The sequence below is a fragment of the Vipera berus genome (genome assembly GCF_964194415.1).
Source record: "Vipera berus genome assembly, chromosome: Z".
NCBI lineage: Eukaryota > Metazoa > Chordata > Lepidosauria > Squamata > Viperidae > Vipera > Vipera berus.
The window spans coordinates 104,493,140-104,629,072 of record NC_138205.1 but is presented as its reverse complement, the minus strand read 5'-3'; the positions used below and the strand labels follow the sequence as shown (position 1 = coordinate 104,629,072).

Sequence of the window (135,933 nt, the reverse complement as noted above, 5' to 3'; positions counted from 1 at the left end):
TACATCGTGGGGGTGGAGGGGGACAGACACATAAGGCGACACAACGACCAGCTCAGAGGAAGGGTCCCTGAGTGCACCACATACGCCCAACTGGAGAGCCACACTCCAGGAGAGGCCAGCCCAACCGGAAACAACACAGAGCAGGAACCAGAGGAGGAGGGCCTCCTGAACCCAGCTCTATTCAACTCAGCACAGAGGCCCCAGGAACCAGCTGCCCAAGCCCAGAGCCAGGCCACACCCAGACGGTCCACCCGGCCTCACAGGACACCTGCCTACCTGTCGGACTATGTGTGCAAATGACCCCTACACAGTTGCATTGGTTTTTTTATTGACACCCAGTGTATATAGTTATAGGTAGTTACTAGTTGTTTCATTGCTAGGTGGTTCTTCTCTAAGGGGGGAGGGGTGTTATGTATGCAGGCACCTGCATAGCAACAGCCACCAGGGGGCGTTGGCCTGAACGGTTTTGGCAGGAAACCCAGTTTCGGCGGGAAACCTAGGGCCAACCCCATTGACTGTCCGCTTACCTGGCTAGGTATTTAAGGAGGCCAGGTAACTCTCATCCTCCAGTTCACTACCCCCCTCCAATAAAGAGCTGAACTCACACACCGGCTGGCGTCTCTTCCTTGCGTTGGACCCACTACACAATATGGACAATTATTATTGTTGTTGTTGTTAGTTGCGAAGCTTTGTCCAACCCATTGCGACCCCATGGACAATGTTCCTCCAGGCCTTCCTGTCCTCTACCATCTTCTGGAGTCCATTTAAGCTCACACCTACTGCTTCAGTGACTCCGTCCAGCCACCTCATTCTCTGTTGTCCCTTTCTTCTCCTGCCCTCAGTCTTTCCCAACATTAGGTTCTTCTCCAGTGAGTCCTTCCTTCTCATTAGGTGGCCAAAGTATTTGAGTTTCAACTTCAGGATCTGGCTTCTAAAGAGCAGTCAGGGTTGATCTCCTCTAGGACTGACTGGTTTGAACGCCTTGCAGCAGCAAAGACATATAGCAGCGGTGGCGAATCTATGGGACGCATGCCAGAGGCGGCACACAGAGCCCTCTCTATGGGCACATGTGCCATTGCCCCAGCCCTGCCTTCCCCCCCATGGCCCTTTCCTCACCAATAGCCTCCCCAGAGGAGAGTCACCCCTGGGCACAGCCTGCATGGAGCAGCACAGCCAAGGACATGGCAGCCAGGCAGCAGGGATAAGACTCCTCCCTCGCACCCTGTCATGCGCAGATGATGCTGCAGGGTGCGGGCGGAGGGTGTGGCCACTGCCATTGCAGGGCCACCTGGGCAATCTGCAGCGGGCCATGGAGGTGGTAGGCCCTGTGGGAGGGCAGGGTGGGGGGCAGGGTGGGAGGCTGGGGTGGGGTGGGGGCCGGGGTGAGGGCAGGGGTGGAGCAGGTGGGGTGGGGGATGGTTTTTGGGCACTCAGTATCTAAAAGTTTCTATAGCAACATCTAATTTATTGTTGCCATCTAGTGGACAGCAGGATATTTCCAGTACAAATCTGATAGACTTACTACTGAAACAATCCAGTAATTTTCATCCTCAGTTGAGATCATCATCTGATATTGTTTTATTATTATCAGGCATTCTGGTTCAATGATACTGGGAACACTAGTTCATTATTATTTCAGCTGATTACTTCTTTTCATTTATATGCATTTGATAATAGGTCCCATATTTAAAAGTCATGACTCCAGTCCAGTAATAAACAAACAGGTGAAGGGTGCTTTGACTCAGTGAATAGGAAAGCAGCACTGACAATTATATTCATCAAGTGGCACAACAAAATAACTGGAATTCCCAGAGATAGATGGATATGTACATGTTTTAAATAAAGAAACCATGCTTATGATTTTGGAAGAAATAGCTATTTAGCTATTACAAAGATTTTTTTTTCTTCCACAAACAGTAAAAATTTAATTACCTGGATGTCCATTTAGCGGATTTTTTTTTGGAGCAATCTAGATTAAAATACATAAAAATGCAAACAAGATAATTTGAAACCTAGATTTAATAGACATTCAGATTTAATGGGCACCCTACCCTCCAGTCTGTTATATCAATTTTTTTTCTGCAGTTTGCAGCCATTAGTAACTTTACAAGACCTGCTGCCACTTTTTTTAAAAAATAAAATACCTAGATAAGCATGCTCTGAATAATGTCATAACAAATATTACTACAAAATTAAAAGAATTTGCAGAGAAGGGCAACTTTAGTCATAATACAATGACCTCCCTGACCACAAACCCATGGAGAAGCAGAAAGTATAGTTCAGACTTCAAAACAGATTCTAGCACAAAAAAATCCATTATTAACATTATTAATTTATAGAGTAACTCCTAACCATGTTGTTAAGTAGACCCTAACAAAAGCCACAGCTGCGGTTTGGGAAAAACATTTGTATTCTGACTTGATTTCAAGTTTTAAAAGTAAAATAAACTACACATTTCTTTTTGATAATTAGTGTGGAGTGCATGCTTTGCCACATTTGCACCTTGGATCACAAGGACAAAGAAAGAATAATCAGAACAACAATCAAGCAAGAACAGGCACCACAATCCTATATTGCAAAGACCAAGAGAGGAATAATGAAGAGAAGAGAAAGTCCCATGGGCATGTCTAAAGCCCCCTGTAGTGGCAATATGGTCTAGTGCAGGGGTAGGGAACCTTGGCTCTTTTATGACTTGTGGACTTCAACTACCAGAATTTCTGAGTCAGCATGGTTGTTTCAGGAATTCTGGGTACTGAAGTCCACAAGACATAAAAAAGCCAAGGTTCCCTACCCCTGGTCTAGTGGTTAAGGGTCTAAGCTAGAAATTAGGAAACTGTGCATTCTAGTCCCACCTTAAGCAGGAAGCCAGCTAGGTGACTTTGGGCTACTCTCTTTCTCTCAACCAAATCCACTTTACAGGGTTATTGTTTTGGGAAAAATAGGAGGAAGGATTATGTATGTTCATGCCTTTAATTATTTATAAAAATAATAAAGTTGGAATGAAATAAATCTGTAACTCTGGCTGTTTTTGTCAAAATAATGACAGATTATCACACCACTCTGCTCTATGATGATGTGCATATGATATCACAATGCCCATGAAAAGGGATGGGGCTTTTGTTACAATGGTGTGATGTTGCTTTCTTCAAAATTAATGGTTTGATGCCCTCTTTACCCCATCATCGTCTGGCTGCTGCTGTCCTTATATTTATAGAGATTTCCAGAAAGAGGGTGTGGGAAAAGGAATAATGGAGAAGATCTTTAAAAAAAGACAGAAACCAGCCCCCAGAAATCAGCCCTAGCCCCTAGGCAGAGGCCAGCTTTTAGAAGTGCAAATTCAATAATCCATTCAGGAAGGTTGGAGCCAGGAAGCTAGAAATTAGGAAGACAAAGACACCTAAAATCTACATACCCCCACCCAAATTCTAAGGACAGGAGACATCTTTCTGGCTCTCTTCTTCAATAAACTACAACCTTCTTTCTAAAGCAGTCTCCATTTTGATTATTCCCGGCTTGGACTAGACCCTGATGAAGATTTTTCAACAAGGGTCAAGTGAAATAAGTTTACCAAGAATCAAAACCCTAACAGCTGCAACATTTAATGTTAAATGCATATTTAGAGATTAAGTAACATTAATAATTTTTATTGGAGAAGAATAATCTTTACATGCTATGAGAGAAGTTTGTAATCTATTTATCTCAGCCTCCCAGGCTAATTAAACTGCAACTTAAACTAATAAAACAATGCTTCATAATGCACAGATACATAGGATAGGGTACTATGAGGTGAGTCAGTGCCGTAATGCTCATTGGACAGGTAAGGCAACCTGGAGTCTTAAAGCTATGACATGTATTGCTCCATAAACTTATGGGGACTTTATATTGCTGGGTATATGGAGATTTTTGTAAGTAGGATGTGCTGGATGGAGGAGTGTATAGTAAATAGGAGTTAGAAACACAGTTGAAAAATGGATCTTAGTCTTTGCCTTCCAAAGAAGCTTCACCACCATTTCATGACAGGTATCATCATGCTTTTTTATTTGCTTCATCTCCAGCAATTCCAGCCAGAAGCATGGAATCAGCAGCTGGGAAGAAACCTGGATAGCATAAACCAGGGTCCCCAACTGCCAGGCCATGGCATGACAGAGACTGGGCTTTGCAAAGAAGCAAAGCCCATCCATGAGATGAAGGCAGCACACGCAACCACACCCCTCCAATCCATGGAAAAACTGCTCCCTATGGGACCAGGCCCTGGTGCTTAAAAGGTTGGGGGCCACTGGCATAAATTCAAGCTACTATCTTTTCAGGCAATTTCTGTATGGCAGCCCCAGTATGGGACAGAAATATCCATCAGATTATCAGGAAAATTCTTAAGTACCCTCTTGAATTTATCCAGATGCATCAGGTGTCACGGGCAAACCATCAAAATGGGTCCATTGCCATGACAGAGATTTACAATCTCCAATTTGGCACCCACAATCTCCAATTTGGCTAGCAATAGATCTCAGTACAGCAAAAGGACATTTATCAATATTCTTCCAATTCAGATCAAATCTGATCCAAGGTCCAGCACATGTTTGTCTTTTGAAGCTATAAGCATTTGTAAACAAGTTCTTGGATACCTTGGGGGCAATGAAATCATGACATAAGCCAGGCTCCTCTCCCAGGGCATGGAGACGGAAGTCTCCTGAGAACAAAAGCCACAGGGACTCCAGCACTAGCCCTGAGACAACTTTCACTCATGCAGAGCCATTGCCAAGCAGCACAATAGCAGTCTTAACTTGACATCCCAAATATACACTCAAAACCAACAGGCTATTTGCTTCCTGTGTGATATTGGTGTTGGAGCTACTGCAGAGCCTGAAACTCAATTGAATGATTCATGTCTCTGCCAGCCACAACTTATAGTACAGAACATTTTTCATCCATCATGTGGCTTAATTCTGTCTTACTGTGCATTGCCTAGTTTTTACCAGGAATAGTCTGAGTCCAAGGCCCCAGATTCAGCTCCCAGTAGTTAGACTTGGAGCCATTGGATTAGAAGGAGCTTGTTTATGAATGGGTGAGTTTCCTTCTTTTATAAGTCCATCCAGAATCCCCTCTCTGTCTCTATGTGAGCCACCTATACCTGTGTTCCTGATATTTTCCGCAATCCCAAATGCCTTTGACATTTATCCATTTAAAATGTTGACTTATAGAATACCACATGTGAACCTACTGTATGTGTTCATGAACCAATAGCTCAGATGAGAACTGGATTTTAGTCCATGAAAGTGTTGGTGATCAAGATCTTTTAAAGCTCACCAGATGGTAAACAGATGTTAACATCTTAGTGATCTTAAATCTTATTCAACTGCATCTTAATTAACTTGAAAAGATCACAAGTAGTCCCCAGTGTACAGAGTGGGTTATAGAAAATAGTACCTATTGTTTATTCCAACATGGAAAATCAAATGCTGATTCTCATGTGAGGAAAGCAACACCTACTATTTATCAGTTAGTTGACTAGGGAGAAGCATCTAAACACAGCAGGACTTAGAACAAACATGCACAAGAACAGACTCCAATACCTATGTATTTGTTTTCACTCACACCTGTACTTTATTGCTGGCCTGAACAGGCATGCAAAAAGTGAGGTAGCCAAAAGTGAAATGTGTTCTAAAGGGTTAGATACTATGTTACCATTAAAGACTGGAATTTAAGTTATGATCAACCATGGATTCTTATCAGTCAAGGCTACATGCTACCTTTCAGATCCATTTACCTCATTGGATTGTCAGGAAAATATAGTTGGAGAGATTCTATTACATTGCATTGAAGAGGAAAGAAGGAGTAGACATCTTTTAAAAACAAATTCATTAAAAAGTTGTAATTATATTAATGAAAATGCATAAACTGAATTTTTTTAAAATATCATGAGAAAGAATATTCATTACAATGAATACATTAGAAAATGGAAATAGCAAATTATATTACAAAAATGGAATAAGAGAGATTCTTCTGCTTTTGAAAAAACACACATTCTAAGCTAATTAATTGAAAAGATTATCTTGGACACATTGACTTTTCCTGAGGATAAACATTATGTAGGTTAGATTTGCTTCTCGTTCAACAACTGTTTCTTAAAGACAGAAAAACAAGCTTATACTTTAGCATAGGCTTTGAAAAGGGAAAATCTGATTCATCATTTCCATATGATTGTTGTCACTCTCAGAGAATTCTGAATAGTTAATAATGCAGAAATGATGAATTGGGAGATTAAAACATTTAATTTAGAAAACATCCAGCAGTTCATTTCTAGTGAACAATTCAAGACAGACATACCTCCAGCAAAGCAATTCTATTCATATTTCCTCAGGAGAAAGAGCCACATGTATAAAAAAGATTGCCTAATATTTTAAAATCATATTTGATGATTATTTTATATATACAGATTTATCTCATAAACATCTTGAAACAGATTGACAGTATATAAAATATATTCTAAGGTATTCCTTATAGCAGTCAGGGGTAGAAAAGTCTTAACTTGGTCATATAATCAAGGCAGTATAGGTACAGATACAGACATTATCTCATTACCCATCTACTGCTCCCCAGAAGCCCATTACCACCACCACCAATTTAGCCCTAAATGTTGGCTTATTTTTTCATTTGGGGAGTTTAAGGAACTTGGATTTCCCCCCCCCCCTTTGGGGTGAGAATTGTCACTCTTCAAGGCTAAGGCACTCACCTTGCTTCTTATCTCTCATACAAAAGCCTGCCTGTTACTGTGAAGTCATAATGTCACTGGCCATAACTTCTGCTTTCTTCAGGCAAAGTGCAACACCTAAAAAAAAGGTTCCTTGCCACTGCAAAGTTTGCTTATTTTTGTATTGCAGCCTTAAAATCTAGAAGTGAATTTTTCAGTTTCTGTAAAGAATGAGGACAACATTAGCAGAGATAAACCACCACTATAACAGCAGATACTTTGAAGGTCAACCATGGCAGCTTTCTCAGTTTTCAACCTGAATATTTCAGTCCCAACTTTCTCTTAAAGCTACGGGCAGATTGCTGTCTTCTGTGCTTCCTTAAACGTGTGTGTTGTCCTCAATAATGGTTGAGAAATAAGTCCTATTGCCAATATACAAGTAAGATACAATTGTCACTCCATTTGACTTAGCCTTGGAGGAGGAGAATCTCTTTGTCTCAGGCAAGATAACTCTGGTCTTGTTAAATAAGCCAAACCTTAGACACTGTTCCCCACTTGCTCTTAATCATGGCATAATTGAGGGATCTTTGGTGCTCTCTGAGCTTGGCCGTTTTCCTGCATGTTTCATTACTGTGCGATTAAGATGTTACTTAGTTGGGATAATGAAATGTCTGTAGGAAAACGGCCAAGCTCAGAGAGCACTATTTCAATCCTGAGACACAAACTTTCTCCTTTATCCCTTGGTAGTATCATTTTCCCCCTGTCCTCATAACATTGCCTTAACCTGTCCTCAGTCTGTGAGTGAGACAGATATAAGCTGTAACAGTAAAAAAAAGGGAATATTTTCTCTGATATGTTGACACAACCCAAGGACAACTTTAATGAGTATACATATGTCATTTGTTACCTTAGGAATGGTAGCCAACAATGGACGTGATCAGGGAATATACTTTGACAGTGTTGGAAACATGGGCACACACCCATTCCTCTGTCCTCTGCAGATGCTGTCTCTCTCAGTGTTTATTTTATTTTATTTTATTTATTTGATCAATAAGTGGTTCTAGGCAATATTAAACATAAAATTAAAAATAAGTCCAATCATAAATGCAAAAATTAAAATTGTTGAATGCTGCCTAGAGCTTTTGTGAGCTGGGTAGTCATTCTTTTTGCATTCAATCATAATCAATTCTTGGAGACTCCCTGGACAAGTTCCTACAGTTTAATTGGCAAGGTTCTTCATAAGTGCTTTGCTGTTGCCTCCTTCCTAGGGTTGAGAGAAAAGGGACTGGTTGAGGAAGGTGTCTCAACTGATAGTCTAATGAAGCCAGGACACATGTTCAGAGGGCCAAAACCAGATCTTTAGAGACTTACAAAAGGAAAGCAGTTACGGCTATCCTAAACTCCAATGGAAGGATGTTTTATAAGGGAGGCACTATGGTAGAAAGACTGTAGTAACTGTATTCCTTAGCCAGTGGGAACTGGACTATGAACAGCCTGTTTCCAGAAGTTGTGGATGCTCCAACACTGGAAGTTTTTAAGAAGAGACTGGACAACCATTTGAAATGGTATAGGGTTTCCTGCCTGAGCAGGTGGTTAGACTAGATGACCTCCAAGGTCCCTTCCAACTCTATTATTGTTATTATTATTGTTATTGCTATTGTTATTGCTATTGCTATTGTCATCATCATCATCATTACCATCATCATCATCATCATCCTGCCAGACCAGACAGATAGAAACATCTAGGAAGAGATGGTCCTTCAGGGTCCTCAGGTACTGTTCTGCCCATTAGTACTGTTGTTTTGGATTCCTTCCCTCCTCATCTAGTACACCAATATCTCTCAAAGCTTTCAACAAGGTATAGGAGAGGAGAACATATCTTTATTACTTTGATTTTGGAAAGAACAGGCATATCTGAACTTATTTGTCATGAAATAAGAGGGATGGTTGCCTGCATTTAATTAATTTCCCTGGATCTTTGGGACTTGGCTATTTGCAAATCATGGCAGGGTTGGCCTCCATCTTCTCTGACCTGTATCTGGTCTAGTATCATCTCATATGATTGGGAAGAGAACAAGCCAGAAGCCAGACAGAATCCTGAATTCAGGCTCTCCCCATTCCAGAAGTCATGCTCTGATTCATGGATGTTTTCTTGGCTGACTAATATTGTCTAGCCACCCAGAATCACATGTTTGAGTTAAGTGCACATTCTGAGAAGAGACAGCAACAAAGCTCAAGGAAACATATTAACCCTATAATAAGGGAAATCTAGTTTATGAACTGGAAAGTAAGTTATAATAATTAAGTTCTCTCAGATGAGGAAAAGTACTGTATGTACTTAATATAGAGTGTGAATTAATCCAATGACTGGAAAATGGGGCTGGAGTTTTACTCCCTTGTGAATCACTGTACAGGTTTTTGAATTACACTTGAGATGTTGACAATAGTCTCGCTGCTAACAACAGATGCAGGTTTAATACTGTTTTTCTCAAGTTGTTATTCAGTTTCATTCCAGAGATGGTCCTTTATGTATTTTGTATTTATGTATTTATGTATTTATGAAGGCTACTGCTAAGCTTGTAAGCCGCCCTGAGTCTTCGGAGAAGGGCGGGATATAAATGGAATTAAAATAAAAAATAAATAAATAAATAAATAAATTTCATCTGAATAGACAATAACCTCAAGCTTATAGCCAATTACTGTGTATTTCAGGTAGTCCTTGATTTACAACCATACATTTAGCAACTCTTCAATAGCACTGAAAAAAGTGACTTACAAGTTGTCCTTGCACTTACAACAGTTACAGATCCTCATGGTCATATAACAAAATTCAGGCACTTGGCAACTGGCATGTATTCATGAAGGCACCATCTCGGAGTCATGTGATCGCCATTTGTAACTTCCCATAAAGTCAATGAAGGAAACCAGATTTACTTAACAACCACATGATTCCCTGAAAAACTGTGGCAAAAAAGATGGTAAAATCAGGTGGAGTGCACTTAACAGTTGCCTTGCTTAGCAAAGGCTATTCTGGGGCAAGATGTGATTGTAAATCGAGGAATACTTATAGATTGTCCGAACAGATTCAGTTGAGTGTGGCACAGGGAGCTTCAGCATAACATTTTGGGAACTACTGTTTGACATATTTATGTGAGCAAGTATTAAAAGCTGTTCTGATGTGGAATATTCGAGCTGACTATTCCTGGAATATACCAAGTAAATTAAATAGTAGGTAGGTAGGTTAAGTGAATAGATTATTTGTTATGATCAATTATCAATCCATAGACAAAACTAATATTATTTATTTAATTAAATGACAACATTTGATTTTGTTTTCTCCTGGGATTGTAGAACTAACCCTTTAGAAATCTGAAACTGTTTGTTTTAGAGCTGCCTCTCCTATCAAGAATCATTCTGTGCCTGCAAAACATTTATGTATTTTAGTTCTTTGAAAGGAGAGTCATACTATTAACAAGTGGCAGGTTTTGCTGTGGACAGCATTGCAGGGAGCATTGTAGGTTGTCTTGCTTCAGACCTACAGCTTAGAATAGAATAGAATAGAATAGAATAGAATAGAATAGAATAGAATAGAATAGAATAGAATAGAATAGAATAGAATAGAATAGAATAGAGCTGGAAGGGACCTTGGAGGTCTTCTAGTCCAGCCCCCCCTCCCCCACTCCGGCTCAAGCAGAAGAACCTATACCATCTCAGACAAGTGACTGTCTTTGTGTTGAGGTTTTGCATAAAGTTGGGAATATAGAAGTGTGGAAGGCTTTTGCTTTCTGTGCCTCTTTAAACAATAATTTTTTATCAAACATGCTACTTTATATGAAGTAGAGCTACTTACCATAAGCACTACTTCAAATAAATTAGCAACTGAAATAAGTGCCAAAATTACATTCAGACAGAAAGAGTAAAAATAAGGGCTCAGTAATATTTTGCTTGCCTTTTCTTATCTGAGAAAAACAGTATTAAATCTGGAGTAAACAAAAAAAATTAACAACCAATATTGCAAGCCAATTTCACATATTGTGCTGGGTTATTAACAGCAGTATTAACCTTGTGAACTCTAAAGCTTCCTCCTTCTGTTATGTATTCAAGATGGACAGTGATTAATATTTATATGTTACTTATATGTAAGGGTGTAGGTCTATATATATGTTGTACATCAGACATGTCAAACACAAGGCCCGGGCACTGGATCCGGCCCGCGAAGTGGTTTCATGTGGCCCGCGAAGCCATCCTGGAAACAGTGAGGGAATGGCCCCCACTGCCTTGGCCCTGGCCCAGAGACCCTCGTTCTGCCAGAGATCCTCAGATCTGTCCCACTCCTGCCCAGGCCCCCATAGGCACCCTTGATGCGAACAATGTAGAGCTGGCCATGCCCACCCAGTAGGCCATACGCACTCTAGCCACGCCCACCCAGTAGGCCACGCCCACCCAGGCCACACCCACCTGGCCCCTTGAGGGCAACCACAATGTTGATGCGGCCCTCAATGAAATTGAGTTTGACACCCCTGTTGTACATAGTATGTTTTAAATGTATGCTATGTATGTGAACACTTTGAGAGCAAGCAACTAAATTTCATTTTTAATGTGTGACGTGCTCACAGGAAAAAATGACAATAGATTGTCTGTCTGTCTGTCTGTCTGTCTGTCTGTCTGTCTATCTATCTATCTATCTATCTATCTATCTATCTATCTATCTATCTATCTATCTACCTATCTATCTAGAAGTATGTCTTATAGTTTGTAACTATATTTTTCATAAGTGGATCATGGTACCCTGGCCAGTTGTGTTTATTCAACAAAAAATTAAGTGTGCCATAAATTATTGTGATACATTGAACTTAGTCTGTAAAAATATAGAGCTATACAGAAGAATCCCTTATAAAAAGTCACATATTTAAAAATCCATAGAGAGTAATACAAATTAATAAAACAAAATCAGGTGTGAAGAAACAGCTCCCATAGCCTTCATTGGAATTTTAGGATTAAAGTTTATTGCATTTTAGAAATCAGCTTATAAATAAAACATTACACATTTAATATACTTTAGCGTAAATCAAAATCATGTTAGTTACCTTGTAGTACTAACTACAAAATTACTAAAACACTGTAAAGCATTGTTATATTATTAAGATGGGAACTGAACCATATTAGACAATATTTCTCCAATATTTCTCCAATATCATTGTAAAAACTCTTTCAAATCAAACTTGACTTCTGCTGACCGCTTGACTATACCCATGAAGGGCAAACCCTGGGAATTTCTTATGACCCTCATCTAAATTCTAATTAGATATGACTCTAATTAAGTTATTTTTCAAAACCAGCCCTCAGCAATTAGGTGTTGAAATTCAAAGAGAAACTGATGATTTTTTCATAAACAAACCTTTCACAGAAAAAGTAGGAGAAAATGAACAACAATTTAGGCATCCTAAAGTTGACTGTCTACAGGTATTTCATCTGAAAGCAGTTATCCAAGGAATTCTTATACAATAAGTTTACCTTTTTTAAAAACAAATTAATTTATTATTAATAAAAAATGAAATTCTGTTCCTTGGGATAACAGTTTATAGCCCAAAGTGTCTGAGAATAAATTCAAGAGTTGGACAGTAATAAGTTTAGGATTAAAATTAAGATATATAGGGTTCCCTCTATATTAACCTGCATTTCAATTAAAATGTTAACTCTACTTTTTAAAAATTCTTATTTTTAAATTTATTTTAAAATATTTCTTATCACTGTAGCACTCATCTTCATATTCAAATTCTCCAACTCTGAATGATTAAAAATATTGGGGAAAATGTTAAACTATACTTTGAGTCCAAGAACGTTGAAATTCTGTTCAGAATGACTTTTAATTATGCAGCTGAAAGTCCACTGCAAAGCATTACCAAAGAAAGGATTTCAAAATTAGGCATAGATTTATGGAAACACCTCCCCCACTATCATAGCCATACAAATTCAGTTAAGACTAGATGATGGCTGTGACCAGTTTTTATCACAACTAAGTATTATGTCTAGATGTCAACTGTTGGCAATTGAAAATTGATAGCAATGGTTGCAAACAAAGTCCAGATTTTTAAATGGATAAAATGCAATGTACATGGTACGTTCATTCAGAATCTTATTTGTTTTCTGTGGAACTGATTTTTCTTTAGTTTAAGCAAAATTAAATACAATTAAGTATGTATTTTTAATTCCTATCTGCATGACCATTTTCCCAAATGTAGGCGTGAAATCTGCATAGGATACCTTATTTACTGTGTATGATGTAGGTGTCATATGCCATGCAAGGAGTTAATACAAATAAGTTTTTATATCTCAGGATTATATTCATTTATGCAAATGGACGAGTCATGCATGGAAATATGAAAGTGTGTATCATGGTCATTTTAAAAGGAAGGTATTGAGACATTGAACAAATAATCAGAAGCTAATTTTTTTAAAAAGAAAACCTGTCATCTCACTGAGTTCAGAGTTGATTCTCCTTCCCTCTTCTATACATATCGAAAACTTAGGCATTATGCCTGGAGAAAGTAAGATATTTTTCAGAATCTTTTTTTCCCTTTATCAATCTTACTGGAACATCAAGGAAGAAACCTTAGGATTGATATAAGTTCATATCATAGTGCAAATTCTGTAAAACAACTGCATTTGCACATACATTTAAAATTGGAAATTATATTTTTCCTGAGATAAATCCAAAATGTACTGTACATGGGAACTATGTTTTCCCATTTATTAAAATAACTTCTGGTTTCAGCTCTCTCTTTCTGCTTAGATAAGTTAATCTGTCCATTTGTTAGAATGATTTATTTTGTTTTCATTTTGCTAAATACATTGGTACAAGACAAACATGATTTTAATTACTCCTGTACAAACCTTCTGGCACTTATAATTTTATTTATCTTACTTTTGCATATAACTGGGCTAGTCCTACAAATATGGCCAATTTATACATGGGAGAAGAAATATTTAATTATCTCAGCAAAACTAACAGAAGATAAATGCTATGGAAATATTTTATATGCATATTGGTCTCAGAATTGCCATTATAGAGAACTGTTGTAAAGGTATTGAAAAGGAAAATCTAATTCTAAAAAATAAAAAAGTAAATATGAGAAGTAGTGTTGTCTGCCTCAAAGTCTGTTTGCAATTAAGGTGCTTTGTTTATACATTCTCATAAGCAAATACTAGAAGACGTTGTTAAGTTTTCAGTTGGTTCTCAACTATCCAGAAGTGTGTTCAGGGCTTGGTCAAAAAAGTAAAGATAAGGTTGCCACAATGCAATAGAAGTTCTGATGATTGTTTACATATAGTGTATAGTGCATATAAACAATAGATGAGGGGTGACATGATAGTAGTGTTCCAATATCTCAGGGGCTGCCACAAAGAAGAGGGAGTCAAGCTATTCTCCAAAGCACCTGAAGGCAGGACAAGAAGCAATGGATGGAAACTAACTAAATTTATTAACCAATTAATTAATTAGTTAATTAATTACAATTAATCAGTGGAACAACCTGCCTCCAGAAGCTGTGAATGCTCCAACACTGCAAGTTTTTAAGAAGAGACTGACAGCCATTTGTCTGAAATGGTATAGGGTTTTCTGCCTGAGCAAGGTCCCTTCCAACTTAATAACAATAACAATAACTATTATTATTATTATTATTGTTGTTGTTGTTGTTGTTGTTGTTGTTGTTGTTGTTATTATTATTATTATTATTATTAACCAAAACTGCAGATATCCCTATAATGGTTGTTGTTGTTGTTGTTGTTAGTTGCGAAGTCGTGTCCGACCCATCGCAACCCTATGGACAATGTTCCTCCAGGCTTTCCTGTCCTCTACCATCTTCTGGAGTCCATTTAAGCTCACGCCTACTGCTTCAGTGACTCCATCCAGCCACCTCATTCTCTGTCGTCCCCTTCTTCTATTGCCCTCAATCTTTCCCAGCATTAGGCTCTTCTCCAGTGAGTCCTTCCTCCTCATTAGGTGGCCAAAGTATTTGAGTTTTAGCTTCAGGATCTGGCCTTCTAAAGAGCAGTCAGGGTTGATCTCCTCTAGGACTGACCGGTTTGATCGCCTTGCAGTCCAAGGGACTCGCAGGAGTCTTCTCCAGCACCAGAGTTCAAAGGCCTCAAATCTTTTGCGCTCAGCCTTTCTTATGGTCCAACTTTCACTGCCATATATTGCAACTGGGAAGACCATAGCCTTGACTATATGCACTTTTGTTGACAGGGTGATGTCTCTGCTTTTTAGTGTGCTGTCTAGATTTGCCATGGCTTTCCACCCGAGGAGCAAGCGTCTTTTAATTTCTTGACTACAGTCCCCATCTGCAGTGATCTTGGAGCCCAGGAAAATAAAATCTGTCACTACCTCCATTTCTTCCCCATCTATTTGCCAGGAATTGAGAGGGCCGGATGCCATGATCTTGGTTTTCTTAATGTTTAGTTTCAACCCAACTTTTGCACTCTCCTTCTTCACTCGCAACAAGAGACTCTTCAGTTCCTCTTCACTTTCTGCCATTAGAGTGGTATCATCTGCATATCTTAGGTTGTTGATATTTCTTCCAGCAATCTTAATTCCAACTTTTGACTCCTCTAGCCCTGCCTTTCTCATGATGTGCTCTGCATATAAGTTAAATAGGCAAGGCGACAGTATACAGCCTTGCCGGACACCTTTCCCAATTTGGAACCAATCAGTGGTTCCGTGTCCAGTTCTCACTGTTGCTTCTTGGCCCGCATATAGGTTTCTCAAGAGACAAATAAGATGTTCTGGTACTCCCATCTCTTTAAGAACTTGCCACAGTTTGTTATGATCCACACAATCAAAGGCTTTAGCATAGTCAATGAAGCAGAAGTAGATGTTTTTCTGGAACTCTCTAGCTTTCTCCATGATCCAGCGTATGTTAGCAATTTGATCTCTAGTTCCTCTGCCTCTTCGAAATCCTGCCTGTACTTCTGGTAGTTCTCGATCCACATACTGCTGGAGTCTAGCTTGTAGGATTTTAAGCATAACTTTACTAGCATGAGAAATGAGTGCAATGGTGCGATAGTTTGAAAATTCTTTGGCACTGCCTTTCTTTGGAATTGGAATGTAAACTGATCTTTTCCAATCCTGTGGCCACTGTTGAGTTTTCCAAATTTGCTGGCAAATTGAGTGTAGCACTTTTACTGCATCGTCTTTTAAGATTTTGAATAGCTCAGCTGGAATACTGTCAACCTCCACTAGCTTTGTTGTTGCTCAGCTTTTCTAAGGCCCACTTCACTTCACATTCTAAGATGTCTGGCTCGAGGTCAGTGACCACCTCATTGTGATTATCAGGGACGTTAAGCTCATTCTTGTATAGTTCTTCTGTGTAATTTTGCCATCTCTTCTTAATCTCTTCTGCCTCTGTTAGGTCCTTGCCATTTTGGTCCTTTATCATGCCCATTTTTGCATTGAACGTTCCCTTCATCTCTCCAATTTTCTTGAAAAGATCTCTGGTCCTCCCTATTCTATTGTTTTCTTCTATTTCTTTGCACTGTTCATTTAAGAAGGCATTCTTATCTCTTCTAGCTATTCTCTGGAATTCTGCATTCAGTTGGGCGTATCTTTCTTTTTCTCCCTTGCCTTTTGCTTCCCTCCTTTCCTCAGCTATTTGCAAAGCTTCCTCAGACAGCCATTTTGCTTTCTTGCATTTCTTTTTCTTTGGGATGGTTTTGGTTGCTACCTCTTGTACAATGTTGCGAACCTCTGTCCATAGTTCTTCAGGCACCCTGTCTATCAGATCTAATTCCTTAAATCTATTTGTCACCTCTACTGTATATTCAACGGGGATATGATTTAATTCATACCTGACTGGCCTGGTGCTTTTCCCTACTTTCTTCAGTTTAAGCCTAAACTTTGCAACAAGAAGCTCATGGTCTGAGCCACAGTCAGCTCCTGGTCTTGTTTTTACTGACTGTATAGAGCTTCTCCATCTTTGGCTGCAGAGCATATAGTCAATCTGATTTCTGTGTTGACCGTCTGGTGATGTCCATGTGTAGAGCCGTCTCTTGGGTTGTTGGAAAAGACTGTTTGCTATGACCATCGTATTCTCTTGACAAAATTCTATCAGCCTGTGCCCTGCTTCATTTTGTACTCCAAGGCCAAACTTGCCTGTTATTCCGGTTATCTTTTGGCTTGCTACTTTAGCATTCCAATCCCCCATGATGATAAGGACATCATTTTTTGGTGTTAGTTCTATAAGGTGCTGTAGTTCTATAGTTAGTTAGTTCTATAAGGTGCTGTACCAATAATGGTAGGAAATCTAATTCCTTGCTCTAGTAGTTCACCTTTTTCCACCGTGCTCCATGTAATAAAAATTGCTTTTTTTGAGAGAAATAGTATTGTTTTCTGAATAAATACAGTACATAGTCTATAGGATTGAACCATCAGTGAGAGTATAAAAATTTAGCTTTATATTTTTTTGCTTATCTTTTCTGCACTCTATGAAAATTTAAATTCTTAATATAATAAAAACAATCAACTTTGTTGGTTAAGATTTGATAAAGTTAGACTAATTTTTAATCCATAAAGATAGCTGTTAAAACCATCCCTGTGGGAAAAAAATCCCTGGATCTATGTCCATTACAGTTGAAGCTTTTTCAAGTCAATATATGTAGTTAATCTGACATTATTTTTCATTCTGTCTTCATTTCTCTGGAAAAATCCTGATATTTTTGCTTGATAGTTTGTTCATTTCCCTTTAGCTAACAGTTTGATTTACTTTTTTTTCTTCTGTTCAATTGTGTCTGATTCTTGCACACTGCCTGGATAGGATCCTGTAGTGTTCTTGGAAAGATGTTTCAGAAGTGGTTTGCCACTGCCTTCTTTCTAAGATTGAGAGAAGTGATTGACACAAAGTCACATGAATGGGACCTAAGATGACACTGAATTCCCCATTTCCCAATTTCTAGCCTGATGGTTTAACCACTGCACCACACTGGCCTTCTCTGAGTTAATTATCTTCATATACTTTATTGATATGAGGAATATCACGGCTTACCCTGGAAGTTCATATAGTGGCCGTGACTAGGGGGGCTTTCGCCCAGGTTCGCCTGGTGCGCCAGTTGCGGCCCTATCTGAACCGGGATGCCCTGTGTACGGTCACTCATGCGCTCGTGACCTCTCGCCTTGACTACTGTAATGCTCTCTACATGGGGCTTCCCTTGAAGACCACTCGGAGGCTCCAACTGGTACAGAATGCGGCCGCGAGAGTTGTCTTGGGAGTTTCCTGGTACTCCCATGTTACACCTTTGCTCCGCGAGCTGCATTGGTTACCAGTTGTCTTTCGGGTGAGGTTCAAGGTGTTGGTTACGATCTTTAAGTCCCTACATGGCATGGGTCCGGGATACCTCAGGGACCACCTGCTGCCGGCATCGATTCCCCTCCGCCCTGTGCGTTCCCACAGAGAGGGCCTCCTCAGGGTGCCGCCAGTCAGGGAATGCCGACTGGTGGCCCCCAGGGGGAGGGCCTTCTCTGTGGGCGCTCCGGCATTATGGAACCAACTGCCGGTGGAGCTCCGGATGGCACCAGACCTCCGAACTTTCCGTCGGGGCCTGAAGACCCACCTGTTTGAAATAGCTGGTCTGGCCTGATGGGGGATTATGGGTTTTTAATTGTTTTTAAATTTGTATTACTGTTTTAATTGGGCATGGGTTTAATCTTTTTTAATTTTTGTATCGTCTTTTTTATATATGCCCTGTGAACCGCCCTGAGTCCCTACCAAGGAGAAGGGCGGTATATAAATCAAATAAAACTCTAAACTCTAAATATAATCTCAGTGGGGTTTTTTTGTGGCAGACTGTTAGGATCATACTAGTGTGTGGTGCCACTGTAGTAGTGTTACAGTGTGTGAGAGAGAAAGTTCAATTCTTGGCACCTAGCTTTCAAAGAAACAAATGACAAGGGATATAACCAACTTTGTTCAGTATTTAGGTATCTTCTGTCCATTAGAAGAGGCACTGATGGACTACACAGGAAAACAATGTGACTCAAGGGTGCTTATGTAAAGAGCTAGCTCTGTCTGGAAAAGACTATATTGCTGGGAAATATAGAAAGAAAAAGAGAGATCTCCAGGGAACATAAGCGGAGCCAACAACCATGGTGGAATGAAGAACTGGTAAGTATATTAGCTCTTTGTAACTAACCTCTGGGCAAGGAGAGGACTTGAGATCACATGCCAAGTACTCCAAACAGATGCTCCTTGCAAGGAGACAGCAACCCAGTGGCCTCCAGCAGTTTAGGGCTCTGGAAGATGAAGGAATGGCTATCTTGCTCAAACCACAACTGGTACCTTTACAGGCAAAGGCTTCACATACTTCCTTTTCTATTCACTTTCAGAAAAAACCTTGTTTGTTTTTTAACTATTATCAACAACATAATAAGTTAAAACTTTTTAACTCTTTGCAGGGACAAGTCTAAAAATACCGGGTGAGTTTCTTTCAATTCTTAGCAAAAAAGTTTTAAATGCAAGTTCTAGAACTTAAAAATATTTTATTTTTAATAAACAAAATAGCAAAAAGGAGATAAGAACTTTGATTTTAGAAAGTTACAGATGGGCTAAGAGTTCAAATGGATTTGAAATAAGATTTTGGAATTACAATAATTATAAGAATCCTTCATGAGCCATGGTGACTCAGTGGTTAAAATACAGTATTGCAGGCTGACTCTGCTGTTTGCCAGGAGTTCAATCCTGACCAGCTCGACTCAGCCTTCTATCCTTCTGAGGTCAATAAAATGAGGATCCAGATTGTTGGGAGCAATATGCTAACTCTATAAATGGATTAGAAAGTGCTGTAAAGCACTATGGAGTGGTATATAAATCTAAATGCTGTTGCTATGTCAGAAAATGTTTTGTTTTTAATTTTTTTAAAAATATATATGTTGAGACTTTGAAGAGGGAACTAGACAGAATTAAACATTACAACTAAAGCAGAATACTTAAAAGAATTTTACTTATTAATGCAGAATGAAGCAAAATATTTTAACATTAGACATATTGAAGGATTTTTTTTTGAATAGTGGACCCAGAAAATAATTTTAAGAATCTTTTATAGATAAGACTGTGTTTAAAAGGTGTCATTAAAGAAGAATACTGATCTGAAAGTGAATTTTAAAATGTCAGTTTATAAAAATGATATGGAAAAGATTTTACACTGGTCATACAAAAAACCCCTGGATAATGTCTTAATAATTAAAATTGATACACAAATCATAAAGTAAATGAATGACATGGATAATTTACCTATATTGGATTTACAAGAGGCTTCTTAAATTATTTAAGAATTTTATGACAAGAGATAAAGAAAAAATTAAAAGAAATCAGGTTCTAAGACATTATTTGAAGGAACTATAGATTATGATTGTTAAAAGCAAAAGGAAGTAATATAAAGTTGGTTTATTTGATCAGAGCTAAAATAGATAAGATATGTCTGGTAACCCTTAATGCAGCAGTGCCCAACTTATCTGGCGGCAGCAGGCAGTGGTGGTGGTGGCGGGGGTGTGTGAAGAGGATGGTTTTTTGCACACAAATGAAGCTTTGCATGCTTGCCCACTGCTTGCATGGCCCGGTTCCCAATGGATTGATGGGCCACAGACCAGGAGCTGGGGACCCCTGCGTTAATGGACTTATGTTGGTCAGTACTAAAATTATAGGAGTTTATGAATTTGTTTATAGATAAAAGATGGATTATGGAAAAAAGAGATTGTATTTTAAGAGAAAGAAATGTTACTAAAATTGTTTATTCTTATAATGAAGGGGAAAGTCCTTTATATACATACATTTGTTTTTTCTTCATTATTTTCTTTTTTATATTTTTATATTTTTCTTATTCTATTTTTAGTTTATATTCATTTTTATTTTTGTAGTTGTAATTTATAATAAAATTACTATTAAGAAAAAAGAAAGTAAGAGAAAAAGAGGATAACCACCAGCAAAGTAAAATGTACTTGGTGCACTGTTGGAATAGTATTTCCAACCTTGACAATTTGAGATATGGACTAAAATTTCCAGAATTCCCCAGCCAGCAAACACTGATCTAAAGGACGATATTGGAGCAGATCATTCTAAAGAAAATCTATCTATCTGGTTGCTAAGAGTCAACATTGATTTGATGGCAGATAATCGATCAGTCAGTCAATCAATCAAAACTAGTTTTCTGTGTTCCAAAGATCAGGATTATTTTAAAGTTATTTTGCAGTTTTTTTCAGGATATAGTAAAATAATAATGTGACAGCTGCAATGGAATAATCATTGCACTATTTTGCCTTTCTTGACTATACCTGATGGACACCCCCGGTTATTGCTCTACCAGGTGGTATTGAAGAACATGCTTAAGTCTGCAATTGTTTGAAAAATTAAAGGTTGCATATTTTAGGTCCACATTCAATTTTCCTATTCTTGCAAAAAAAGATTGAGTCTACAGATGGTTAGAAAGAGCTACAATTTTCAATGGAATGGAACTGTGCCTTACTGCCTACTGTAGAAGACTGGATTATAAAACCAGACAGAGCTTGCAGAAATGGCAAAGCTGATTATTTTGGTCGGGGGGGGGGGGGAATTATTTTTTTAAATGATTTAAAATATTTTTATATAATTTTTTCTTGAAGAAAGTAATTTATATATTTGTAGACTTGGGGAAATCTTCAAAGGCTACAAAAAGGATCAAAGAGGAAGGGGAAAGAATCAGATAGAAATTACTCCACAGAGAGGAGGAAGGAAGTCATAATGGTCTTTTCTATCTTTTTTCATTTCATTTTTTTTTTCATTTTCTTTTTCTTTCTTTAATTTTGTATTATACTGGAAAATTACAATGAACGCTTTTTTTTAAAAAAGGACCTGCGTCTTACAACAATACTGCTAAGATTTTAGTATTCTTACCAAGGTTTCACTATTCTCAGATGAAATTGCATGAGATCTCAAAGATACGTTCCTTAATATCTTACGAAAATGAGGACACTAAATATCCTAATTGTGGTGCCAAAATGTATGATGGTACTGAATCTGAAGAATATATTTATTATTCCAACCAGGTCTGCAATCACTGAATTCTAAACTTTGTGGCAAAAACTGTTGTTCAACATGCCACACAACCCAGTCAGGCATAAATTATTAATTGGGCTTGTGTTCTTAACGTGAACATATTGTGCCACGTAATAACAGCAGTGTAACAGCAGAGTAGCTATGCAGAATCAGTATTATTGATAAATAGAGAAGAACATTCACTTTTAATTACACATTAAATGCTCAACAACAATCTGGAAGACACTGTTACAGCCAACCTGCAGGGGAATTGTGATGCATGTTCTGAGTGTTTTGTGATATTACATGTACATAAAAAAGGGATGGAGCATGTATCACAACGGCATGACATTGATTGCATGGTTTTGAGGAAAGCCCCCAATTCTGCAGAGGAATCCACCTCCAGAATTGCACAGCTATAAACCCTATACTTCGATAACCTGAAACCTAAGATCTCTAGGTCACAAAAACCAACATAATGGATTAGTATCTTTCATTTACTGCAGAGCAGTTATTAGAAAGTTGGCTGACGAGAACCAGGTGCAAATGTTTACTCATCCACAAGATCACTTGATGATACTGGATCAGTGGCTGATTGGTTCACAACCAAGCTCAAAGATGGTTTGTTTTGTTTTGGCTTAATATGTTTTGTGACCGTATAGGAATGTTACTGTAGGTCTGAAATCACTTGTATGTTAAATAGTATGTTAGTAATGGAATAATTAGGGACGCGGTGGCTCAGTGGGTTAGGACGCTGAGCTTGTCGATCATAAGGTTGGCAGTTTGGTGGGTCGAATCCCGAGTGCCGTGTAGCAGAGTGAGCACCTGTTACTCATCCCAGCTTCTGCCAACCTAGCAGTTCAAAAGCACGTAAAAATGCAAGTAGAAAAATAGGGACCACTATGGTGGGAAGGTAACAGCGTTCCGTGCGCCTCTGGCGTCTAGTCATGCCAGCCACATGACCACGGAGACATCCTCGGACAAGCGCTGGCTCTTCGGCTTTAAAACGGAGATGAGCACCGGCCCCTAGAGTTGGAAACGACTAGCACGCATGTGCGGGGGAACCTTTACCTTTAATGGAATAATTATTATTCTGATTAAGTTGTAGAAATTTCTTTCTGTCATTATCAAATGTGCCACAAATAGGGTACTATTTTCAACTTTTTATTTATCATATCATATCATTCTGAATTAGGCCTTTGGCTCACTTCAAGTGAAGCAGTGATCGCCTCATCTTTTGATTACTCTGTTGCATACTTAGTAAAAGAAAAAAGAAAAAGTATTGGCCAGTGATATCCTGTATTTAGTCACTCTGGGTCTAAAATCTAGAAGATAGAGAAAACAAAAATATTTCCCTTTGTTTGTGTGAAAGCTTGACAGAAAACTACTCTTGTTGAATCTACTATTAAATTATATTATTTAATTATAATTATATGGTTCCTTGTATAGTCAGCCAGATATTCAGGCTGGATTTGGCATATTTGTCTACCTATTGAGTCCCTTCAAAGGACCTGGGATAGGCAGAAGTGGATGTTGGATGGTGTTACAGATATTATTGAAGGATGTAGTGAATAAAACCACCTTTTCCAATTGACTGATGGTGAATTTGTCAAGGCCGATGGTGTTTATGTGGTGCTCTGATTGTTTGGGGGTTGTACAAAGTGCCTATTACTATTGGTACTACCTTTGCTTTCTTTTGCCAGGTTGTTCTATTTCTGTTTGCAGATCTTTGTATTTTGTAATCTTCTCCATTTCTTTTTTTTCTCTTCTGCTGTCTCCAGATATTGCCACATCCACTATCCGGTCTTCTTTTGTCTTTCTTACCAACAGTTGTTAAGTCTGGGGTGTTATTTGGAAGGTATCTGTCTGAATTCTAAAGTCCCAGAGCAATTTAGTTTCTTCTCTATGACTTTCTCTATTTTAAAGTCCCACCAGTTCTTGCTTGTAAGAACATTTCTTGCAGATACACCATTGTTGCTACTTTGTCATCTATTGCTTACAGTCAGTTGGTGGAATCTTCTTGCAGCAGTTAATCAAGTACTCCACTGTTTCTTTAGCTTCTTTACATAGGTGGCACTTGTTGTCTGTTTGACAAGATGAAAACAATAAGGCATGTAGCTGTCAAGTTTTCAATTCTGGCTTTGAACGCATTCGTTCTTAATGCTTTATCTTCTGTAGTCAGAATTAGCCCCATCTCTTTCTTCAACTTTCCTACTCTTAGTCATTGCCAGGTCTTGTTATTATCTGTTTTCCCTGCTATGTTTATAATGTACTGGCTATACAATGCTTTGTCTCCAGTCTGTTTTTCATTTGATCTTTTTTGTAGGCCAGTTTGGTCTCTTCAGTAGTCAGTAAGCCTTCTTAATATACTAGCTTCAGCACATCTTCACTGTCTTTCAGATATTTTTCCAATGCCCTTTTTTCATCTTCCACCATCTGATGTATTTGCAACATTCCATGCCCACCTATTTTCCTCGATATTTAGAGTCTGTCAATGTTGCTGGGATGATGAAGAGCATGGTACTTCGTCATTATTTTTCTGGTCTTCCTATCCACAGCTTTTAGTTCTGCTTGAATCCAGTCCACTATTCCAGCTGTGTATCTAATGACTGGAATTGCCCAGGTATTGATTGCCTTCATGGTATTTCCTCCATTGAGTTTGGACTTTTAAGATCTTCTTCATTCTTTTATATATTCACTTCTAACCCTTTTCTTGACTTCAGTGTACTTGATGTGGTCAACTTGAAAGATGCACAGGTATTTGTAGTGAACATTTTCACTCAATGTTATTTTCATAGAGCATCTTGATTTCTTCAATTTTCACTATATTTCCCTCTTTGATGGTGAGCATGGCACATTTGCCCAATGCAAACTTCATTGTAATATCTTCGCTATATATACAGATATTGTTGAGCAGCAATTCTATTTCAGAGAGTGTTTTTTCATACAGCTTCAGATCATCCATTTAAAGGAGATGGGATAGTCTGGTAGATGTTTTTGATGTTTGATAGCCATGGCCTGAGTTATCTTTGTAACACCTTATTTTTTTCACAGGCTGCAAGGAAGGGGTAGAAAGCTGTTACCAAATGTCTGAAAATCTTGCTCAAAATTGGCCTTGAGCCACAGCTTACAAAGGTTTTTCATTTTTCTCTGTATGATCTTGCCGCTGATCCATTTTGATGCTTTGCATTTAGTTTTTGCATGCTTCTTTCCTCTGGATTCTTTAGACTCCAAAATGAAAAGTCATTTCTTTCTTTATGAACCTCTTCCATGAGATCAGAAGCTCAGCTCTCAGCCATCAGAAGTGCAGTGGGTGAGACAGAGACTTTTATTTTGAGTACCAACTCTGTTTCCATAATTTCTTGATTCTAAGGAAGTAGTAATCTCTTATTTCAAATGGAACATGTTTCTTTTAATTATGTGCTTTTAATACTATGCTCTTTTCTTGGTGTCTTCTAATTTGGGTGGGGGGGCTGTTTTGATTAATATGTTGCCAACTGGCAAGTGCCTTTGGAATAGCTTAAAACAGGGGAAAAACAGAACAAAATATTTCTTTACTGGAAGAGCAGGGAATAAGTAGTGGAAATGAATATACTGAAATAGGTTCTGCTCTCTGTGAATCATATATAAGACATTTTCTCTGTCATGAGCAAATGCCAAAGGCACAAATTTATCAACAGCATTTAGATATATTTATATTTTAGCAACTACTCTGGAATGAAATGAGATACTTTTATTCATTTATTCAATATATTTCTTTTGGCTTATTTTTTATTTTATTTTATTTTTATTTATTTTATTATATATCTGTGTGTGTGTGTGTGTGTTTGTGTGCATATATATATGCAAAAAGGAAATACAGTGATGAACAACAGGTGTACAATTACATTAGAATATAATATAATATAATAGAATAGAATAGAATAGAATAGAATAGAATAGAATAGAATAGAATAGAATAGAATAGAATAGAATAGAATAGAATAGAATAGAATAGAATAGGAAGGGACCTTGGAGGTCTTCTAGTCCAGCCCCCTGCTCAAGCAGGAGGACCTATACCATTTCAGGCAAGTCATTGTTTAGTCTCTTCTTTAAAATCTCCAGTGAGATTTTTGGAGGCAAGATGTTCCACTGGTTAATTGTCTTCACTGTTAGGAAGTTTCTCCTTAATTCTCTTTGGTCAGTTTCCAATATTGTTTCTTGTCCTTCCCTCTGGTGCTTTGGAAAATAATTTGACCCCCTCTTCTTTGTGGCAGCCTCTCAAATACTGGAATACTGCTAACATGTTTTCCCTCTTCCTTTTTTTCTTTAGACTAGCCAAACCCAAGTCCCACAGCTGTTCTTCATATGTTTTAGTCTCCAGGCCTTTGGTCATCTTAGTTGCTTTTCTTTGAATTTTTTCCAAACTCTCAACATCTTTTTTGTGATATGGTGACCAAACCTGGTTGCAGTATTCCAGGTGTGGTCGTACTAGTGTTTTATAAAGTGGTATAAAGTGGTCGTGCTGTGTGTGATCTTGATTCTATGCCTCTGTTTATAAAACCCAGGATTGTATTAGCTTTTTTGTTTGCTGCTACACACTGCTGGCTCATAGTCAAGTGATCGTCCACTAGGACTCCAAGGTCCCTCCCACAGTTACTGTTTTGAGCCAGGTCTCGCCCAATCTGTATTTGTACCTTTGATTTTTCCTGCCTAAATGTAAAACTTTGCTTTTCTCCACATTGAAACTCATTTTGTTGGATAGAGCCCATTGTTCAAGTATGTCAAGATCTTTTTGGATCCTGAGTTTGTCTTCTGGGGTGTTGGCTTCCTGTTAGTTTGCTATCATCTGGAAATTTGATGAGTTCTCTTCAATTCGCTCATCTAAGTCCTCTATGAAGATATTGAAGAGTACTGGGCCTGATGGAACCTTGTGGTACCCCGCTTCTTACTTCTCTCCATGTGGATGTGATGCTGTTGAGGACTACTTGTTGAATACAGTTTGCCAGCCAGCTATAGATCTATCTGGTGGTGGTCATGTTGTCTATTTCACCTTTTTCTAGCTTACCAAGGAGTAGGTTGTAATCTGAAATCTAAGTATACTATGTCTGTAGCATTTTGCTGGTCTACTAGTTTAGTCACTTTATTGAAGAATGAAATAAGATTGGTTTGGCATGATCTATTTTTAACAAACCCGTGCTGGCTACTAGATATAAATTTGTATGCTTCTAGTTGTTTGCAGATGTTTTTTGATTATCTTTTCTAGGATCTTCCCATGTTCATAGAGATTTGGACTTTTTCTCCTTGCTTTTTCTGGCAATTGTTCATTCTTTAGATCAAAAACTATTACCAGTTACTTGATACTTTCCACACAAAGGTGTCCTCAATATTATATAGATAGTTTAATATTGCCCTGTTTATCCCTTTGTAGTCTGGTACATTGGCACCATGTCAAGAAATAAGTGAGATGATGTATTTTATTTGCCAATCAATATTTGCTGAACTCCTGTTGTTTTAAAATAATGGCCCACCGGTTTAGAACTGTGTGGCCCATTTATAACAACTTCATTGATTGATTATGAATCATCAAGTCATTACTGACTAGCAATATAGATAGATTTTGTCCATGTTGTTTGTCCCAAACTGTTCTATCAGCTCTCTTCCAAGAGTACCCCATCAACACTGTATTAAGAATAGATGCATGGAGATATTTTTTTTAAAGTGTCCAGTTACCATGCAATTTTCTGCTTTGTTCAGTAGACCATTAACATCAGAAACTGAGAGTACCATATTATAGCGGGAAAAACAGTTTCCATTAACAGGTTAGCACTCTGGTGATCCCTGTAATCAGTTACATGTACCATAAGTAAATTTAAAACACGGAAAAGGCATTAACTTGTTCACAAACCTCTCTCCAGATTCCTAGTTGATTTTTTACCTTTTGATCTAAATAGGATACAAAAGCAGGTTCAGTTATATCCATTTATAGGTGGTCCTCAAGATATGATTGTAATGGAACCTGCCCATTATGGGTGTATGTTGTAACAGTTGGAAAATGGGTCACATGACTGACCCAATTATGACAGTTTTTGCAATGGTCATTAAATGGTTTTAAGTGCAAACACCACAATAGTTAAGGGAACACCACAGTGGTATGTGAACCCATTTATGATGTGGTTTTGCTTGAAACCGGAAATAAATGCTGGTTTTCAGCCAAATCATTATTAAATGTGGTCACATGACTATGGGATACTGCAAACAATTGTAAATGTGTCCATGTTATCAAATGTCTTAAATGTGGGCATGTAACTATTGGGAAGGCATTGCTGGAATCTTGGATCCAAGTTGTAGATAGACTGTAATTTCAAATAGTTGCTAAGCTACCAGTCATATATCATGGACTGCCTCTATGAATACAAATAGCTTGCCAGGTTCCTTATTGGATTCAAGTTGTACATTCTTTTTTCAGGTAGGTTGTAACTTCAAACAGTTGCTAGGCGACCAGTCATAAATCAAAGACTATCTGTATTAGATTACATTTGAGTACAAATAGCTTGCCTGGTTCCTTATCCTGGGAGTCTTATAAACATGATCAACCAAATGTACTGATTTTTTTTTAGATTTCATGCAAATCCAGGTGGAGGAAGTTAGGTGACTTTTATATGTTGCTCATTTTCTCTTCCTACTGTGATGTATCAATATTGCAAATAAATACCTCTTAGTTTTTATCTTCCTAAAAACTTCAAATCAGGAAGTCAGGGACAATTTCTCTTTCAAATCCTTCTTCCATCAGAATCTGCACATATGCCTTGAAACACAAAATTAATCTCCAGTGGATAATATATATAGGTTAATTTTATTTGAGGTTCAATGTGATTGCTCTTTCTTTGTCCTTATTTTTTCCCCTCCCTTTTCCAACTCTCACCCTGAGAGTCTGTACAGTATGTGTTATGTCAGTAGCTTGTTGCAAATTTGTAAGTAGCTTGTTGCAAAGAAGGTTCCTTTGAAGCGGGAGATTCTGGTGCAATTATTGGTTAATGTTGTAAAGGCGGGAAAACCCGGGCTTGTGATTGGATACAGTTTAAACAGCTCTAGTATAAAAGCCAGAGTTATTTGACAGTTGTCAGTTGACATATGTGTATTGAATAAACCTGTTGCTGTTAAACCTCACTGAGTCATTCGTCTGTCTGAACCAAACAACTGGCGACGAAGGTGGGATTGACGGCGGACTAGTGAAGGATCGGCGACAAGCAGCTGCGCGTAAAGCGGCAAATTTAAAAATTCACAGTCAACCGCAAGCGGCCGCGGCGGAATCCTCAAACCTCTGAATGGCGCAAATTGGTTCTTTAAAAGAATTCGATCCAAACTTCCCAGAGGACTGGGAAGAATATGTGGGACAGGTCGAAGGATTTTTGCTAGTGAACGGCATAACCGACGACCGGAAAAAGGCGGCTGCCTTACTGACTATCTGTGGCACACCTGTGTACCGGGTTGCCGTGGGACTTTGCCAACCATTGCCAGTATCAAGCGTTTCGTACGCCGACTTACTGGCCAAATTAAAGGTACATTTTACACCAAGAAGATCAGAACTCTTTTGGCGGCGCATCTTTGAAAAACGAAATCAGAGACCGGGCGAGTCAATAACAAAATTCGTTGCGGCAGTCAGAGAAGCAGCGGTACGTTGTAAATATGATAACTTAGAAATAAGAATCCGGGACAGAGTGGTGCTCGGGCTACGAGACGAGCAGTTACAAAATAGAATTATCGCTAAGCCCACCGGCGACTTGCAAGAAGTCCTTGATGAACTTTTGACTTATGAATCCACTGGGTATCGCGACCCCCCCCCGCAATAACATGGCTGCTTCTGCCGAAATAAACCAAGAAAGCCCTGTGGACTGCGGGGAGGTGGACCCACAATGGGAAGCCGACATAGCCGAAGTCACCAGGCGGTTTGGAAAAATGGCGGCAAAACCATTCCGCAGTGAAGGACCAGAACCGAGTCGCCGATTCCAAACAACACCACAACAACAACCAACAACACCGCAACGACAACCGAGAGAAGTTCCAGCTAGACAGCGCGACAGCGACAACCGATGTGGAAGCTGCGGGGGAAATCATGCCCGAGCAACATGCAGATTCCGCTCTGCCAGATGCAGATTGTGCGGAAAGACCGGCCACATTCAAGCCATTTGCAGGGGTCGTGCACGCGACAATCGTCTATACGAAATCGACGTTTGGCCCGAAGGTAAGGTAACCCCTCACGATAGTGGCAAGGAGACCCCTAGACCTTGGGCACAATACCCCAACCGCGGGGAGGTGGCGCGAGTTAATCACATTGGGAAGAGAAAAATAAACCACATTTTGGGATCAAAATTAAAAATCGTAGTCCAGTTGCAAGGAATTCCTTGCAAAATGGAAATTGATTCTGGGGCCTCAGTGTCCATAATTTCAAGTGAGACCCTTAAAAAGATTGAACTTAAAAGTGGTCGCAAAATTCCACTTAGTTCAACCAAAATTCAATTGGCAGACTTCCAAAAAACCCCAATAAAAATTAAGGGAAAAGTTACCCTTAGAGTTAAATATAAGGGGTTTAATGGAATACTAGACTTAATTGTTACAGAAGGCCATAGAACTAGTTTAATAGGCCTTAACTGGTTCCCTGCCCTGGGAATTTGGGTCAGAGGAATAAACACCGTTATTAATAATAAGACCCTCAAATCTGTCTGCGATGAATTCGCAGACGTATTTGATGGGTCTTTGGGTAAATATAAAGGACCCCCAATTAATTTTAATTTAGACCCATCGGTTAAACCCATCAGGCTTAAGGCCCGACGGGTGCCTTTCGCCCTTAAGCAAAAAATTGAGGCCGAGCTCGATAAGCTTGTAGGCCAAGGCGTTCTAGAACCGGTCGAGGGTGGTTTGTGGGAGACGCCGATCGTCACACCCCTTAAACCTAATGGGGATGTGAGGATCTGCGCTGACTACAAGGCCACCCTGAACCTCGGAATGAAAAAACATGCTTACCCGGTCCCGACGGTGAAGCAGGTCCTCGCCACGATACAGGACGGCGCCATATTTGCCAAGTTAGACGTGGCGCAGGCGTATTTGCAACTTACTGTTTCCAGGGAGGCTGCTGAAGCTCAAACTATTGTTACCCACAAGGGGGCGTTCCGAGTCCACAGACTGCAATTTGGTATTGCAGCAGCTCCAGGCATCTTTCAGGAGGTGATGGAGAGGACCTTAAAGGGCATACCTGGTGTATGCCCTTACTTTGATGATGTTCTAATAGCTGGAAGAAATGAAGAAATATTAGCTGAGCGTCTGGAACAGGTACTGGGAAGATTTAGGGGGGCTGGACTTAAATTAAAAAAGGAAAAGTGCTGTATTGGAGTTAAATCCACAGAATTTTTAGGATTTAGGATAGATAAAAATGGAATTCACCCTACACCTGATAAAATTAAGGCAATCAAATTGGCACCAGAACCAAAAAACAAGGCGGAATTACAAACCTTTTTAGGATTAGTCAATTTTTATCATACATTCTTGCCACATAAAGCTGCCATCGCGGAACCACTACATAGACTATTAGATAGAAAAACCCCATGGCAGTGGCAAGATAAACATAGAGTCAGTTTTCAAACATTAAAAGATATTCTTTCAAGCCAATCCACAGTTACTCATTTTATTGAGAATAAACCAATTTATTTAGCTTGTGATGCTTCACCTTATGGTGTGGGGGCTGTTATCAGTCACATGGATAGTCAGGGCATTCAAAAGCCAATTGCATACTATTCCAGGACGCTTACCAAAGCTGAACGGAATTATGCACAGATTGATAGGGAAGCATTAGCAATCGTGGCAGGAGTAAAAAAGTTCCATGACTACCTTTATGGTAGGAACTTTACCATATTCACTGATCACAAACCATTATTGGGACTGTTTACCACAGATAAACAGACACCCCAAATAATGTCTCCCAGAATGCTGAGGTGGTCAATTTTCCTCTCAGCATATTCATTCTCACTGCAACATAGACCTGGTAAGGAAATGGGCCATGCAGATGCCCTTAGTAGGCTGCCTTTAACCATCACAGAGGAGGACCCTGCCCCAGTAGGACAAATTATGTCATTACAGGAAATTCCTGAATGCCCCTTAACTGCTAAAGAAATAGCTGAGGCTACTAAAAAAGACCATATTCTCAAAAGGATTATGACCTGGGTTCTTGGTGGTTGGCCTAGTACTAACCCTGATGCCAAGTACATCCCATATTTTAGGAGGAAGAATGAACTATCATCCCATTTGGGATGTATATTGTGGGGCAACCGTGTTGTTATTCCTGAACTTCACAGATCTACAGTCTTAACGGAATTACATGAGGGTCACCCTGGAATTGTGCGAATGAAGGCATTAGCTAGAAGTCATTTGTGGTGGCCAGGGCTTGATAAAGATATTGAAGAATGCGTTTCAGGATGTTATTTGTGTCAGCGATCTAGACCAGAGCTGCCACACACACACACACATAAGTGGGAATTGGCTAGGAATCCTTGGTCTAGGATTCACATTGATTTTGCAGGGCCATTTCAAGGCTTAACCTTCCTAGTTGTGGTGGACAGCTTCTCTCGGTGGCTGGAGGTAGTGCCTGTTAATTCAATGACATCTAGTAGAACAATACAGGTTCTAAGGGGCCTCTTTGCCACTCACGGGTTACCTGATGTGATTGTATCGGATAATGGGCCCCAATTCACCTCTGTTGAATTTCAGGATTTCCTCAGGGCCAACTCGATTAGACATGCAACATCAGCACCCTTCCACCCGTCCACCAATGGCTTGGCTGAACACAACGTGAGAACCACCAAAGACGCCTTGAAGCGAATCATCCGTGGCGACTGGCACCAAAGACTGGCAGACTTTTTGCTGACCCAACACACAACCCCTTGCACGGCTACCGGGAAAAGCCCTGCGGAAATGAGGTGGGGCAAACGGCTAACCACCAAACTGGACAGGTTACATCCTGACAAACTACCCTCAAGTGCTGAACCTGACATCCCAAACAGGTCCTTCAAAATTGGAGACTTAGTCTGGGCCAGAAACTATGGACAGGGGGACAAATGGGTTCCTGGGGTAGTCACTGACATAATGGGGCCGTTGTCTTACACCATTGAGGGGGAAGGGAATAGAATAAGTAAAAGACATATTGATCAATTAAGGAAGAGAGTTGCCGGAAGTATGCCAGTCGATGGGGGTCAAAATGTACACGGGGGGGATACTGCATCTTGGCTTAATCAAAACAACTTGCCAGTTAGCGGTGAAGCGGAAATTCAAACCAGTGTGACTACAGCTAACCCACAACATTGTCAAATTGACTTGGAGCTGTCCCCTATGAACAGGCCAGCAGTACCTGAGCAACAACAACAAACACAACTGCAATCACAATCTGTTAGTAGGGAATCTGCAGAGCCTGTAATTCAAAATTCCAGACCCATAAATATAAGCCAGCCAATCAGACAGTCAGTTAACAATGACTTAAGTAATCAAACCAATAGATACCCATCTAGGATCCATAGGCCACCCAAATACTTGAGAGATTATGTCAACAAATAACATCAACTGGGGGGGAAGGGGTGTTATGTCAGTAGCTTGTTGCAAATTTGTAAGTAGCTTGTTGCAAAGAAGGTTCCTTTGAAGCGGGAGATTCTGGTGCAATTATTGGTTAATGTTGTAAAGGCGGGAAAACCCAGGCTTGTGATTGGATACAGTTTAAACAGCTCTAGTATAAAAGCCAGAGTTATTTGACAGTTGTCAGTTGACATATGTGTATTGAATAAACCTGTTGCTGTTAAACCTCACTGAGTCATTCGTCTGTCTGAACCAAACAGTATGGTTCAACTATTTAATATGGCTGAAGTGCTGAACAGGAGGAGCAAAGATACCACATTCCAGTCCATCTTCATCCATCAAGTCAGTGGATGATTTTGGACCAGTCACTTTCTTTCAGCCCTATCTACCTTGTTCTGGTGGGGAACAATAAGAAGACAAGCAGCAGTTTGAATGCTGCTTTGAGTTGGTGAATAAAAGTGAGAAATATTGTATAGTGGAATTGTATATGTGCATATTTAAAATCCAAATTCAGCTTTTTCTTCAGTCTTCTGGAAGTAGTTTGAAAAAAAATTGTACTGTACTTGCTTTGGATAGAACACCAGTATGGCTCTACGTGTGTTCCTGGCCTGGATTATGCTGTTAGCTGCACTTATTCAAATGAGCCCAAATACAGTTCCCTTCAGACCTTCTGCTTGAATACATGAACGTTGGAGAAAGACATAAGAGATTGTTTCTGTGTATGCTTTCATTCTCTCCCTGGCCAAGTTTTCCAATTGTTTTGGCAGCTCAAGTTGCATTGTTACAGAAAAATTCTTCATACAGTTTTCCCATATGCAGGACTACAATGTCACTTTTAGGATTTTTACACATTTTGTGTATTTGGAACAGCATCCCCAGTACTACTTTCTTCAAATACGACGGGTGGAAGTAATGGTCATAGTAGTCTAATACATCTACAATATGTCAGATTGAGAAACATTCTTGCTCAATGGATCTTCCTCCCTCCCTCCCTCTCCTCCTTAGAATGGAATAGAAGCTGGAAGGGACCTTGGAGGTCTTCTAGTCCAGCCCCCTGCTCAAGCAGAACCTATACCATTTCAGACAATTGACTGTTTAGTCTCTTCTTAAGAACCTGCAGTGATGGACTGCCCATGATTCCCGAAGGCAAGCTATTCCACTGGTTAATTGTCCTCACTGTTAGGAAGCTTCTCCTTAATTCCAGGTTGCTTCTCTCTTTGGTCAGTTTCCAATATTTTTTCTCATCCTGCCCTCTGGAGCTTTCGAGAATAATTTGACCCCCTCTTCTTTGTGGCAGCCCCACTGGAATACTGCTATCATGTCATTCCCATTTCTTCTTTTCTTTAGACTAGCCCAGGGGTCAGCAACCTGAAACAGTGAAAGAGCCACTCGGAACCGGTTCCCTCACAAAAGGAAAAACTTGGAGCCGCAAAAAATGTGTGCACATGTGCGTACATGCGCGCATGCGCAGAACAGGGTTTGACTAAAGAGTGGTGCCAAGGCGAGATATGCACCTACCCTGCATATTTGAATTGATTGGTTGAACTTTTTTAGTCCCACTTTTTTTTTTTTGGGCTGCACATGGCAGAGGACTGGGAGCCGCAGGAGACAGCTGAAAGAGCCGCATGCGGCTCCGGAGCCGCGGGTTGCAGACCTGTGGACTAGCCAAACCCAATTCCTGCAGCCGTTCTTCATTATGCTTTAGTCTCCAGGTCTTTGATCATTTTAGTTGCTCTTATCTGAATTTTTTCCAAAGTCTCAACATCTTTTTTATAATATGGTGACCAAAATTGGTTGCAATATTCCAGGTGTGGTTTTATAAACTGGCACTAATACTTCGCCTAATCTTGATTCTATGCCTGTTTATACAACCCAGGATTGTATTAGCTTTTTTGGCTGCTGCTACAGACTGCTTCCTTTTACCTTTTCTCTTTCCTTCCTTCTTCACTCTCTTCCTTTTTCTCCCCTCCCTCCCTCTCTTCTCTCTTCCTCCCCTTCCTTCCTTCTTTCCTTTCTGCATTTTGCTAAGGAAAGAGTATCACTTCACTGTTGCATCTCATTTCTTGGTATTTACATACTGCCTTGTGAGTTATAATATTGCATGTTATGGAGTTATAGCATTAACTATCCCTTACTCCACGTTCCATTCTTTTGGCTTTCTTTAGCAGTAATAATAAGCTTGACGTCAGCTTGCTAATATTGAGAATGCAGGGGGAAGAGATATACCGTTTCATTGTTTTCCTGTTTTCCTACAGTATTATTCCCTCCTCTCCCCGCCCTTCTCCTCGGGTGGCTAACAGTCAAGCTGTGTGAATGTGTTTCAGAATGGGAAGGAAGAAATAATTCTTCCAGTAAACTGAGAATGCATTGGGAAATAACACTGGATCGTGTTTCCAATTCACAATAGCCAAGCTGTGGCACAGGCGGGGGGAACGGCAGATTCTCCAGAAAAGGCACAGCAACATGAGCAACTTCAACCAATTCAGCCCCCCCCTACGCATGCGCTAGCAATTACACAATGAAAGCATAGACATACATAAAAATTTAGCGAGCACCGCCTGGAACTCGAGCGCTCTTGGCGATTTGAGGGACTCTTCTTTGTAGTTCTTTTGGCAGCAGATAAGGCTCGATCTTTCCTATCCAAGCATGTCAGATGTACCTATTTTTCCGGCTCAGACAAGATCTATGAAATAGAGCGATTATATTTAGTGAATATTAGATAGATTCCGAAGCAACTTCTCTCATATTAAGAATTTTGGGCTTGATCCATTGAAGCGCAATATAATCAGTTCAGACCTCTCCAAGCTTAACTTAGTGCACTTATTTAATTACCCATATTTGGAAACTAATTACTGATTACAATCCTATGAACTTTTTAAATAAGAAAGCTTTGGATATGAACGGTTCTGCCTCTATACTCTATGTTTTCCCACTTGCCACTTTAAGATGTCCACCCATCTTAATTCTGCCAAATTGAAAAATCACCTCTTTTGTGTATAAAATGTAACCAGAGTATATAGTTGGTTGAATTGAGCAATACATAACCAAATAATATAATTCCATTCCTCAGAAAAAGAATGGTGTCTAATATGAACTTGGAAACTCTGACTTTATATGACTCTAATGAATAAAAGTCTATGATCTATGACGAGAAAGTTGTGCCCCCTGGAGAAACTCGGTTCTGCAGTTCAGCGCTTTAGAACTGCTGTTACGCATGCGCTTTAAGTTGGCGTAACCTAGCGACAAGCAAAGCGGGACGCGTTCTTAAGAGTACGAGACCAGTATTGGGAAGACCTGGGAACGTGTGTATCGGCCTAGACTCTCAGATACAGATCTTCCTGTGTGAAACCTTCTGGGGACGGTCTGAATTGAAAAGTCATCTGAAGACAGGAAAGACCTTCGGTAATGCGAAAAATGTGCGCGGTGTCTGCATTAGCTTTAGTTAAGATTTCTTCGTTTTGTTATAGTCTGTTAAATACATTTTAGAGAATACTTTGTATTTCATTATACGACTAATAAAGTAAGCACTTCAACAAATTGTAAGTAAAAGAAAATCCTTCGACTGCATTTTGTCTCCCAATTTTGTCTGTTCTCAGAAAATAATTATTTTGCTATATGCGGTCTTTGCTGTCACGCTTTGCAAAACAAACGAAAAATAATTGCCCTAAAACACTGAAAAACAATAAATACTGAAAGTATATTGAAAGGCTATATGTGGGGAAAAGAACGTCCTCTTCTAAAAATACATATATCATTAAGGTCTTTTATTTTTTTTATTAAGCTCAACTTTAACAATGCAATTAAATTGTGAAGTTCTGATGACTAAATTTTATTTAATATTTTTACAGTGTGTTTATGTTTTTATGGATTAATGTGAGCAATCATGAGATAGGAAGCTTTGTAAGTCTTGTAAATAAGTGAGTAAGTAAGCAAACAAGTTAATTTAATTATAAATAACAAGGATTACATATTTAATACAAGCATTTTATTGCTGCAGTGGTGATAGTGTTTTGTGCCAGTGTTTTAGGGAATGCCGTATAAGCAATCCAGTTTGAGATATTTAAATATACAACTTAAAATGGTACCATTTGTATTCTCTTGTTAAAAAAGTTTATGATGATTTCTCCAATCCTTGCTAAATCTGTATTCTAAATCTTGGACAAATTCTCATTTCCTACCTTTGGGGTCCACTTTTTCAGAATCACTGTGGGTTAATTTCTTGCAAAAGCAATTGTGTATACAATATGTGCAGTACTTCTCTGTGAATGCTATACTCCATGCATTGGATAAAGTGATGGGTGACATCCATAGAAATGAAAAGAAAAAGAAAAGCCCATAAAACAGCTGTGCAGTAATAAATATGGTAATGTGTTCTCTTTTAAGATGCTGAAAAACACTTTAACGTTTTGTTTTATGCGGTCCAATTTTAGCATTACAATAAGTATATTACAATGACCAATCCTATCCATATCTAATTAGGCCCATAACTGTGGAATAATCATTTTTGATTTGTAAAACCAGTGCTTTTTTGTAAAAGAAAAGTGCCGGAACTCACACATGTCATACAACCCACCTTGCCTACCCTACAAGGTTCCATCCAAAAAAGGTGCCGGAACTCCGTTCTGAGCGTTCTATGAGAAAAAAAGCCCTGTGTAAAACTGATAATTTAAGCATAAGGGAGCCGTGAACCCAAGATTCTAATGTTTAATTTCAAAAGTGTTACATATTCTGATGTAGGCATATCCAAAATTTCTGTATTGTCAGATAATCTCTGAAGGCTGATTCTTACAGGAAGAATAGTGGTATGTTTATACAGAAAGAGGGGTTTGTTCCACATTTTACACCCATTCCCGCCATCCTATCGCAGGTAGACCTTGACTTATGACCACAATTGAGCCCAACATTTTTCTTGCTAAGCAAAGCAGTTAAGTGAGCTGTGCCTCATTTATGACCTTTTGGCCACAATTATTAAGCAAATCACTGCAGTTGTTAAGTGAATCATGTGGTTGTTTCTTTCTCCATTTGCTTGTCAGAAGCTGCCTGGGAAGGTTACATGACCCCACAACAATGCAACTGTTATAAATGCATGGCGGTTGCCAAGAACCTGAATTTCGATCACCTGATCATGGTCGCTAAATTTTCTTGAGATTCTTCTTGCTGTTTCTGAAATGGCTATAATTTTTACAGGGACAGGTTGCTAGCCTGATGCCTAACCCTCCCCCTTTTGCATCCAGGCTTGGGACCATCACATAGGAAGTTGCTGAAGTATTTGCCCAAAATCAAAAATATGGAGAACCCTTGCTGCCTAATGTACTACATAGGTGGGAGGATCTAATGTAATGCTAATGATCATGGGGATTCTGCAATGGTCATAAGTATGAAATAAGGCATAAATTATTTTTTTTAGTGCTGTTGTAACTTTCAGCACACTAAATGAATGGTTGCAAGTCAAGGACTACCTGTAAAAGCATTTCATATTCACTCTTGCTTCTAAGATGTTTTTCAACTTCTCAAACTAGTTTATGCCCTAGTATTCTCTTCTGGCTATCCATCTAAATACAAAGTAGACTGGACTTTGCTTATTTTCTAAGCCCAAGTGAGATTTGTCATGTGCTACTTTTATAGATAGTACTCAACCAATGGCCAGTCTCTTTATAACCTTTTGAAGTCTTTCATAACTTATTTAAAAACCTAGTTCTGAGGTTCTGATGGCTACACCCTGGTCAGCATCTGGCCTACATTTACACCTGTTTGCAGTATCCCACAGTCACACAACCATATTTTACGATGTATTTATTGAAAACTGGCATTTACTTACAATTGGTTTGCTTAACAATGGTGTTGTTTGCTTAATGACCAACACAGAAAAGGTCATAAAATCAGGACAGTTATGTGGGTGACCCACTTTGCAGAGCTGTTAGAACTTAAAACCATAATGAGAAGGCTCCATTATTATTGTAAGTCAAAGATTATCTATAATAGAATAAAGTAAAATATCAAAGTTACTTTCAAGTTTTTTTGGCATATTTACACAATGGTGCTTATAGGTTTTTGAATTTTCAATATTTTGAAAATGGTCAATGTGACCCAAAATTGCTTCTTTTGCTTTAACCATTATTTTGGTCATATGATTTATGTCACTTTCTCTTGAGCTTCAGTTCATGGAGAGATGCCCTAACATTTTTCTGTAGAATTTGCTTGTAAAGTTAAGCATCTTTACTTCCAACAATATTGGTAAGCCATCCTGATCCAGAAACAACAGGCCTAAACTATGATGTTTCCACCACCATGTTTCACAGGTGGGATAAAATGCTTATGGTGGAATGTAGTGTTTGCCTTTAAGCAAATATAACACTTTTCATTCAAACCACAAAATTCTGTTTTGGTCTCATCCGTCCATAGAACATTTTTCCAAGAACTTTTTGGCTTATTTGCGTACCGGTAATTGTTTTGCAAACTATAGATGGGCAGCAACATTCTTTTGGAGTGTAGCAGCTTTTTCATTTTATCCTGCAGTGTTCACTATTGTGCAAGAGAGACCTTTAGTTCCTAAAATGTTACCCTCAGGTTCTTTGAGACTTCCTGAAGTATTATATGCTTTGCTGTTGATATGATCTTGGTTGGTTAACCACTCTTGGAAAGGGTAACAGTGGTGTTAAATTGTCTCCATTTGTACCCCATCTGTCTGACAGTGGACCAGTAGAGTCTAAATTCTTTAGAATTGGTTTTGTCACCTTTTCCATCCATTGAGGTCCTCAGAAATCTCCTTTGTACAAGCCATGATACATTTCCACATTCTTGTGTTGTGAAGATTGGAGTTTGAGATTAAATACCCAGAATTCTGTTCTTCCCACACTCAGAACTAATTATTGTCCCATTGATTGAAATACCTGATTCTAATTTCTTGTTTAAATGAACTGATAATCTTAGACTTACTTTTGTTACACAGAAGCATGTAGCTTTGGATTATTTTATCAATAAATCAATGAACAAATATTACATTTTTGAACAGAATAAGGCTCCTCCCCAAGATGGCTGCTGAACAGTAAGGAGTTTTTTTCTCTCGCTGACATTCTGCTGATTTTGCTATCAAAGCGGGCTCTCTGGCAGTGTTGTTCCCTGGATTTGAATGGGAGCACTTAGAAATGACCAAGATAGCTTTTGGATGGTCATGAACCCATCTGGGAAGGGGAGTCTTGAAGATTCCAATTCCCTGTGAGAGTGGTTGGAAAGTCACTGGACATCTATCTTCCTTTTGGCCATTCATTTTCTTAAGCATTTCTGGGTTTTAACTTAACTTTTTAAATATTTTGTTTTTTATCTTTAAAAGTTGACTGGATGGTTGAATACTGATTTATTTTAACCCCCTGGTGGACTCTGTTTTCCCCCTTTGATTTATGTTGTTATTTTGAATAACTTTCACCTTTCCATAAGGAAACATGTGTTCTTGGGTGGTGAAAGTGTTTTCATTTGATTTACATTAATATTGGACTCTCACCACAGTGTTTTTGCATTTTATTGTTTTGCAAAATATTTGGAGCTTTTTTTAATCTTTGTTTTAATCTTGGATTGAAATATTCAGAAAATGTCTTCCCTATTTTTTATTTTTTTCTATTTTGCTTCAGTGTTTTTTGTTTCCTGGCTAAGCTATGCAGGGCAACTCTGCATCAGATTACAGACAAGCAAGAAAAAGACTATTTAATAAGATACAATTTTTAGTTAAAAGCTTTTTTTAAACAAAGTTGATGAAATAATAATGACTGTGGAAAATATTAAGATGCAGGTAGCTCTGGATAAATTAGATTCACAAAAGAAATGTGATTTGAAAGTTGCAGACCCGTTGAAAAGAGCTATAGACTGAGGCTTCCGGTTTGTGTGCGCGGCAACAGTTGCTTCCTGCCGTCCATTTCTTTCTTTTTTGGAGAACCCTGAAAAGGGTCAAAAATCGCCCTGGAGGGGCAATTACCACAAGGAGGCCTTCCTTACGATTGCGGGAAGTCGGTAGCCCTCCGTTTGAATGCAGGACAATCTCCTTTGGCCCGAAGAAGAAGAGACTGGCCATAAAGATGGCCGTTCACTAAGCCGCTCCCTGCCGAAAGCCAAGAGCACTACCTAGCACCAAGAAGCAATATGGAGGACCTGGGTGAGCCTTTACCTCTCCTATTCCCTTAACCATCTTCCTGTGGGACTTTCCTGAAAATCTCTTTCCCCATTTTTTGAAAAAAACGGTGAATATTTACTCTGGGAACAAATCTTAAAGCCTTAAAGCTTTAAAAGAAACTCAAGTAATTTAGCAAAGAAATTAAACAATCTCATCTGTATTTACTAAAAAGCTGTATTTTTTGCTGGAGATCCACTATCCTATTTTCTCTCTAAGCAGTGAATTAAGGGAAAAAAATGGACTAATGCTACAAAGTTCTATGTTAATTTGGAAAAAAAGAAAGTTTTTACATTGCATTTTATATGCTATTGATGACATCTTGTGGTGAAACTTGGTACAGCAAGTAAATTTCTTTTTTCTTTTGTGAGAGCTGACTGAATAACAGAGCTGTCCTTGACATTATTTTTAAAGATTAGTGTGGGAACACCTGGCAGTGAAAACAACTCTTTCGGAGGTGGACAATCTTTGATTTTTATTAAAATAGCCTCCATGGAAGATTTAGCTGCAAACAATAACGAAATGGATGAATATATCCCACCACTTGACTATAAACTGATACTGGACCCGATTTTGGCAATGACAGAGCAAATTAAAGCCAAACTGCAAGAAAAATCTGACAACTTAAAGCCACCAAATCAAATTTTGACTTTAAATGAGGAAAAGATAATCTGAAACTAACATTAAAATGGGAGATTTCAAAGAACAACAAATGCAACCTACAGAAAACCTTAAAGTCCAAACTTCAGTGGCAACTACAAAACTTAAGCTCAAAAAGCAATAGCACCCGAAGAAAACAACATTAAGAGTGAAGACATTAAAGGCCTTCAAATACACTATACTGAGAATTCAACTAATCAAATGACAACCATAACATTAGCTACTACTCTCTACCTAACCCAGATAGAATTGGAAGAAGAAAAAGACTTGACTAATCTAATGACAACTATATTACATCAATCATCAAAAACTGAATTACCAAAGCAAAACTACAATGGTTACAAAGGGGACACTTTCCTTGCAAAATTGACATTTGGATATGCTCCCTGCCGACCTTCTGATCGACAAGCTCAGCGTCCTAACTCACTGAGCCACCGCGTCCCTTTTGAATATAGTAAGAGGGGGGTAAAATAGAAAGTCTCCTCCTAAAATCCACTATTACTATATTGTAATATCTATAGTACTGTGACATTTGCTAATAGCCCTGCCTTCGCTGTTTGTAATACATAATATATTTTTCCTCCAATGAAATACATATCTCTTTCATCTTACATAATTTCACATTTAAGACAATAAAATGAAGATTTCTTGCATTCATATATCATGCAAATAAACCATAACAAATTGTACTGTATGAATCCAGTATTCCTATTTTGTGATTTACAATTTATAATTATGTACAAACCATGCCATTATATTTTATTTAACACACAGGCTTACAGCAATATGTGATCCTATCCAATAAATGGTTATACAAACTCTGGTCAATTTTGCTTACGTTATAACTGAAATGGAGTTGTTTTATTGTTGTTTTGGTTGGCATCTTAGATTGATCTTTTTTTAAAAAAAAGTTACATGTATGTTTACCTCTCCCTGCCAAAATAATAGTCAGCAAGCAATAGCTAAGGCTTTTGTCTCTCTAAGAACATTTAGCAGCAATGAGTTTGGGTTTAAAGAACAGCAACTTAGCCAATACTGTGTGGTGAAAGAAGCAGGGGGATACTGACTTATGTAGGAGGATTTCAAGGGATTAAGAAAGTAATGCCTTTCTGAAGTGTACATTTTCCCAGTTCATAATAAATCAGTTGAGGTCAGCATAGCTAGAGTTTCATGCTGTCAACGTTATCCCTTGAAACTTTGAAAGGGATCCCCAAGGACATTTTTTAAAAGGTTAGAATTGGATGCATATATTAGCAGTGCAGATTAAAGCACAAAAATCTGCTCTACTAATATAGAGATTCCATATTTGTTAGAATGCTATTTTTGAATGCTAGTTAATTTATGTGAGTAATAAATACGGAACTGGAATGCAAATAACAAAACTATCAGATAAAGCATATATAGCTGTTTTATGCTAAACTCATTATGGGCTGACTCAGCAACATTCATGTTTTTGAAACATCAGATCATGAAGAGATTTTTCTGAACCTTATCATCAGAAATACTAAGAAAGGTATAACCTGGAATATGTGCAACAATTGCTCCATGGTCTAAAATAAGGATACAAATTGTTCACTTGTCAAAATATTCTATTTCTTAGGAAGAACTTTGATTTGATAGTTTTGTCTGAATATGTGCTTGTGCATTAGATATATAAATATATTTGTTATGGGAGTATTCATAAGGATATGTATGTCTATAAAATGTCATTAATATTTTAGCATTTTATACAACAGATATATGTAATCTGAGATTCCAAGGCTGCATACACTTGTCAGAAGTTTTAGATGTAGTCCCCAGGTCACAACAAAAGAGACAAATTATTAAATGCAAAAATAAGCCAACACTATTTTTTCTCAGACCACATCTACTTTTGCAGTGCAACCCCTGACATGCCATTAAATGACCAAGCACAAGTTTTCTTTTGTATCCCTTTTACAGAACAATATCAAATTGTATTCTTTAATGGATTATCATCAAAGTTAGATCATGGGGTGAAAATAGAGAAGAAAAGGAAGGGTAGCTGGAATAACTAATTAATTTTTTGTGTAATGATTCTGATTAGGTCATTGCCAATGTCTAATCAGTTAGGTTAACAACTTTTCTACATATCAAGATTCCGAACTATTCCCTTTAATATGTTTCACTATTTCTCATACTCTCTGTCACTTCAGTAATGAGTAGTGAGTGAAGAGTAGGATAATTGGTCTTCGATCTTTGTTAATTAGCAGGTACCTTCATAGTTCTAAAGGTATGTGGTCCTTTTACAAAATGATGGTTCTTAAGACTGAAGATACATGTTATCATAAAGCATTTTATTTATCAGAAGGCGAAAAAGAACTCCTGCAAAAATCCTGGATTGCCCAAAGTTTGTTCACCATTTTTTATTCAATAACACCTCTTGGATCTATGTATAGGGTTTAAAGGCCTTTTTGGAAATAGAGGCTATGATTGGGGTTGGGCTTCTGGTTTATTGTATGTACACTTTATTGTATGTACACTTTTTGTTTTAATTTAATTAAGTAGTTAAATAATATTTTAAAAGTTGGGCATGCTTTGCAGAAGCTAAAGAACATGTGTGAATACCCTACATTTTGATACCAATTCCTTTTCATGCTTTTTGTAGAAATTTGATGGGCTTATATTCTTTTCCATGACTGATTTCTTCGTATTTATTTTCTTGATTTCTTCTTGTTTTCTTCTCTATTTTATAAACCTTTCATATTCAGCGAACTCTTTAGGAGATACACCTTTATTGTTTTAAGAACAGGGTCCACTAAATTCCTCCTGTAATAAGTAGGACAAACAGGAGAGCTACCTAGAGTCACTTTGGATAGTGAGATTGGCAGCATATAAATTTAATAAATAAATAAAAGCTTGCAAGAGAAATCTATAATAAAATGTTTGCATGTCTTAAGTGATTTATTAGTATTAAATTTATAACAGCAAGTTGTTTGACATCGTACTTGTGTAAAAAAGAAATTCTTAGTATAACAGTCTTTTTAGTTTTTGAACCAGATAAGTTGGCAGTTGAACAGTCTGCTTGGTACAAGGAACTCCCAGCTTCCTTTTGCTCCACTAGAAGTTTCATTCCATCAGAATTCCACTGTAAATGTTGAACACAAGTGTCCACACAAACAAGCAGAGCCCCATCTGCAAGATGCAGGCAGAACACAAAACCACACCCTCTCCGGTCCACGGAAAAACCTCTCTCCACGGAACCGGTCCCTGGTGCCCAAAAGGTTGGAGACCTCTGTGCCAAGGTATACGTTGACAGCAAAGCTAGCTTATGTTTAAGGGAATTCTAGATTTGGAAGTACTGAAGGAATGTTGTAATAGATATTGAGGATTAGCGTTAATTACTTCTAAGGATTTTTTCCTATTCTATAATTTTTGAGACCATTAATAGCTGTGATTATGTTTCAGTGATTCAAGTATGGCTTGCAACATTCTGGTTGTGTTTTCGCAATAGGAGTGGGGATGGGATTTTTTTCTTTCTGAGAGAAGTTAACAGGAAGGGACAAGTGAGATGGATATACTTAAGAGTAAGTGTTCTCTGGGATGAGAAAGAAGCAGAGACTTATTTTGGTTTTTGAAAGAAACTTCTTGGTAGTTGATTTTCTATTTTTAATTCTATATAATCTAAAAGATTATATATTAATGTATAACCATAATCATAATTGTAAAGTTGGAAGGGACCTTGGAGGTCATCTCGTCCAACCCCCTGCTCAGGCAGGAAAACCCTATATCATTTCAGACAAATCGCTGTCCAGTCTTTTCTTAAAAACTTCCAGTGTTGGAGCATTCACAGCTTTTGAAGACAGGTTATTCCATTGGTTAATTGTTCTAACTGTCAGTATACAAATACAAGCATACAAACCTTAAACCAAGATATAAATTCTTCACTGAAACAAGTTTAATAATACAGATTTGAGCAGTTCCTACAATTCAAATTTAGCTGAGAAATAAGATAAACCATTTAGTCAATGACACTTGTTATTACTTTGCCAAATAATTTTTCATATTTCTGAAAAGGATTGAAAGAAATCAAAGATCCTAAAAGCAGAACTGTAATCTATCCTGGAGAAAAGTGATGTTAGCTTTCTAAGTGAACAGAGAAATATATAACAGCCCAGTAGCTCATGTTACATCCTTTTTTTTACTATTTGTTCTCCTGAGAAGTTAATTGCCCTCAGAACTGACCTCTGATTCCTTAAGTTACACATCTCGTATTGCTTTCACTTTTAAGTTTGCTTTAGTATTTTTTTTCCTTCTATCATATGTATTTTCAGAAATTGATGAAATATAAGGAAAGTAGTGTATTTCAGTTGGTCATCCACATAAGGTTAACAGGTACTGTTTTTCTTACTTTGGGCACTTCCCTCTTAGGCTGCCTCTGATTAAATCAAGTAGTCACTAGTTCTTTTAGATTCTATGATTTAAGTAAATAGTTAGCAGGTACATCATATTTTAGTTTAGAGTTATCCTATCTGGTTGCAAAACAAAAACAATCCAGGTGTCTGCTAGTTGTTAATAAGGAGTTAAGAATTTTCTGTATTGTTTTGCTGCCAACTCGTGGTAAAAAAAGGCTGGAAAACATTGGACTGCATTGAGGGATGGCTCTAATGGGTGAAGAGTGGTACTTTTTTCTTGGTAGTTGCGAGTTGTTGGTTTTATTGAATCAATTAATATATACATAAAGACATTAAATGGCAACAAAAAGTTACAAGTTTTTGAATTTCTTTATTTCCATCTAGCGGTCACATGAATTTCTGCAGCTCTGATATAGTAAATCTAGCTTAAAAAATAAGATTTAAGTTTTGGCATTCATTCATTTTTTTTCTGTTTGTAGTAGTACCAAACAAATTGGGAATTTGGGACAGGCACAGGAGGGCAGTTGGTTTTGAATGCTATATAGACTTGATGGATAGTATTGACGCTGACAGAGGGTTTTCTGCAGTGGTGGGATTAAAAAATGTGAACAACCGGCTCTCTGTGTGAATGCCGCTTCCAGAAGTCCCACCACTGGTTTTCTGGCATTGTTCTGTTGGCAGTTTTTGAGAACCTTGGAAGCCAGGCCCTTAGAGGCAGGCAAATTCAGGAAACAAGAACTAGTTGCCTTTCTGAAAAGATATTTGCGGCTAGTAGAGTAAAATACAGAACATTGAAAGTTTGCTAAAGCTAGATCAATTTATACCTACTGTAATTAAGTTAGAGTTGCTCAGAATCACTTTCTCATGCTTCCCCCATCCTCTAGGCTGAGGCATCCCTTTTGCAAAAATCTGGTTTCTTCCCTGTGTTCCCAGGGCCTTTTAGACATTCCTTTCAGCAGCAGCAGTAGATGCCATTATGATTGGTGCGTTTGGAATGATTGGTTTAGAACTGTCCTGTGGAAAACTCTTATCAGATTTGAAGAAGGTGGCAGAGTTCAGTTCAGAATGGCAGTTGAGCTTTTAAGTTCAGTGGCAGGAAAAACAATCATCTTTTTAAGAGTTGGCATGTACTTGTCTGACATCACCAATCAGCTGCTTGGTATTGAGTTGCAGAACAGTGGTAATGGTGGCAAATACTACTCTATGGTTGGCAGCAGTTTCTTCTCATGGCTCTGATGGCATTGATCAGGAATGATAAGCTTCAATATGCTAGCATGCTGGAGCAAATGGGTACTATGAGGAAACAGCAATGGGAACAGGATCAATACCAGTGGTCAAGTTGGATGCTAGCTACTGCAACTTCATCAGCTTAGACAGTGGCCATCTTGCTTTCTTCATGTTGTATCATTAGAAATGAACTTTCAGCTGCCTACTCCCACTACTGTCAGTGCTTTCTATAATTTATGTGTATAGTACCAGATGAAGTTGGGCCCACAAGATGTACGTTTAATGGTTTTAAAGGAGAGTGGTTGGTTCTCTTGGACTGGAGATGACAAGAGTATTTATTTATTTTTCATTTGGGTGTGAGGCATTGGGGGCCAGCAAAAGAAATGCCTGGAATGATGTTGAAGGAAGATGAAAAGCAAATCTAATCAAATATAGGTGAGGGCCTTTATTAAGAATTACAGCATGGTAATAAGAGCTGCAAAATAATAATAAAAAAACACCAACCACCACCAAACCCAGAGGTATTGTTTCCACTATTATTTAATGGACAAATTGCATTTTACAGTCTACCAACCACATCTGACCCTTTAACTGTCCCTGTTTGGCCTGCTGCCATTGGGCAGGGAGGGTGACAGTGGAGGGAGTGGCAACCCTCAACAACAGTCCCAGTTTCTCATGTGGCCCCTTGGAAAAATTAATTGCCCATTCCTGATTTAAGATAAGCCATATCTCCTATGGACATTTGGGCCAGAAGATCATTTGAAGGATTATGGTGAGGATATTTTGAAGTATCTGTTGAATAAAACCTCTTGCATTCACTCAGAGCTGGGACTGTAGCTGTTCAGTTCCTGTTGAATTAGCTAAGTTATGGCTTTCCCATGGAACTCTGGAAAGAGTTTGAGTCAATTGGTCCTAGAAAGTGGAGAGGATTATTGTTATACCCATTGTTATGAATGGAAATACTTTGGTGGTTGGTCAAGAGGTGATGTGTGATGGGATTCAGGTGATGGTGTATTCATCCTTGAGAGAGGATTGATTTCATTTCTGCTTAAAGAGGCTGTGGTTTGAATCCTTCTTAAGAAGCCATTCCTGGATCCAATGATTTGGACAAGTTCCAATCCAATCCAATTACAACCTTCTCTATTTTTTGGAGAAGGTTGTGAATAAAATGCTCAGACAGTTTTAGACAGTTTGGTGGGAAACCCAGTTAATTGAATTCTCTGGTTTTTAGGCCTGGGCACAGTATTGAGAAGATATTCATCCTGGTTGTGGATAATCCATGGGAGGAAAGAAATTAGAATGGTATATTTCTTATTTTCCTCCTACTGTTTAATATCTGTTTAATGAAGCTACTGGGTTATCCATTAGCATGTTAAGATATGCGTAGAGACAAAACTAAACAATATCAACCCTGAGTGGGTATGAATTTTGAAGCTTTGTGGATTTGGAGATTTTCCATCTGTTGTTCTATATGGAATTTGCTCACTTCCCTAACAAACTTAGTCAACAATCTGGTGTATTTGTAGGCTGACAACTATTGCTTGAAGAATAAGTGAAAACCATGGCCTGAACAGCTTTCATACAAATCTTGTACACCAATTTCCCCCATTGCTGGATTGGGAGGTCATACTCATAGTCACATATACCTCTGGATTGTTACAATATATTGTACATGGAATTGTCTTTGAAGACTTCAGAAAACAGCAGCAGAAGAAATTATTTTTATACTTTGGTACTTTGGTATGCCCAGGCAACACTGCTACATCATGAATTACAGTGGTTGCCAGTAGGCTTCTGGGTGCAATTCAACATTATGGTTATTATCTTCAAAGCACTTCTTGATAAAGAACCTCTTTCAATATTTGCAGGACCATTTATTTCCTGCCTATCTGATAAAAACTGACAGGACTGTCTTTCAAACAATGTTGTCTTATGAGATCCAGGAGATTTGTATTCTGTATTTATTTATTAAATTTATATGCTGCCCCTCTCAATCGTTGCAATGACTCTTGAGAGCTTATACAATGATAAAAAGAACAAAGATAATACACAATAATTAAAATTAAGATTAAAAAGGATTAGAAACCAAGAGGACAGGTGATGTGGAGGGGAGCACTTTTTCTTGAGCTCGTGGGCTAGCCCCAGCACAGAGTGCTCCTACTCCTGTGCCTGCCCTATACAATAGTATTTGCTCTGAGATCTGGATGGCCCCAACTTTGCCTGGTTTTCATAAGGCTTTGTACACCTGTGGATTCCCCCCACCCCAAGCATTGGTCAGGAGAATCTGAACTGATTTTTCCTGAGTTGTTTGTCAAGAAGGTAACAAATGAAATTACTTATAAATTAGCATAACTAAGGGTGAGAATGTTGTTACTCTTTAATTTTTCAATTTGTGTGTAAATTTGCATGATTAGGAGAGAAGGTTTTACTCTAGTATAAAATATCCAAGTTTAATTTACCAGTAAGTGAAACATTTCCACGTTATATCGGATTTTGGAAGAGAACATAAATATTATAAAGTAGGGAAAATAGTGTGAATAGGAGGAGGGGGGCAAGGAAATTTATTTGGATCATCAGTTAAGGGCACCGCAGTTATAAGTAAAATCAAAAGCTTATTAGTCTCATTGCGATGATTTAATTTAATATATTAATAGTTGCTCTACAGATATGAATGCATTTAATAATTATTACATTTGAAACAGTTTTTTTTTATTTAAAAAGTTTTACAATACATTTTGACTTTAATCCCCCCCTCCCCCACCCCCACCCAACCCTCCCTATCCCTTCCCCCCATTCCCTCCTCCCCCCCCCGACTTCCCAGAGCTAAATACAGGGTATAAAATCAAAAAACAAACATAAGCACCCCTATGTTATCAGCAATAAACTATTAGTTCTATCTCCCTCTAGCTCATGTAAAATGAATACAAACAATATTAATATTACAAATAAAGTAAAAAAGAAAAAGAAAAACAGAAAAGAGCTTTGCTCAGAATAGATTTTCTTAATCCCAGTCCTTATTCATATTAATTTCAAAGAAGAAAAAAATAAACAAATTCTCAGTTACGCGCCAAAAGCGCCTATCTATTAACCTTAATAATCTCCAACCAAACTAAACCATAATCAAAAATAATTCTTGCATGTATCACACCAAATGTTCCAAGTCATCCTTGAATTCAAATAAAAAGAGTAAAAAGAAAGGGTTAAGCAGTCTGTAAGACAACTTGTTAATTAGGAGCTTGCATACCCATTCTTAGTTCAACACATACTTTTAGTCCATAACCCTAATATACTTTTCTAACAAGCAAATAACATCCATCTTAAATTGTGTTAAATATTAAAAAAAAACTTCTTTCTCCTCTATAATAAATTTAATCCATTAAGATACTAATTTAAAAATTTAATCAGCAATCTTAACGCCCCAAAACTTTTGGAGCACGTCTGTCATGACCCCCAAAACTTCTTTGGACCACGCCCCTCCCACATCTTCACTGTAAATACACTTTGGAGATTCCATAACTATCTGCTGGTCTTGCTCTTGCTCTCGTCTCGCTCTTCTTAGGGCGGCACGCGTCTTCCTCTGGCCTCCTGCAACATCCAATGAAACTGTATCTTGATCCCCTCCAACACCATTGTCCTCTATCTGTCTGTCTGCAACATCTTGAAGCTTTCCCTCGCCGTATCCCTTAACAGCTTCCAAAAATGATAGGGGGGTTGCTTTTAACACATTGCTATAAAAATCACGTGCCTGGGCCACAGTAACCAGACGATGTCTTTTACCTTCATGCATCACCACCAGTCCAACTGGAATCTCCCATCTAAACTTAATATCACATTTCTTAAGTTCCTGTACTAAAAATGCAAAATCTTTCCTTCTCCTTAAAATCTTCGGAGGAATCTCTTTTAAAACCAAGACTTCTTGCTCAGCCACTACCAGTTTAGTATCATAAGCAGCTTGAATAACTTCATCTCTAATTACTCTCTTTGTAAAATAGACCACCACATCTCTGGGTAACTTCCTTTGTCTTGCAATCCATGAATTTACACGAAAAATTTTGTCCATATTTCCCTCAATTTCAGATGCTGGCTGGCCCAATACCCCTTCCAGAGCCTCAGAAATCAGCTGCTTTAAATCTTCTTTACAGTTCTCCTTTAAACCCCTGATTCTAATAGCATACTGCATCTGATGATACTGAGCAAGGCTCAATTCTCCGTCCATTTTATCCCTTATATTTTCATTTTCTGATACCTTTGCTTCTAATATAGAGTTCTTTTGACTGAGATCCTTCACTTTTTCATCCAGCTGTTGCACACATTCAGCTACAGATTCAATCATAGACAACATGTCCACCCTCATTGCTCTAAACTTCTCTTCCATCTTCTTTTCCAGTTTCTCCTCCAACTTTTTCAGCTTTTCATCCATCATGTCAGACATCAATTTAATTTAATAATTTAATATTTGCATTTGTATACCGCCCTTTCCCTGAGGACTCAGGGCGGTTTACAGGGAATTAAAATCAAAACATACAAAAGTTAAAACCAATTTAAAAAGCATTAAATTCACCCTGTACATTAAAACCCCAGTTAAAATTTTCCCCTCAGCCTGGGCCCGAGAGCTCAAAGAGCCAGGTCTTCAGGCCCCGGCGGAATGATCGGAGGTCGGGAGCAGTCCTCAGCTCTACTGGCAGCTGGTTCCAGAGGGCAGGCGCTCCCACTGAGAAGGCCCTATCCCTGGGTGTCACCCGCCGGCAATCTCTCACCGGCGGAACCCTGAGCAGACCCTCCCTGTGGGAGCGCACTGGGCGAAGGGCGTTTGATGCCGGCAGCAGGTGTTCCCTCAAATAACCCGGACCCAGGCCATATAGGGCTTTATAGGTGATAACCAGCACCTTGAATTTCACCCGGAGGGCAACCGGAAGCCAATGCAGCTCGCGGAGTAGAGGTGTTACATGGGAGTATCGGGAAACCCCCATTACAACTCGCGCGGCCGCATTCTGCACCAGTTGAAGCCTCCGAGTGGTCTTCAAGGGCAGCCCCATGTAGAGAGCGTTACAGTAGTCCAAACGGGAGGTCACAAGCGCATGAGTGACTGTGCGTAGGGCGTCTCGGTCCAGATAGGGACGCAACTGGCGCACCAGGCGAACCTGTGCAAAAGCCCCCCTGGTCACGGCTCCTATGTGATCTTCAAAATTGAGCCGTGAATCCAGGAGCAATTGTGAATGCTTTCCAAGAGCATCTTGTAAATCCTTAAGCGTCAATGCCGGAGGAGGTGCAGGAGGAAGCAAAGCTTGCAATGAGGTCTGTTGCACCAGGGAAGACCCCGCACTCCGAAGAGCTTTAGAAGTTTTAGCCGCCATCTTCCCCCACTTTCACTTATTACGCACTTTCACTTTAAAGCTATAAAATCCATTGAGCTAGAGAGTAAAGATAAGAGTCCACATCACCTTGACCTCCTGTACCGCTCTGCCTGCATCTTGATAATCAAAAGTATTTCCTTTTGGCAGGGGTGGTTGCTAACGCCTGGCTCTGCTCCATAAATCCCGGAGCAGGGGCGCTGCGCAGCTCGGAGCAACCCAGACTTCGGGGGGGCTCAATCCTTCAGCCGCCCAAACTTTCAGCTCAGGCGGCCCCGGAGAGTTCAACCCCTACCTGGGGCCTCACCCCCTCCTCTTCTCCCGAGGAGGGGGCTTCAAATCCATCTAAACAGCTGATCGGCGCTGTTTACGATGGAAAAACACAGCTGCGGAGCGGGCAGCCCGAAAACGGCTGTCTTCGGCGTCGCGTCGCCACCGGAAGCTTACATTTGAAACAGTTTTGAGGAAATCCTTTGACTATGATTTAGCTGTGGAGCATACTTAGAAAAGATATGATTCAATCTAAACAAAATTACAAAGTAAAAATTTGATTTTCTAGCACTACCAACTTACATATTATCTTATATAAGCAAAATGTCTAATCAGTTCCTGTTGATGTGTTAGATGCTTATTAAATGTATATATATAAAAGGGAGCAAAAGATTGGCAGTTTGGAGACTCAGTTGGATAATTTTAAACTACGGTAAGTGTTTTTACATAATTGCTATTTTAATTTCTTACTCTGAGTTACATAAATCCATATTTTTCAGAAGCAGAATATTCATTTTGTTCATATCTAGTTGATAATTTATGAGAGAGCAAACTCAGGAGATTATAGTTACCTAACTTGGGCAAATGGAAAGTGAAAATTATTGTTATTTTAATCAACGCTATGTCAAAACACCATGAAAAGTCAGTCAGTCTATCTTTATTTTAGCCAGTGACCTGCATAGATGTCCTGAAGTAGCACACCAAACTTCTAAGTCAGTGATGGTGAACCTATGGCACGTGTGCCAGAGGTGGCACTCAGAGCCCTCTCTGTGGGCACGCCTGCCACCACCACTAGCAGCTTGCACAGGTCCATTAGGCTACCGCTGGTGCCAAGAGCAGCAGCCCTGCCCAGCACAAAGGAAGCAAAGCAGCCGGCTAGCAAGCTCGAGTACAGGTGGTAAAGCATGCCCCTATGCACTCAGCCGCCCCTGCTTCGCCTTGCCTTGCCCCACAGCAATGGCACCTGCACCCTACCCCCTGCTTCACCCTGCAGGACGAGCCTCCTGCCCACTGCCCCACCCACCAGAGACCCGCTGGATCTCCCCCAATCCTGCCCAGCCCCCACAGGCAACCCCCCATAAGCAACATCAAGGTGGCCACGGCTAGCCTGGCCAAGCCCACCAAATCTGCCATGACCACAGTAGCCATGCCCACCCAGTGGGCCATGCCCCCCACCCCCCCTGAGGGCACCACAATGCTGATGGTGCCCTGGCACTTTGCTATAAATAAGTGGGTTTGGGTTTGCGGTTTGGGCACTCAGTCTCTAAAAGGTTCTCCAACACCGTTCTGAGTGATAGCTTTGTAATTGTAAGAAACAAGACTCAGAGGGCCACGTTAAATGATTTGCAGAATTCTGTGTATCATAATTTTTCAGGATGTTTGCCTTTTTAGCTTTGACTTAGGCTGTGATTTTCAAATATTAATTAATATTAATGAGCTATGTTGATGCTAAAATGGCAAGTAGGTTTCAGTGAGTTCACATAGGCCTGAAATTAAACTTGAACATATTTACTGAAATAAATCTAATAATGAAAGTAATATTAGAAAAAATATAATAAGCCAATACATACACACACAACCTGTTTAGACATAATCAGAGGAAGTAGTATTTCTGGCTTCTCTTTAAAGCTAAATAGGATCAGACCTGATTATTATTTGAAATTGAGATCACTAGAAAATTGCTGGACTGTAGATTAGATTGGAAAGTGGTCTTTTTTTTAACATCCTGGAAGAGAGCAATAGCAAACTTTTCCATAATACTCTGTATTCACCAGGAATTGAGCTCACTAAAGAGACACAGATATTCTAGTGCAGTGTTTTTCAACCACTGTTCCGCGGCACACTAGTGTGTCGCGAGATGTTGCCTGGTGTGCCGTGGGAAAAATTGAAAAAACACTGACCTAGGAGACAGCGGTGAGAGGAGGAGGAGGAGGAGGAGGAGGAGCAACAGCCGCGGGCGGAGCGGCGCTGCAAGACTCTCTGGCGGGGAGCGCTGGGCACCAGAGCCTTGGCTAAGCTGACGGCCCTACTTTGCTGGAAGCAAAAGCCCGGGAAAAGAAGTGGGCTCGACCTCTCTAGGCACCAGGGCTCCACGGCAGCGTAGCTCCGCCCCCTTCTCTGGCTTCGGAGGGTCTCTTGCTGAAGAGAGAGAAGCTAGGGAGAGGCGACTGGCTCGCTTATCGAAAGAGGACGGACGGGCGGCTAGCCCGGCTCGCCTGAGCTGTCGCGTGGTTGGTTGCCTGCAATGTTCGAAAAAGCTCTTCTTCCCCAGCACGCGCCGCTTACTCCTTACTCCCCGCGCGGCTGAGGATGCGAGACTCCCGCCTGGTCGGCTGCCTGGCTCCGCTTTCTTTGCTCGCCGCGACCCCTCGCCCCTGCCCGAAATAGAGGGATCTGACCGCTTCGCTCTTGGAGGCTTCGCTTGTGTCTGAAAAATTACATGGCTGATTTTTTTTTAACCTGTCCTTTTGATACGTTGCATAATAAAATGTCCTTTGGACCAAAGCAATTAAAAACCTTTGGGGTTTCCCCCCCCTCTGGAGTGAAGTGCTTTTGATGGTAAAGGTGAGAAAGAAAGAAAAAAGGAAGGGAAAAAAGGAGAAAGGGGGAAGGGGAAAAGGGAGGGAGAAAGTAAAGAAAGGAGAATAGAAAAGAAAGAGAGAGAGAGAGGAAGGGAGGAAGGAAGGAAGGAAAAAAAGCAGGAAGAAAAATTAAAAAGAAATGCAAGTAGCTTCCAGTTTCCACAACAAGTAGAAAGCAAGAAATTGAGAGAGGGAGGGAAAGAAAGTGGGAGAGAGAAAGGCAGGAAAGAAAGGAAGGAAGATAGAAAGAAAGAAAAGAAAGAGAGAAAGAAAGAAAGAAAGAAAGAAAGAGAAAAGAAAGAAAGAAGGAAAGAAAGGAAAGAAAAATAAATGAAGGAGAAAAATGCAGAAAGAAAAATTAAAAAGAAATGCAAGTAGCTTCCAATTTCCACAACAAGTAGAAAGCAAGAAATTGAGAGAGGGAGGGAAAGAAAGTGGGAGAGAGAAAGGAAGGAAGGAAGATAAAGAAAGAAAAGAGGGAGGGAAGAGGGAAGGAAGGAAGGAAGAAAGAAAAGAGAAAAAAGAAAATACAGAAAGATAAATTAAAAAGAAATGCAAGCTTTCCTTTTCCTTCACAGCAAAAACAAACAAAAGCCCCAAAATAAAATAAAATAAAATAAAGAGAATAATAATAATAATAATAATAATAATAATAATAATAATAATAATAATAATAATAATAATAATAATAATAAGAAGAAGAAGAAGAAGAAGAAGAAGAAGAAGAAGAAGAAGAAGAAGAAGAAGAAGAAGAAGAAGAAGTTGGAAGGGACCTTGGAGGTCATCTATTCTAGTCCAACCCCTTGAGAACACAGGCCATCCTCGACTTACGACCGTGTAGCGACCGTGGGGAGGTCCAACGGTGCGGAAAACGGTGGAGTGCCTCGTGATTTTTTTCATGAAACAAGTGTGCCTTTGCCCAAAAAAGGTTGAAAAACACTGTTCTAGTGTTTAGTTAGTGGAGTTAGAAAAGGTACACTTTGAGTTTTAAAAAATGTGTATAAAATGCCTACTGCTATTTCCTAACTTGAATGAACAGATTTTGTTAATTTAGGAATTTTTCACCTCTTTATAGCAATGTTTTTATATATAATAATAATTTTATTTGTATACCGCCCTTCTCCCGAAGGACTCAGGGCGGTGAACAGGGCAATACATGTTAAAAGACAAGAGTACAAAAATTAAAAGAGATTAAACAAGATCCCCAAAAACTATAACAATAAGTTTAAATACATAAAAAGCAATAAAACCCAAACCCATCACCCATCAGGCCAGGCCGGCTTGTTCAAACAGGTAGGTCTTTAGATCGCGCCGGAAGCAGTGAAGGTCGGGCGCCATCCGGAGCTCAACCGGAAGATGGTTCCATAAATCTGGCGCACCCACAGAGAATGCCCTCCCCCTGGGGGCCACCAGTCGACATTCTTTGACCGGTGGCACCCTGAGGAGGCCCTCTCTGTGGGAGCGCACTGGGCGGAGGGAAGTTGATGCCGGCCGCAGGTGCTCCCTGAGGTATTCCGGACCCATGCCATGAAGGGCTTTGTAGGTCATTACCAGCACCTTGAATCTCACACGGAAGACAACTGGAAGCCAATGCAGCTCGCGGAGCAGGGGTGTAACACGGGAGTATCGGGAAACTCCCAACACAACTCTCGCGGCTGCATTCTGTACCAGTTGGAGCCTCCGAGTGGTCCTCAAGGGCAGCCCCATGTAGAGAGCGTTGCAGTAGTCCAAACGAGAGGTCACGAGCGCATGAGTGACCGTACGCAAGGCATCCCGGTCTAGATAGGGCCGCAACTAGCGCACCAGGTGAACCTGGGCGAAGGCCCCCCTAGTCACATTTACTATATGGTCTTCTAAAGAAAGCTGTGAATCTAGGAGGACTCCCAAGTTGCGAGCCCTATCTACGGGGGGTAATAACTCACCTCCCATAGAAAGAGATGGAATATTCTGAATATCTCAAGATGCCGGTACGCACAGCCACTCAGTCTTGTCAGGGTTGAGTCAAAGCCTGTTCCTCCCCATCCAGACCCGAACCGCCTCCAGGCAATGGGACATCACGTCGAGGGCATCACTGGGGTGGTTTGGGGTCGAAATAAAAAGCTGGGTATCATCAACATACTGATGATACCCAACTCCAAAACCACGAATGGTCTCACCCAGCGGCTTCATATAGATGTTGAACAGGAGAGGCGAGAGGACCGACCCCTGAGGAACTCCACAAGCGAGAGGCCTCGAGGTCGACCTCTGTCCCCCTGCCAACACCGACTGCGAACGTCCCAGGAGGTAGGAGGAGAACCACTGAAGAACCGTGCCTCCCACTCCCAATCCCCTGAGACGCCGCAGCAGGATACCATGGTCGATGGTATCGAAAGCCGCTGAGAGGTCTAATAGGACTAGGACAGAGGAATATCCCCTGTCCCGAGCCCTCCAGAGATCATTCACCAGAGCGACCAATGCCGTCTCCATGCTGTACCCGGGCCTGAAGCCCGATTGGTATGGGTCTAGATAATCCGCTTCATCCAGAACCAGAGGAAGCTGATGCGCCACCATGCTCTCAACAACCTTCGCAAGAAAGCAAAGGTTGGAGACCGGACGAAAGTTATTTAACACAGCTGGGTCCAAGGCAGGCTTCTTGAGGAGAGGTCTCACCACCGCCTCCTTCAAGACGGCAGGGAAACTACCCTCACTCAAAGATGCAGATATAACCGTCTGGAACCAGCCTTGTGTCCCCTCCCGGGCCGCATAAACCAGCCAGGAAGGGCACGGGTCCAATAAACACGTGGTGGAGCTCAGCCTCCCCATAATCCTGTCCACTTCCTCCGGAGTCACAGGATCGAACTCCTCCCAGATAACATTGACAAGACCACCCATGTCCTGATCGTCAGACTCTGCCCAGTTGGAGTCCAAACCGGTCCGAATCCGAGCGATTTTGTCCGACAGATGTTGACTGAACTCCTCGGCACATCCCTGCAAGGGTTTCTCCCTCACCTCCTGATTAAGGAGGGAGTGGGTCACCCTAAACAGGGCGGTCGGACGATTATCTGCAGACGCAATAAGGGTAGCGAAGTGATTAGACCTCGCCACCCCTATCACCGTGAGATAAGACCTAATATAGGTTCTTAGATGCAATCGGTTGGATTCAGATCGGCTGGATCTCCAACAGCTCTCTAGGCCCCGTCTCCGACGCTTCATCTCCCGGAGCTCCACGGAAAACCATGGAGCCCGCTGGGATATGCACCGGGTAAGGGGCCGCAAGGGTACAACTCGGTCAAGTGCCTCTGCTCCAGAGCTCCGGAGGCAGCTAATCCCGGCTCCCCCCCTACGCGATCAATCCCGGACCTGGCCTGGACAACAGTTGGTGGATTACCCCCCATTTCCAACCAACCACGACCCTCCCCCCTCCCTAACCCCACAAAAAATTTAACTAGAAAAGTAACCAGGGGCCTCTTATTAAATTTATACCTGAGGCCCCTGTTCCTGCCCAGCCATCTCTCAGGGTCCCAACAATCGGGCCCTTCATCAAGAGGCAGAGTGAAAAATGAGGCAGGTCGCACCCAGGATGGGGGGGCACCCCTGAGGGCGAACAGAACCGTGCTAGGGTAACTAAGGTGCATAATGATAATTAAATAAATCCAGCAAAAATGCAGACCCAGAGTCCGCAATAGAATAGTGTAAGCGGGCCATATGCCAGAATGTCCACATTGGGCTATTTGTAGGCAGCTAGATAGTTAGAATAAAGTTAGAATAAAGATGTTAAAGAATATTGTTGACCTTGTCAAGTCAGGGCGGCAAAACATAAAAAACGATTAAGCCAAGCCCGTCCAAGCCAAGCCAAGCCAAGATGTAAATTAGATTAAAAATATAAAATGTACTATTCACTGACTATTCCTGCTGTTCTGTTTGTTTTTAGAATGGGTAAAAAGGTAAAAAAAGAAGTTGAGCCTCCTCCAAAGGATGTGGTAAGTTTATAAAGCAATACTCATAAAAATGTTTCACAATTACAATCTCCAGTTTTCTCTTCTTCAGTCTTTTACTCCTACTTACTTCCCTTTGGTTTCTAAAAATATCATATAAACTTAATCATATTCATGGTCTTTGTGTTTAAAGAGCAGGGGAAATATCACATTGATTTCATGAAGATTATTGGATTCTATCTGTAAGGTAGGGCATCAAGTTGTAGAAGGCCAGTCTTCCATATTGTTTTGTCTTTTAAAATAAATAATTGTCCTCAAAAGACTTCTTTTTATGTTATCATAATCTATATTTTTACCATCCATTGCCCAGTTGCTAATTTATGAGAGGTATGTTTTTTAATTTGTAAAAAAAATTCATTGTAAATTTGATATGTTCCAGAAGAGGATCTCAACAGAGTTGTTGTTTGTGTAAGTTTTGTAAGGATGTTGTGTTGATAGCTTTGCTAAACTGCTAGGATTAACAGTAGAAGATACTGTTTCTTTGAGGGGTCCTTGGTGCTCTCTGTGCCTGCTTGTTTTCTTGAAGATGTTTCATTACACAAACTAGGTAACATCATCAGTGCACTGATGATGTTACCTAGTTTGGGTAATGAAATGTCTGCAAGAAAATAAGCAGGCTCAGAGAGCACCAAGGACCCTCATTTCATACCTGGGCTACAAATATTCTCCTTTATTTATACTATTTCTTTATAGACCTCCCTTCTAATATTAATTGAAAAAATAAGCAAGATTTAAATATTCTCGCTTTATCTGTAGAAATTTATTAGGAATTTCCTCACTTAGCTGATCCTCTGTCTGTAAGTCTATCTAGTATTGTGTCTTGCAATAAAAGGACTTCCTTGGTTTTTCTCTTTAAAGAATAGTGACTGATAATTCATCCCTTTTGTCTGAACAGAAGGCTAGCTGTTCAGTTCCATTCAGCTCTGTGTTTCATGGACAAAACCTGAACATGGCCAAATTGGACTATTAATTGGCACCCAGGAAGAAAAAAAAAAGGAAGAAGTGTGGATACAAGAAAAATTCTTAAGTAGAGACAGAGTTCTACTCAAAATATATCTGGGGCTTTTAATATTTCCCTACTTAAGAATTTCCCTACTCAAGAATTTCAGATGTTGTCTTCCCTTTTTAGATTTCCTTTGTTTTCCCATTGCTGTTTCATCAAAAACCTATTAACGAAGAAAATATGGACTAGAATTAATTGATAGCAATAAGACTGTTAGTTTACATCAGTAAACAGTACAACAGTACAACAGTTTACATCTTGTCCTAAGCTTTTATTATATTAATAAATTTGTTGAATAAACCCAAACTGGCTAGTTCACATATCATGCTGAGATACAAATAACTTTAAAGTCTTTATATGAAATCAGTATAGTCTTAAATTTCAGTGACAAATCACCTGATAGTACACTGCTCTTTTTCATTGTTAACCTGCCCGCCCCCCATGGAATCCCAGGGCTTTTTTTCTCATAGAACGCTCAGAACGGAGTTCCGGTACCTTTTTCGGATGGAACCTTGTAGGGTAGGCAAGGTGGGTTGTATGACATGTGTGAGTTCCGGCACCTTTTTCTTTTACAAAAAAAGCACTGTGGAATCCTACTATGAGCTTCACAATACTGTCTTGTTTATTATTCATATTATTCTTTCCACCTCTCAACTGTATTTAAATATTCAGTTTTTTCAAACATGCAGTTGTGCTAAGCTATCTTGGAAATCAAATGCTTGTAATATGAATGATTACAGTATACATATTAATAAATACATTTTATCCTGTAACTTTTATGCTACTGCTCAGTTGCATACATTATTTTAATTGATTACTCAAATCGGGTACTCAGAAGAATAATATCTGTAACTTGGACATTGAAATGTTCTATCTTATTTATATTATTTCTAAGTATCTTCCAGCTTTTTAAATGCTTATTATGTAAAACTTGTTTTAAAATTTTGCATTGTATCAGGTGCATTTGAATCTATTATCTGTTGAATCAGAAGGTTTCATCAAAATGATAAAATATATGCTATGCCATTGTGATATAAATTCCATCCTTCAAGTCATAGTTACAGCTTATGTAAAATTCTGTCCATTATCTGGATTTAATTGGTGCATTAATCCAATCATAATATGGTCTAGTGCAGGGGTAGGCAACCTCGGCTCTTTTATGACTCATGGACTTCAACTCCCAGAATTCCATGAGTCATAAAAGAGCTGAGGTTGCCTACCCCTGGTCTAGTGTATCATGCAGACAGATCTAGTTTATTGGAAAGCTAATAATGTTAAAATCTCTAGCAGGAGAACTTTCCAGAAGGCTGACCTGATTATGGAAAATCTACATTCCAAGCTTCAGCACTCCAGACATTTATAACCTTCAGATAGTGAGACAAGATTTTGGTACCATGTCCAGTGAGGCCGAGGATTGGGTAGAGTTGGGTATTATCAGTATATTGATACTGGACCCTGAACTGCTGGATGATCTTCCCCATCAGCTTCACATAGATTAAAATACTAATGTTTTTGGCATCCCATAGAGGAGCATCATTGGGTCAATTCCTCCTCCACAGTTACCACAGAGTGGAACCAGCTGTTGAGAAAGGAATTAAACTAGTATAAAACAGTGCGTCTGATCTTTAGGCTCAGAAAATACTTTCATTTTGGTTCTGGCAAAGGTTGTTAATGAGATTTTTTTTCTTTTTACGATTCTATAGTCCTTTAATTTGGGTGGGACTGGGTGAAACTGAGTGTTTACTGGCCAGAAGGCCATCCTGATGCCCATATAGAGTTAGCAGCAGATATTTTTTTCTTTGGATCCTAAAAAAGAAACATCTGCTGCTACCTAGGATTTAACTCTCAACCTTCCGAGTCAGAGGCGAGTCTTCATCACTAGGCCACCATGCTGCTTGTTGTTGGCAAAAATGACCTATGCTATTATGGAATTCTGTTTCATTGTGGGTTGGTAGATGTTTGTCAGCTTCATAGACTGAGAAGAGAAGGATTGGCTGTTGCAGGTTCTTTTCTGTATACAAATAATCAGATTGACATAAAGCATTGGAAACTAGGACAGTTGATTTTTTTTAATCTCTCTTCAATACTTGACAAGACTAAAACATTACAAAAGAAAGCTTACAAAGAAAAAGGAATTGTACATTATAAATGCTTTCAATTATTTTCGAAGTTAATACCTTACTACTAACTCTCTAATTTATTTTATCTATTTTCTATAAGCATTCTATATTCTTTAAAATCCAGTTTTGCGGTATTCTCATAATTTCTATATCTCTAATATATTTGTTTATTGTGGCTTCTGTATTTCTTTTGTCTTCATTCCTATACATATCTAGTGAGAAGTGATTTGACTATTGCAAAGTGCCTCAAGACCCAAATCAAAATCACCGGCTGTGAGATGAACACAAGGTGTACATTAGTTGGGATCAAGATAAATGCAATTACAGGCTAAAATCAAAATAAATCTAGTCGCTGGATTGTGAGATATAATAGGTCTACTATATTCTGTATCCATCAGATCCTTGAATTTTGTATCCAATTCTGGGCACACTGCATACAAATTGAAACAGGTCTAGAGAAAGGCACTGACAATAATCGAGGGACTAAAGCTAATTCTAACAAGGACATAGCAAGAAAATTAGGGAGGTTTTGCCCTGAGATAAGACAACTGAAGGTACCGTACGTAACACAGAATTAGGTCAAATTCTATTTTCTGTTGTCTCGTTGTACAGAATAATGGTCATAGATGCACAAAGGCAGTACTTCCTATCAGTAAGAGCGGTTCAACAAAAGAGTCAAGTACCAAAGGAGGTTGTGAGCTTTCCTTTCCTAGATATAGTTGAGTGGTAGTTCCACAGCCATTTGTTGGGGTTGCTTAATTTGGATTTCTGCACTGAACAGAGGGCTGGACCTGGTGGCCTAAATAGCTCTTCAGCTCTATGACACTATGATTCACTTATGTAGTATATCTGAACTTTATATCATTAAAAAAAAGAAAAGAACATTTGTATAGCCTGTTCAGCCTATCCATCTGATTCCATTATTTCTTAAGTTGCCTTTGAGGCTATTATTACAGGTACAAATAGGAGTTTTCAAATGAAAACTTCTGAGAATTTCTGTCATCTCAGTTGTCATGCTTGATATCCTTTTCCCCACTTGATAGGAATGTTCTTTTTGAGTTGATCTGATCAGTGTGGTCCATGGATTCCACATGAAAGTGCACTGCAGGGTTTTGTAATACAATTGCATTTCTTCTGTACTATGTCTCTTCCTTTCTTCTTCAGACTTTTTGCATCCCTAGTAACCTGTTTTTAGTACACTGAGCAGGAGCTCTTCATTGAATCATGTACAATGCTGTTATCTTTAGCTTTTCTGACCCTTTTATGTAGGATGCAGAGAATTGCTTGAGTAAAATATAATGTATTTCAGTCTAAAGTGTCTACGTACATCATATTTTATAATTAAATTTTTGATGTTTGATCAAATCTGTAAGTGCTCTTGCTAGGTTTGTGGCTTATAGCCAGATCAGCAACAAATCTTGCTTCTTTTAAAAACTCACTGATCTCAAAATCTTAGAATTTTGAGATCATTTCATTGCCATCTCTTTTTCAGAATTACTGATTGATGTATATCATTACAATTTCAAAAACTCTATTATATGTGCTCAGTAGATTTCCTATGAGTAGGGAAAGAGGCAGTTTGCTGGAAATTTTTAAACCAAATGCTGAATTAGTGGAATTTGAATTTTCAGTATAATTATTGTTCATCTCCTATTCGTCCATGTTTTAGAGGTAGGCTATCTGTGGCCATATGGATCATCAACCAAATTTCAATAGCCCTCTGCAAACATGCATTTCAGACTTCTACTTTCAAAATCTCCTTGCACAGAGAACAAGGGAAAGGAAAATGGAATCTTCTTGTAAGCCATTAAATTGCCATTAAAGTTACAAACAATTGAATCCTTCCTGTAAGATATATATATACTGTATATATATATATATACTGTATATATATATATATATACTATATATATATATATATACTGTATATATATATATATATATATATATATATATATATATATATATATATATATATATATATATATATATATATATATATGTATAATATATATGTAAGTATATATATATTATTATATACTGTAATTTCAAAAGATATGTTCAATGGTTGCCTTATATTTATCAGTAAATACCTATGGCACTGAACTTTATAACACTGACTTACTATTGGTTTTCTAGTTTGATCCTTTGTCAGTTGAAAGCAAAAAAGCTGCAACAGTGGTACTGATGCTCAATTCCCCTGAAGAGGAAGTGCTATATAAAGCATGTGAAGCTCTGTATAAATTTGCATTAAAAGGTTTGTTCTTTTATCATGTTCCACTTGTTTATTAATTATGAATCATTTCTATTTCTGTTTAATATTTAAGTGCCAACACTGTGCGAGACATTACATAGTTACGTAGAGTAATACAGAACTATAAGTTATGCAAGCTTCTCTTATAAGCGATCTCTTCCAGATAAAGAACAGCAAGGAAAATTGAATCAGATTATTGTGGTTGATCTCATGGTCAGCCAGATGTTTAGACTGAATTTGGCATTTTTATCCACTTATTGAGTCCTGAAAGATCTGGGATAGGCCGATGTTTGTTAGTTTATATCCCACATTATTTTTATAAATATAACATTTCTAGTGATGAATATAATTAGACTATATCTAATACATCTTCCTTATTTCCCCACAAAAAAGAACCCTGTGGGGTACCTTGGGCTGAGAGAGAGTGACTGACTCACTAGCAGCTTAATCACTAAACCAAATTGACCCTCTATATTGTTGTTTGATGGCGTTAAAGCTGTCATTGCAAGATATAAGCTATTGCAAGTAAAGTGTATTATAGTTTGTCATGCAGCCAGCCGGATGTTTAGACTGGATTTGGCATTTTTGTCCACCTATTGACCTAGACCAGAGAGATGCTGTTGTATGATGGTGTTAAACATAACATTGCATGGTGTAAGCTGTTCCAGGTACTGTAAAAGCGCCTTTTGCAATTGACTAGGTTTTTTTTTACACCCAAGGCACCTATCATTATTGGTATTATCTTTGCTTTCTTTTGTTCTACTTATTTTTGCAGATCTTTGCATTTTATATTTTGTTATTTTCTCCAGTTCTTTCTCTATTATTTTTTTATTCTGCTGTCTCTAGGTACTGAACATCCACTCTCCAGACTATTTTCTCTTTTTTATTGACAGTTGTTAAATTTGGAGTGTTATGTGGCAGATACTCTGTTTGAATTTGAAAATCCCAGAGCACTTTAGCTTCTTCATTTTCTATTACTTTGTCTATTTTGTGGTCCCACTAGTTTTTGCTTGCAGGCAAATGATATTTCTTGCAGATATTTCAATGCACCATTGTTGCTACTTTGTCATGCTAATGTTTGTAATCAAGTCTATGTAATCTTGCAGCAACTAAGGTATCCACTGTTTCTTCAGCTTATTATTAATTATTATTATTCATGCATATTATTATCATCTACATGCCTTAGCTAGGTTACTGCTGAATCATTGCAGAGAAAAATGTGACCTTGACAGATAGATATATTTTTCTATTTCAAGGTAGTTCATCCTTTGATATTGTGATTTTTTTCTTCTTCAATCACTACTATTGGTACAGTAAATCTTCATTTTAAGGGAGTTTACTGGACAAACTGAGTTGCCATTGACAAAACCTGTCTATACTAGTATTCTGTGCATATATAAAATCCCATATGCCTCTTTATACTGACATAAAATGCATAAAATATCTAAAAGATGTGTAAAATATATTCAGGTTTAATAGATTTTTTCCCTTTATGGACACTTTTCCCCCCATTGGTCTGTTAAATTGAAAGCTTACTATGTTAGTATAATAATTATTAGGGATATTTGAAATTAAATGTAATTAACAATTGCTTTTTAGGTGAAGAAAATAAGCTGACACTTCTTGAACTTGGAGCATTAGAACCTTTATTTAAGTTAGTTATACATGAAGATCCCACTGTTCGCAGAAATGCTACCATGGTAGTCGGAATCATGGCATCTCATAGTAAGCGTTCCTTTTAGAAACATGGCCAGTATTATGCATTGTGAAACTGTTAACACATATTAAACTTATGTAAACTATGAAATTGTTGTATGTCTGATGTTTCTACTAAGCAACACTAAAAATAGCTCACTGAGTTTAACAAAGTTAACTTTGAACTGTTCTTATCTAAATGTTTATGGAGTTTCTCAGTCATCAAGGTCATGGTTGTCCCAAAGGTGCTTTTTCAAGAGGCCACTGGACTTCATTGTTTTTCATTGAAGATGTTTCGCTTCTCATTGAAAAGCTTCTTCACCTCTGACTGGATGGTGGGAAATGGAAGGATTTATATTCCTTGTAGAAAGCTAGTTATTTGCATTTTTTAGAGTCGTTGAGGCCACTTGGAGGTTTATCTGTGTCCGCAGAGTCACCTGAGTAGTGCCAATGGATGTGGAGCCTTCTTGGAACTGCTGAAAGGACTGTGACATAGATGTCCTCTTTCACCCCTTCCCAGCCAGTAGTCCTCTGTCCAAAATGTCCTTTGTTTTTTAAATACAAATGGACTGCTGAATCTTGTCTTGATGGGTGTGTTCTCCTGTGTTGTGCCATGCATTTATGAAGTGGTTGTTTTGTTTCCCCAATGTACAGATTTATGGGTTTTCATCTGTGTCAAAATTAAACAGCCCTCTCTCAATAGTGAGGGAGAGCTATGATATCATATATCTCCAGTCTACAATACAGTCCTTTCAGCAGTTCCAATAAGGCTCCACAGCCATTTGTACTACCTAGGTGACAAATAGCCTCAACAACTCTCTAAAAGAAAGCAAATGACCAGCTGTCTGCAAGGAATATAAATCCTTCCATTTCCCACCCTCCAGTCAGAGATGAAGAAGCTTCTTGGATGAGAAGTGAAATGTCTTCGAAGAAAAACAATAAAGTCCAGTTGCCTCTTGAAAAAGCACCATCGGATTTGAACTATTGAAATAGTGACGTCTGCGCTGGCTTGGGCATGTCATGAGAATGGCTGATGGTCAGATTCCGAAAGATCTCCTATATGGAGAACTAGTGCAGGGAAAGCGCTGCAGAGGGAGACCAGAGCATATAAAGATATCTGCAAGAGGGATCTAAAGGCCTTGGGAATGGACATTAACAGCGGGGAAACCTTGACCTCTGATCACTCAGCTTGGAGGCTAAAGATGCAGCATGGCCTTCTCCAATTCGAAGAGACACTTGTGCGGCAGGCTGAGGCAAAGAGGCAGTCCCAGAACCAGCAAAATCTGGGGGCTGGACAGGGGACAGACTGTATCTGCCCTCAGCGCAGAACGGACTGTCACTTTCGAATTGGCCTTTTTAGCCACACCAGATGCTGCTTTAGGACCCCTTTCCAGAGCATGATACCATAGTCTCTCGAGACTGAAGGATGCCAATGATGAATGTTGATGGGTTTGAACTGTTCTATTATAATAACCTTGGTTCTGAAACAGAAAAAAATGTAAAAAAGGTCTATGAAGAGAGACAAAATGTACAAGACCTGAGGAGTTTAATGTCAAGTAAGTTAAGTATGCAACTTCTTTAGCATAAGCAACACTGGCCTTTAAGAGCCCTATTAGAAGCTTCACTCCAGGAAGTGGGCCTAACCAAGTAGAGAAAGTCGGTGATAGCAGGGTGAAAACTGAACTTTATTTGGTGCAAGCTTTAATTTAATTAAAATTAAAAGTAATAAGTTGCATACTTCCTCGTTTTTATTAATGTTGTAAAAGGTTAGCAGCAGTATTTGACAGGCTGGCAAAAGAATCAAGCTGCCAAGTCATAAGTGGCACTAAATTGTAATCAGACAAAGGTGTTTGCTTATCAGGAGTAGATCTTCCTTTGGCAGAATAAGACCCCAAGCTGAGATTTACCAGCATTGGATTTTACATATTTATGTCCATGTACAAATATGTAGCAGAGCTAGGAGAACAGAAGGAAGTGTACACATAGTGAAAATTTATAGAAAAGTGTTATATTGGCTTTATGATTTGATGAAAAATATGGATTTTCAATATAGCATATTGAATTTTTAACATATTTCATACCTTGTGAAATCATTACTGAAACCAAAGCACTGTAAGATTAAGAGTGCTGTCATAAATAGGATGATATCTGCTGAAGAAAAACTACATTATTTTTAAATAAATTCGTAAGCCATTCAAAAACTGCTGTTTATAGGGGCATTAGTAATTTTGCCAAAATCAGTAATTATCCTTCATTCTTTCATGGAATATTATTGTGTGTGTGATGCTTAGCAAACAAAAGATACATAATTCAATTTTGGAAATTGTTTGCTCTTTAGTTTTACTGATTTCATGAAATATATTTTTCCCTGTCCACTGTGAGTGAAACGTAGTCTATTTCTGTGTTCTTCCAGGCCAGTCCTTTAATACCACATCTCCTTTAGAGGATTAAACAATAGTATTATATCTGCATTATTAGTCATGACAGCATATTTTATCCCTTCAATTAACAGAATATATTGCTTTATGTCATTCATTATAGATGATGTGAAGAAATCACTACGGCAGCTTGATGTCACAAGTGCATTCATAGCTCGTCTGGCACCAGAAGGTAACTTGCAGCATCTTTTTGGTAAATACTCTTATTTGCTGGGGAAGTAAAAATAAAAGTAGCAGCTGCAGCTGTATGATTGATGCCCCTCTTATATGCTAAAGCACATATTAAAAAGATGGGGCTTTAATCACATGATGTTTCAAGAAGCACCATCTCAAGAAGCACCAACCATCTACTGTAAACTAAACTAAAATTCTTGTGTCTGTAACCTTTAACTGGGCAAAACAGTGCATCATATAGCAGTGATTTTTGAATCAAGATACCTCAAATGGGCTAATTTACAGAATACATCCAAAACTGGGATCCATGACACCTGTGGGATTGAAATTCAGCAAATCTGTGGACACTTCTGTGTTACCACACTGTTGTGCCACCATCCAGATTTTAAGTAGCCCTCTGAAGGCCGGGTAGACTGCCCATCCTCCTTGCTTCTGGAGATCAAGTAGATCAGGTAAATCAAGTAGATCAGTCCTGTGTCATGGTTGCATCCACTCCCATACTTTTTTTGCTCTTGGCCCTTGGCCATTCTGTTTCTCTGTTTAAATAAATATCTCTGAAACAATGACCCAATAAGTTGTCTAACATTACATTTATTTTAAGGTTGCAGTAACAAAACTTTGCAAATCTGAAAGTACTTCTCCCCTTCTTTATTTTTAATTTCCAGATAATTAGGGATGATCTTTTTTGAGATGATTCCCATGTCTCTTTTCCTTCTGTGGACTGAGATACCTTTTGCATGATGGTTGTCTTTCCTCCTGTCTCCCAAGCCATTTCCACCTACTCATGGTCATGGCTTTAGTTTTTAAGTTATTTTTTAGTTTTTTTCTCAGTTTCTATCCCTGCAGTTGAAAGACTGTCAGCAGCTTACCTAAAATATAAAATCAACATAACATACATAAAAACAATAACCACTGTGCATAAAAATAGAAAAATGAAAATAGAACTTTTCCATTCCCATTTGGCAACGTATTTTTGTAGGACTGTAATCTTTTGGATAATTTTAAATAAATACATGTTCCCATTTATTTTTAAAATCTTGAAAATAATTAGAGTTTCGTTTTAATTGAGTATGTCAACACTTTGATTATAAAATGTGCATATTTGTTACTGGATAATGTTTGATCACAGTCATTTTTAAATATTTTGTAGAAGAGGTTGTCATCCATGAGTTTGCTAGCCTTTGTCTCGTACATATGTCAGTTGATTATAATAGTAAAATACAAATATTTGAGCAAGGTGGACTAGAGCCTCTTATCCGACTGCTAGGAAGTCCTGATCCTGATGTTAAGAAGAATTGTGTGGAATGCATCTATAATCTAGTGCAGGTGATGTTTTCCCTTCATTTTTCATTAGAAAATAATGTCTTCTGTAAATGAATCTGATATTAGATGCTGATTTGTGTTTGATCTGCATTTTATTTATCCAACTTTTCCTGCCATCTCATTTTCAAACATATCCTACTCCTCATATCCCCTCAAACTGGCATGGGCTGGTTTGCTTGATAAATTCCCCCCTTCCACTTAACACAACTGGGATCATTATTTTAATCCATAAGACTGCTGATTGTAAATTAGTTAGGAGGAAAATAAGAGTGCTTATAAGAAACATGGAGAAACATTCAAGTTTCTGTTTTCTATCCTTGGTAAAATATGATTAATGCTATCGCTATGCCCACAGATCTGAATCTGCTCACAAAAGTTTTACTGCTTTCAAATGGCAAGGGCTGGATGTCAGATGTCTCTTGAATGAATTAGGGTGATTTACTAAATGGCAAGTCTCATTGATTCTGATTAAATTTGTTAATTAAATCTGTGTAGCATAGGTCAGAGCATGCTCCATTTAAATGTCTATAAAGGAAATAATTTTCAGTAGAAGAAAGCATAAAATCTTTTCTCTTCATCTGGAAAAATGTTGAAGTTCTATGAAAGGCTATAAAATGTCCATTTTTGAGGGTTTGGAATAAGAAGTATTATTTTGCCTTATTCTTGCCTAACACATAATGATTTTGTACTTTTTAAAGTCTTAGTAAATGATTTTGACAGCTTCTTTTCAGAAGGGGGGAAGGTTATTGTAATTGGTTACCTTCACAATCAGTGTTAATGTCACCATAGACTGGTTAGCAAAAGAATAGTAAATTGGTAGGAGAGCTCTTTTCAAAGTCTAATAGCTCAATCTACAATCCAGTGAAGCTGAAACAGTGGGACTTAAGTTACTTTAGCTCTCCTGATTTAAATGGTAACAAATTGGCTTAAATCCAAGTGCTCCAACTGAACAGGGTTGTGGACCAAGTTATAAGTGAATCAAGTCTGTAATGAATTCAATTCACAGTTCAATCTTTTCTAGGGCACCAGAGCATGTCTTTATTCTGAATCACATTTTGCTGTATCCATTCTTTGGCTATCTATCCTTATTGTTAGGTATATCAGGACAACTGCACCTGGTGCTTATTTAAAGTGATAAGTGAAACTGTATAGAAAACTGCACAGAAAAAAAAATGTCTTTTTTAAACTTAAAACTAGTAACTTTTACTATTTTAATGTTGCACAGTCAGAATTTTTTTTTAACAAGGCAAGAAAGTAGAGATATGAGGATGTATACAAATATGAAATGGTAAAACTGCATTTCTTTTATTCCTCTTGTATCAATATACTGGAAATTTTCTCTGGTAAAGTTTATCATGTATAAATATTTGTGAGCTAAAAATATTCTGACTTTTGCTCTGTTTAATATATAATTTATGACAAAAGGAACTCAATGTTGAAGAAATATCTTTAAACTGTATTTGAGCTAACTTATTCATTTTTAACAGTCACAATTGTACTGTGCTTTATATTGTTTTTCCCCAATCACATTTTTTTAATATTTAAATATAGGATTTTCAGAGTCGTGCTGCAATACGTGAATTAAATGTAATTCCTCCTTTGTTGGAACTTCTGAAGTCTGACTACCCAGTTATTCAGTTGTTAGCACTCAAAACTTTAGGTATCATTACCATTGACAGAGAAACAAGAGTGATGCTAAGAGAAAATCAAGGATTAGATCATCTTTTCAAGATACTGGAAACTAAGGTATCCTTTAAAACATCAAAGATATGAATTTTAGTTAGTTAACCAATTCAAACTGAAGAAATTGCATGTGAAAAAAATGCAATAGTTAATATGAAAGTTAGAAAAATCATACTCGTACACATGAGGAACTATGTCTTTAATGACAATACTTCTGTTAAAAGGGCAGTTTGGGGTTTTTCTTGGTTAATTAAGAAGACTTTTGAGTTTGATCAGATATTTTATTTAATTGATTAAAGTAATATTGTCAACTAAACTAATTATAAATTGAATGGAATAGAGGTAATCAGATTTTCTTGAGATAAAGTGAATGCTTTCTAATTATATGTTCTCTTGGTTTCATCAGACTAGAGGGGTCTCTAACAGTATTTGCAGACATCAATATTAGATCCATACATTTGAGATATCTTCTCAATGTGAGGATCATTTAGCTTAATATTTTATAAAATTTTATTTGATTGATTTACATATTATACAAAATCACCATATAATTTATTTCAGAGTATATGTGATTCATTAGAATTGTACAGGAATTTTATTGGCAAACCATGATGTGGCCTAATGTTATGTGCGGATATTTGTTTATTCATGTCAGAATTATCACAATTAAAATAAGGCATAGTATATAACATAACATTTAAAGTATAAAATACAAGATTAAAATATGCACAGATCTTGCCCAGAAACTAGCAACATTGTGTTCTGTCGTGCTGCCATGAGGTCCTCAAGTATACACTGATTGGGGCACAAAGGGCAGGTATACATATGTGTTGTTGTCTGCATGTCACCACTATTGCAAAGAGCAGTAGCAACCGGATAGCCCCATTTGTTCAGAGTGTCTCTGGATCTTGTACCCATGTGCAGTCTATTCAATGATTTCCATACTTCCCAGCTTTCGTCAGACCCAAGTGCCAGATTCTCCACTGGTTCCATCCAGTGTTGGTTCTTTGTAGCTTTCCATAGATCCATTCTGCTTTCAAATTCTTCATAGACTTCGGTCAACCTAAGGAAGCTTTTCTTGGATTTTAGTCTCTGCTGAGCAGGTTGTAGGCCATAGAGAGGATATGGTCTAGAGATAGACGATTTAAGCCTCTCTGTATGGTGCTTCTTCACTGCAAACAGCAGGCTGGGCAATGCCGGCTAGGTGGTAGATCTTATCTAGAGGGGTAGGTTTAAGGCATCCGGTAATAATTCTGCAGCTTCAGTCAGAGCAACATCAACTTTGTTTAATCTTTTTTAATATTTGTAGTCTTGTATTTTTATATGTTTGCCCTGTTCACCGCCCTGAGTCCTTCGGGAGAAGGGCGGTATACAAATAAAATTATTATTATTATTATTATTATTATTATTATTATTATTATTATTATTATTATTATTATTATTATTATTATTATTATTATTATTATTATCTTTTCCAGCATGTATTGATTTTTACCAGACTGGGTAAGCATATTCACCTGCTGAGTAGTAAAGAGTAGGATCTGTTCTCTGAAGGACCCTTGGTTTGGCAGATCAGATAGAGCTCATTAATTTCCTGAGGATGTTATTTTGTCCACTAACCTTCAGTTTAGTGTTGGTACAGTGGTGTTTAAATATTAGGCATGTCTAGAGTGGTTCCTAAATATTTAGGGCGGTGGCAATGCTCCAGTAATGTCCCCTTCTATATAATGTGCAGCTTCCTAGTAGACTGCTTATTGGGAAGATAAAAAATACCTTTTTGCTGGATTTGAGTTTTACTGGTTATCACAATAGTATCAATCCACTGCTACTAGGGCTTCAATTAAACATTTTTCAACCTCCTCAAATGTTTTTCCCTGTATAGCCATTGCTGGATCGTCAGCATACATATGGTTGTTAGTATCTTCAGGGAGTGGCTGATCATTGGTGCAAAGATTAAAAAGAGTTGGAGCCAATATACTACCCTGTTATAAGCCATTCCTTTGGTTCCTCCTTCTACTTCATTCTCTTTGGAACTTTATAAAAATATATGGTTCTGAAGCAAATTTCTGATGATATTCATAAATTTAAAATCTTTAGTCGTATCATAAACTTTCTGCTTCAGTCTCTTAAATACAGCCTGCTGTAGAGTGAAAAGGGGTTCTACAGTTATAGTGAAGTGATTTTGTATAATTCTTTCAAAGATTTTACAGATATAGCACAAGAGAGAAATTGGATGGTAGTTCTTAGGATTATTGGCCTTTACCTGGTTTTAAAACGGCTATAACCTTAGCCTTTCCTCAGATACTAGGAATCTTACATTGTTCCAAGCATTCATTAAACATTTCTAGTAGCAACTGTCTTGCTTTCAGTCCATATTCTACCTGTTCAATAAGGATGTCATCTAAATCAGCAGCTTTCCGTGGCCTTCCCTTCCTTATAGTTTCTCTCAGTACTTCCATAATAAAGAGAGATGACAAGTTGGTTGTTTCATCTTCCTTATTTCTATTTGTTAATCTTGTGTTTTGATGGCCTTTGATCTGGGTTGCCATTCTTAAGAAGATGACTGACTGGTCTGCAGTCATGTTGACATGATCTCTAGGGCAAATTGAATTATTATTCAGGTGCTCAAGAATCTCCATGCTTTGTGGCTACTTGTGCTCAAGTCCAGTTCCTCTATTGTTTTAATCCAGCTTTCTTTGTAGTTTAATGTTTTATTAATTTTTAAGAATTACAATCTTTAGTGCTTAGTAAACAACATATTGTCTGGGTTCACATATTTAACATTAACATTAAGTGGGTGGAGGGGCACAGTAGCTAAGTCCTTGATTGGACCCTCTTTGCTTTTAAAATGCTAGAGGCTGCTGGGAAAAGCTACAAAACTGCAAGTTAAGGAGATGTGGGTGGAGGGGCACAGTAGCTAAGTCTTGCTGATTGGACCCTCTTTGCTTTTAAACTGCCAGAGGCTGCTGGGAAAAGCTACAAAACTGTGAGTTAAGGAGGAGTGGGTGGAGGGGCACAATAGCGGCCCACGTGCCTAACAGCGTGTGAATCATATAACAAAATAAAAAATAGTGGTGGTATATTCAGGGCAAGTGCATCTGAGATTCCTTAAATCTCAGCATGTCTGGCGTAGTTCAGTGCAACACTTGTTTTGCAGCTGTCTTTCGCAGCACTCTTTTCAAACTGGGAAACTGTCCTATATGTACACAAATTACTAGTCTACAAGGACAGATTATTCATCTAGGGTCTGTAATCTGCGCTCTTCAGGCAGAAATCAGGTGTTCAGTTCAGCCCTCCTACTCTACTGAGCCTCCAGGCTATCAGCCCCCTCTACCACAAAGATCCTGCAGGAGAAGGGCAGTGTGGACAACTGTGGGATCTGGCAGGGTGAGAGCTGTGAACCATAAGCCCAAAGCTTTAGCTGTGTCCCTGCATAACAGATACAGTGCCCTTGCTGACCTTAACAGGGACATTAAGGAAACAGGTCAAGGTAATTGTGATAACTCAAATAAGCAGGGGACCATGGTCTGAGATGAACTTGTTTCTCAAAGGGAGAAGTGCGAATCAGGTATTACACATCAGTCATGCAAGAAAAGAAAGGTACCCAAAAAGAGAAGCCACCTTCTGGTTGGTGACTCAATTATAAGGGATGTAAATTTAGGAAAGGATACAGAGGTTTCAAAAGAGGTCAGGTGTCTTCCAGGTGCTACTGCCAGTAGGGACAAGAAGCGTATTTTCAAAATAGTCAACCATGCCAGCAAAGATTGTGATGTGGATGCCATTGTACATCTTGGCACTAACGATCTGTCCCAAAATGATGTACTCTCTGTGCAGAATGATTTCCAGAGCTTGGGGCAGGAACTCAGCAGAACAGGCTGTAGGCTCACTTTTTCAGAGGTCTTACCAGTGTATAAGGAGCAAAATGGAAAAGGCCAGCATATAGCAGAATTTAATATGTGGCTAAACGAGTGGTGTAAAGGAGAAGGCTTTGGTTATATTAGTCATGATGTCTGTAGCTGGTCCAATGAAAAAATGTACAAAAGAGATGGTCTGCATCCATCCAAGAAAGGGACTGAGTTACTTGGCAATAAATTCACAGCTTTTCTGAAGGAATATTTAAACTAAACAATGGGGACAGTGAGTTAATTGATACAGAACATCACTGTCCCCGGCAATCTAAGAAAATAGGGGAACTTAGGCACCACACAAGTTATGTAGCAAGTAAAGACAGGGTGAGTCATAAAGGACTCAAATGTCTGTACATCAATGTGCAGAGTATGAACAGTAAGCAGGGAGAACTAGAAATTCAGGTAAATGAGGGCGGATATGATATTGTTGCCATTACAGAAACATGGTGGGATGAAACCCACAAATGGAACACACAGCTAGAGGGATTTAAATTATTTAAAAGAAATAGACTAAACAAAAGAGGAGGTGTAGTTGCTCTATATATAAGAAATAATTTTATCTCTACAGAAATAGAGCACAACAATGATGAAAACTGTAAACTTGAATGTATTTGGATCAATATAAAAGGGGGAAAAATGACATTGCCATAGGTGTATACTATAGGCCGCCCAACCAAACAGAGGAAATAGATGAACTTTTTGCTAGTCAGTTAACTAAGGTATGTAGGAAGCGCATCACAATAGTAATGGGGGACTTTAATTACCCTGATATCAACTGGGAGACAAATTCTGCACCAAGTGGAAGATCTAACAGATTCCTGACAAACCTAGCAGACAACTTTCTCTCCCAAAAAGTAGAGAAGGGAACTAGGGGATTAGCCATATTGGATTTAATTCTCAGTAACAGAGATGAAATGATAGAAAGTGTCAAAGCCACAGGAACCTTGGGGGGAAGTGATCATGCAATATTGGAATTCAACATTATGGAAGCACAAGCAATAGAATACAGCCAAACTAGAATCTTGGACTTTAAAAGAGCTAATTTCAATAAACTTAGAGAGACCTTGGGAAGAATTCCATGGATGAGAATCCTAAAGGGGAAAACAACTCAAGAAGCTTGGGAAATTTTGAAAAGTGAGATAATAAAGGCCCAGTCTAGCACAATACCAACAAAGAAGAACAATAACAGCTTTCAAAAGAAACCAGCATGGCTGCATAAAGAACACTCTGATAAACTGAAAGATAAAAAGGACAAGTATAAGAAGTGGAAAGAGGGGCACATAACTAAGACAGAATACCATCAAACAGTCCGTGCCTGCAAAGATGAAGTGAGGGAAGCTAAGGCTCAAAATGAACGAAGGCTTGCGACCAAAGTCAAAAATAACAAAAAAAGCTTCTTTCAACATATAAGAAACAAGAAAAAAGTTAAGGAAATGATTGGTCCATTAGTGGGGGAAAGTGGCAAGAAGGTGACAAGCAACAGGGAGAAAGCAGAACTATTTAACTCATTTTTTGCATCTGTCTTTACACAAAGGGAAAAAACAGTCCAACCTACCCCCGACCTTCGCTCATTTCTCAGGGACTTGAAAACTTAGTTTTTTGAGCTGTCTGGCCCGGACTGAGGGGTTTTAATTATTTATTAATGGGGTTTTAGTTTAAGTTCAGGGACTTAATTTAATCTTAGTTTTAATCGATTTTAATGTTTGTATGTTATGTATTTTTAATTTCCCTGTAAACCGCCCTGAGTCCTACGGGAATAGGGCGGTATACAAGTTTAAATAATAAATAAATAAATAGATAAAACCAGTGCCATAAAAAACAGAATAGAAACGCAAATTAAGATAGGCAAGAAAATGGTAAGTGAGCACCTGCCCAGCCTAGACGAGTTCAAACCACCAGGACCAGATGGATTACACCCCAAGGTTCTCAAGGAACTGGCAGACATGATCTCAGAACCACTGAACTATATTTTTCAAAGATCCTGGAGCACTGGGGAACTACCAGAGGAATGGAAAAGAGCTGGTGTAGTTCCCATCTTCAAAAAAGGGAAAAAAATAGATCCAGGAAACTACAGACCTATCAGCCTGACCTCAATACCTGGGAAGATTCTGGAAAAGATAATCAAACAACAAATCAGTGAACACCTTGATGCGAACAAAGTTATCACTAAAAGCCAACATGGGTTTGTCAAAAACAGATCGTGCCAGACAAACCTTATTGCATTCTTTGACCAAGTGCCAAAACTACTGGACCAGAGGAATGCTGTAGATATAATTTACTTGGATTTCAGTAAGGCATTTGATAAAGTAGATCACAACCTACTACTTGATAAGATAGAAAAATGTAGGTTAGATAGCATTACCACCAGATGGATTCGTAACTGGCTGACAGGCCGTACTCAGCATGTGGTCCTCAATAGAACTGCATCTACATGGAAGGAAGTGTGTAGTGGGGTGCCCCAGGGCTCTGTTCTGGGCCCAGTACTCTTCAACATCTTCATCAACGATTTGGATGAGGGGATAGATGGGGAACTCATCAAATTTGCAGACGACACCAAGCTGGCAGGAATAGCCAACACTCCAGAAGATAGGCTTAAGATACAGGAGGATCTGGACAGACTCGAACACTGGGCACTATCTAACAAAATGAAATTCAATTGTGAAAAAAGTAAGGTTCTGGATTTAGGCAGGAAAAATCAAATGCACAGGTATAGTATAGGTGGTACCTTGCTCGATAGTAGTAACTGTGAGAGGGATCTCGGAGTCCTAGTGGACAATCACTTAAATATGAGCCAGCAGTGTGCTGCAGCTGCCAAAAAAGCCAACACAGTGCTAGGCTGCATTAACAGGGGGATAGAATCAAGATCACGTGAAGTTCTAATACCACTTTACAATGCCTTGGTAAGGCCACACCTGGAATACTGCATCCAGTTTTGGTCACCACGATGTAAAAAAGATGTCGAGACTCTAGAAAGAGTACAGAGAAGAGCAACAAAGATGATTGGGGGACCGGAGGCTAAAACATGTAGGGAACGGTTGCTGGAATTGGGTATGTGTAGTTTAATGAAGAGAAGGGTGAGGGGTGACATGATAGCAGTGTTCTAATATCTCAGGGGCTGCCACAAAGGAGTCAAGCTATTCTCCAAAGCACCTGAAAGCAGGACAAGAAGCAATGGATGGAAACTAGCCAAGGAAAGAAGCAACCTAGAACTAAGGAGAAATTTCCTGTCAGAACAATTAATCAGTGGAACAACCTGCCTCCAGAAGTGGTGAATGCTCCAACACTGGAAGTTTTTAAGAAGAGACTGGACAGCCATTTGTCTGAAATGGTATAGGGTTTCCTGCCTTAGCAGGGGGTTGGACTAGATGACCTCCAAGGTCCCTTCCAACTACTTCTTCTTCCTCTTCTTCTTCCTCTTCTTCTTCTTCTTCTTCTTCTTCTTCTTCTTCTTATTATTATTATTATTATTATTATTATTATTATTATTATTATTATTATTATTATTATTATTTATTATCAAAATAAATCTGTTCAGTATTGCACAATCCAGTATTTTTTCCCTGATCCTCCTTTCTTACCCATATTTTTTCCATTTCCGCCTCATTACACAGTTACAATTTTTGGTACTATTGATGTATACAAAGTTAGATATAAACATCTTCATGATATTTTACTATTATTATTATTATACAAATAATAATAAATTATCAATACTGTTTTTCATACTCTTGTTACAAGTTTGATTTCCCATCAATATTTGAAATATCTTTGTCAGTTATGATTTTGTCAATATTAATTACATCCATATAGCTAAAAGTTTTATTCATACCAATCATCCTCTTATTTTCATATTTCCCATATCAAAAAAGAAAAATAATAATAATGCTATTTTAATTCTAAATTATATCCTTCATTATAAAAGTCTAATTATATCTAAGGGTCATCCATTCTTTTAACCATAGTCAAATAAGTATTTAAACATATAATGCCCCCTCTAATAGATCAAATGTTTTGTTTTTTAAATCTAACTCTCACTTTCTTTCTTTGCCAAGTAGCTTTCCAAGCCAAGGCAATTAAATCACCCAGGAATTTTTTTATTTTTGTGAAAGTTGCTTGGCATGAGGAAGACAATTTAGGTAGGATATTTTTGGGGAGGAATTCCTCCCATTTATATTCCTTAAGCAATTCCCACTTTCCTTCTCTCTCGGTTTCTCTTCATTTTTTGTCTCCCAAATTGTGACATTTCCCCTGACAGCTCTATATTCCGTTTTTAAAAATCTTACTTGTCATCAGGTGTATTTTGCATACCTAACAGGTAAAGGGTCTTTTGCATTTTCATTGTTATGGGTGTCTTGCAGTATTTTATTTGTATATGGTAGTTTATATTTCCCTTCTTTTATCTCTTCTGTCTCTAGGTCCATTTCCTCTGCTTCATCTTCTGATTTCTGGTTTATTTGTTCATACTTTGTAGTCGTTGTCTGGGAACATTCTAGTTGTAGATTTAATTTGGAGATTTGCTCATTTATATTATCTATATTATTTATAGTCTCATTATGGTTTCTTTTTATGTCCACTTTGTGTGCAACAATTGTTTTGTGAATTAGTTGTAGCATAGAGTATATTTCCTTCTGAAAGGTATTTGTTTTTTCTTGAGGCATTATTCCTGGAAATACTCTAGTATCACCAGTCTCAGTAAGAGTATAACGAAGTTTCCTCTAGTTTTCTGGTCTTTATATGTAGCCTTTATAATCCAATAGGTTCCAGAATATAGGTCCAGTCCTACAAGCAATATTTTATAGTGATCCTTTGTCTCAGGTATCCAAAAATTGTCAATCGGCAAGGTTGTAATCTACAATGTTTAAAGAGTTCAAAATGTTCAGCCTTCCTGAAAACAGCTCAAAAGTCTCTCCCAGCCAGAAGTAGTCAAAAGTTTTTTTTTCTTTTTCTTCCACTAGCTCTTGAGATTAAAAGTCCAAGCTCTGTAGGTGTTTATAGTCCAAGAAGGTCAGGGTGATAAGTATGCCCTAATCATAGAAACATTTATCGCCAGAATCACCAAGCAGTCAGGAAGTTAGCCAGTCTTTCCCCTGCTGGTTTGGAGGGCTTTCCTCAGATTGAACGGAAAGACTGCCATCTCTCTGTAATCGACGAGGCACCTCTCCTTCTTCATTGCCTCTTCAGGGCAACTTTAGGCCCTTTTTAGGGCCCCCAGCAGGGCAAAATCGGGTGTGGAAGGCAGACCCCTGTCTTTGTGCGTCCATCTTGCCATGGCGCAAAACCGGAAGTCTTAATCCAGCTTTCTTCCTTAGCTTCAGCTATAGAAGTATTTAACTGCTGTCCTGCATTCACTATGTCTTCTGCCATAGGACTAGCCTCAAAAAGAGTGAGATAGTTCTGCAAATGGTCCTTTTTATTATCATATATCATATTAATCTCCCTTTCTCCAAACTAATCATAGTAACTTTCAATTAGTCCTCATAGAATTTATTTCATGGTTCTTCTCTTTTCTAGTTGCCCTTTTTTCTAATGTACTCCATTTAATGTCTTCCTTAAATCATGACATCCAAAATAGGCATACTATTATAATTGTGCCCTGACTAGTGCAGAATTATTGCTTCCTATGATTTGTATACCTTACATTTGCCTTTTTAACAACTCTTTAGTACAGCTGGCTTCAAATCTGTTTGTACTGTAATTCGGAAAGAGATCCTTTTAAGAAATAAGTGTCAAGATATATCTCTCCCACCTTCTGAAATTCGGAATGAGGGGAAGATGTAAATGTAATATATTATTTTGAAATTCATCTTACTGGATTTACACTACAATTCTAGGCCTTCCAGATCTTTCAAATTTTCATTCAGTTTTTAATTCTTTTTACAGGTAGTCCTTGACTTACAACAGTTCATTTAGCGATTGTTCAAAGTTACAACAGCACTGAAAAAGTGACTTATGACCATTTTTCACACTTATGACCATTGTACCATCCCCATGGCCATGTGATTTACATTCAGATACTTGACAACTTAGTCACATTTATGACATTTGCAGTGTACCGGAGTCATGTGATCTCCTTTTGTGACAAGCAAAGTCAATGGGGAAACCAGATTCACTTAACAACCATGTTACTAATTTTACAACTGAAATGATTCACATAACAAATCTGGCAAAAAAAGTTGTAAAATAGGACAAAACTCACTTAACAAATTTCTCAATTTAACAGTATAAATTTTGGGCTCAATTGTGGTTGTAAGTTGAGGACTACTTATATTTACTCTTCCATCTTTGTGTCATCTACAAATTTGACATACAACATTCAGATTATTTGTAAAATAATTCATCAACAAAAAACTAAAAAAAAGTTTTCTGGCCTTCCACTACAGAGTTCCCTCCAGACTAACAGTGAAACATTAATAAGCAGCTTTTGATTCCTCTCTTGGCAACTAGCATGCAACATTTTACTTTGCCATCAGCAAAATTTATTTATTTATTTGCTTCCTTCCTTATTTATTTATAAAATTTATTTGCAGTGCATCTTATATCTAACAATGCTGGGTGGCTTACAACATAAGAATATGGAAAAACATTAAAATCATCCATTCTAAAAACACAACAGAGGCTAGGATAGTAGTAGTAGGATAGGATAGGATAGGATAGGTTAGGATAGGATAGAATAGGTTAGGATAGGTTAGGACAGGACAGGACAGAATAGAATAGAATATTTGGCCAAGTATGATTAGACACACAAGGAATTTATCTCCTATGCAGAAGCTCTCACCGCCCTGTACACCGCCCTGAGTCCTTCGGGAGAAGGGCGGTATAAAAATTTAATAAATATAAATATAAATATTATACGTGCAAAGCAACAGAATAATCATATCACCATAAAAATACAAATCAGAGAGGGTAGTAAAGAGATAATAAGAAAAATAATAATGCTATATCTATACTACATTGGTAAATATACAGACATTAGACAGCACTGTAATAATTAGGTGTGCAGCAGAGTGATTTTCATGAGGGGAAAAAACTGTCCCTATAACAGTGTCCCAAGTTAAAAGTTTATATCCAGGATGTGAGGGGTCTGTAGATACTTTCTCAGCCCTCTTTCTGACCCTCACAATATACAGGTCTATGGAAGGCGGGCTGATCTCAGTTGTTTCTTCTGCAGTCCTAACTATTTGCTGGAATCTGTACCTGTTCTGTTTGGTTGCTATACCAAACCAGACAGTTATAGAAGTTCAAATGTCAATAATTCCTCTATAAAATTGTATCAACAGCTCTTGGGGCAGTCTGAATTTCCTGAGTTGAGGCAGGAAGAACATTCTTTGTTGTGCCTTTTTAATGGTGGTTCTAATGTTGGTGACCATCTCAAGTCTTGGGAGATTATAGAACCCAAAAACCTGAAAGACTCTACTGCAGCTACAGTGCTGTCAAATATAATAAAATCCACTCTCATTTCTACAGTTTAAGCATGTTCAGCTCCAGATTGTTTTGGCTGCAATAAAATCATGGAAAGAAGATGGCAAAGAAGGGAGCTGGACATATGGGGGAGGGGATTTGAATTTTTATTGGTCAGCCAGTATGAATTTCCCCCATTGGGTCTCCAAGCCATCTGGCAGAGCCAGGTCTTAAGGCTCTTTTGAAATATCAGGAGGGTGGAAACCAATCTCACCTCAGGGGGTAATATGTTCCATTGGGTAGGAGCCATGGCACAAAAGGCTCTTCTGGATCCCGCCAACCAAAATTCCTTTGCTGATCCTCAGTATGTCCTCTCTGCCGGTGCAGGTGGGTGGGCCAGTCTCATCCGGGTAAGATATTAGTTCCTCAAGTAGATTGGATCCATGCCATGCAGGGCTTTAAGGGTAATGACCAACATCTTCAATTGCACGTGGAAGCAGATCAACGCAACTTGCAAAGCAGTGATATAGCATGGACCACTCAAGGGGCCCTAAGAACTGCCTGTGATGCCACACACTGGGCCAGCTGTAGCTTCTGAACACTTTTCAAATTATGAGAGAACTTGCCAAATGTTTTGCTGCAATTAAGGTAACCTGTCATGGCATATTAGTTTTCTAGACTAGTGTTTTTATATATTGTACGTAAATAATAATAACTGCATTATGGGAATATGGTAAACCATAATATGTGGTCAGAAAACAGTAAAATCATAGTTTTAAACCATCATACAATATTGATTTAATATCTGCATCTTTTTAACTTAAAGGAATTTAATGACCTACATGTAGAAGCTCTTGGAGTTGTGGCAAATTGTCTTGAGGATGTGGATACTATGCAACTGATCCAGGAGACAGGGGGTCTCAGAAAGCTACTGGCCTTTACTGAAGTTTCCACTCTAACTGATTTTCAGAGGAATGCCGCAAGAGCTATTGCTAAAGCAGCCGCTGATCGTACGTTATTACTGAAATTCCTATGTCTTGAGAAAAGCCTTTAAAGTATATGAATGTCCAGTTAATGGTTCCTTTTTATGATTAGATGCCATTATTAAATCTTAAGAGTTTGGCTGAGGTCTAAAATAAGGAGTCAGTGATGCCATATCCTACATCTTATTAGCAATACAATGCAGTGTTATACATTTTGATAAGACTGCAAGCATATTCTGTCATCCCCAGTGCTTTTTTCTAAAAAAAAAAAAGGTGCCGGAACTCTCATCTTGGTGGCCGCAGGAGGCAGGGGGGCAGGGGGAGCGTTGCTGCAGTCACGGGTGCGAGGTGGTGGGCTGCCCCCAGGGCTGGAGCTGGCACGGCTGGTGGGCTGGAGTGTTGGTGGTGGGCTGCCCCCAGGGCTGGAGCTGGCACGGCTGGTGGGCTGGAGTGTTGGTGGTGGGCTGCCCCCAGGGCTGGAGCTGGCACGGCTGGTGCTGTGGGAGCAGCGGGGCCTTCTCTATATGACGAAGCTGTGCGGGGTGGGCAGCGGAGGCGGTGTGGGCCAGGCAATGCAGGGCGGCCACTTAGGCACGCAGGGCGAGGTGACGGTGGCACAGGTCCAGCACCAGGTAGGCCACCAGCCTGGATGACCCAGGGGAGCACAAGGAAGGAGTGCACATGGACTCTGCAGAACCCACCTCCCACTCCTTGTCCTCTTTTACTTACCTAGTTGAGATAGTGTAGTTGGGCAGCAGGGAGGGATGCAAAGTTCCTGCCAAATCGCCTTCGCTGCAGACAACTTGCCGGTGCAACATTTGCCGGCCAGGTCTTTTGGCACACTCAGCAGCAATTCCTATTGGCTTTCAAAAGCCAATAGGCTTTTGAAAGCCAATAGAGGGAGTAGCATAGCTTGTGCAAAAGCTTTTTTCTTTTTGTGCAAAAAAGGGTGCCGGAATGCTATTCTGAGCGTTCTATGAGGAAAAAAAGCCCTGCTTTTATGTTTTAATCTTATGATTTTAAAAATATTGTAAGTTGCCCCGAACTTCACCAGGTGCATACAAATTGCATACAAATATTATATAATCGGTAAATAAAGGTAGAACTTATGTTAAATATACATCAAATGATAATATGCTTTCCTACAAAGTCAATTCTTGCTTAATGACAGACCAAGGAGTTAACTTGGAAAGGCAAGAAGAAAATGTAGAAGAGGTCTGTGCAACGTGTAGAAGGGAAAGGCCCACACTGATAAATTAAAAATCTTTGTGGTCTGCAAAGGAATGCTGGTGGGCTAATCAATGATTTGGTGACTAGAGCAGCATCTACAGTGTTGGAGCTCGTGGTCATGGTAAGCCATGGAGGCACTAGGCAACATAACTTTCAGGGCAGTGGTGGTGATTTTATTACTTTTTTTTAAAAAAAAAAGTCTGTGCTAGGCTGCATGTACAGGCCTGGTCTAGAATTTATTTTGGAGTATTCAACTATCTAGAGCAGGCATGTCAAACTCATTTTGTTTGAGGCAACTTATTATAAAAGAATTGCCATTAATTTGTTTTAATAAAATAATTTAAATTTTTCACTTGATTTCAAATTAAATGAATTATATTGGTTGACAACAAGATTTTAGTACAATTGCCAAATGCAATAAACTGGTTTTAGGTATATGTGTGCACTAATTATTTCAACACCAATACATTTTAACAACATATTCCATTTGTAAATAATGCAAATGCAAATTATACAATTTTTGTGCAAAAATAAAACAAAATAACAGATTTAAGAGCTGTTATCATTAGTTATCCTTAGATAAAAAATAATTCCATCATCCAAAACTTTGTTATACTGTATTTATTTTATTTATTTTATTTATTTTATTAGACTTATATACCGCCCTTCTCCCATAGGACTCAGGGCGATTCACAAGGTTTTTTAAAAACAATACAAGTTACAAAATTAAAAACAATTAAAATGATTACACTAACCTTGAACTAAAAACCCCAATTACAATTAAAATACAATTAAAACCCCAGTTAATACTCTCAGTCCAGGCCAGAAAGCTCGAAGAGCCAGGTCTTCAGGTCCCGGCAGAATGAGCGAAGGTCAGGGGCAGTCCTAAGCTCTACAGGCAGCTGGTTCCAAAGGGCCGGCGCACCCACAGAGAAGGCCCTCCCCCTGGGTATTGTCTGCCGGCAATCTTTTACTGGCGGTACCCTGAGAAGACCCTCCCTGTGGGAGCGCACAGGACGAAGGAAGCTTGATGCCGGCAGCAGGTGTTCCCTCAGATATCCCGGACCCAAGCCATTAAGGGCTTTATAGGTCATCACCAGCACCTTGAATCTCACCCGGAAGATGCTTTGGGAACAGATGCTTTGGGATTAAAAAAAAAAGACTGATTACATTTGATTGTGTATCACCATGGCATTAAAACAAAATTTGAACAGTGTATGAAAAATAAAGGTTCCCTAAACGTCTGCTGGCTATATCTATACATTTTCCTTGATAGCATATCACATATAATTGAAGATTATAATTAGTTGTGTGTGCACGTTCAGCAAGTGTGATGTATTTGTGCTGGCATTTCTAGGCCTCTTTCCAACCACATCCAGAAAATTTTGTAACAAACATTGGAATTCTTAAGGCCATATTTTGTATTTCCCAGCAATCTGTTACTAGAAGGAAAAAGCAACCCCTGCTGTGTTACTGATCCCAGAGAAGCATTTGTATGTATGCAGGTATCCTTAGGGTGCCATAGTTATGGATGAGAAATATTGGTTGCAAAGTTGGCATTTCTGGATGTAATACAGATATTTTGGACTTATTTTTCTTTCTTTGCATGTCTGATATTTTTAAAATGGCTTATGCTACTGACTACACTTATGCACATATGTAACATCTTTTGCTAGGATACATGTCCACTGCTTTTCCAGAATGTGAAAAGTGAAAGATTGTGACTAAACAAAATTTTAATGTACAGATAATACCACCAGAAATTATTTTAGCCTTTTTAATAAATGTTGTTATTGATGTTAACCTCACCATGGAAGACATCATATATTGTTATGTATATACTAGATTAATTATTTAAAGACTGAAGTGCAACATAACTATATTCTAAATAATCTATTTTTAAAAACACACAACAGTCCAAACAGTAAAAGTAAGTCCAAATTAAGAACATTTGATTCTTAAGAATTGTTTAATTTAAAGTGGTTTAGTTGTAATAGAAGGTTAGATTCAAAATAGTTTTCAAGAGTCTGTACAAAAGATATTATTTTTTCTGTTGTTGTTGTTGTTAGCTGCGAAGTCGTGTCCGACCCATCGCGACCCTATGGACAACATTCCTCCAGGCCTTCCTGTCCTCTACCATCTTCTGGAGTCCATTTAAGCTCACGCCTACTGCTTCTGACTCCATCCAGCCACCTCATTCTCTGTCGTACCCTTCTTCTATTGCCCTCGATCTTTCCCAGCATTAGGCTCTTCTCCAGTGAGTCCTTCCTTTTCATTAGGTGGCCAAAGTATTTGAGTTTTAGCTTCAGGATCTGGCCTTCTAAAGAGCAGTCAGGATTGATCTCCTCTAGGACTGACCGGTTTGATCGCCTTGCAGTCCAAGGGACTCGCAGGAGTCTTCTCCAGCACCATAGTTCAAAGGCCTCAATTCTTTGGCGCTCAGCCTTTCTTATGGTCCAACTTTCACAGCCCTACATTGCAACTGGGAAGACCATAGCCTTGACTATACGCACTTTTGTTGACAGGGTGATGTCTCTGCTTTTTAGTGTGCTGTCTAGATTTACCATGGCTTTCCTCCCAAGGAGCAAGCGTCTTTTAATTTCTTGGCTACAGTCCCCATCTGCAGTGATCTTGGAGCCCAGGAAAATAAAATCTGTCACTACCTCCATTTCTTCCCCATCTATTTGCCAGGAATTGAGAGGGACAGATGCCATGATCTTGGTTTTCTTAATGTTAAGTTTCAACCCAAGTTTTGCACTCTCCTTCTTCACCTGCAACAAGAGGCTCTTTAGTTCCTGTTCACTTTCTGCCATTAGAGTGGTATCATCTGCGTATCTTAGGTTGTTGATATTTCTTCCGGCAATCTTAATTCCAACTTTTGATTCATCTAGCCCTGCCTTTCTCATGATGTGCTCTGCATATAAGTTAAATAGGCAGGGCGACAGTATACAGCCTTGCCGGACTCCTTTCCCAATTTTGAACCAATCAGTGGTTCCGTGTCCAGTTCTCACTGTTGCTTCTTGACCCGCATATAGGTTTATCAAGAGACAAATAAGATGGTCTGGTACTCCCATCTCTTTAAGAACTTGCCACAGTTTGTTATGATCCACACAATCAAAGGCTTTAGCATAGTCAATGAAGCAGAAGTAGATGTTTTTCTGGAACTCTCTAGCTTTCTCCATGATCCAGCGTATGTTGGCAATTTGATCTCTAGTTCCTCTGCCTCTTCGAAATCCTGCCTGTACTTCTGGTAGTTCTCGATCCACATACTGCTGAAGTCTAGCTTGTAGGATTTTAAGCATGACTTTGCTAGCATGAGAAATGAGTACAATGGTGCAATAGTTTGAACATTCTTTGGCATTGCCTTTTTTTGGAATTGGAATGTAAACTGATCTTTTCCAATTCTGTGGCCACTGTTGAGTTTTCCAAATTTGCTGGCAAATTGAGTGTAGCACTTTTACTGCATTGTCTTTTAAGATTTTGAATAGCTCAGCTGGAATACTGTCACCTCCGCTTTGTTGTTGCTCAGCTTTTCTAAGGCCCACTTCACTTCACATTCTAGGATGTCTGGCTCGAGGTCAGTGACCACCTCATTGTGATTATCAGGGACGTTAAGCTCATTCTTGTATAGTTCTTCTGTGTAATTTTGCCACCTCTTCTTAATCTCTTCTGCCTCTGTTAGGTCCCTGCCATTTTGGTCCTTTATCATGCCCATTTTTGCATTAAACGTTCCCTTCATCTCTCCAATTTTCTTGAAAAGATCTCTGGTCCTCCCTATTCTATTGTTTTCTTCTATTTCTTTGCACTGTTCATTTAAGAAGGCATTCTTATCTCTTCTAGCTATTCTCTGGAATTCTGCATTCAATTGGGCGTATCTTTCTTTTTCTCCCTTGCCTTTCGCTTCCCTCCTTTCCTCAGCTATTTGCAAAGCTTCCTCAGACAGCCATTTTGCTTTCTTGCATTTCTTTTTCTTTGGGATGGTTTTGGTTGCTACCTGTTGTACAATGTCGCGAACCTCTGTCCATAGTTCTTCAGGCACTCTGTCTATCAGATCTAATTCCTTAAATCTATTTGTCACCTCTACTGTATATTCGACAGGGATATGATTTAATTCATACCTGAGTGGCCTAGTGCTTTTCCCTACTTTCTTCAGTTTAAGCCTAAACTTTGCAAGGAGAAGTTCATGGTCTGAGCCACAGTCAGCTCCTGGTCTTGTTTTTACTGACTGTATAGAGCTTCTCCATCTTTGGCTGCAGAGCATATAGTCAATCTGATTTCTGTGTTGACCGTCTGGTGATGTCCATGTGTAGAGCCGTCTCTTGGGTTGTTGGAAAAGAGTGTTTGCTATGACCATCGTATTCTCTTGACAAAATTCTATCAGCCTGTGCCCTGCTTCATTTTGTACTCCAAGGCCAAACTTGCCTGTTATTCCAGTTATCTTTTGGCTTCCTACTTTAGCATTCCAATCCCCCATGATGATAAGGACATCGTTTTTTGGTGTTAGTTCTATAAGGTGCTGTAGGGCTTCATAGAACCGGTCAATTTCATCCTCTTCAGCACTGGTGGTTGGGGCATAGACTTGGACTACTGTGATATTGAATGGTTTGCCTTGGATTCGAACTGAGATCATTCTATCATTTTGAGGATTGTATCCCAGTATTGCTTTTCCTACTCTTTTATTGACTATGAAGGCTACTCCATTTCTTCTGAGGGATTCTTGCCCGCAGTAGTATACCTGATGGTCATCTGAATTAAATTCACCCATTCCTGTCCATTTTAGTTCACTGATGCCTAAGATGTCGATGTTCAGTCTTGTCATCTCTTGTTTGACCACGTCCAGCTTTCCTTGATTCATGGATCTTACATTCCAGGTTCCTATGGAGAAAAAATCTTTACAGCATCGGACTTTCCTTTCACCACCAGACACATCCACAGCTGAGCGTCCTTTCGGCTTTGGCCCAGTCGCTTCATTCTTTCTGGCGCTACTAGTACTAGCCCTCTGCTCTTCCCCAGTAGCATATTGGACGCCTTCCGACCTGAGGGGCTCATCTTCCAGCGTCATATCGTTTTGCCTTTTGGTACTGTCCATAGGGTTTTCATGGCAAAGATACTGGAGTGGGTTGCCATTTCCTTCTCCAGTGGATCACGTTTTGTCAGAACTCTCTGCTATGACCTTTCCGTCTTGGGTGGCCCTGCACGGCATAGCTCATAGCTTCATTGAATTACGCAAGCCCCTTCGCCACGACAAGGCAGTAATCCATGAAGGGGTATTTTTTTCTAGCATCAGCTAAATTAGACATATTACATTGAGAAAAATGTTTGATTTCATTGCAGAGATGTTAACAGAGGAAATAATTATTTTGTTATCTAATTTTACCTTCCAAAAGACTGAAGCAGATGAAAAATGTGAGGTTCTTTCCTGTTGGCTTTTCTTAATTAGCTGTTTTAGATTCTAAAAGTTTAGTTCCCAAAGAAGTAACCCTGTAAATAACTTTAATGTCCTCCTGTAGGGCAGGCTCTTTTATGACTCAAGGACTTCAACTCCCAGAATTCCTGAGCCAGCATGGCTCAGCTTGAAAACCTCTCCCTTTCCCCTCAGCATGGCTGGCTCAAGATTTCTGGGAGTTGAAGTCCATGAGTCATAAAAAAGGGCCAAGATTGCCTAGCCCTGCAATAGGCTTTCAGACGGAGCTTTTTCTTTTTGCGAAAAAAGATGCCGGAACGCCGTTCTGAGCGTTCTATGAGAAAAAAAGCCCTGGTCATCCCTCTTTAGCAAGAAAACTTTGCTGCCTGAAATTACCATTCTGTAAAGTCAGGGAGAAATGCTAGATCAGTTATTCTGGTACCTGCTAAGGAAGATTCTTTCAAAGTTCATAAGGCACAAAACCAGTTGTCTTGCTAATAGTAAGGTGGGCGCTCTCTTCTGTTAAAGATCCAGTGTCTTTATTTCTTGGAAGCAAGTTAATTAAGTAGGTTTTATATTTGAATATTATGGAGTAAACCACAGAGCAACCATGTCAAATGTTATATATGCCCTGCATTTAGATAAAATATATGTAAATAGGTTGATATAAAAAGCATGGAGAAACACTCCACACAATGACCTTCCCCATCCTTCTCCTCCTTTTCCCTCTCTGCTTTTTTACAGCATATTCACATAATGGGCTTACTTCAGAACGGACAAAGTTAGAATGATATGGCCCATCTTGAATATATCTTAAATCAAGCCATTGAGTTTTCTTGCAAATCTATCTCTCTGTACTTGTCGGTGCACAAACACACAGACTTCATATAAAATAGTGTAACATCCACTTATTTTTTAGAATGTACATTCATTTATTTGTAAAGAGGACATGTGGGTAAAAAGTTCTCACAAATAAATAGTTTGTTATTGAATTAAACAACTCATCCCAAGATACAGAATTTCTTTCTGAATTTTCTCTTTAAAATATTTTTCCTTCACAAGACTGATTTTTTGTCATCTTTATCTAATCTGAATAAATTAAGACCCAGACATTTTCTTTCTAAAATATGACTTGCCTCAAAATATCTTATAAATTAATGTCCCCAGGGAATTAACCTCTTCATTTTATCCTTTTGTAATGATCCATTTTGTAATTCTTTATTTATATGACCAGTTCACTACTCCCGAATTCACCATGGAATTCTGAAGCATGCAGACTGGATGGAAGTATCTTGCAGTCAGCATGACAATGCTGTTTAAATATGTCTCAGAGTGGCATCTATATTGTGATTTGTCAAGCTGCAGTTGAAGCACAGCAGTGCTATATAGCAAAATGTAATAATACAGAGAATAATGTACTTCTTATTGTCTGTAATAAGATTCTTAGTCTCTCAAGGGATTCTGATGACATAAGCTGTGACAGACTTAGACAGTTCTTATTTCAACCATCTCTTGGTTATTAGTTATTTCTAGCACCTCTCACATTCTTATTTTAATTTATGTATATTTGTTGTACACAATTTCTAATGCAGGAAACCTTTTTGTCCTCTATTTTATTTCTTTTTCTCTGCTGCCTCCTCTGTTGGGTAACCAAGTTGAATTGTAAATTTATATTTAAGAACTAATCATAGGCTAGTTAAAGCCGATATTAATGGACCAATATATGTTTATTATTATTTTATTCTACTACTTTATTTCTGGGAAATACCACTATCCACATAGATCTTCAAGCTAATAAATATTTTAGTCTCAGTTTTTAAATCACAAAATTGGGGAATAAAGAAGCTAATTACATAAGGTATTTTTTGAAGAATATTCCCTGGACTTATTATATAATAAATGAATTTAAGCTTTCAGTTTCTATACCGTAGTTTCCGGCGTATAAGATGACTTTTTAACCCATGAAAATCTTCTCAAAAGTCAGGGGTCGTCTTATACGCCGGGTGCTGAAACTTTAGGGACAGGGCTGGCTGGAAAACCTGGAGCGGATCTCCCATTTAGTCTGCGCAGGGAAAGCGGGACCAATTGGAGAAGAAGCTGCAGTCTGTGACTTTTTACAGGCTGGGGTCTGGGCGTCTTTCCTTCTAAAGTTGAAGAGCAGCTGTCTGCTCTATCCCAACTTGAAAGGCAGGTGGGGAATGCCGCAGTCAGAGCAGCTGCTTAGCTCTAAGGACACATTTGACTCAGAAACTGGGCGGGCTGGCTGGAAAACCTGGAGCGGATCTCCCATTTGGTCTTTTTTTTTAATCCCATTTATATCCCACCCTTCTCCGAAGACTCAGGGCGACTTACAATTTGAAGCACAAATCAATGTGCTTAGCAATAGCCTTTATTCTATGTATATGCCTGCTTATTAGAGCTTTCACCCCCCCCCCCAAGCAGCATTATTACAAAGTCAGCTTATACCTGGGAAGGATGGAAGCCTGAGTCAACCTTGAGCCTGGTGGGATGCGAACCTGCACTTATTGCAGGCAGCTGGTGTTACTTAAGGCTCTGCGCAGGGAAAGCTTTAGAGTGAATTAGGAAAAGTGAAAAAGTGAATTAGGAAAATAGGAAACGGTTGCTGGAATTGGGTATGTGTAGTTTAATGAAGAGAAGGGTGAGGGGTGACATGATAGCAGTGATCCAATATCTCAGGGGCTGCCACAAAGAAGATGGAGCCAAGCTATTCTCCAAAGCACCTGAAAGCAGGATAAGAAGCAATGGATGGAAACTAGTCAAGGAGAGAAGCAACCTAGAACTAAGGAAAAACTTCCTGACAGTTAGAACAATTAACCAGTGGAACAACCTGCCTCCAGAAGTGGTGAATGCTCCAACACTGGAAGTTTTTAAGAAGAGACTGGCCAGCCATTTGTCTGAAATGATATAGGGTTTCCTGCCTGAGCAGGGGGTTGGACTAGATGACCTCCAAGGTCCCTTCCAACTTTTTTTTTAAATTATTATTATTATTATTATTATTATTATTATTATTATTATTATTATTATTATTATTATTATTATTATTATTATTATTATTATTATTATTAAGTTTAACCCACTTGCACTGTTTTATGTTTACATGTTTGATGACAAACAGTCTTATGTTTATAAGTGACAGTTTTCCTACTAAGTACCTGCATGTCATAAGCATTAAAATAAGAATTAAAATTACCATATTAAAATCAAATCTGATGTTTTTTAATTTTTATTTGGTGTGCGTTGGAAAAGGGGTAGTCTTATACGGCGAGTATAGCCCAAACCCTATAATTTAACAGGAAATGTAGGGGGTCGTCTTATACGGCCAGTTGTCTTATACGCCGGAAAATACGGTATTTTTGCTATATATATAAAAGCCCAACAGAAAGTTCAAGACTTTAATGCTCTTTTGCCAGTGTATTTTCCAAGGAAAGCCATCTTGACTATAATTCTTTTAATTTGATGATGTTGATTGAGAAACATGGTCAAACAGTATTTCACTAGGCTTTCAGTTATACTGTCTGTCTGAGACCATGTACTATTTTTATAAAATTGGAGGGAGGGAGACTGAGTGAATGAGTCTTGCTATCTGATTTTTAAAAATGCCTGTTGGTTTTAGTTTTAATACACATAGAATTGTTTTTAACCATGTTTACTTGTTTGCTTTGATGTGAGGCTGTAGTGTTGCAAATTCCTTTATAGTATTTGTTCTATCTTCCCAGTGACAAATTTGATTGAATAGTAAGCCATTAAAAGATGATTATAATTAAATGGATAGGTTAGCTGTGGAAGTGACGATTCATTATCATCATTCATGCCCCACCTTTCTGCTCATAGGAAAATTTTATGTTGCAATCCTAAGGAAGCTTATTTGAAAATAAGTACAATTGGAATCCATGTAGCTTACTTCCAGATAATACTATCATACTATAGCAATTGTTAGTATTAGTATTTGTATTATTTTTACGAAGTGGTATCCAGCCAAGTTTTACTAATTTACAGTCCATTCTATATTCAACTGGATGTAATCTTTGGGGGAATTTCAGTCTCATTCCATTGAAACAATGTGCTATCACCTTAACATCACTAAAAATCTTAGTTTTTCTGTGGTGTTAATTTTCTTTTAATCCTATTAGTTATTTTATTAAACTTGGAAAAAAGTTCACCTTATTTCCTTCTGTTCACATTTTAGAATCAAAGCAATGGATATTTCAAATATCTTTTTATCATGACTGTTCTGTACAAGAAAAATGAGAATGTAATATGTACTTTTGTTCCAGATACTAAAAAACATGTGGTATAACTTGCTATATCAAAATCAAATGATTGAAGAATGGAGAACTCTCTAGAGACCACTTCCAGGGATTACACATAAGTTTGGCAAGCATCAAGCCAGAGGCAAAGTCTATTATGAGTCAAGCCAATCTATAATCCCAATTAATGCCCTCTCTAGAGTACTTGCTGTTAAATATGGCTGCTGTGGCAAACCTTATTTCTGCTTTCGTCAGTAATCTTATGTAAAACAAACACCCAGTAAAATTTCCTATTAAGCTGCATAGAAGGTAAAATTATCTGAGCAGATGAAGTAGATAGGCATCTAATTAAAAATATATTGATTTATTATAATGTATGAAATAAATATTTTAAACTAAAGATAATTTCCTGATAAGAGCCATTTTTTTCAGTTGTAGAATTAATCTATTGGTTCATATTGCCAAACTGTCGAGTTAGTGTGTCCCTGCAAGCATCCATTAAAGACTGCCCAGGGGAGGGACAGAGAAATTTGAGATATGCCATCAAAGGTTAATTAATAAAGGAACAAATGAGAACAAAACCATTGAGATGTCCTGAGAATTCAATTGAACTATAAATTAAAACAATGCATCAATAATTTAAAAGACCCTAAAGTGTATTTGCCACCAATAATGGCCTATTTTGTGTCTTTTTCACCAATATAACATTTCGGTCATGATGGAAAGATTTTAAGAACTACTTGTCCTTACTACATCTTGAGAATGGAATAATGCTATCAGAATCAATTTGATAATTATTTTACACAAAAAGTATCCTTCTTATAGTTTAAATATATTAAGTGCAATAATTAATAATTTAATTTAGCAATTATGGTTTTATATTTTGATATAGCAATGAATTAGAATTAATAAAATTAATAACATATAAAATTTACATTTTTTATTTAAAATGTTAAAGCTAAACTTTAATTTTCAGTAACATCTTAGAAGAAAAGTAAATGTGCTTCAGGATATTTGTATGCTTAAATTAAATGAAGCAGTACTGATATAGAAATATCTGCATTTCTCATAATATCTTGCATTCTAGAATATTTTTAGGTTATGTTTCCTGTTCTCCACAAACTAAGCTGTTATGTCAGTTGCTTGTTGCAAAGTAGGTTCCTTTGAAGCGGGAGATTCGGGTGCAATCATTGGTTAATGTTGTAAGGCGGGAAAAACCGGGCTTGGGATTGGATACAGTTCAAACAGCTCGAGTATATAAGCGGGAGTTATTTTGACAGTTGTCAGTTGACATATGTGTATTAATAAACCTTATTGCTGTTAACACTGAGTCATTCGTCTGTCTGGACCAAACATAAGCTAAAAGCAATAATGCCTTTCTAGGCATTAGCTAGGATATGTACCATTAACAGTAGGACTGAATTATCTACATTCTAATATTGTGTGATATGGGAGGGATAGGAGCAGGCAATCACTGCAATTTATTCATTACATTAGAAAGAATTGTGGATGGCAAACCCACTCGTTCTGATCCTGAATGAGTACAGAATTGAATCTGACTTCATTAAACATATCAAGAAGAATATACCAGTATAGTATGTTAAAGTACGCTATATTCGCATAAATGCTTATCATCAGGTGATGGAATTGAACATATTAGCAATCTTTTTATTTATTTCTGTTAGTCTGGACTTGCAGGGAGAATAAAGAAATTTGAGAAAGAGGTATAAAACACTTTTTTAACCACTCATCCATTGTGTCTAGCCTGTGCATTAATTTGATTAGCACTGCAACTGTCAAATAAGCAGTATCTCTACTGTAAGAATGACCTTTTAATTTCCGTACACATGGCTCCTATTAACACTAATTGAGTGGAAGCATTGTAACCTAGTGAGAATACATCTGAGGGGTAAAGATGCATGTTTTGTTTAAAGTGGACATAATATTTAACATTACAAACCCACTTACTTAGAGCTCCTGATTAGAAATATATCTTTGGTAAGATTATTTCTGCAGACTTCAACATGCTTGAAGCTGTTTAAAAGCTGATACTTCAGTCTACATTAATATAGTAACGTTAATATTTGTTGGCAACGATATCTGCACAGAAATGAATATTTTGCTTTCTTTCTACAAAAGTACAATCTTATTTAACTGAAGGTTGGTACCTATGATGACTTGTTCTTCTTCTTTGTAAACAGCTGAAAACAGAAAAATCCTGAATGAACAAGAAGTTGAAAAATGTCTTGTCACTCTTTTGGGAACGGATAACGAAGGAACAAAAACAGCTGCTTCTCAAGCCATCTCTGCTATGTGTGAGAATTTAGCTAGTAAACAAACCATTGGAGCTCTAGGTAAATAGTTATGGTGACAATGGAATTATGACCAGAAGAAAATATTCACCAATTTACAATGTTTCCATAGTTAATTTAAAACTGCCTCTATACATTTTTCCTCTGTTAGGAATTCCCCAGCTTGTTCAGTTGCTAAGCAGCGAAAATGAAGAGGTAAAAGAAGCTGCTGCTACAGCTCTGGTTAATCTAACAACTGCCCATCTTGCCAATATAAGGTAAGCTCAAGATGAATAGAGGATTGTTAGATACTTTTATCAGGAAATATATTTTTCTATTTATCTACTTTACCCAATTGCTAGGGAATTTGGGACAGTGCTTTGTTACTTTTATTTCATTTCACATGTTATTCTCTGTGCCATTTAATTAACTAAGCATGACTGCAAGCTTGTTTTTATTAATGTATTAATAAAATATAACTAAAAGGGACGCGGTGGCTCAGTGGGTTAGGACGCTGAGCTTGTCGATCGGAAGGTCGGCAGTTTGGCGGGTCGAATCCCGAGTACCGCGTAACAGAGTGAGCGCCTGTTACTCGTCCCAGCTTCTGCCAACCTAGCAGTTCGAAAGCACGTAAAAATGCAAGTAGAAAAATAGGGACCACTACGGTGGGAAGGTAACAGCGTTCCGTGCGCCTTTGGCGTCTAGTCATGCCGGCCACATGACCACGGAGACGTCCTCGGACAAACGCTGGCTCTTCGGCTATGAAACGGAGATGAGCACCGGCCCCTAGAGTCGGAAACGACTAGCACGCATGTGCGGGGGAAACTTTACCTTTACCTTAAAATATAACTTTATTATTAATTGTATTATGATTTTAGTTAGGGTATGGGTGTGCTTTTCTCGTGAAAATTTGCAGTCTTGCATATTTGGAAAGTTTGAAAAGCTAAGCACAAAAAGTAAAACAGGGGTCCCTAGAAATGTTTACATTTTGCTAAGGTGGGTTACTTTGGAATTTCCCTTTTCTATAACAGCCATGAATAAGTGAAGATATTGTTTGAATGCTAACCAAATTTTAAATATCAACAATCTAATCCAGCCTACTAGAGTTTAGACTCACCAAAGGGCATTAAAGAGCATATGGTTAAAAATATTTGCTAAATAGAAGTAAACGGATGGATCCACCTAATTGAAAACAAAATATCTAAATATTATGTTTGCTCAAGGAAAAAAAAGGATGTTATTAGTACCGTATTTCTATCATCAAGGAAGTTTGGCTGTAGTGCAGATATTTATTCAATTGAATTTTATTAGGTACCCATCTGTGTTGTATATGCTGAATATACTTCTGTAAATTTATCTTTGTAAAATGCACTTAAGAAATTAAGTTCAATCCCAGCTTAGTTGCTTTTTCAAAAGTTTGAAACTTCTCTAATTACACTCTGTGACGTATTTCACTATTCTATATGAAATGAAAGTAGGGGAAATTTTAAAATTCTTTTGTTTGATGAAATGTAATCAGAATTTTTGACTGCCAATTGGGCAATGTTATAAGAAAACTAATAACTATAGTTTGGATAATCAGGATTTATGTCTGGTATTTCTCTTAGATACATTGCTTTCTCTTGCTGTAATTGGCATATGTTTGTGGGCTGAAGCAGAAAACATCATGAAAACAAGTCAGCATGCAGATTCACATATGCAGATATTTTTCTCTTCCACTTACAATATTTCCTTCCATACCAAATTTGGAAGGGCTGTTTTCACTCAGTAAGAAAACCACATTTAACTTAAATAAACATTCAAATGAGCAAGTAATCAAACTTTTAAAGGATATAAGGTAGTCAAATTTGCAAAAGGCTACTTAGATTTTTGCAAATAATAAATAAAATGGAAAAAGCTACTGGCTCATAATATTCCATGAAATATTATGTATTCAGTACATTTTATGTTACAAATTATTCATTCAATTCTAACAGCCACTGACATTAATTTAACATCTCTAGTTGAAATATCATTCATTTTGTGTAGACATTGTCTACTCATCCATTTTCTGGAAAAATGAAATAGATATTCTCTGATAATCCTTTCTTATAATGTCAGTTGTGGCCAGCTTTTCAACCAGCCTTATGCCTCTAGGGCCTTTCTAGAATTGCTCTTCTCTTCCTTACAGTTAGAAATTATTGCAAACTTGATTGATACAACCTTTTGAGGATTCACCCATCAAAGCAATTCTCTAGACAGTGAATACATGTAGTTTCTTTTTCTTTTGTAATCACATTTGAGAAAGAAAGAAATTTGGTGCTTAGCTCCAGCGATTGCTAATTAGTAAAATCTTTTTATATAGTAATTTTATTAAAGGTTAGAATTATAACAGTAAAAACTAATACAAACTAAAGGAATAAAATTATAAAGAGTAAAAGATGCAGAATAAAAACAAAAAATGGAAAAATAAAGTGGAAAAATAAAGTAAATACTGTACAGTAAAAGAAAAGAAAGAAGTAACTTTCCACCTACATCACAAGCATAAATAATTTAGTAAGTTACTGTATCACCTTCTCTTAAATAACAAATTATCTTCCCATATCCTATCTTTATCTATAAATAATCAAAACAGTCCTGATGTCAGCACCTTAATCAAATAAGCTAATGTTATATCCCTTCCTTTTACTTCTAACATTCTTAGTCTTTAATCCCTTCAAATATCAATCTTGAACTTGATTTCTTTTCATTTTTTTCTTTCTTCTTACAAAACTATTGAAAACACACCTCAAAAACAAAAGCATTTTTCCATGGGAAGGATTATTTGTAATTAATTCCAAAATCTTATTTCAAATTTATTTGGACCATTAGTTGTTTATAATTTTCCAAAATCAAGGTTTTAATCAACCTTTTGATTTGACAAAAAAAAGTTCTTAAATTTGTTAAAATTTATTACACTAAGAATTGAAGAAAATTCAACTGGAACTATCAAACTTTCAATGCAATGACTTGTACAGCTGTAGAACAGTTAGCAGAGCAATTTCCAAAAATAATAATAAGAAACTTACTATTCTTTCAAAGGTATTAATATGTTTTGAGCAAGATGGTCATTTCCTCTAAGCTGCTGGAGATTTCTGTCTCCTTTTGAGGAGTAGCCATCTGGAGCACTTATTGATAATCTTGAATCCTCTCCATGTGTGGAAAGGAATTATTGAAGAGTTGGTGTACTTGTTGGCCCTACATTCCACCGCATTTGTCAGCTCCACTTTCCACAGAACCACCGTCAGTCTGCCATTTCTTTCCTGAAAGATGCTAATTACTAGAACGTCGATGTCAGGAATCATTTTAAATCTAGGAACTTTCTATACATATGAGCTCCATGATCTAAAAGGGTATGAAATTGTGATAAAGCCATTTTTCTTTCCATATCTAGCATAATTTGTATATGCCAATTTTTAATTCTTGCTCTACCACGGAGGCAAAAGCAAGTTAATGTGATTAGCTTCTTTTATTTGTCAGCTAACATGCTGACAGTAAGTATAAGAATGAGCAAAGTTATAAAAGCACTCCCAATAAATAAATAAATAAATAAATAAATAAATAAATAAATCCATTATTTACTTTAAAAATTTTGATTTCTGAGTTGCACCCAACTTCTAGTGTTGTTATAAACCTATTTATATAGTTTTTATGGCAGCAGAATGGAAGTGGATTGCCATTGCTGTCTTCTGATTTTTTCTTTGGCTTTCCAGAATAGAATACAGACCTGGAATCCCCTGGTGGCCACCTCCAGGCATTAACCAGGCTCAGCCTTGCTTATTACCAACATATTACCCAGCTAAGTAAAATGTAATTTTCTTATTAATCTTATTTATAGATCTTTAATAATTGAACCTAATGTTTACATACACTATTATAAATTAGCATCAAGTGATCTAAACCTGTACCCAGGTATACGTGTGTATGTATGTACACACACACACACACACACACACACACTAAATTTTTGGATTGCTAACAAAGAGTTAAAGGGGGACTGGGATAGCTATTTTGAGCTTATTATCTCTCATCAGCCAGCCATACCCTTCTGAGATTCGAACCTGGGCTCCTTGCACATTAGATCTAGCTGCCTAATGTGCAAGCAGCCCAGGTTCGAAAATCAGAAGGGTATGGCTGGCTGATGAGAGATAATAAGCTCAAAATAGCTATCCCAGTCCCCCTTTAACTCTTTGTTAGCAATCCAAAAATTTAGCACACAAAATGATGTCACAGCGACTGCCGCCTGTGGATGGCCCTAGATTGGGATGATAAAGGCAAAAGATTTCTTCTTCCCATATTTGGGCCTACAGGTGTAGCAAACACACACACAAACGTGTGTGTGTGTGTGTATGTGTATCTGCTTATGTACACACAAGATACACACTCCCAACTACTACAGACATAAACAAAACACTTGAAAACTGAAAGATTGTGAAAACCCAATTCATGATTTCATCTCCTACTTTTTGGTAAATTTTCCTGGCCAGTGCAGGAATACCGCCTATTGATATTGCAGCAATATTGTTTATTTATATAGCCTAAATTTCTCTTAAGAGTTTCCATTTCCAAAATGTAAGACAGATTTTCTGAGATAGGGAGGTAAACATGAGCTCAGCTGTTAGGCATCATGCATTCCAATTTCACTGGTAATTCTTGTGACCTGTTCAAAAAGCCTGATAGAGGTGGGGGGATGGGAAGAATTGAAGTTTATTCTATTTGATAACATATTTATTGTTAACTCCATCCAAATATTCTGTGTAACTCACAGAAAAAATCAAAGCAGCCAGTAAAATAAAGCAAGAACAATAAAAACAGCAGTCCGTCAGAACAGCTAAAAAGTAAAGCAAACCAACCAACCTAAAACCAGATGTAAAATTAACAATAAAAATAGAAGTAAAAATAAACATACCAAAGATAATAATAGCCCAGCAAATGTTATTTTCAATGCATTGCCTTAGCTGTACTTCTGAATGCTAACCAAGAGAGAAAGCCAGTGATAGGTCATTTCCTATCAATCTAATTAGGAAATAATCAAAATCATGTCTGGTGTTCAAAGTAGGTTCTGATTAAGTGGGCAACATTCTCTTCCTTGCTTGGTATCTAATTTATAGCTTTACTGCCATCTATTGGCCATTGTACAATTCCATCCTGAAAACATGTTATTTGAGATAATTGATGTATTTGTTTCTTCAGCTATAGAATACACATCAGACTTATGCTGCTATATATAAGATGTAGTTAGTTGCCTTATCTATCTTATATTAGTCAAAGCTTCTCAAGATCATCAGCATAAACTGCTGTTATACAAAGATTAGAGGAACATATAACAATCTATGAAACATTTGGAAACTTCATATTTGCTATAATTTCTTGGAAATGTAGTTGTTTGCAAATATAATATTACTAAAAACAATTGATTTATGATTCAGATTATCAAAAGAACAAAAATAATCTGACAATTTGTTATAAGACAGTTGTGCTGATATTCCTCATGAGGAACGAAGTTTATAAGGTTTATGTGGATAAAATCAGTCTTCTTCTTCTTCTTCTTCTTCTTCTTCTTCTTCTTCTTCTTCTTCTTCTTCTTCTTCTTCTTCTTCTTCTTCTTCTTCTTCTTCTTCTTTTTCTTCTTCTCCTCCTCCTCCTCCTCCTCCTCCTCCTCCTCCTCCTCCTCCTCCTCCTCCTCCTCCTCCTTCTTCTTCTCCTCCTCCTCCTCCTCCTCCTCAATTTAATTTTCTTGAATCAATAAAAATGACTCACCAAGTGACACTGAATTCAAGAAACAGGTATTTCTGTTCATTGGAAAGATCATAAATATAACTGGAAGTGTTAGGTCACAAATATAACTGACAGTTTGTAGAAATGTTAGTATAGTTCCCAAATGCAATTTCCAAAGAACAATTTCAGATCTTCTTTCTAAGCCACAAATAAGTGTTGGTAATGTAAAGTTGGTATGTGTGTAAGAAGGTGTATTGGATATGTTCACCAACTTAATTATTTGATAAAAAAATAAAACTAAGATTCAAATAAATAAACACATTATGGATATCCTGATTGTTGAAACACACTAATATTAAATATTACTAGGCTTTTAAGAATAACACTTAAGAATTTAAATGGAACAATATTTATGCAAATATCTTGACATTTTTCTTTATATTTGCCTAACTGATAAATGTTTCATTGGAACCTCTTCTCATAATTATTCTTAAATACAGTAATACTTAGATTCTTTGTTGTGTTAATATGACATAACAGTGACCCCTAGTGACAATTTATAGAATTTATTAATACCTGTTAGGTAGTATAAATAGCAAGAAACATTTCTTTGTGCAAGAAGCAAACTCCTGCTGAGCTCAACAGAATACAGTAAATCCCATGTGGGGAATTACAGAAGGGTCACATGGAAGAAAAAGTCTTAAATCCTAACCCTAAACTATATTTCCAGGTAATTGATTTGGTTCTTAAGTCTTTAAATTAGGAAATTTCATTACATGGGACACAGATATTGGCAACTTAATAGGAAAATCTGAACTCTGTTAGGATATTAAAAGTTATCAGTTCGTTGGATTTTTTTAAACAATTCTTATGTTCGTAATAGTATTTTCTTCTATGCTTTAATTAACTCTTTCTAAGTAAATTTGTTATTCTTCCTTGAGATTTTAGTACTCTGCTTCACTATGTAGATCTGGCTGCATTCATTTCAGTTTATTGTACAGAAAATATAATCCCATCAAATTCTGTGAAACGAATTCTGAGACTACATCGTATAAAACATATGCAAATAAATAGATTTTGGAATGGAATATACTTTATTGCATGTATTGTGGCTAACAACTATAAAATGAAACACTGAATTAAATAATTAGATTGGAATGCAAAAAGAAAGAAATGTTAGTGAATAGAAAGTTTTAAAGTTTTTTCCTGCAACTTACTCTCTTCCAGAAAAGTCTGAGTAAAATATGAATGCATATACAGCTGTTAGTATTAGTACAATACAGTAGCATTTTTTAATTATTTAGTATGGACAATTTCATTGTCTTTTTGAGAACAAACAGAACAATTTCTTCTACTGTGCAGAAGAAAGTGTTTCACCACACAATATAATGTGGACATTAAAATAGAACACTAGCTATTAAATAATGACAATCTTTATGTTCAATATGAACAATATGAAAACATGGATGTCATAAAGAACTTTTCTGAAAATAAATGTATGAAGATGAACATACCTTTCTGTGCTTTTTGTTTTGCCAAATTCTGTATAATTTTTCAGAAACGGGGTACTTTTTCCAAAGGTGGAGGAAGGATTCCCACAATTCATTTGCTGCTTCCCAACATCACATTTTCATCCCTTGGAATGATGGAGCTTTATAACTAACAATAGCTCTGTGATTGGTTTAAAAGATATGGAGTACTGTTCTGTGATTGAAGCTTATTGGCAAGAGTTAGACTCGATAAACTGGATGAAAAACCCTTGGGAAGAAATTGAGTTGGATAAGAACACTAATAAAAGAAATGTAATAAATTGCTTAGAACCATGAACAGTAAACATCAATTGCTATTTTGTCTCATTTTGTATTTTGGGTACAAGAGATTAAAGTTATATCCCCCAACTGAGGAACAAACTCCATTTTGCTCAGGGAGACTTCTGAACAAGACTGTATTGAAGGACTGTATGTCTAAACGTATCCAGCTAGGAAGTATTTTGAACACTATGAGAGATAAAGGATGGTGATATAAATGGGAGAGTCTATGAATAATTGAGATTCCCATCTGCTTATATCCTTATGTTAGCATCTATGATAAGTTTTGTTCAACAAGCAGATGAGTGCTAAAAAATGATGCGATGATGGTTGAACACATGTCTTACATTGTTTACAAAATAGTTTATGAAGTCTGCTCAGAATAAAGAAGCTCAAGGCTTATTCAAGGGAATAAAAATAGAATTCTGTCCATAATCTAGATATAGCCAAATTGTGATGAGAGCAGAAGAGGGAAAGAAGAAAGAGTTTAGACATTTTGAAGGACACATAGTCTTTTCTCCAAAACTTCATGGAAAGTTCTCCATTAAAAATAACAAATGAGTAAAACTTTATTTCCTCACCAGGGTCACACAGTATAGCATTTAAGTATCTTCAGAGACGATCCATGTTCAAGTCCAATGTCAGCCATAGAAGTTCAGTGAATGAGTTTAAGCCTCTCATTCTCTTTTAGCCCAGCCTATTCCATAGAGTTGTGGTGGGAGGGGTAAATTGAAGAAGGAATGTGAGAGCTTTTGGTTTTGCATCACAGCGAGATGGGTATAGGGAAGCAAGGCTCTGCCTCCCACGACCGATTTCGCCCTGCTGGGAATCTGAAAAGGACCTAAAGCTGCCCTGGCGAGGCGACAAAGAAGGAGGGGACCCTCATCGATCATGATGAGGTGGCAGCGAAACCACTGGATCTGAAGAAGCCCTCTAAACCAACAGGCGAAAGACTGCCTGCAAGCAAGCAGACAGTCAGAAGCTGCTGACAGCCAGAAAAAAAGCATGACCAAGCAGAAAAGCATCGCATCTGGAACTGGGTGAGACTCACCCTCCTGCTCTATAACTGTAAAAAACTTCTCTTTAATACCCCAAAAGCAAGACTCCCAGAAGCAAGAAGGGGGGATTTTTCTTTCCAACACCCCTCCCACTAGAAGTAGTGGTGTCTCAAAACTTTTGGCAGAAAGGAAGACAGCACAAAACTAACTTGGAGACAATTTAAAGTTTTTAAGACTGGAAAACTTGGTGATTTAAAAGAATTTTGAAAACTTTATGTGTGTGTGTATGTGTATGTGTATATATATGTATGTATATGTATATGTATAAATATAAATACAAAATAGAGCTTTTAAGAAACAAGTCCTGGTCAAAGATAGACCTTTCATGACATCTAGTTGTGGAATAAAGGTGTAGTACCAAGATTTTGTTTTTTATCCAGCCTGGAAGAAATGACCTTGGCTTGAAGCCCAGACAGAGATAGCATACTAGACTCTGATATGTCTGAGCTTCCCAACCTTGTAGATTGCAGCTGGAAAAGGGAGAAAAAACTCTTTGGGCTGTTTTTGTCTGTATGATGGATTATAACTATAAACTACTTTAAAGCCACCCGGTCTTTCTGGATTATAAATACTATTGGTGCTGGAGTGTTAAGAATTACCTAGAGACAAAGGAAACTGGATTTCTGTATTTTCCTAGGAAGAGGCCTTGTGGATTATCAACTTGGAATAGCAAGACCTTGAGGAGTACAAACTTGAGCTGTTTTCTTTTTGGATCTTTGGTTTTTTGGATGATTGGTGTTGAAAGACAAAGCTAAAAGTGGATTATAATTTTTTTTTCTGCTACTGCCTCCCTTTTTTGGGGGGGGAGTGAACTGGAGAAGAGACCCCCTATGTTCAAGAACTATTTAGAGCAGACATGTCAAACACAAGGCCCGGGGGCCAGATCCGGCCCGCAAAGTGGTTTCATCCGGCCCGCGAAGCCATCCTGGAAACAGTGAGGGAACGGCCCCCATTGCCTTGGCCCTGGCCCAGAGACCCTCCTTCTGCCAGAGACCCTCAGATCTGTCCCACTCCTGCCCAGGCCTCCAATAGGCACCCTTGATGCGAACGATGTAGAGCTAGCCATGCCCACCTAGTAGGCCATACGCACTCTAGCCACGCCCACCCAGTAGGCCACGCCCACCCTGGCCATACCCACCCGGCCCCCTGAGGGCAACCACAATGCTGATGTGGCCCTCAATGAAATTGAGTTTGACACCCCTGATTTAGAGACAATAGAAATCTGACTTGTGGTGATTCCATTTGGGGGAAGTCCTTGTGGATTACTAACCCTATATTCAGAACCTTTTGGATTACAAATTTGGGCAGAGTAAAAACTTTGGACCTTTGGACATTTTTTTGAAACGGACTGAAAGATAGAAGCGGACTAGAAGGTTTTCCGGCTTCCCCCTATATGGGGAAGCTCACTGGATTATAAGAGACTACAGACAATATAAGACTTATTGAAGGCGAATTTAAAGAACATATGGGAACATTGCTTGTAAGATTGGAGGGTTTATACAAAATTGATAATAACGGTATATACTAGAATTGAGAAAGCTTGTGAGGGTGGGAGTAAAAAAAATGAGTGTCCCAAATTTAGCTAAAGCGAGAAAAAAACCACCCTCAGCTACATCTTCTACTACCCCCAGCCCTATCAGAGATCAATTGATGTAATGCTACAGCAAGAAAAAACCAATACCTTTCAGAAGGATATGCAAACCACAGTACAATGCATTCAGGAGGCAATTACATCACTTAAAAAAATACAAAGAGAAACCATGAAGAAACAAAAGATAACTTTGACAGTGTGAAGGAAAAAATACACAATTTGAAATCCCAAATGGAAAACTTCCAACAGAAGATCGCAAAGAATGAACAAAGGATCCAGACAACTGAAGACAAACTACAGATCTATCAGCCTGACCTCAATACCTGGGAAGATTCTGGAAAAGATAATCAAACAACAAATCAGCGAACACCTTGATGCGAACAAAGTTATCACTAAAAGCCAACATGAGTTTGTCAAAAACAGATCATGCCAGACAAATCTTATTGCATTCTTTAACCAAGTGACAAAACTAGTGGACCAGAGGAATGCTATGGATATAATTTACTTGGACTTCAGTAAGACATTTGATAAAGTAGATCACAACCTACTACTTGATAAGATAGAAAAATGTGGGTTAGATAGCATCACCACCAGATGGATTCGTAGCTGGTTGACAGGCCGTACTCAGCGTGTGGTTCTCAATGGAACTGCATCTACATGGAAGGAAGTGTGTAGTGGGGTGCCCCAGGGCTCTGTTCTGGGCCCAGTGGATGAGGGGATAGATGGGGAACTCATCAAATTTGCAGACGACACCAAGCTGGCAGGAATAGCCAATACTCCAGAAGATAGGCTTAAGATGCAGGAGGATCTGGACAGACTCGAACACTGGGCACTATCTAACAAAATGAAATTCAATTGTGAAAAAAGTAAGGTTCTACATTTAGGCAGGAAAAATTAAATGCACAGGTATAGTATAGAGGGTACCTTGCTCGATAGTAGTAACTGTGAGAGAGATCTCGGAGTCCTAGTGGACAATCACTTAAATATGAGCCAGCAGTGTGCTGCAGCTGCCAGAAAAGCCAACACAGTGCTAGGCTGCATTAACAGAGGGATAAAATCAAGATCACATGAAGTACTAATACCACTTTACAATGCCTTGGTAAGGCCACACCTGGAATACTGCATCCAGTTTTGGTCACCACGATGTAAAAAAGATGTCGAGACTCTAGAAAGAGTACAGAGGAGCAACAAAGATGATTGGGGGACTGGAGGCTAAAACATATAGGGAACGGTTGCTGGAATTGGGTATGTGTAGTTTAATGGTGAGGGGTGACATGATAGTAGTGTTCCAATATCTCAGGGGCTGCCACAAAGAAGAGGGAGTCAAGCTATTCTCCAAAGCACTTGAAAGCAGGACAAGAAGCAACGGATGGAAACTAGTCAAGGAGAGAAGCAACCTAGAACTAAGGAGAAACTTCCTGACAGTTAGAACAATTAACCAGTGGAACAACCTGCCTCCAGAAGTGGTGAATGCTGCAACACTGGAAGTTTTTAAGAAGAGACTGGCCAGCCATTTGTCTGAAATAGTATAGGGTTTCCTGCCTGAGCAGGGGGTTGGACTAGATGACCTCCAAGGTCCCTTCCAACATTATTATTATAAATCAGCAGAAACCAATCAAAAGATGGAAGAAATAAAAGATGAAAACCAAAGACTGATGCAGACAAATAGAGAACCAGACAATTCACTAGCGGTTCTAGAAATGGAAAAGGTATCCTATTTCTTAAGATTCCAGAATATAATGAAAGACAAGGAGGAGGACCTTGCTTATCTGATGACAGAACTACTGGCTGGTGCGTTGGAAGTGGGTAAGCAGGAAATGGAACGAGAAATAGATCAAATATTTAGAGTTAACTCAAGCTATGCAAGAAAAAACAAAGTTTCCAGACAGATCCATGTCAGATTTGTCAAAAAATCAATAAGATGAAATATTGAGAAGAGTGAGAGATGATCCATTGCAATATAAGGGAAAAGAAATTGTGATGCTGAAGCAGATACCCAGGAGGATAAGGGTCTCACAAAGATACAAGATACAGATTGGATTCTATCTTCAAAGCAAGGGAATTTTATGACAGATTCAGAGATTTCTCGAAGAAGGAAACTCAGAACTTCAACCAGAAGGGGAATTTACAAAACAGGAAGATACAGCATTAGAAGAAGCGGCCAAACAAAGAGAAGTGGAAGAAACAGAAACTATAAATCTAGAAGAAGGGGCTAAAGGGAATGAACAGAGACAAACTAGAACAACTAGGAGAATAAACCCTAAATATAATTGAAGAGGACGGAAAAGGACAATGGGATACTCTCAACAAATATAAATGGATTAAATTCCTCCGTAAAGAGGAAAAAACTCTTTACACGATTACAAAAATTAAAAATGGATATAGTTTGCTTACAAGAAACATACTAAAAGACAATATTATAAATCTCTGGAGTGACCGAAAATTAGGAACTTTATTTTTCATTAGCACAACAAAAGAAAAGAGGAGTAGCTCTATATATCAAAGAAACAATGAATCCTAAACAAATCTACTTGGATGAAGAAGGAAGAATACTAATGGTAGAAATAACGATAAATCAAAACCAGACATTGATGGTAGCAATTTACACACCGAATAACAAACAAGAAGAATTCTACCAAAGATTACACAAGAAAATACTGGAAATGGAGTACCAAAATATTTGTCTAGTAAGAGATTTTAACACAATTGTATGTAAAGTTAGATTACAGGAGTAGTAAAATAGGGAAAAAAGGAAGGAATATTTTGCTTAAGGCTTTTTTCATAATGGCAGAAGAAATTTGTATACAGAATATATGGAGAGAAATGAATCCTAAGAAATCCCAATATACATTTTATTCAAACAGCCACAAATCATGGTCCAGAATTGATATGATATGGGTATCCCTTGAATTAAGAAGGGATATACAAGAAATTGAGATAGAAACTAACATATGGGTGGATCACAATCCGATAAAGATGACTTAGAGAGGAACAAAGAAAAAAGCAAAATGGACTTTAAACCAATTCTTACTGAAAGAGAAAGAATTTATTAAAAAAAAGCCATAAAGGAAATGGAATTTTTATTCAAAGAAAATAAGAAAGAAGATACATCACTCCAAAATGTCTAGGATACAGCAAAAGCATATTTTAGAGGAGTAGCCATAACCTATATGGTGAAAAAGATGAAAGACAAAAAACAACAACAAACTAATCTCAAAGAAGAAGTTAGAAAATCAGAATTAGAACTACGAAGAGACCCACAAAAGAAAACTCTTAAAAACAAATGGAGATAATAAAACACAAATTAAATCTAATAGAAGCTGAAGAAATGGCTCAACAAATCAAAAGAGCAAAACAAAACTTTTTTGAAAATGTCAATAAGCTGGGGAGATGGTTGGCTTATAAACTGAAAAAAGAAAGAGAGAAGAAATTGATAAAGTACAAGATGTGAGAGGCGATTTACAATGTCAAAATGATGCAATAAAAATAATTAAAGAATTTTATGAAACACTTTATAATATAGAAGAAATTCATCAGGAAAAAACAAGGCAATACTTAGAAAATGTTAAGTTACCAAAAATCTCAGAGAATTTCAAAATATGCTAAATGGGAAAATAACAGTGATGGAGTTGACAGATGCTATAAAAAGACAAAAAAAATTGATAAGACGCCAGGCCCAGAATTTTACAAATGTTTACAAGATACATTAATTTTACCAATGCAAGAAGTGTGCAATGAGGTATTACTAAAAGCCAAATTACCAAATACAAGGATAGATGCTAATATTGCACTAATACCAGAGGAGACACAGACTTGACCCTGATAAAGAACTACAGACCAATATCTCTACTAAATGTGGACTATAAAATCTACGCTTCAATAATAGCAGAAAGACTAAAGAGATTCTTGATTGAATTTATACATTCAGGCCAAAATGGATTTTTACCAGAGACAAATAAAGAACAATTTAAGAATAATTTTAGACACATTGGAGTATTACGAAATCCACCCAGGGAAACAAATGGCTTTGATTTTTTTAGATGCACAGAAATTTGGAGAAGCAGCAGGACTGAAAATTAATAGAGAAAAAACTAAAGTTATATTTAAAAATCTCACAGATAAATAAAAAACCCAACTATCAGTAAAAACAGACCTGCAAGTAGTTAAGAAATTTAAATACTTTGAGATATATCTAACAGCAAGATGTGCAACAATAAAAGAAGACAGATATGTAAAATTATTAAAACAAATAAAACTAGGTTTGGAAAAACGGAAAAATCTACAACTATCAGTCCTGGGAAGAATAGCGACGGTGAAAATGAATATTTTACCAAAACCACTCTTTTTATTTCAAACAATACTGATAAAAATTGACAAATTTTTCCCCAATGAATTAAATACATCGATATTGAAATTGATCTGGCAAGGGAAAAAAGCTAGAATCAGACTGAAAATGTTACAATAAGCAAAAGAAAATGGAGGCTTTGGCCCACCAGTACAATCAAGCAGCCGCACTAACATAGTTAAAAGAATGGATCACTCTTAGAAATAAAAGACTATTATACCTAGAAGGGCATGACCTACAACTTGGATGACTTGCTTTCCTGTGATATGGGAAAAACAAAATTCATAAATACTGTCAAAACCACTATGTAAGAAATGCATTGCTCTTGACATGGGAAAAGGTAAAATCAAGAACTTACATGAAAATACCACGATGGATCTCAACAGTGGAGGCATTTGTACACCCAAACTTAATCATGAGAAACTTGTGACTTATAAAGGTATTTTGAATACTGATGGGAAACTACAAACTAAACAAGAATTGGAAGAACAAGACATTGAGCTATCATGGTGGCCACACCTGCAAATGTAAATGAGATATGAGAAAGATGCAAAAATATATGGTTTTTACAAAGACCAGACAATGTTAGTCCAGATACTATTGTCATCAGATGACAAACTGATTAAGAAACTGTACAGCTTTCTGTTAAATTTAAAGATGGAAGATGAACAAGTTAAAGAAACTGATAACTTGGGCAAAAAACTTTGGGCACAAAGTAAAAAATGACAAATCCTTTCGGAAAGAAATTACAAAATAACGAGGAATGGAAAGTGTTGCTTATTAAATTCTAAGATTGATACTGTAAAAATTAATAAAATATACATTGAAAAAGAAGGAATGTAATTAACCCTATTTAACCTCCTGGACACGGTGGCTCAGTGGGTTAGGATGCTGAGCTTGTCGATCAGAAGGTCGGCAGTTTGGCGGGTCGAATCCCGAGTGCCGCATAACAGAGTGAGCGCCTGTTACTCGTCCCAGCTTCTGCCAACCTAGCAGTTCGAAAGCATGTAAAAATGCAAGTAGAAAAATAGGGACCACTACAGTGGGAAGGTAACAGCGTTCCGTGCACCTTTGGCGTCTAGTCATGCCGGCCACATGACCATGGAGACATCCTCGGACAAGCACTGGCTCTTCGGCTTTGAAATGGAGATGAGCACCAGCCCCTAGAGTTGGAAACGACTAGCACACATGTGGGGGGAACCTTTACCTTTACCTTTATTAACTTCCTGGAAGAAAGATGAAATATTAATACAATGAATAAATGAATGAGTCCAATGAATGACCTGAATTTTCTCTATAAGCTATTTATATATTTAAAGCACTTCTAGTTAAATAAAAATACTTATATAATATATACTCTAATATAAGGTTGGACTATTATAAATACTTATCTATGGAAAAACAATGAATCCTGGTACAGTTATTTTTTAAGTGAATATGTATAAGAATATGATTCTGTAAATCTATAATCCTGCACATACCTATTTAATAGTGACATTAAATTCAGTGGCCCTTAAACATAATAAAATTTTAAGTCTTTCATGTTTATTATCATTTCTAATCACTTCTAGGTGAGATAGGTGGCATGCAAATCAAATAAATAATAAATAAACAAATAAACAAATAAATAAAGCATCATATTAGAGCTTATTTGTTTAATTTCTGATTTGTATTGCCTTACTTTCTTGCTACTTAGACTCTACATCTTGACAAACCGGTCAAAACATTGAGCAAAACGTAGAATCACGCATCAATAGTTAGACAGTAAATACTGCAATTTTGTTGCAATTGGTAAATGAAAATAATAAATCATGGATATGTGCAGTTTACTGCTTTTCTGGAAGGCCTCTGCAGCCAAGAGCCGAGCTATGGATTCAATCCATAGTTTGGTTCTCAGCTGCATAGGCCTTCTGGGAAGGCCTCTGACTGCGAAATGCAGGCGGAACTCCATTCTCAGCTGCAGAATGAAGATGCCCCATCGGCTGCAGAAGTGGGGCAGCCGGATGGGGCTGCCGGTGCTGTTGCCGTGAGGTGAGTGGAAAAGAGACCCCCAGGAAATAAGACTTGGTGCCTCTTTGGGAGGCAAAAAATAAAAATAAAAAATAACACCAGGTCTTATTTCCGGGAAACACAATAGTTGAGCTTATAGGAAAGGGGCTGCCATCAGGTCCCACCATGTCAGATTTGAAGAACATCCTCAAGACATATTCATATTCTCAAGCCTTCCCCTGAGATATTATCATTCAAGTCTGAATTTAATTGTAATTAAATCAGAATTTAATATTACTGGGTCTGGTTTTTTTTAACTAATGGAGTTTGTAAATTTCATTATTTTTCTTATATTTTCATCAAAAATATTTTGGTTTTACTGACCTTTTATAGTTGTACTTTCAGTATGCATGATTTAATTACCACAAGCAGGCTGGGGAAGAGTAATACGTCTTGGTGGTTATTTCCTTTTCCCACTTTCTAGTGCTGTTGCTGAAGCTGAAGCCATCGAACCGCTCATTAGTGTTCTGAGCTGCAAAAGAGAAGGTGCTGTGGCTAGTGCTGCCTCTGTTCTCACCAACTTAGCCATGCAGGAGCCCTTACGTCTCACCATCCAAAGCCATGGTTTTATGACCGCCATTGTAGAACCACTGAATTCCACTAACAGCATTGTGCAGAGCAGAGCAGCTCTTGCTGTGGCTGCTATGGGATGTGATGCTGAGGCCAGAACTGAGGTAAGGGACATGTCTGTCCTCTATATTGGGAAAAACAAAACCTGGCATTTTTCATATCACACGGCTTTCTTGGATCAGCATATTTTGCTGTATTCCCAGGTAAAGGTTTTAGTTCTCTGATATTAGATCTCTAATACTTGGTTGTGTAAAATTGTCAGTTTCAATAAATAATCTTCAGTGCTTGTATTCGTGCTGGCTACCTTGTGGTTTCTCAGCCAAATCTGAAAAATTTCAAAGGACAAGCCATTTAAAAATTGAGCTGTGAATCAGAAAAAAGTATCTTAAGTGAGGTCAGCTTTAGTTTAGCTGTAGTATATGTAAACCCTGAAGAGAAATTTTATCCTTGTTACAGTGTGCATGGTGAAAAACGTTGGGTGTAATCAACAGAAACAGACAATTATTTTGTTACAAAGTTCATGTTTCCCATGGAATAAAATGCCTAGCCCTAGACACCCGCCTTCCATTTACAATTGTAATAAAATCACAGGACAGCAAAAAGCATTTTGAAGGTGCACTTTGTAAAGCTTGTTGTACAACACATTTTTGTGCTTGGCTGCTTCACCCGGAAGTCAGAGGGCTGCTTCAAAGCTATTCTCCAGCTGTCTACTCATGAATGTGGATGCAGATAGTACTTCTACTGGGATTGTCAGCAATGTAAAGCAGCTACAGACATGGCTACTTTAAAATTTTGAGGAGGGATGCTTTCCCCCACACGACCTCCTTTGCAAAACACCCTCTTTGAATGCTTTGCACACCCTATCAAATAATACAAGGAGAAACCTTACTCTGAAATTCAGTGCTACTAACTAGTCAGTTTAAGGCTATTTCCATATATTTAGGTTCAGGGATTGGCAACATGGCAACTTTGTTAGCTCTCCAAAAACAATTTTAAATGTTTAAATTTAAGTTTTAAATTAGTCAACATCTGATGCAATCACTATGTTCTAGTTGAGATGCATTTTTTCACAGATCTATCTGCTTAAGCATGCAATTTTGTTATTACAAATTAGTGTCTAAATAATTTGAAAAAGCTGCAATAACATTTCTCATTGGTGGATAGACCGGGTTTCAGATTTTAGGGAAGGCACAATCTTACTGCAATATATTCTTGCTAGATTTCCTTCCACAGTATAGCCAGTTACCCCTTTCTTTCTGAGGTTACCCATTCACATGCTTCTCCCTCAGCGAAAAGTGTTTCTGCATCACTTTGTAGAAAGTTAACAGCTGTCCCTCATCAGTTCCTTTGTTGCTTGTTCAGAAATAAAAAGTAAATAGGAGCCAGTAAAGGAGAGCAATACAGTAGCAGGAGGTAGGAAAGACCAATAATTAGCAGCTTCAGCAGTTGCCAGCATTCCAGCTATTTTGCTGATTTACAGGTAGTTTAATGGCTACCTTCGGCAGTGACCATTCATAGATACCATGGTGATAAAAAAGTAACATTTAACATTTAACCTTTGCGGGTTAAAAAAGGGAAAGCTAAATCAAGATTATAAACACAGTCACAGTTTCATTTAGTGACTGCTTTGCTTAATAAAATAAAATTGCCAATTTCAATTACGGGTTAGACCAAATAATTTTATAACGTTCAGTCTCACTAGTGGATACTTCAAACCTCCTATCTTAGCCCTTGTGGAAAAAGCCAACTCCTTCTATTTCTCTTTGCAGGATTTACCTTACCTTGGCTAGAAAGGAAATCTCTAGTGCTATTTCACTATAAGCATAGCCTTAACTATTCAGTCCTAATTCAGTAAGCATTCTTGGCAGCAATCTTGCTCCTTAGGTTGAGTGCAGCCCTTGCCAACCTATTTAATATGACAAGCCTGTCCTATCATGCCAGCAGGAGGCGGCCTACTGAGGATCCTGTCTGTCAAGGAAATCTGACAGGATCCAGAAGAGCCTTTTCTGCTGTAGCACCAACCCTCTGGAACATCCTGTTCCCCCAGGGTGAAGTTTGCCTCTTTTCCTTCCTTCCTTCAAAAGGGCCTGAAGACCAACTCTGCCAGTTGGCTTGGCTTGGAGACCCAATAAGGGAGTACATCAATGAAGGTGGCTGCAGGACTAATTAGCTGATCCCATCTCCCCCCTGCGGTTCCTGCTCCCCATCTGCCCATCTTCTAATTTCATATTATTGCACCTCCATTGTTTCTTTTTGTTGCTATTGTTATGCTTACATTTTTTTTCTTTTTACCCCATTTTATTGTTGTAAGCCACCCAGTGTAGTCCCACAAGATGGACAGCAAATAAATTTAACAAACAAACAAATACATAAATAAATATAAATGTTGTCTTTCAGTTACGAAATTCTGGTGGTCTTGAACCTCTTGTTAAGCTTCTGCATTCTAAGAATGATGAAGTCCGAAGAAATGCTTGTTGGGCTGTTATGGTTTGTGCAAGTGATGAGTTAACAGCAGCTGAAATGACCAGGCTGGGGTGAGTTGAGATGCCAAAGTGGTAGTGTTGTTGGTGGTGGTATCAGATCATTGTTTTAATACTGACTTATATCTTATATCCATCTTGTCTTCATGTTGTATTATACTGCAGTGTACCCATATTTAGGGACTAACCAGGCACATGTTGCATTAGATATTCCATTTCATCACCCATCCCACATCACTTCTTCATTTTTGCCAGTCCCTTTTCTGATAGAAGCCTGATAAAAGTTTTGGTCTGAGAGTATGCTTTTCATAATATAAAGAATATTTTTTTTTATTTTAAAAGATTATTAGTTTATTAATTATTGTAATTTTTATGCTGTCTTTTTTTTGCATCTTTACACCAGCCGAGTTGGCCTTTGAATTTTTGTATTCAAGTAAATATTGTCAAACAGAAATAGATAATGGCAAAAAGTGATTAGTCATGCATAGGCTTATACATAGATCAGAAACAGCACTGACAGAACCAGGGAGCTTGCCTTCAGTTGGTACCCCCAATAAAATATTTACAAAATTTCTGAGAACTTATAGGCTATCAGCAACATTTTGATATTTTACACAAGATACATATGTCTAAATAAAAAACAGTATAAAAATACAATATTTATTACCTCTATTTCTTCTCATATAACAACTAACAATATACAATATATTTCAAATGTGCCATTATCCCTTCCAAAACAGCATATATTCTTGAGCAGGTTTACTCCTTTTGCGTTCCACCAAGACTGTTTTTATAAAATCATCCCATAGTTCATTATAATTATTTACTTTAATCATCCCTTTTTAAAATTTAATTTCTGTTGTTAATTTATCATTTATTGCCATATTCCATATTTCATTATACCACTCATTTCTTTGAATAAGCCAATTCTGTCTACAATATTTAACCATCACTAATCTAGCTGCCATTATCAAATTTACAATCAATTCCTTTTTTGCTTCATTTATATCTTGTTTTTTCACCGGTAACAGTAACAGTGGGCATGGTCTTCAGAGAACTAGAAAAGACTGATAGATACATATCTGAAGTCAGTACTGTATAAATTGTTTGTAAAAGATTATTATAGTATGATAGGAGAAATACTGTAATGAATTGGAAAAATATTTTTGGTAATTCTCTCCTTTGTTTCTTTGCTACAGTGCTTTAGATATTCTTGATGAAATTAACCTCTCTATTGGTCGCAAAAATAACTTCAGTGAAGCAGCATTGGAAAAGATACTTGATCACAATCTTCCACAAAAATACAGTCAAATGGGGTTTTTAGCATCTACTAACATAATTTTGGATGGATTCTATGACTATGGGCAGGTAAACTTGCTTTAAGTATACATTAAGTTAGTCTTTATTTATTTATTTATAATTGAATTTCTATACCGCCCTTCTCCCAAAGGACTCAGGGCAGTGTACAGGGCAGTAAAAGCTTTACATACAAAAGTTAAAATGAAATTAAATTAATTAAGCCCTAACAATAAATAATTAAAATACCCCAAACCCTTAAACCAGGCCGGCCTGTTCAAATAAATAGGTTTTCAGATCCCGGCAGAAAGAGCAAAGGTCGGGAGCCATCCGGAGGTCAACCGGTAATTGATTCCAAAGGGCTGGCGCGCCCACAGAGAATGCTCTCCCCCTGGGGGCCGCAAGCCGACACTCTCTGGCCGACAGCACCCTGAGGAGGCCCTCTCTGTGGGAGCGCACAGGACGAAGGGAAGATGACACCGGCAGCAGGTGATCCCGTAAGTAGTCCGGACCCATGCCATTTAGGGCTTTATAGGTAATCACCAGCGCGACCAATGCCGTCTCCGTGCTGTACCCGGGCCTAAAGCCTGATTGGTACGGGTCCAGATAATCTGCTTCCTCCAGGAACAGAGGGAGCTGATGCGCCACCACGCTTTCAACAACCTTCGCAAGAAAGCGAAGGTTGGAGACCGGACGATAGTTATTCAAAATAGCCGGGTCCAGGGCAGGCTTCTTGAGGAGGGGCCTCACCACCGCCTCCTTCAAGGCAGCAGGAAAGCTACCCTCACTCAAAGAAGCAGTTATCACTGCCTGGAGCCAGCCTCGTGTCCCCTCCCGAGCCGCATAGACCAGCCAGGAGGGGCATGGGTCCAATAAACACGTGGTGGAGCTCAGCTTCCCCATGATCCTGTCCACATCTTCCAGAGTCACAGGGTCGAACTCTTCCCAGATAACATCACCAAGACCACTCATGTTATCTCCGTCAGACTCTGCCCAGTCGGAATCCAGACCGGCCCGAATCCGAGCGATTTTGTCCGACAGATGTTGGCTAAACTCCTTGGCATGACCCTGCAAGGGCTCCTCCCTCACCTCCTGATTAAGGAGGGAGCGGGTCACCCTGAACAGGGTGGCCGGGTGATTATCTGCGGACGCGATGAGGGCAGCAAAGTAATTAGACTTTCCCGCCCTCATGGCAGTGAGAGAAGACCTCGTAGAGGACCTTAGTCGCAATCGGTCGGATTCAGACCGGCTGGATCTCCAACAGCTCTCTAGGCCCCGTCTCCGACCCTTCATCTCCCGGAGCTCAACGGAAAACCATAGAGCCCACTGGGATCTGCACTGGGTCAGGGGCCGCATGGTTACAACACGGTTGAGTGCCTCCATGGCTGCCCTTTCCCAGGCTTCCACCAAGGCATCGGCCGTGCTGTGAGCGAAGGCGGCAGGCGGGGACCCAAGCGCCACCTGAAACCGCTCAGGGCCCATTAGGCGCCTGGGGCGGAACCATCTTGTTGGTTCCGTGGCCCAATGACGGGGGGTGGTGAAACGGAAGGCCAGCCGCAGGAGATGATGATCGGTCCATGACAGGGGCATAATAATTGGAGAACCCCCACCCAGATCATCTAACCACCGTCCAGATATAAAAACAAAATCGAGTGGGTGACCCCCCCCATGAGTCGGGCCCTGAATTACTTGCATCAGGTCCATGGCCGTCATGGAAGCCATGAACTCCTGAGCCAACTCTGATGATCCCCCCAGGGATGGTAGATTATAGTCCCCCAAAATCATAAGTTTGGGGAACTCAATCACCAAACCCGAGAGGATATCAAGAAGTTCAGGCAGGGCTGCTGCTACGCGACTAAGCGAAAGGTACACCAGCAGCAAGCCCTTTAGAGAACTGCATATCAAACAAAGATGTGGAATCCTATCATTAGTTAGCATCACATACATAAAAGATCATAGCAAGAAAAGATTTCACGTTTATGAGATAGCTTATTGCATTTTACTTCCCATCATCTGGATTATGTAAGGATAAATGATAAACTGTCATTTATTATCACGTATAAATAGGTCTATCTGCTCTTGTTTTACTGTTAAATATAGGTACAAAGCAGCTTTTTAATACTTTGTTACACTTTTCTCAGTTGGATTTTTAAAAATATTAATGTACATGTTACTTTATTTTTAAAATATAAAAAAACTTCAGAAATAATTGTAATAAATTTATTTAATAAATAAATAATTTATTACTGGTTCCACGATTTGATCATATAATATGGCTTTTTTTGCTGAAAGATGAACATGAGTTTGAATCCATACAATCATTAATGTATACTTTATTGCTGATGTTTATAAAAATACTAATTTTGTAACATGTCCAGAATAACAAAAGATCATTCAAAACATGAACAACAGTAAAATAATATTTTAACAGTTTTTTTAATAGTTTAATGCTATTCACACAGTAAAATATAATTCAAATTCAAAAAATCAAAAACAGTTTAATATGTTTTATTATGACGCACAATAATAAAAAATTGTCATTTAAAAGAAACAAAAACTGGCTTCAATAGATATTTTTTTATTAAGTAAAACACATTGTGATTTAAAACAACCTCTTGTCAGATTTAAATAAACCAATAATTAACTCTTGGAGTTTTGTTTGCTTTTTTATTAATAATAAACTAGAGTTTACTTTAAATCAAAATTCTTAGTTTGTATATAACTCTAAATCTTCATATGCTAAAATGAAGCCGAATTTTGTTTTAGGCATTTTATTCATGAACATTCTTCCTATGTGCTTAACACTAAGTTAGTATTAATACTACTAATATAATATTATTAGCAAGAGTTCCCAATAACTTTTGTAAACTTCCTAGAGATGGCAGACAATTTATAGCATGCACCTTACTGAACTTTTTTTATAGGTGAAACCTGGTGAAAAACTATTGTCATTGGAGGAACTCTGTGCTCAGGAGCTTAATGATCATCGTGCTATAATTTTAATAAATGCTAAACTATCAGAACTGTGAGTCTACTAATAAGATTATTATAGGCTTTAATAATTGACTTTGTCTGAAGCCAGCCAATTCAATTCTGCAAGGTCTCAGGGAAAGGTTTTTCATTGTTCATGAAATATCCTAGAATGTCTTGCTCCAAAGAACCTTCTCTTTCCGCTAAGAGGTTTACAGGTCTGCATTTATTCATTACTCTAAAGGCAGTGTTTACAGATAATCCTCGAGGTATGACAGATCATTTAGCAAGTGTTCAAAATTACAACAGACCTCCTAAAAGCCATGTACGACCATGATTTGAAGATAAGAATTTTACAAAAATTATCTGGTCATTTGCACATAAATGACCGGGGGCTTCCTAACTTTGCAGAGATGCTGAAGTGTGCCCACCTATCTCTTCCCACCTTCCATTCTTTGGGGACCCATTCTGCTGGGTCCCCAAAGGCACTGGACCTGCTTTGTCCTCCTGTCCACCCTTCACAATGCCTTGTTTACCTTCCAGAGATCTGCAGAATTCATTATTGTGAGCCGTTCTTACTGGGCCATGTGGAGCAGCCGTTGACTTCGGCAAAGCAGCATTTCCCCCACCTTCTGCCTGGCAGTGAGACAGAGAACAGACAATAAAGGGTTAAGTGTTGAAAGGGCGATACAGAGGGAGCAGGAAGAGCAGCTTTGCCTTCCAGGTCAGGTTTCAAACAAGGCAAAGCAGGCTGTATTGCCTTTTGGGGTGATCCAGGATGAGGGTTCTTACACTTAACAAGTTTCAATTAATGTCCTCCCACCTTATGACCGAAATGGGCAGGCTCCATTACCTGTCATGTTAATCTTACAACATCTCTTTCAGGTGATTGGTAGACAGCTGATGATAGTTCACATGGGAAACTTTATAGCTGATCAGCTATTTAAACCCTGATCATTCCAGCAGACCATTAAAGAGCATAGTTACATTAAGACTGAATTTTTAATATTTCTTTTCATAAACTTAAAGCTTTGAGATTCAGCTTTTTAAAATATGTGTTAATATTAATCTAACCATGGTGAGCAGTGGTTAGAATGCAGTATTGCAGGCTAATTCTGCTGTTCAGTTTTGCAGTTCAGTTCTGACTGACTCAAGGTTGACTCTGCTTTCCACCCTTTTGAGGTTGGTAAAATGAGGAGCCAGATTGCTAGGGGCAATTTGTGGACTCTGCAAACTGCTTAGAGAAGGCTGTAAAGCACTGTGAAGTGGTATATAAGTCTAAGTGCTATTTAAAACAATCTTATCTTGTGGTGGGGAAAAGGACACACAAACTGGAATACATTAAATCTTCAGTATTCACATTTCCTGCTCTCTACACAGCTCATTAATTAATCTTTTAGTTTCAGTCAACACCAGTCTGTAAGCAGAATCATTTGTGTGATTGCCTTAGGAAATATTCATTTTCTCAAATTACATAATTTAGGTTGAAGCATTGACCCATATCAACAGCAGGGAATATCCATATCAAAACAGGATTTAAGTACGGTATACAAAAAAAATAGAAGTGATAGGAGGAAACTGAACTTATACCACAGAAATATACATATATAGAGAAAAATTGTGTCTATGTACATAAAATGAAATTACAGTATTTCTTAATTTCATATAAATTTTCCACTCTAAAATCTCATTGTTACTAATTGCTCTGTTCCAGTTTCCATAACTTACTATATTTAATATCTATAGAAACAACCTGTTTGAATTTTCTTAGGCTAAACTCAGCAGCACTGAAAAAGAATGTTCAGATGTTTTATTCTGAGCAATAAGCAGAATAAATGTCTGATATGATAACATCCTTTCTACTTCAGTGAACACCAAGCAATTTCCATAACAATCGAGGAAAAGCCACAAGAGACCACAGCCTCTCGAATTGGGGTGTCTGCCAGCAGTATCAGGAGAACTAGCAGAAATAAGTAAGTATCTAAATTTTTGTAACTGCTCTTTTTTTCTTTGATGAATTGTAGATTTAAAAATGTATAAATTAGATTTCTTTTTAGAAAAATCAAACCACTTTATCAGAGTTTGAAATAAGAATGATGATCTAAAATAAGAAAGCTATTCAAGTTTCTGTGAAATACAGATTCTTCTCAAATTTAAAAATCTCATAGCATCATTTGGACACCAATTTAACTTTATGTAATCCCATTCACTTTAACAATCATAGTGGCATAATAATAAGCAGCTGATTAGGATAGATTCCACTATAATGCTAAGTTCCTGCATCAAACTCCTTTTGAGGTTTTAAGGAATTGGTAAACAAGAGTTTATGGAATATTTTCTATTTTTCTGACTCTAGCAGGATGGTGATTTCTAGTAAAAGCTACATCTAGGTAGTCCTGACTTACAACCACAATTGAACCCCAAATTTCCATTGCTAAGCAAGACAGTTGTTAAGTGAGTTTTCCCCCATTTTACAATCTTTCTCGCCACAGTTGTTAAGTGAATCACTGTCATTGTTAAATTAATAACATGTTCTTTAATCTGTCTTACCCATTGATTTTGTCAGAAGGTTGCAAAAGGTGATCACATGATGCCAGGACATTGCAACTGTCATAAATACATGCTTGTTGCCAATCATCAAAATTTTGATCATGTGACCATGGGGATGCTTCAATGGTTATAAGTTTGGAAAATGGTCATAAGTGTCATTATGATTTTGAATAGTCACAAAATGAATGATTGTAAGCCGAGGACTACCTATACTATATATTGTATTCTGTGTCCAGAAAATAACTGAAAATATTAATAACTAGTACATTTTCCAGACTTAGAAAATTACCCAGTGTTATCATCTACATATAAAAGCTATAAAATGCATTTATTCATAAGTGATACTAAGCAAAGCTTTAGTGGTAACCAAAGCATACATGGGATCTATCAATTCACATCATGTTATATGTATTTTTATTTAGTAATTAGGGTCAATATCACACAGCATTAGCATCAACACCAATGGATACTTAATACCTGCAGCTCCCCCTACGCTGACTTCAACTACAATTGAGATCGTCTTTTGTACTATATAATCATTTAAGACACTTACAAAACATGATTTAAATGCAATAATATAAATATGCTAAAAGGATATGATATTATCAGTAGTCACATATATTTCCTGATTCAAACATGGAGTGAAATGCATTTGTCATTGTTAAATATATATGTGTGTGTGTGTGTGTGTGTGTATCATTTTATTACTGTATCTCTATTGAATGGCTGCTGTTTTGCCTTTATAAGGCTAGCTTGTTATTGCATAGTAGATGGCTTTTTAATAATTGCCCAAAAGATTAAATGGATTGGATCCAAACTAGATTGCTATACTTCTAGTCCTCTGCAAATGCTCTGTGAATTCAGTGGGTCTTTATGGATATTTACTGTAGAGGAATAAAAAAAATAACATGTCACACTTGTTTTAATGTGATCAAAAGTCAACTAATTTTAATACAATTGGTGTAATTAAGGATATATTTTTGCTACTGCAAAAAAGGAAAGAACGGCTGTTGTGGACACAAAGAGGACAAAGTAGTACCTATTTATTACTGTATATTAGTAAAATAGAAACCTGCCTTTCTGTCCCTGCAGTGTTTCTCTGAAAGCATCTTTCTGTATCTCATACATAGCAGTTTATGTGACACAATTGTCTGGATAAGATGATTGGGAAAGATCTACCCCCAGACACAAACAAATTGGAGAAGAATTTGTGTTCTATCAAAACACTGTTGTGGGACTATATCCCACCTCTCTGACAAGGGTAGTTCCACCATGGATCCTTTGGGGGTGATGTATTTTTAAGGTGCCTACTGATTGCAAATATGACTGAACTGATTTAAATAATTTTAAAATTAATTACTTAGCCAAATAGTTATAAAACATGGAAGAATTAAATTAATATGGAATATAAATTTTTAGTATTGTATTCGCTTGCAGAGCAAGGAAAGGATTCTTCCCCAGAGAATTATTTTGCCTATTGATTTTGCTTGGAAGGCCCCCAAAGGTTCTTAATAATGCTTCCCTTCTCCTCTCAGTTCCTTAAGAATTCCTATGCCTTACAGAAATCAAGAGATATTGGCAATTATTTTGTAATTTTGATAGTTCATTGGAGGAAAAACCAGACTCGCCAGGACGGTCTTCTTCAATCAGTAAAGGAAGCTCTAGAGAGAAAGGATCAAGGTATTGGTATTCTTATTTAAAGCTTGAGGGTAAAGAGGGTAAAGAGGGCCTACGTTCTAAAAACAAACTCTTGGGAGCAAAAAAAGGAGAGAGAAAAGAAGCAGGGCTAATTATGGATACAGTAAAATATTATTTCAATTACATGGGCTGCATGTAATTGACAATTTTGAGTCCATGGTAGAAACTTAGCAAAGATATGGATAATGCACTAAAGTAATTGTATGGTCAGGAAAGTTGATCAGCATAAGATTGCTTTCCACTACCATATAGTTCAAACAGTCTCTGTAATCTGGCAGAGTTATCTTTTGCAGATTGTCACAACTCTACCTTTTCTTGCTCATATCAACATGAAGCCCTTTTCTACTTAAATAAATGAACTTAGCGAACAGTATTAATTGTAGCAAACAGCCCATCCCTGTTAGGCAGAATAATAATAATAATAATAATAATAATAATAATAATAATAATAATAATAATAATAATAATAATAATAATAATAATAATAATAATAATAATAATAATAGGTGGAAGTGACCTTGGAGGTCTTCTAGTCCAACCCCCTGCTCAACCAGGAAACCTTAGTTCTAGGTTGTTTCTCTCTTTGGTTAGTTTCCATATGTTGCTTCAGCCAATACTTTTGTCTTAGTGGATTTCCCTGCACACTCATCATGTCACAGGATGTAATTGAAATGTTCCACTTCTGAATATTCCCAGACCATTTTTTTCAGTATCCAATTTTACTAAATTACATGTGACCAAAACAATCTAGCATGGGAAAATAGCATTCATCTGGGTCCATCCTCTTTATATTATTCTTATACTGTTTTTTCTTTAGATCATATAAAAATCTTTCTTATATTACTCTTTTTTTCAGGTCTCATTGTTTAGAAATAGTGCTGAGAATTTAGACCCTTTGTTAAAAGTTTAACATTTTAGAAGTTACTGCAAGGCACCTAAATGAAACCAAAGTCATGATAATTTGCGCGTGGCAATCTCATGATTCAATTCAGTTAAACCCAGTAATTCCAAACCACTCAGAAAAATGTGCAGCTATTAATTGTTTCAAACTGTTTTAAGTGGGTAACTGTAACATACCGTATTTTCCGGCTTATAAGACGACTGGGCGTATAAGACAACCCCCCAACTTTTGAGATGATTTTCAAGATTTTTCATCTTATACGCTGGAAAATCAGCGAGCCTGGGAAGGCACGCCCTCCCCTCTCACTGTGGAGGAAGCAGGGCAGGCTGGCGTCTGGCGGGAGCCGGCAGGGCAGTCCTGCGCACGCGCGCGCTCCCCAGCTCCTAAGGAGTCCTCGGGGAGCCATGGCAGGCACCTCACGCTTTTCCCTCTTGAGGCAGCATCAGCGGAGCCGTCCGGCGTCGGGCGGGAGCCGGCAGGGCAGTCCTGCACACGCGTGCACTCCCCGGCTGCTAAGGAGCGCTCCTTAGCAGCTGGGGAGTGCGCGCGTGTGCAGGACTGCCCTGCCGGCTCCCGCCCGACGCCGGACAGCTCCACCGATGCTGCTTCAAGAGGGAAGAGCGTGAGGCGCCTGCCATGGCTCCCCGAGGACTCCTTAGGAGCCGGGGAGCGCGCGCGTGCGCAGGACTGCCCTGCCGGCTCCCACCAGATGCCAGCCTGCCCTGCTTCCTCCACAGTGAGAGGGGAGGGCGTGCCTTCCCGGGCTCGCTGACTTGCAGCCAAGCCGGAGCCGAAAGGGGCTTTTCCTTCCACCCACCCTTTGGAATAGACGCAAGAGCTCCCGGGGTCTGGTGTTTGCAAGGGGGAGGGGAAGGGGCTGAGAGGCTCTTGGGGGTGGGAAGGGAGAGTCACGTTGGAGGGGGGACTGGACTAAGGAGGCTTGAAGTTGCTTTGCAAGAACGGGGGCGCTCGATTGATTTATGTACTATTTTCCGGCGTATAAGACGACTGGGCGTATAAGACGACCCCCCAACTTTTGAGATGATTTTCATGGGTTAAAAAGTCGTCTTATACGCCGGAAAATATGGTATTTGTACGATACCAACCTACTTCATTCACCATATAGTAGATTAGTGGTCTTGTATTTCCAGAAGTTTGTTAGTGGCTGTGCAGGTAAAAGCCCTCTGGATAACACTAAGAAAATTACAAATAAAATATAATAAAATAACTGGTACTTGAAATTCAGTGACTAAAACATCATAGGGATAATGCTGTTTAAAAACACAAACAGTTTAGCAGCAGAAGGAAATTAAAAGGTCTAAAATAATGTTAAAAAATCTACATTTGTCAGTGAGAAGGTAATAAAATAAGAATTAGGCAGACTTTTCTAGAAAGGTATTTTGTAGCTATAAGGTTACTGCTGAAAAGACCCATTTCTGAGTTGCCATTAGTCATTATTTCAGAATAAGGTTGCAAATTATGACCTTAGGCCTTAGGTAATATATGGGAAGTAGTACTTTTTTTAGCGTTCTTCAGAGCTATATTGCATATCTAGGACGGCCATAGATATAAATTGATCATGCACTTTAATAGTTTTATAGCAACTTGGTTTCCTTTGATTCATTGAATAAGCTTTACTGATTCTCTCATTGCTGCATTTATATTTTTGTTCTCTACTTTTTTGAGTGTGTGCTTGCTTGCTTCTTCCTCTTTTCAGATTTTTAAAGAAAAAGTTTTTTCTTTTCACTAGAGCTTTAATATCCTTAAATGACTGAATTTATGCAAGTTCCAGTTCCACCATTACCATAAAGACCACTTAAGGACTGCCAGAACCAAATAAACCATTACCAGTGGGCATGATTTCTTTAAATATTATATATCTGTGGAATTTTTTCAATCTGACTTTTCTCACAAAATGTGCATATACTAATACAGGGGTGTCAAACTCAATTTCATTGAGGGCCGCATCAGCATTGCGGTTGCCCGCAGGGGGCCAGGTGGGTATGGCCTGGGTGGGCGTGGCCTACTGGGTGGGCGTGGCTAGAGTGCAAATGGCCTACTGGGTGGGCATGGCCAGCTCTACATCGTTCGCATCAAGGGTGCCTATGGGGGCCTGGGCAGGAGTGGGACAGATCTGAGGGTCTCTGGCAGGAGGAGGGTCTCTGGGCCAGGGCCAAGGCAGTGGGGGCCGTTCCCTCACCGTTTCCAGGATGGCTTCGCGGGCCGCATGAAACCACTTCGCGGGCCGGATCTGGCCCCCGGGCCTTGTGTTTGACATGTCTGTACATACATTGAAAGCTTGTGTTTGACATGTCTGTACATACATTGAAAGCTTGCCAGATGGGGATCATAAGAAACTCCTGGGTCATAATCTCGGAGTTAACTGAAAAATACTTGTCTCATGTTAGTGACACCTGCACTATTGGGGGTAGGAAATATAAATATTTTATGGCCGTTAGCTAAAATCTTTGGAACTTTTGAGCTGCTTCTTTATGAAAGAGTATGTAGGAAGAAACCCCAAAATACTCATCTGAACATGAAGTTAGGAGAGAGATCATTAAAAAGTGCTGGAAAATTCTAAGATGACAGAAATATTTCTTGTGTTATGTACCTTGGAAAAGAATCCCATGTTTTTTTCTGAATGAGCTTCTGTCCTTTCTATGCTGATTAAAATAAAAGTTTTGGAAACAAAGGTGTTTCTAATCATCAGTCTTGCCCTTTTACAAAAGGAAGGGAAAAGGGAAAAAAGAAGAAGAAAAACCAAAAGATGAGGACTTGGAACCTTCCATACCTAAAATAGTTGAAACCCCAGGAAAAGCTTTATGGATCCCCCCTTTTGACCCCATCTTGTATGATTATATTACTGAGATTTCCAGAACTATTCTGCCACTACCAACCAGCAAAGAGCAAGTGGTAGCTCTTGCACAGTGAGTATCTCAAATGCATATGCTAGCAATGCAAAAGGTTGGAATCTCCATTGTGTTTTATTTTGCACACTTTCCACAAATATGATATGGCTGTTAATCTGAGATAATTTAGGGTACATTTCTGGTAGTTATAGAGACCATATTGAGATAGAACATTATTTTAATTGATTTTCAAAGTGACTTACTTGTATAAAAGGAGTAAAACAAATAAAAACTGTTTAAAGGGTTTCATGGGAAAAGAAGGTTTTTATAGAATCATGACTGAGGAATTAAAATAATAAAGCTGCAAATTCTTCTCCAAAGTCTCTTTGCCTCTTTTTTCTGTCCGCTGCTGTCCTCTACCACTCCTAATGCAAACTTTTCCCCCATTTCCCTCTGCAGTCTCTGCCCCCCCATTGCATACATAAATTAGGCCAGCCCCAGACTAATACATAATTCAAACATGATTATATTTGTGCTGCCAAGATAACCTTTAATTCTATCACCTAAAAGTTTATCTAGGAAGCAAGAGGTGAGAAATCACAGATGTTTCATCCTAATCAAGTGTGCATGCTTGATGATCTCAACATTCCACCCTCTCAACAATGGAATTCTTAGCAGCTTTGCTTTACAATTGAAAAATACATTTCCCTATTTAAATATCTGTCTCACTTGCTTAAATTGTGTCCATGAGTTAACTTACTTAGATTTTCCACCTCTCAACCCTCAAAAATATCAAAATCTCTTATCTTTCTATTATTTCAGAGTTCTTTCTTGCAAAGCAGGCACCGAAGGATCATTGAATAGAATCGCCGCTTTTCTTGTGTTCCTTTCTTTGGCAAAAATTCCATCAGAATATTAGGCTCAAAGTGCAGAATTTCCATCAACTCAAGGGCCATTCCAGATTTAGCATAATATGTTGAGAGTTGCTCTCGAGCAGTAAGTGGGCAATGCTCAAAGGGCCAAGGGCATTCATAGGGACAGGGCAGCCTTCAATCATGACCATGCAGTTGAAGTCTAGCCCCCTTTTTATATGCACTCCACACAGGACACAGGTAAAAAGAATGGCCAGGCTTTCAATCAGGTAGCTAGAACTGCCATCATGTGCAGCTTCCGTAGTTTAAACGAGGCTTAAGGCATTCTTTTTGTCCTTTGAACATCCTGTTCCAAATATGCAAAAAAGGGAAGTTCAAAATGTTTGGCTCTGAATATGAGACCTGCAGAAGAGATGCTGACAGACTACATGGAGCCTCTGGATTCCAGTTTGTGCTTCATTTTCCTTATTATACTCCATTCTGCTTCTGCCATGTATCACTTGTGGAATAGGCTTGCTATGCCAAACTAGGCTTGCTAATTATTAAAAATGCCCATTGCCAACCTATCTTGGAATACCAATTTGACCACTCTGATCAGTTTCTGCTGTCTACTCTGAGCCAAAAGCTGCATGTCTCACTTTACTGCAGCAAACTGTATATATTGTGACTGAGTAAATTTAGGGCAACAAAGGGATCTAAAATAGCTTTTTTTCTCATAGGGGGCTCAATAAGGAATGTTTGAACATTCTTTATTGAGCCCCCAATGAGAAAAAAGCTGTTTAGATGCCTTTGTTGTCCTAAATTGTCCTCAATCACAATTTGTTCAAAGAGTGCTACTTGCCAACCAACCTAATAAACTGATATTTTATGAATCTTGATATTAAACAAAGGAATATTTCTAAAAACAAATAACCTGTACTGGTTGGTGTGCAGGATCTATCAGACAATTAATATTTTCATCTATCACCAAATCTTTAGCATACACCTACAATAGCCTATAATGAATGTAATATACTTGTATTTGCCAGACAGACTATTGTCATTTGTGTCTTGAGAATCCAGAATAGCACGGAAATTACTTCTATGTGGCTAAATTTGCATAGCTGAAACAAAGAAGTGTATGTTTAAATTGCACAGTTTTCTTCTTAGACAATCAAGATGAGGAAGGTGACAAATAGCCAAAGAGAACTGAGAGCCAGTGAAACATATGGCAAACTTAAAGAGATAATTCCCATCCTTAGGCTGCTGAATGGTAGCATTTAATTCCTCATGCCCCCAATCCTTAAACATGCTAGGTGGAGATGATGGAAGAAGTGATCTGTAACATCTGGAATTTACAGTACGTGCGGAAGCTGTAGATTAATAGTCCTGGGATTTTAAATACTAATTTAATCATTAGTGGATTTCAGGAAATCATTCTTTCAATCCTGATCAACCTCATATGATTGTTATATTTAAAATAAGAAAGAAAATTATATTAGCAATCTGACATCTTCGAGAGGATTAAAAAATGTAATATTAAATGAAAACATCTCAAAGCCTGCTATTTTAGCTCCTTAGAAACAGGTCCTGGAAATGTGTGTTACAGATTAGAACACAAAAACATTCTTAGGTAGCCTGCAAACAAAAGTCTCATGTCTCCCATTAGTTATTACTCTTATCCTTTCACTTTATTACAATCTGGACAAATAAGAGTATTGTTCCAAAGTTGTGGAAACCACAACCCACACTCACATATCCAAAGAATGGAATCCTTTAGAACAGGCATGTCCAACCTATGACTCACAGGCTGCATAGACCCTAGATAGCTAGTAATGCGGCTCCACAGGACCATAAATTTTTAATATGTGATTTATATACATTTATTTTTTATATGCAGCCCAAGAGATTCCTTTTCACTCAGTGCAACCCAGGCAAGCCAAAAGGTTGGACACCCATGCTTTAGAACATCAAATTGTCTTGCTAGATCAGATCAATATCTATGTAATCCTGGAATCTATTGCCACCAAATAATTCCCCCAGGGGCAAACAAATCAATTATGACCTGTGAAAGGATCCAGTATGAACTCAATGCAAATATTTGTTAAGAAGCAGAATTATTGCTTAGCCCAGTTAATTAGTATGACAAGAAAGTAGATTTAATTTACCTTGTTTGATTTGAAAACAGGTTTGTTGCAGATAGGTTGGGTGGTACCATTGAAAGAGACAATCTACATGAATTCAGCTGGGAGCTTCATATAAGTGAAATTGAATATGAGCTTAAATGCAATGTGGTACCTATTGGGAAGATCAGCAAAGGGACCTTCTACCACAGAGCTTTGCTTTTCAAGGTAAAACAAATTTACTAAGTAGCTAATCAAAAATGCTATTCTAAGTTGCATTCTTTTAGTTGTAATGAATATGCAGTATATGCTACTATTCCATCATAGTCAATGTAAGTACTGTATTGTAGTATTCAAATTGTAGTATTCACTTTTTTCCATGTGTACAATATTTTTGCTCATACTTGGTATTGATTTCCAATCAATAGGGATGCATCTTTCTACTGTACATTGCTTTATAAGCTCCATTTAAAATCTTCAATGGTCATATAGGCAAAGCAAATACATGACACTGAAAATAAACAGAAAAAGCCCTATGTATGAAACGACAAGCACTGCTATGACTCAAACCAAGAGCACATTTTATATCAGAAAAAAATCACGGGAAGACTAGACATACTTTCTTAATCACATTTTCTTTTCTGTAATATGGAAATAACAATATTGACCAAATCTATAGAGTAAGGCTTGACAGTAGATTGATAAAGATATCTAAATGTCAAATAGCACTGAATAAATGTTATACATGTTTGATGAAAAGGAAGTAATAAATACTATCAGAATTTTGAAAAATAGTAGGCCATACCAAACAACTTTTCTTACAGCAATTGCCTGCTGAAGTAAAAGAACAGCTGTCAGAACTTATAGTGCATCAGTACTATTATCTGTTGGCAAGTTGTAACATTAGAGGCATTGCTTTTAAATTAATCCTTCTGTTTATTGATAAATGCATAAGAAATACTCACCATTATTACAAGTGTTTGGAGATTTAAATATATATGTACTTTGTATGCAGTTGATTCCAAATTGTTGACTAAGAAGCCAAATAATTTTCACTGTATGATGCAGTGAGGAATATAATATGAAAAATAACATGTCAAAGACCAGCACATTGTGTTTGGCAGGGATAATAAGCTCAATAATCTTTCTATCTGCAGTCATTCTTCCAGTGAATTCTCAGAAGGAGGGATGAAAATGTGTCTTCTCTGTGGACTGAAACCAACTGCTCTTTGGCTCCTTACTGACCCCAATATTTCTTCATTAAATAGTATTCAATTGACTTGTTCTTTTTCTCTTTTAACCTTTAGCATACCAAATTATAAAGCATTATTATCAATGTGTTTCTGACTACACTGTAATGAGAAATTTAGGGCTGCAGGAATCTTGAGGATATCTAAATGGCAGCAAAGTAGATTTAACTCAGAATGGCAATCCACAAATATAAAAGAAAATAAAGTGTATTCTTATTCTTTCCTTTCATAGGTTCTGGCAGACAGAATTGCTATTAATTGCAGCCTATACCGTGGTGAATATAATAGAGGGTGGAATGAGGTGAATTTGGTTGATGATTCTCCTTTGGGAATACCTGGACTTCTGCTTCCTCCTCAAATATTTATTGTGGATCTCATGTATCAGCCAGGCTGTCTCATGAAAAAAGGAAGTCCAGAGGCAGATCGTTATCGACGGATTTGATTATTTTTTTCTTAACCTTCTCTGTGTATGTATTTACTTGCTTATTAGCATTTCAGTTTGTTTATTAAAATCCTACATATAGGGCTTATTTTCAAAGTTGGGAGTCTAGATGGGACTTTTAAAATGTATTCCTAGTAGTTGGGAGTTTATTTGTATTTTACATTTTTAAAAAGACATGTTGAATAAATAAATAAATAAAGTTATACCTGCAAAATTAAAACTACAGAAAAGCAAATGATTGTTCAAATTTACAAAGTACAATGAGTGATAGTTACTGCAAAATGCTGCAGTGTATCTTCATTTTCTTAAAACAAACGAAAAAAACTATTCCTGAAAGGGTTCTTAATGTTATATAACGTTGGTCAGGCTTTAGACCATACTAGATTTTCCTTGCTATGGTGCTCTTGGTTTTCCACCTCAGGATTTGGACTTCTAGTGGAGATGGGCAACATTTTGATAGCTATAGATAACACTGAATTATTTTGGAGAGATGATGATGATGCAAATAATATTTTCTTTCAAGAGGAGGGGCTTTTTGATGGAAATTTGGATTTTTTTCTTCTGTCTTGTGTTAAACCTATTTTATTTAGAGTGTATAGCTTTTAAATATTTTTCAACTCAAAATGACAGGAAACTGGATCACTATCCTCAGATTTTAAATGTAGGAGCAATAACAAAAGAAAGATGGGATTGCCCCATCCCATTTTATAGCTGTATAGAATTGGGAAGTAGAACTATATGGCCTGCAGTGCCTTATCCAAAGGCAGGCATGTTAAACTGCTGGCCCATGGGCTGGATGCGTCACACCGAAACCGCGCCCACCCCATTGCTGGCAATGGGAAAAAAGTTGTGATACATTGTGCAACGTCACGTGACGTTGTGAGTTTGACATGCCTGTCCTAAGGGATTCAGAGTGTCCTTGGACTCCATGCTAAAGGCCATTTAAAAAAGGTTCTGCCCAAATTAAACCAAAAGAACTCAGAAAATGAAATTAATAATTTTGATTTTTCCTTTTTCAGAACTAGAAAATGAATTATATGACATCAACAATTAGACTAGCAAATGTTCCTACCCAGCCCAAGTGGTGGCAATCAGTACTGTTCTCCCATGAGTCTTCCAGCTACTTTGCAATACCCTGCCTGCAAGCAGGGACAATCATGGTACCCACAGTCCTGTTACTTACAATTCCATGCTGTTTACGGCAGCCTGTTTCCATCAAATCATCCGATAAAAATGAGTGCAGAAGCAGAGAGAATAAAT

At 38.2% G+C, this 135,933-nt stretch overlaps 1 protein-coding gene across 1 annotated transcript; it reads left to right on the top strand.

Moving 5' to 3' along the window:
• Window positions 1-59,871: 59,871 nt before the first annotated feature.
• ARMC3 (armadillo repeat containing 3) lies at window positions 59,872-134,870 on the top strand (the record flags this gene model as incomplete). The annotated part of the gene is made up of 18 exons (XM_081343299.1): window positions 59,872-59,919; window positions 65,197-65,314; window positions 66,911-67,036; window positions 69,548-69,616; window positions 70,769-70,944; window positions 72,493-72,687; window positions 84,757-84,940; window positions 98,017-98,169; window positions 98,279-98,384; window positions 115,118-115,367; window positions 117,661-117,797; window positions 118,943-119,111; window positions 121,964-122,064; window positions 123,878-123,982; window positions 126,162-126,239; window positions 129,888-130,085; window positions 133,047-133,209; window positions 134,464-134,870. 18 exons carry the CDS (start codon window positions 59,872-59,874, stop codon window positions 134,671-134,673), a joined length of 2,586 nt encoding a protein of 861 aa, XP_081199425.1. The 3' UTR covers window positions 134,674-134,870.
• Between the last annotated feature and the right edge of the window lie 1,063 nt (window positions 134,871-135,933).